The sequence below is a fragment of the Panthera onca genome, chromosome F1 (assembly GCF_046562875.1).
Source record: "Panthera onca isolate mPanOnc1 chromosome F1, mPanOnc1 haplotype 2, whole genome shotgun sequence".
NCBI lineage: Eukaryota > Metazoa > Chordata > Mammalia > Carnivora > Felidae > Panthera > Panthera onca.
The window spans coordinates 38,230,131-38,345,797 of record NC_138355.1 but is presented as its reverse complement, the minus strand read 5'-3'; the positions used below and the strand labels follow the sequence as shown (position 1 = coordinate 38,345,797).

Sequence of the window (115,667 nt, the reverse complement as noted above, 5' to 3'; positions counted from 1 at the left end):
GGAAGAGAGTTGGGTAAAGAAGGGAGGATGTTAAGTGGGGACTTGTTTTGGAGGTGGGTGGCCCAGTCCTTTACCTGGGCCAAGGAGAAGCCCCCAGGGATCTGTGCTGACAGCTTGGAGAAAAGGTTAAAGGGAGCACCCCCTTGGTGTCCAGAGTGCATACGTGCATGCCAGTCGGTAACACAGATAATGAGCCAGAACTGTTCCACTGCTCTGTGTGTTTTACTCATTTACTCTTCACAAAAGCCATATGAGAAGATTCCGGTAGGACCCTATTTCACAGGTCTGGAAATGAAGCACAGAGGCTAACTCGACTAAGGTCACATGGCTTATAAGTGGCATAGAACAGAATCCACAGTCCGTGTTATTATCCAAGGGGCCCCAGCGGATCTCTTGATCCCAATGGAGGTTCTGGATGTTTCAAATGTGCTTGGCTGAGCTGCTCTTTGCAACGTTTGCCTGAGGGCTGATAAAGCAGCCCAAACATTATTTCTCACTCAAGCGACATCCAATGCGGGTTGACAGGGGGCTCTCCCCCCAGGACAACCCCCTCTCGGGAACCGAATTCCCTCCATCTTACAACACTTCCCTCTTAGCACATGGTCTTCCACGTTTGCTGAGTCAGGGAAGTGAGGGATGGACAAAGCATACTGGCCTTTAATTTTGTCATCCCAAGAGTGCCACACCACATGTACTTGGCTTGACCTACTCACGTGGCCCCCACTTAACTGCAAAGGAGATTGAGGAAAATGTAGAGATGTAGACAATCGGCAGAGCACTGTCCCTGCCATGACGTGGGACTGATCCTTCTCTTGGACCAGCCTGTTCTCAGCTTTCATGCTCTGCTTCTGCCTCAGGAGTTAGGGGCTTCCTTCTACGTCATGGTTCCACTGGCAGCAGGGAGAGAGGGGGAAAGTTGGGAAGGCAGTTACTCCACAGCCCAGGGAGAAGTTGCCCCCCATTTAAGAATGGGGAGGAAAAAATAATTTTTTATTTTTCGCATGTATGGGGGGTGGGGGTGGGCAGTGAACCAGAAGAGCCATAGAAACTTGAGCCCCTGAAAATTCAGTCTGGAAACCTCCCCACCCAGGAATGTGTTGTCCACTCTCCTTAAGGAATATGGACCCCAGGACTTCTGCCTTATGGTATTCACGCCTTTCCCTCGAGTGCGGGGTGAGTTGTGACTTATTTTAACCCATAGAACACAGCAAAGTGATGAGAGGTCACTTCCGTGATGAAGATGCATAAGATTGTACCACCCACCTTGCAAGGAGACTCTCCCTTGCTGGCTCTGCTGAGCCTGGCGGCCATGTTGGGAGCTGCTCTGTAGAGAAGCCATGTGGCAGGGAACAGAGGGCAGCCTTTGGTCTACAGCCAGCAAGAAACTGAGGCTCTGAGTCCAGCAACCCACAAGGACCTGAATCCTGCCAATAATCATGTGAAGTCGAAAGTGGATGCCTCCCCAGTTGAGCTCTCAGTAAGACCAACACCTTGACTGCAGCCCTGCAGAGAACTCAGCCAAGCCACGCTGGGACTCTGAGCTCAAAGAAACCATGAGATAATAAATTTGTGTCGTTTCGGGCTACTGAGCGTATGGCAGTATTGCTATGCAGCCGTAGATACTACTTGGGGATCAGCAAAAGCGTGAGAGGGGAGAGCATCAGTTTCCTAGGGCTCCTGTTAATAAAGCACCACAGACTGGGTGGCTAGAAACAACAGAAATATATTCTCTCACAGTTCTGGAGGCTAGAAGTCCAAGATCAAGGTGTTGGTGGGCCATGATCCCTCCAAAGCCTCTAAGAGAGAATTCTCCCTTACCTTTCCCAGCTTCTGGTATTCCCAGGAAATCCTTGACCCGTGGCAGCCCGTCTCCAATCTATACCCCTTCCTTTTTTCGCCAGCCCTGTTGGACGGAGGGCCCATCCTATTTATATGGCTTCATCTTAACGAATTGCATCTTTAATGTACCCTATTTTCAAATAAGGCCGTTCTGAATTACTGGGAGTTAGGGCTTCAACCTATCTTTTTTGCAGACAAAATTCAACCCAATAACAGGAAGCAAAAAGAAAAGGGTTGACAGTGTATCATCTGGAAAACAAACATCTTCATGAGCCTATTGAATATATCAAAGGGTCTACACCTTTAGCACAAGGACTAGCGGCTTTCTAGATGAGGATCTCAGAAACTGCTGGGGGAGAGGACCCTCCCCTGGGTATCACACAGGAAATGCTTGAACCAAGGTCTAATTCCACCTGCTGGAAGCATCCCAGCCCTGAGGACAGCTTCTCCCATGGCTGCCAGGCACAGTTGCATGGCCTGCCTTGTGGCAAGGGATGGACAAGATGACCACCTTACAAACCCTTGCATTACAAGAGGCTCCCATTCCATGGTCTGGTGTTGTATCTCTAGCCTGTCCTGGGTTAAGGCAAGGGCCACTTTCTCTGCTGCAGATATGAGAACTGCCCACAAGCGGCCGTACTTTTTCAACCATGGGCCGATGCTGCCACCTTGTGGCCGAAGGACTCTATGTCTAGGGTGGCCAGGTAAATTATTGCTCACACAAGGACACTTCTGAAAGTGAAAGTCATTGTGTTGGGACAGCGGTGTAAATGGGGACTGTCCCAGGCAAACCGGGACATATGGAATGTGAAAGAAGAAGGGTCCGTGCGGGGCTCTCTAGAAGCAGAAAGAAAAGAGATCTCCTTCTACATTGCCTATGGACACAACGTGCCCCAAACACATTTAAAGTTCTGTCCTAAGTTTAAAGGTTATATTTTAAATCAGTAAAGAAACAAAAGCCCGGAAAGGGCCTCCTGTCTCGTGTGTGTGTGTGTGTGTGTGTGTGTGTGTGTCTGTGTGTGTGTGGTGACCACAGTTTCAAAACGTCTGTATTACTCAGAAATATAAAAGTAAAATTTCTGTTTTACAATTGCATTCTGTTCTGGATGCCAACTTGTATTGAGAGCAGGGACGAGGTGACACTGGCAAGATACTGTAACCTGATGACTAATGGTAACTTAACCTGTCTCATTTTCGGACCTGTGGGTAAAGCAGTCAAGTCAAAACTCAGACTCCTAACAGCTTGGAAGGATCATCCCTTCCCGGGATGCGTTCTGGGTGCAGTGAGATTGCTCTGATATCTCCTGGGCCCCAACAGCTTCTGCTAAGACAGCCTCATCCTGCCTGATGGTGAAGGCACGACTGGCTTGATCTGGACCATGGGCATCAGAGTGACATCTGCCACCCACACCCTGGCCCTCGCCATTGCCTCTGGTGATACGAGGCCCACACTCGAGTTTCGTCATTTAGAGCCCAGGTCTCTTCTGGTCTGTCAGCTCTCCCATTCTTCACGAGCACCAGAAAACTGGAGGCTGTGTTCTCTCCGATAAGCTGTGGGGGGGGGGGGGCCTTGGCACCTGACCCAGGCATTGCGATGGACCCCATCTTGGGTCACATCAGGCTGGCATCTCATCGGCAAACCCCTTCTCTGCCAGGCCTGTAGTTTCCCCAAGCTCTACCCAGCCTGTCCTGAATACCAGCCCCGGAAATTCTCAGATTCTCCAAATCTACCCGGCTGTTGTTTTATCTACCCACCTCCTGCCAGCCACCCCCTTTGTCAATGTTCCCTTCTGGGGCGAGGAAGGGAGTCAAGCATTTCGGGTGACCTTTCACCCTCTCTCTTCCCTCTCACACCCAGCTCCTGCTCCTAGCACCAAGGGGACCTTTTCTCTTCCCATGTGGTGGGAACTTCACTCTCATTATATTCCTTCTTCCTCTCTGATCAGTGATCTATTCTGTGATTAGCTCTCTAAGCTCAGGCTACCTGAAACTTTCCCAGCTTCTTTTTTTTTTTTAACTTTCTCAACATAGCCTGGAAAACCAAACAGTAGCTCCTCCGTGCCTAATGGTTCTTCTCTCCCCTTGAAGCTGTGGGTGCCATTAATTCAACGGGATGGGAGCCAAAGTCTAACCAGAGTCTAGGCAGCACCAGGTATAATATCTCCAAAAATATTGTCCTAGTCCAGTGAGAATTTTGCATTTGATAAGTGTCTTCAAATAATAAGTACAGGAAGAATAGTCTTAGCTAGCAATTTGGAAAATAGATTGTTCCAATTCAAATTGTTGACATTAATTCTAGACGGATCAATTAATTGAACAGCTGGAGAAAAATCAAATCATTTGTTTAAACTAACGGAAAATAGAAATGGGTATTTGTCTATCTCTTAAGGAGTAATTTTTTAAGCTTTAAAATCATGGAAGAAATAAAATAGGAAAAAAGAAATAAAAATACTTTAAAAAATCTGTCCCGCCCCCCAACAGCAATTTACGTAAATAACCAGGAGAACGAGATTTGGAAAACATTTCTAGAACAGGGAAGAATCAAGGGATATTACATATGGAATATAAAAGAAACCATTATTGCTTCATCGTAATGTAAACTGGTGCCTTTAGAAAGGAATTTGTCAGGGGTCAGGGACCCTGGTGGCTCAGTCGGTTAAGCGATCAAGTGTCCAACTTCAGCTCAGGGCACCATCTTGCGGTCTGTGAGTTCAAGCCTCACATTGGGCTCTGTGCTGACAGCTCAGAGCCTGGAGCCTGCTTTGGATTCTGTGTGTGTGTCTCTCTCTGCCCCTCTCCTGCTCTCTCTCAAAAATAAATAAACTAGAAAGAAAGAAAGAAAGAAAGAAGAAAGAAAGAAAGGAAGAAGAAAGAAAGAAAGAAAGAAAGAAAGAAAGAAACTTGTCAATACTATATAACTCAGGAATCTCACTCTTTGGAATTTATCCTAAGGAAATAATTCAAAAGAAGACTCAAGTTCAACTACACACTTTTTATAATCCCATTCATGTTGCACTGGGATGATCACGTTTCTCATCTGACTCTCCCCGCAAACATTAAGGACACTGTGCTCCTCTCAGCTCTGCCTGCCAGAGTCTGGCACCTCTGTAGGTGGCAAATAAATGTTGCAGAATAACTATTTTGTTGTGTTTTTACTATATTAAAAATGGAAACAATCTTAATTTTCAATAATAGGGAGATGACAAAATAAAATACGGCTTAGTCACTTGATGAGGATACAGTCAATGAATTTAATAACTATTAAGTGTTACATGACATGGAAAAAAAAAAACCTTACATCATTGTAGCAAGTACAGACCTTGGACCACATACTCAGTTGTGCCAAAAATGTAACTTTTTTTTAACTTTCTATAGTAAGACTTACTTTCTTCTTCAAGCCCCCATTATGTGAAGCGTTATGGTCCGGGTTGGCTCCATCCTGGGGACTCTCAGGCAATTCTGTCCCCATGCGACCCCTGATCCCAACTGTGTGCCTGCCCCTGGAGTCTGTCATTGTCTGAGCTCACCGGCCCGCCCCCCGCCCCCCACCCCCGCCCCCCCACCCTCCCCACCCCCAGCCCAGGATGTTCGCTGACTTCTCTCTCTTTGGTCATTGATCCATGCGGGAGCTGGGCTGTCCTGTGTTCCCTAGTCCGGACGTTTCTCGGGACAGCCTCTGTTTTAGCCACATCAGTCCATTTCATCTGCGGGGAGTTCTGAGAGGTTGTGTTGGGTGGTCACATCCGACCCGGGCCATATGGCCGTTGTCGCAATCACGAGGCATGAAGTGGAAGGACCACGGCCACACTTGCCTTCTCCAGGCTCTTTTCAGGAAGGTGGTGCACATCTCATCCACCAGTTCCGGGGGGCAAGGGGGGACCCAAGTCACAGTCTTCCTTCTGATTCTCTGCAGCCTTGCTCTTAGCCCGGAGGACATTGTCAAGGCTCTGAGGTGAGTGTTGGCTGTTTATGCACTCCCAAATTCTTTTCTCTTTGGCCTGGACCTCAACTTCGGAGAGGTTCAACCCAACCCTTGGTTATTTTAATTATCTGCTTCTGCGCTAACAACCCGCCAGAGAAAACCTAGGAGGAGCGAAGATATAAAATACGACAGCATAACCAACGGGAAGCGTTAAGCTCATTGATTAATGTATCAAGTCCACTACCAAATACTGCAACAAGCAAACACATCCCCAAAGTCGCAGGTCCGACTTCATTGTAACCGTGCACACGTCACCTACGCGTATGCACAAACCCTATAATGGCACAGGGAAAACATCAAGCTAACTGATAGGTGGGTGAGGAGAGAGTATGGGTGATTTTTTTTTCTTTAACCCATCTCCTTCGTAGTAATTAGAGGTAAATACCAGCCATGTTGTTTGTGAACAAAAAATCCATTTATTTTTCAATAATATAGAGCTTTCCTGGCTCCTGTATATTTCCCAGCAGGTCTCCCATCATCCCTGGTATGGCTCCTTTGCTCCAGTAAAGCCGGTCTCCTTACCTGCAAACCACTCCTGCCTGCTTCGGAGACATTGCTTGGCCCAGCAGTTCTCAAACTTTAGCCACATCAGAGTGACTGGAAGGCTGGAAGCCTTCTTAAAACACACAATTCTGTGCCCCACCCCAGGGTCTCTGATTCAGTACCGCCAGGCTGGGGCTGGGGCCTGAGAATTTGCATTTTCAACAAGTTCCCAGTTGATGTTGATGTTGTTGGTCTGGAGACCACACTTTGAGAACCACTGGCTTAGCTGCACCTTCCTCCCGAAATGTCTCTTCTTTCTCCTTCCCTCCCTCCTTCCCTTCCCTTCCATTTCTTCCTTCCCTTCTGCTTTCGTTCCTTTCTTTTTTCTTTAATGTTTATTTATTTAGAGAGAGAGAGAGAGCGTGCGCGTGCACACACACACACACACACACACACACACCCATGCACGGGAGAGGGGCAGAAAGAGAGGGAGACAGAGAATCCCAAGCAGGCTCTGCACTGTCAGCACAGACCCCAGTGTGGGGCTCGATCTCATGAATGGTGAGACCATGACCTGAGCCAAAATCAAGAGTCTAATGCTCCACCGACTGAGCCACCCAGGCACCCCAGCCTTCCTTCCTTTCTACCTTCTTTCCTTCCACAAACACTTAATGAGAACTTAATATGCATAGTAGGCAGGAGGCACTTTTTGCAGTTTATTGGGCTAGAACCAGTCTGTATTCCATGCGTTTTACCTACTTTTTCTCAACAGATTCTCAGAACTCTGATTATTTACCCTGCACCACTCTCACTTACATAATTCAGCCAGTATATCAAAATAATGCTCTATCATTTTGGATTTATTACTGCATCCCTTTGTAGTTGTTTCACTATTTTTTTTTTTTTTCTCTCCATAACCAGCCCTTGAAGGCTCGGATAGAATATCCTCTTTCTCTGCCTTCATGGCACAGAGCCAGCGTTTGCTGACTGGGGCTCCCTGAGGGGCAGCATGCTGAGTACCAGCAGAACACCTCTATAGAAACTTGTCTGGGCCGGCAGCTCTCCCCACCCTTACTAGACCTCATGTGGAATGTCTCTCGCCCTGTCCTTGCTGGTCAATTTTCCATGTGCCTGCTCCCTTTTTGCAGTAAGAGAGCCCCCCCACCCCAGGACTACTCCCAACAGGCTCAACGTATGCCAAAACCAGTTGTGCTGGGGAAACAGGAACTATTTACTATACTAAAAATGGATTTTGTTATAAAAGCTATAATACCGCTCATAGTATTATATTAAAAATACAGAAAGCCAAAGAAGAAAATTAAAATTCACCCATAACTCTACCGTCTAAAGATACCAATTTTAACATCCGACTGTTTATCTCTCAAGTGTATTTTCCCACAAAATTAAACTAAGTAAGATACCCAGACTTACTGATGTCATTTCAACTTCTATAATATCATTTCAGGTGATATTATAGAGCATGATATGATCTCTATGATATTACAGAGCATGACATCGTATACAGAGACTCTAAGTTCATTGGTAATAATCACTTTTTAAATATAAATAATGATTCAGGGAATATCCTTATTCATTCATCTTTGTACACCATCCAGTGATTTTATCAAAGGAATCTTTTAAAGATCTTGATGTGCATTGAAAAATCGCCATCCAAAATATTTACAGTCTCCCAATTCCTTGCCTGGAATGGGGTCAGGGGGTACAAGCCTCTGCTTGTAGAAGCTTCGGTTTGCAGAACACCTCCTCCTGGAAATCTGCTAGAGGCCTGCTACATAGCTGGCATCCCAGGTGCCACTGCTTTCCTGAGTGACAGCCACTGCTTCCTGGGGGTCCCCACCCCACCCCCCGCCGTTTTCCTGGTCTTAGCTGACTCCCATATTTGCTGAAGGATGTTGTGAATCATTTACTAACAAAGGAGGTTTGATAGGTAAATTTCTCGTCTTTGCATTTCTAAAAGTATCACTATGAGTAAGGCAACAGGTTGATCTAATGGACATAGAGTAAATACAATACTTAATAATGAAAGAAAACACACTCTTTTAAAATATAGGCTTTAAAAAAAAATTCAAGAATTGACCACCATGGCAAATTACAAATCAATTTTCACCAAATTTCAAAGAGTTAGTATGAAACAGATCTTATCATCCAATCGCAAAATAATTACGTGAAAATTCGGTACCAAAAACATACCATATTCTTACAGCCATGTATTTGGAAATTTTAAAACCGATCTCTAAGTATTTGAAGGGTTAAAAATAGAAATAATAATGTGAATTGGAAAAAATATTTCCGTCTAAATGATAAAAAGCTCTAAATTTCAAAACGAAAACACGTGAGGGAAATGTGTAAACCAAGTATATTAGAAGAGGAGAATGGCTGAACACTAAATAATTGATTTGGATTAAGTGTGCAACGAGAGACGTTAGAAAAAGAACCAGAGAGGAAAACCAAATAAAGATGAAGAGGGAAAATGGAAGACAAGAGCAACCCTGAAACATAAAACACAGAAAGGCAACAAGATCAAAGTGATAACAAAGCTCTGGAAAGAGGATTCAGGTAAGGGAAGCAAAGACACAAACAACATCAGGAATGAAAAAGAGGAACTAACAACATTAAAGATAATGGAGTCATGTTGTAAATAACCTGACGCCAATAACCTTATATGCTTAGTTGAAACGGACAAACTCCTAGAAAAACATGACTGGTAACAATTGCCTCTACATGAAAAAGGTAACTGGTAACAACTTAACAGCTGCCTCCAACAGATTTTTAAGAAATTGAATACAAAAGAAATTGTTACAGAAAGAATTGTTAAAGAATTGTTAAAGAAATTGAATACAAAAAACAAAAACAAAACAAAAAACCCCAACACTGGGCCCAAACAATTATAAAGGTGAGTTCTGTGACATATTCAAGAGATATTTACTCAAACTCTTCAAGTTAATGGGAGAGAAAATACTCCCAAATTTATTTCAGGAGATTAATGGAAGCTGGATCCCCAAGCTATACAAAGAAAATATGAAAAAGAAAAATTACAGATCAGTCCTATTCATGAATACCAATTTTTTAAAAAACCTAAATTAAATTTTCCAAACATAACCCGGCTAGGTTTTTCTTCCAAATAATATGAGTATAGTCCGAACTACATTGGAAAACATCTCAATATAATTTATCCCATTAGAGATTTAAAGATATATTTATCCCAATAAGTTTAGAAAAAATTTTAGATGACATTCAGCATTTATCCATTAAAAAAAAAAAAATTAGCACCAACCTCTTAGTAAACTAGAAATAGTAATTTTCTTTACCTGATCAAAGAAACCTATTTTAAAAACCACAAAACTGCAGTATTAACATGGTAAGCCATTGGTGAAATATTAAAAGTATTGCTTTTAGGGGCTCCTGGGTGGCTCAGTTGGTTGAGCGTTTGACTCTTGATTTTGGCTCAGGTCCTGATCTCACGATTGGTTCGCTCCTGAGATCAAGCCCCTAGTCAGGCTCTGCTTGGGATTCTCTCTCTGCCTCTCCCCTGCTTGTTGGCACTCTCTCTCTCAATAAATAAGTGAATTAAAAAAAAAAAAGTATTGCTTTTAAATTCAGGAACAAAATTAAGATTGCAGGGAAGATTATAGCCAGCTCAAAAGGCAAGAAAAAGAAGAGAGAAAGTATAAGAATGAAAAAGGGATGAAAAAAATTCTCATTATTTGCCAACGATATGAATACTCACATGGGAAACTCCAAATAATCTACAGATTTATTATTAGGATTATTGACAGTTTAGCAAAGTTGCCAAGTTTAAAATCAATATATGAAAATTAATTTTTTGAATATCAGTAATAAACAGAAAAACATCATCTCAAATTTCCAATTACAAAAGCGGCAAAATGAAAAAAAAATATCTAAGAATGACTCTAGAGACGTGCAAGTCCTTCATATAGAAAATAATACGGCTTTTTGCAAGATCTTAGAGACGCCTAAAGAAATAAAAAGACAGATATTTGTTGGGAAAGGAAGGTCAATTTTGTAAATATGTACATTTTCTCCATCTTAAATTTTTTTAATGTTTACTTATTTGTTTTTGAGAGAGAGAGCCCTTGAGCAGAGGGAGAAGGCAGAGAGAGAGGATCCCAAGCAGTCTCCTTGCTGTCAGCACAGAGCCCGACACGGGGCTCGAACCCACTAACTGCAACATCATGACCGGAGCTGAAACCAAGAGTCAGAGGCTTAACCGACTGAGCCACCCAGGTATCTCCATGTTCTCCATCTTGATCTGTACGTAGAATTAAAGAAATTCCAATAAAAATTACAACATGGTGGGGCGCCTGGGTGGCGCAGTCGGTTAAGCGTCCGACTTCAGCCAGGTCACGATCTCGCGGTCCGTGAGTTCGAGCCCCGCGTCAGGCTCTGGGCTGATGGCTGGGAGCCTGGAGCCTGTTTCCGATTCTGTGTCTCCCTCTCTCTCTGCCCCTCCCCCGTTCATGCTCTGTCTCTCTCTGTCCCAAAAATAAATAAAAAAACGTTGAAAAAAAAAAAATTAAAAAAAAAAAAATTACAACATGGTTTCATACTCAAAACCCTCCTGAAGAAGCCCAAGGTCGCTGATGAGGGTGGGACAGCATGTTGTTTCTGGCATCATGATCGATTATAAGACTAGAGTAATCACAAGTGTCATATTAGAAGAAGACAGACAAACAGATCACTGGAACAGAATAAGAAAAGCCAGAAACAGTCCCACACATAGATAAAAACTTGATATATGAAAGGGGTGGTATTGCTGACTATTTACTTATATGGGGAAAAACAAATCAAAGCCCTTGTTAGACTGTACATACAAATAAATTAAGGCGGATTAAGAACTTGACTATAAAAGACCCAAAAATGAAACATTTAGAAGATATAGAGGAGAAAACTTCACGGCTTCAAGAAAATGAAGGGTTTTATTTTGTAACAAGACACAAATCACAAACCAAAGGAAAAGTGGACTCACTTGAATACATTAATCTACTGCATATCGTTGAATACTTTGATAGTGTTTATGGTACTAAAGAGAAAGAAAAGAAAAGCCACAAGCTCAGAGAATATAATTGCAACACACCTAAGCGGCAAAGGAATCTGTATCCAGGATATAGGAAAAACACCCACAAATCGTAAGAAAAAGAAAAAGAAATCAAGACGAGGACGAACAAAAGACATCTCCCTTTCCCCTGGAGAAGAGACCTAAAATGGCCCAGAAACACGCAAAAAGATGTTCGGTAAGATGAGTAATCAGGAAAATGCCAATTAAAAAACCACAATGAAAGAACATTGCATACTCATCAGATTCGCCAAGGTTTTAAAAATCTGATGTCAATAGTTGGAGGTGATGCAGAGAGACAGAAACTCTTAAACACCGCGGATGAAGGGCTTATGAAAATGAGACTGGGGGAGGGGGTAGAATGAGACTGGAAAACAATTCAGAATTATCTAATAAAATTTAAAATGCACATACCTCATGACCCAGCAATTCCACCGCTGGGCATGAACTCAAGAAGCTCTTGCACACCCGTTGACCGGAAGGAGAGCGTTCATAGAAGTGGTGAGTATAACAGCAAAAAACTGGAAATAGCCAAGTGACCCTCAACAACAGCATGGACAAAGTGTGGTACGAACACAGCGTGGATGAACTACAGTCGCAGGCATCACGGCTGGGTAGCTTTTGGGGATGATGAAAACGGTCTGGAGTGAAATACTGTTGATGGTTGCACAGCTTTATGAATATACTAAATATACTAAATGCCGTTGAGTCATACACTTTAAAAGGGTGAATTTTATGTTACGTGAATTATATTTTAATAAAACTGTTTTGAAAGGCAGATGTAGTGGGAAAAAAACCCAGAAACACACAGGAAGTGTGGTTTCATTTACATAAAGATCAAAAATAAGGAAAAACGAAACAATGCATTGCTTAGGAATAGATACAGACGTGAATAACTATAAAGAAAAGCAGAGGAATGATCACCACTAAATTTGGGCTGGAGGGAGGGGGAAGATATGATCAGGGAGGGAGGGCCACAGAGATGTAAAAGGAACCGGTAATCGTCTCTTTCTGAAGCTAGGTCGGGGGTATATGGGCGTCTGTGGTGTTATCTTAACAGTATACAGATTATCCTTTAAAGTGAGGTTCAACTATCTCTCTCTGTCTCTGTCTTTGTCTCTCTTTTGAGAGAGAACGCCAGAGAATGCCAGCGGAGTAGAGTGGCAGAAGGAGAGAGAGAGCAAGAGAGAGAGAGCATCTTAAGGAGCCTACACTCTCAGCAGGGAGCCTGATGCACGGATGGACCCCAAAGCCCTGAGATCATGACCTGAGCAGAAATGGAGAGAGCCCAACGTTTGACCAACTGAGCCACCCAGGGGCTCCTCAACCTCTCTCTTATGTATATATCCATACATTAAGTTTGTATCTATCTACCTACCTACCTATCTAGATATATGCATACTCATTTATGTGCGTATCTCCTGATTTCTAAAAATTAAATCCCTTCTTTCTATCCTTGCACTGGATGTTTGGTTTGTGGTCTGTCCTTTATAGGGATGTAGTATCTCTGAGGATATTAATTTGAATACTTTAAAAATTACCTTCTTTAAACTGTCCATTTGTTTTCAGTTTCTGTCTCTCTGTCTCTGTCTCTCCCTCTCTCTCTCTACGCACGCCCCCCCCCCCCCCCCCGACCCTCCTTCTCATTAAAGGCTCTTCTAAGATATCTGGTTATCTTTGGCTGTCTATTCGTATTTTAAACCACCGCATGGGGAGTTCCGGGTACACGTAGGTGCTTTGCTTCATGCAGGCGGACTGGGAGCCAGCCGTGACCCTGACGTCTACATGCCATGTGGGGAGGATCCCTTCTCCGGAACCATTCAGTGTCTCAAGAGAAAAAGCCCCACAGTGTTTTTCTCCTCGGGGGTTTTGTTTGTTTGTGGCTGTTGGTTGTTTTGTGGTCCGGGGGAGGTTGGTGCACGACTCGTGTATATTTGGAGCAAAGGGCTTTCGTAGCAGTCAACTGCTCTGTGTACAGGATTCCGGCAAATCCCCGCTGTCCAGCCCCCCCCCCCGTCTCGCTCCCGGCTTCGTTCCGCTTGGCATTGGCCGGGCTCGTGTCCACCGGTTCTGCAGGTGTGGCAGCCCCTCCTCCACGTTATTCTCCCGCCACGCGCGCACCTGTTCTCCGCTTCCTCTCTTACCACCTCCACGTGTGGCGTCTCCCATCTGCTGATGACCGCTTTTCCCTGCTCGGGGTTCATATATCTTAATTCCTTATTGTTATTATACAGAGGGATCTTTGAAGCGAGAGGAGGAAACACGTCCAGTAAATCTGTCACCTTTAACCAGAAATTAGGTTACTTTTAAAATAAAAGTAATGAGAAGAAAAAGGACTAATGTTTATCGAACCCGAACCAAAGGCCAGGCATTAGTCTGAAAGCTTCACATGTACCCTTTTCTTAATCTACACAAGCACCCTATGAGGCAAGCGACTCTTACTTTTTTCCTACTTTACAGGTGAGAAAACAGAGAGATGGGGACAGTAAATCACTGCCAGAGATCTCCGGGATAAACAAGGAGTGGAAGCAGGATATAAATACAGGTGATCTGACTCGAGGAGCACTGTCCCTAATCGTCATGTGACATTAGATACATGATAGATAGATAGATAGATAGATAGATGATAGATAGATTGATAGATGATAGATATAGATAGATGATAGATTGATAGATGATAAACAGATGATAGATGATATAGATAGATGATTGATAAACAGTCATTCAAACTGAAGGTCCTATAATCAATGGTGGTAGATGAAAAACCAAAATCTGTGTCCTAAGCTGAAAGAGTGAAAATCCACTCAGAACGAAAAATAAAAAGCAACCCTGTCCTTCATCAGGTTGGCAGGACAAACACAGATAAAAACTAGCTGCAAGATTAGCAAGAAACACTGTTTCCCCAAAGTTATGCAGCAGATTGGAAATGTCATAAAGAATACAGCCCCCCTGTTTGAGTGACCACTTTTGTCTTCCTGCTGATGCTCCCAAACTCGCTTTGCCGGGATACCCAACTGGTAAATGGCCCTTGTCTCGTGACAGCGCTCAATCCCTAGGTAATTTCCACATATCTTAATCCTGCACTGGCAACAGCAATCAGTTCAGAACAGAACCTCACTTCCCTGAGACTGTCCTCAAAATTCTTCGGCAGGAACCCAAACCTCACAAAAGACACGTCCCCTCTTTCCTCTTATTGAACCTCATTCTCCACTTCCTCTGGAATACCCTCCCTCACTGCACTGAGTGAATAAATGTGACTTTCTCTTGGCTAATTAGGTTTCAGTGTATAGGTATGTGTGTTCTTAGAGATTCATTCCTTTGGCTTTAAATGCATGAGCTTTCTGTGGCGTCAGAGCCCCCGACGGGGTCAGATGTGGAAAACCTTATGAAAACCTTGGGAAAGAGGGGTGCCCTTGAAAGGAAGAGAGGTCAGGACTTGGAAGGCACATCTAGCTACTTTGTATTCTGTGCTCTGGTTGGCTTAGTCTTTCCTCTTGCCTGGTCTCTGGGCACTGACTCCTTCCAGGAAGGTCTCAGTTTTAGGAGTCAGTTTCAATCCTGCCTGGGGCACTTACTTGCAACTGCCATTTCTGAGCTGATAACTATCTCCACTCTACCCCTTCCCTAGGAAGGACCTACTTTAGTCAGGTGGAGCTTCCTCATAAGCGTCTTAGCTGAGAGAGAGGATACCTAGCCCTCATGCCCAGTCCATGGTGGAGAGTTCCCCAATCCCGGGCTGCATAACTGTGAGAGGGGCTGAGCCTCTGTCCCAGCCTTGACTGTGTTGGGGTTAGGGCCAGGAGGGCAAGTGGGGTAGGAAATATCACTACTTTTGGAGCTCTGGAAAAAAAAAAAAAAAACCCACCAGAGCAGGAAAAAAAAAAAAAAAAAAACCCACCAGATTCCTTTTGGAGTAAAAGGGCCCTCGGGGCTAAGGGGCGCCTGGGTGGCTCAGTCAGTTAAGCGTCAGACTCTTGATCTTGGCTTAGGTCCTAATCTCGGGGTTTGTGAGTCTGAGCCCTGCAGACTGCCCTGAGCCTGCTTGGGATTCTCTCTCTCCCTCTCCCTCTGCCCCTCCCCCACCCATGGCGCTCTCTCCCTCCCTCCCTCCTTCTCTCTCTCTCTCTCCCTCTCTCTTTCTCAAAATAAACATTTATTTTTTTTTTAATTTTTTTTTAACGTTTATTTATTTTTGAGACAGAGAGAGACAGAGCATGAACAGGAGAGGAGCAGAGAGAGAGGGAGACACAGAATCTGAAACAGGCTCCAGGCTCTGAGCTGTCAGCACAGAGCCTGACGCGGGGCTCAAACTCACAGACCGTGAGATCATGACCTGAGCCGAAGTCGGACGCTTAACCGACGAGCCACCCAGGCGCCCCTCAAAATAAACATTTAAAAGAAAGGATCCTCAGGGCCTTGACGGCTATAGATGAGTCCCCGTGGACATAAGGTCATCTTTATTGTTGTTGTTACTGATATTATTGATGCTTTTTATACTGGTATCATATTTTTAATTGGTATTGTATTGCATTTTTCCAAGTACCTTCACACTGGGTTTTCTCCCGGTTACGTGTACACAGTACGGGCGGTCCATCCCTCATTTTACAGCTGAAGAAACGGAAGCCCAGAGAAGCTGTGGCTACTTGCCTATGTCGGTGACAAAGCAGGGGTCTAAAACCACAATCCCCTGCCCCCAGTCAACGGTCCATCCAACTTCTCCTGACAGACTAGCAGGACACTGAGCAGTGAGTGTTGGGAGAATCGCCTGAGCCTGGGGTGTGTGAGCCGTGGAGATGCCCGGAGTCTAGACCATCAGTTCTCAGGGGGCAGAACTACAGACTCCAGAAACGGGTTCCTATTTCCACATCTCCAAGCCAGAACCTATCTATTAATGCCACCTCCGGAAGCCGCCCAGCCCACATGAGAGTGGGGCCGTGCCCTGGGCTCAGATTATATAAGTGGAGTCTGGGCAGCTGCCAGCTGTCAGGAGAGGAAGGGGTGGAGGAGGGCCCTGCCTCTGCTCTGGCCTCCCCAGGGTGAGTGTGGGCACAAGAATGCAGAGAAGGGCCCCAAGCCAGGCCAGGTAGGTCTTTGCCTTGCAGCCAGCTCTGCACTGACAGGTTCAAACCAGTCTGTGGCTTAGCCCACACTTCAGGAATGGGGGAAGGTGGGGGGCGATTCTTCTTCTTCTCCTCCCCGCCCTAAACTAACTAGGCTGTCCAGGAAGAGGGTGGACAAGGCAAGAGGCGATGGTTTGGGGAAATATGTGCTTCAGGAAGGAGACAGTGCCTGGGACTGGAGGCCCCTTCTGCTCTTCTGAGCACTGGCCCCTGAAGTCAGGTTTTAGACCCACAGACCCTGCGGAGTCTTTATTGGGAGCGTTCTAGGCTTCGGTGTCTCTTTCACTCAGTTCGACCCCCCGAAGCGACTTTTAGCTTTTTATCCATTCTGCCTATAGCACCCAGAGTGAGCTTTCAAAACACAAATCTAACCAGGTCACCCCCCTGGTCTCCCATCGTGCATCAAGTCCAGATTCCTCAGCATGGCCAGCCAGGCTCTGCTCTAGAACAGCCTACCTTCAGCCTCACCGTGCCCCTCTCTCCTCACTGCTAACCAAGCTAGGCTCAAGTTCCCGGAGAGGGCTGTGTGCTCTCCTGCCTCAGGATCTTTGCACCTGCGATTTATGCTGCCTGGAAGGCCCACTGTCTCCACCCCTCAGCCCTTTCCCCTTTCTCTTCCCACTTATATACCTCAGATCCCTCGGATGTGAGCTCGTTGTCTTCTTCAGAGAACTCTACCCCAATACTGTACCCCTTACGGTCCCCTTACATGCTCCAAAAATACTCCTTATGACAATTGTCGCTATTCATTTAATGTCTATCTCAGCCTTTGCTGGACTGAATTGAATGCTCCAGGAGGACAGGGAACCCGTCCTACTCACTACTGTATCTTCAGCACTGTCTGGGGGTGAGTCAATTACATTCAGTTTATTGAGAACCTAATAGTCAGATTCAGCAAAGGCTTGCTGAGCATCTCCTCTGTGTCAAGCACCGTGCGACTTCAGTTACAATCTTAATTTAACCCCCGTGAATTTGATGCTAAGATTTGGGGTTCCAGAGCTGAGGTTACCACCCTGAAATAATCAATATTTAGGTGAACTTCTAGGTGTTTGAAAAGCACAGGCCTGGCACATAGTAGGTGCTGAATAAATATTTATTCAGTGGACAAATACATTTGGAAACAGCAACCTTTTGATGAAGCCATTTTAAAGCTGGAAAAAAAAAAACCCCACCAGATTCCTTAAATCACATAGCTAGTGAGTACTGGACCTAGGATTTGGACCCAGGCCTGGAGGCATGAGCCCAGAACGCATCGCCTGTTCCCACTGGGCTCTGCCGGCCAGTGGAGAGGTACTAAGACCTTGGTCTGCCCTGGAGGAACAGATTGTAAAGTTGATAAGAAAAAGATACAGACACAGGAAACAACGGAAGCCATACGTGCCTCTGTGATTTGGTACCAAAGAAACTGATACGAACAGTAAATGAAATCGGAAATCAGAGAAGGGAGAGATCCCCACGGGAGTGACGGATGCCTGCAGCGATGGAGAGGCGGGAAAGGGCATTCCAGGAGGCGAGACAGCAGAAGAAGTGAAGACAGGAGCAAGTCAGCATGGGCAGGAACCCCCCAAGCAGACTGTGCACGCTCCTGAGGGGTAAGAGAGGAAGCATGAAGAGGAGAGGCGGTGTCTGTAGCCGAGGGTCCTGCGTGGCAGACAGAGAAGTGGCCGCACTGGCGACGGGAAGTCATTTGAGGTTTGGGATGCAGAGGGCAGCCTGAGGCTAATGGAGTTCCAGAAAGATCATCTGGGAGTGGTATGCAAATGAACTTCAGCAGGAGTGCCTGAGTGGCCCAGTACGTTAAGTGTTCATTTCTTGACGTCATCGGCTCAGGCTGAACCCCGCGTCGGGATCTGTGCTAACCGTGTAGAGCCTGCTTGGGATTCTCTCTCTCTCTCTCTCTCTCTCTCTCTCTCTCTCTCTCTCTCAAAATAAATAAATCAACATAAGAAAATGAACTTCAACAAAGCAGAAAGAAGAAAAGGCAGGGAGGAGGGATGGACAGGTGGAAGAAGGAAGAGAGGTAGCCTTTGCTGAGCACCTAGCAGGCCTTTTATAAAAGAGACCTCATGTAATCCTGTCAACACCCCCGAATGGTGTGTACGTTTCTCCCTGTTTTGCAGATAAAGAGGCTGGAGTGCAAAGACGTAAAGTGACCTGCCTAGGGCTGCGTAGCCAGAGAGGAACCAGAACGGACGCTTGGGTGTTCGCCTCCCAGGCAAGCAAGCTTTCCTCCGTATCACAGGGAAGTGGATGTCAGGATGTTAGGAGACTGTTCAAGCAGGGTGGTCGCAGGCTGATGGCTTTGGGTATAAAGAGACTTTCCTGAGCTCAGATGAGTCTGCCTGTCTCTGGAACCCGGCTCTAAAACATGCCCTGAGAGCCAGCAATGAGGTCAGGGGCAGCACAGGGCCGGTCCCGGGAGAAGTGTCTAGGGTGGGACCACACGGCAAGTTGAATCCAAAGTAAAGTCTCGGCAGATGCAGTTAGAGCCCAAGAGTCCACCTGGCCGGGGAGTCGGGGTAACTGGGTTCTAGTCCCGGAAGCCCCACTTTGAGACTTTGGGTAGGGGACTCAATCCCTTCATCCAACAGACGAGCTTCTTCGTCTGTAAAACGTAATTACAAATCTCAACTTCCTCTTCTGTGTTTTGACATCCGAACGATCTTATGACTGTGGGCATGTTTTGTCCCCCGAGAAATGCTGGGCTGGTGGAAGGGGTGGTTGTCAGAGATCCGGAGGAGATGGGCAGGATGTCCCAGGGCCCCGTGGACCTTCTCGGGGCTGGTGCTCTGAACTGGTTTGTCATGAACCATTTCTCCCTCTGACCTATGGCTTCCGATCAATCCATTGCTCATGTAAGCACCCACCCTATTTAAATCACTGCGCTGGCCAAGTATCGTTCCAATCCTCTCGGCACCCGTCTTTCACTTTTTCCTCTTGCTGTTTAATCAAATGAGGTCGTCAGACTAAGCCATTGCGCTGTTGGTCAACAGTGAGTTACCTACACCCAAACATTGAGACATAGTAAAATGCTTCTTTTGCATTTTCCGCAGCCTGTCTCCCTGCTCCAATAAATTCACCATCTGTGGCACGTTTGGGTTATAAATTACAGGTATAGCTCCCCAGCGTCAGTCACAGGATGAAGACAAGGGAAGCAAAGTGCTTACTGGTTTTCACTGCTGGTTACCTTTAAGACACGTTGCATTTTATGCGCGTGGAGGAGGGAGCCTACCTATTGACCGACACAATGCCTTGCAAATGTATCTTTCACAACAAATGCATTGCAGGGGGGATAGGTATTTTCATTCATTTGTGCCAGAACCTCCAAAGAAAAATAAAATGCCAGTATGTTGCTCAAGCGCACATAATTCTTACCAAACAAAACTACTGTAAAATATCTGGATGCAGCAGACCCATCCCAGTAGCCTAAGGAAACAGTGCTCCCAGGTGTCTTTGTGGATACATGTCTCTACAAGCACGCTTGCTGTCTTTTGTCTGTGCACATCTGCTTAGCACTGAACACTTTGAAGGTGCTGGGGGGGGAGGGACCCTCTGAAGATCAGGGTCAGAGAGTCCAGCCTGGGAGGATCCCGGTTTCGGACCCAGGCCTACAATCCAGAGAAACAAAGAAAAAGAGGCAGAAAGGCTGAAGCGCCGAGGAGGGATCGGAGAGACGGGAGAACAGCAGGATCCATAGAAAGACAGGCCCAAAGGAAGATAGCAAGGGACATTACCCGGAGCTCAAAGAGTTTTTGGCTTTACTGAAAATGGGACCTACTGTAGGGAAGCATCCTAGATGTCCTTGACTCTTTCCCATCACGTCAGCCCAGTTTGTATGATCAGTTTGTTTGGGAATATTCTCTGCTCCCTGAAGGCAGGGGTTGGGGACAGGATGGGAGAGGACGGGGGGTCCCCAGATGTTTGGGCAAGTGGCCTTTGAGTAAATCCACCCTGCACTCCTGTCTGCCGGCAATCCGTTCATTTATTCATCCAACACCTGTAAGAGGCTGGGCATGCTGGGAGTCGGGCGAACAGAGACCAGAACCCAGTCCCCTCATGTTCTGCGATCAAGCCACAGAACTAGAACTCCTGCCGGCCACACCAGTCTGTGGCTGGACTCAAATAAGGGAGTTGAGCTCTGATGGCTCTTGTATTCTCTTATTGAAGAGTTCTGCCTTTCTTACACTTTCCTATCAAATTCTTGGGAAATAACTCCAGCCGCGGCGCAGCTAGACCACGGGGGATATGCGGATGGTCTCCATCTGGCTTGGGACCCCTGGAGGACAGGGGGGCGTCAGAAGCCTGGCATGGGGGTGTGGTGGCCATTCTATCAGACCAGTGCAGGAGTCAAGTGAGGAGACTGGACTGCCGGCATGCGGTGGCCTGGCGTCTTCGGTCTCCTGGGTCTTCTTGTACCTCTGAGGGTTAGGAAGATGCTTTGTTCAACGGCGGGGAGCAGCCCAGAGGGTTGGGGCCTGGACGAGAGAATGCTGAAGGGCATCCAAGAACCTCGGACCCCCTCAGCCTTCAGAGGGGCCATCCCTCGTGTGCACAGCACCAGGCTCTCCCACCTTGCATCTGGGTCGGCATGGCTATGCACGGTGCCCAGCTCAATCTGTTGACTGCCTTGCTTCTTCTCTCCTCCCCATCAAACTCCGTCCTCCTCAGGCAATTCACGTGCCCTCTCCTCATGCACGGACCTGCAAGATGGGGCCAGTCAGCCTGCCTTCTTGAAATCCCGCTGGAATAATGAAGGACACAAAGCGGCACCCATTTCTGTCCGTTATGGGAGAGCACCCAGCCTTCTGAGGCCCTTCCTTCTCCCTCCACAAGCTCACCTCACTGGCTCCCCTACTCCTTTCAGTCCTCAGCCTGGGAAGAGAATGGCAAGAATCCTTCCTCCCTGTTGAACCGGTTTGTCTACTTTCTTCTCCCTTCCCCAGAGCCCAGGTCTCATTAAGCCCAGATTCCTCTGTGTGTGTTGAGGGGAGGGGGCACAGGGCAGGGTGGAGCTAAGGGGGCTGGCACTGATGCTAAAGGGCAGAGAGGGGGATGCATTTATTTGTTCATATAGGACTTCACTTTTAGCAGACTGAGCTTTCCATGGTGGCTATCTCATGTCCTGGTCCCCACCCAGCAGCTTTAACCCCGTCTTTATGAATCTAATTCCAATATGGCGGCAGGGGCGGGGGCGGTCTCCACACTACCAAGAAATTTTTGGACACTGGCTGGCTGGCTGTTTTACAATTCAACTCAATTCTGACCAGGCCTCCCCGGAGACAGAGTCAGATCCCACAGGTTAAGGGCTCAGTCTCCAAGACTCCCTGACTTCACATGCTAATCACTAGGCCAGGTTGTCCCCTGTGCCTCTGACCAATCAGCTTTAAGTCAGAGGTTCCCACAATCCCCCCCTGTCTCCATGTTCACAACCCATTAGCTCTCTAAACCCCATCCTTTTTTGGTTTTGTTTTTAACGGAAGCTTCATTGCATAGTCACAGTTTATTAATCCACTGGCCAAGGGTGACTGGATTCATCCTCCAGCCCCCACTCCTCATGGGTTGGTGGGGGGAGGGTAAGATGGGGTCTTCAGGTAAACAACTCCCATCCTTAGGTGACCTAGGGATATTCCAAAAGTTGCCTCATTAACACAACAAGAGAAACTTTTATGATTCTCACCATTTAGGAAATTCCAAAGGTCTTAGGAGCTCTGTGTGAGGGCCCAAGATACATTTCTTATTACCTGTCACAGTCCCACCTGCCCCTAGCTCCTTCTCTCCACGGCCTCCATAAAATCCAAATGACCCACACAAAGGCTGCTAATCTGTGAGCCCAGTCCCAGCTTCCCTCCTAACCAGCCCCCCTGGATGGCTCCTAATGGCCCGCACTCTGTTTCCCTGCAGAGCCTCACCCGACAGCTTAGTGTTTTCTTCCCCGATTTGCCTTGGAAAGGTGAGTAGCTGAGACAACAGACTCACCAGGGAACAGGCACATCACAGAGGAGGTGCCTCTCTAGAAATGCAGGCTCAGGGACACAGGACTCCGGCATCATCGAGCTGTGGCCCTTCCCCCCACCCCCACCCCCGCAGTGGAGGCAAGTCCCAGCTCCCTCCACGTGGCTACCTGGCCCCGCTCCTATCTCCGTAGGAACAAGCCCAGAATTCCTGGGTGTGAGGAGGGCCTTATCAGACGAGGTGACTAGAAGCGTGATTGCCAGGCCAGGGTCCCAACTGCAGGGTCTATACCACAGCCACCACAGCCACCACAGCCACGGCGTCTGAAAGGACAAGGGGGGTGGAGGGGGGCTCACTAACCGCAGCTTCCTGCTCCCCCTCTTCCTGAATGCAATCCAAGCTCATTCGCAGAGCGGAGGAGTCTGCCGAGGCCAGGGTCTTATCAAAGGGCCTTTTGTCTCCCTGAGCTAAACATTGACTCATTGTTACCTTTCTGCCCGGACTTTTCCAGAGGTGGGAGGCGGCCCAGAGCCTCGGGTCTGCCCGTGGCCTTGAATGCAGTGGTGCCAGAGAAAGAGAGCAGCCCTGCTCTGGGAGGGGGCAGACCCTGGGGCAGGCCTATGTGGTGGCTTTGCTCAGGGCTTCCCGCCCAGGGATGACGGGGGATTCAGCAGGACCACTGGACACAGGGTTACCTTTCTTCAAGATGAGGCATTCTTCCACCTTTTCCTTCCCGCCTTCTAAACTCAAGCCTGTTAAAGAATTCTCCTCTGCTGGCTTCTCAGATGAAGCACTTTATCCTTTAAAGAAGGGGATCAACATCCTCTGATCTGTCAACACTTCCACATCCCCTCGGCGGTTACGTACCTCCCCTGAGTCATGCCCATTTGCCCTCTTTCTGTGGTGCTTTCTATCGGCCTGCTTGGCCCTCGCGTTGGAATGCTTTCTGAGGGCATCGTCTAGGTCTCCCCCATTAGACTGGAAACTCCCTTCTTTGCAACTCGAAGCCTGAATACAAGCAGTCATGTTCTGTACACGTTTGTTAAATACTGATTCTACGGGGCGCCTGGGTGGCTCAGTTGGTTGAGCGTCCGACTTCGGCTCAGGTCATGATCTCACAGTCTGTGAGTTCGAGCCCCGCACTGGGGCTCTGTGCTGATGGCTCAGAGCCTGGAGCCTGTTTCCGATTCTGTGTCTCCCTCTCTCTCTGCCCCTTCGCTGCTCATGCTCTGTCTCTCTCTCTCTGAAAAATAAATAAAAACATTAAGAAAAAAAATTTTTAAATACTGATTCTAGCCTCAGCTCTCCCATGGACAGTGTTTGAAAGGTCTATGTGGAAAGTCTCTCTCTCTCTCTCTCTCTCTCTCTCTGTCTCTCTCTCTCTGTGTCTCCCTCCCTCCCTCTCGGGATTGGACATAAGCTGCAGGTTATTTCATGTAGATCAACCACCCACTGCTGACTATAGTTACGACATTGACTATAGTAAATGACACAAAGTGAGTTGAGTTAGATTCCTCCCCAAGCCTCGAAGGCAATTACGTGTCTCAGGAAAGGGTTAATCACCTCCTCTCCACCCAGAGACACAGCCCCAAAAGTCATTAAGTGAGAAGTGATAACTTCAGAAGGAAAAATCTCCTCCCAGCCTGTGTTCAGCTGTGCGGGGGCCCAGGCTCCTTTAACACTGATGCCACCTGAGAAGGACCCCAGCCTGGACCCAAATGGAGGCCCCGGGGCACTAACATGCCAGGCAGCTCCTTCCCCCACGCCCAGCATTTTCTACTAGATGCAAAGCTCTGACACAGCCTCAGTGTGTCACAGGGCATGCCTCCTCTCTGCCAGCCTGCCTCCCCGCCTTCCATCCCTCCCCGCTTCTGCCCAGGGGCCGAGAGGACCCTGGAAGGCAGTGTTAGCGTTCCGCTGACCCCAGACCATTTCCAGAATGTGCCTTTTCTGCCCTCTTAAGCATATAGTCCCACTCCTCAGTGCTTGGAGGGTGTATGTTCCAGTTCCCTTCAGGTACCAAGAGCAGCTTCAAGAAGTCAGGATGCCAGAGCGGTGCACTCGGGTTCTGGGAATGAGCAAGGGTGTGAGCACGAGTTCGTTTATTCGACTGGAAAACGGGGGCAGTGGCTTTTGCAGAACAAATGTTTTCTGCTTGGGTGTGTTTACGTAGTAGCTGTATGCTGGTGAGAGAGGGGGCCTCGGTCACAGCACCAGGGGTGAGGACAGCCCCACGTGCTCCCCAACCTGGACTGACCCAATGCCACCTTCCTTTCTCTGCACACTCACACTTTCCTCAAGAGTACACGGGTCTGACCTCACCCGACTTCAGTATCAACACGCTTTCTTTTCTGTCATTGTTCCCAATGCAGTTTATTTCTCATCCCTACCTACGATGGCTGATGGCTATTTTAGACCTTTTGTCTTAGCAAGAGCCTGCCCCTTCGCCTACTTCTCTTGCCATCAGCGGTTGACATTCAAAGGGAAAATATTACCCATTAAGAGGGAACTCCTTCCATTTCTCAACCTCTACCCATAAAGTTGGGTGTTTTTTTTTTTTTTTTTCAATCTTTATTTTTGAGAGAGAGAGAGAGAGAGAGAGAGAGACAGAGTGTGAGCAGGGGAGGGGCAGAGGGAGAGGGAAATACAGAATCTGAAGTAGGCTCCAGGCTCTGGGCTGTCGACACAAAGAGTCCAACACGGGGCTCGAACCCACGGACTGTGAGATCACAACCTCAGACGAAGTCGGATGCTTAACTGACTGAGCCACACAGGCGTCCCACCCCCCCCCCCTTTTTTTTCTTTTTACCTCTCTCCATGCTTTGCTTCTTCCCCCCTGACCTGGAAGAGAAGGTGCTGACCCTTTTTCCTAAGAATTCATTCTTGTTCACTAGATTCCATCCCTTCTTTCCTTCAAGAACCTTGCTTTATAATGATCACCTTTCCTATATGTTTTTTTTTCCTTCGTAGACTCCTCAGTGTATAATCATGCTCAAATGTTTTCCAACCCAAAGCAAAACCAAAACCAAAACAGAACAATCCTCCTTGACCCTGATGACCTATCAATTTCTCTAGCTTCCTTTCATCTTACAGCTAAGCTTAAATTGCATTCACTGCCTCACGTCCACGAACTGCACACAGCGCTCCTGGGTTAGCTTTCCACATGCAAATCTCCACCGGAATTGCTTTTGCTGAGATTAATGGGGACGTCCAAATTTCCGCATCCAATGGAAACGTTTTATTTATTGTCATATTTGACGTATCTGGGGCATTTGATACTGTTGACCATGTATCCTTCTAGAAACTCTTTTAATTAGCTTTCAAAGTCTCTCTTTCTCTCTCTGTCTCTGTCTCTCTCTCCTATCTTTCAGAGAACACCTTCCATATGTTGCTGGGGGTTTTTTTTTAAACGTTTATTTATTTTTGATACAGAGAGAGACAGAGCATGAACGGAGGAGGGTCAGAGAGAGAGGAAGACACAGTATCTAAAGCAGGCTCCAGGCTCTGAGCTGTCAGCACAGAGCCCGACGCGGGACTCGAACTCATGGACCGTGAGATCATGACCTGAGCCCAAGTAGGACGCTTAACCGACTGAGCCACCCAGGCCCCCCCTTTCCATATGTTTATTAAACAAACATTTGTCAAATGCTCACTATGGGCCAAGCATTCTTCTACAAGATGGGCAAAGCCCTTGTTTTCACAGAGCTTACTTTTGGTTGAGGGAAAGAGATGGCAAATAAAATAAGTAAACAAAATAGGAGATAGTGGTGAGTACAATGCAGAGAACTAAAGGGTGGAACTCTAAAGGAAAAGGATGAGGGTCATCTTTAGATGGAGAATCAGTAAAGCCTTCTCTGAAGATCTAAAATTTAATCAGAGACTTGAAAGATAAGGAACCAGCCATGTAAAGATGAGGCGAAAAGAATTCTAGCAGAAGGAACAGCCAAGGCAAAGTCCAGAGCTGGGTCAAAGTCCATGTGTTTAAAGAACATGCAGACATATTCCTGCATAAAGCCCTGCGACCCAAGAGGATGAGGTGGCGAAGACATAGGAGAAGCAGGTAGCACCCGGAAAACAAGAGGAGAAAGGGTTTCAAAAAGAAGGGAGCTGTCCGTGAGAAGGATTGCTCAGAGACAGAATAAGATGAAATCAAGGGGGACCATTAGATCTGCCAACACGGACACCACAGCTGACATTCGCAAGTGCCATCGTGGGGACATGGTGCACACGGACGCGTCTTTGAAGGGGTGGAGGTGTGAGCGTGGGGTGAGAAAGGAGAAGCCAGGACTATTTCAAAGAACATTCCCACAGGAAAAGCCGAGAGATTACAATCACATTTGATTGCCTTTCCCTCCAGCTAGAACGTGAGCTCCTTTCTAAACTGGATTTGTCTTCCCAGTATTGGGTAGAGGGTTGGAACTCAGGAAATTGTACAATGAATGAATGAATGAATGAATGGACAAACTGAAACCAGAGACCTTGATTCTATCCCCAGGTCTATGCCTTCTAACCACACGAGCTCTCGCAAACTCATTTTCTTCCTACGTAAAGCGAGAGTAATAATTCTACCTTTGCCAAGATCACAGGGCTGTCTGGTGTTCAAATGAAGTTATTCGTTTGTGGTAGCTTTGTGGCGGCAGAAACAGCACTAGCCTTGCTGACAGGCAGATGCGAATTCAACTAATTACCAACTTGTGAACCTGGGCAAGGTAAGTCACCTGGCTGAGCCTCAGTTTCCTTAATGGGAGGTTGTATATAAACGTGTGGGGCTGTCATGAGAATAAGTTAGATGTTGGAGGTGAGAATGCCTGACTCATAACAGGGGCTCAATAAATGTTAGTTGAAGTGGAGGGGAGAGGAGGAGTTCATCAGCCTTGGTGGGGTCCCCCCGGGATGCCCGGTGCCTGGGGGAGAGCTGTAGTCCGAATGCTGCCAGGCAGCAAAGCCACAGAGCTCTGTCTCCTTTCCTTGTGCAGGACGACCCGTGCAGAACTGCTCTGGGTCTCCGTCCCAGCGTGGAGGAAGTAAGAAGAGAAACCGACATCGGTACAGTCCTTGTGCTTCCCCAAATATGCATCTCATGTATGTCTCAAAATAACTCTGTGCATCCAGAACGTAGCAGAGATGTGACATGACTTGCTCAAGGGCACATGGCCGTCACGCGATGGCACAATCGGGTCTCGCTGCTCCATATCCTGAGGACTTTCCCTGCTTCCTCTCTGTTGAACACAACAGCCAGAGTTCAAGACCGGACGCGACTTGAGTGACTTAGGGCAGCTCTCTTAATCTGTTTCTGCCTCCGTTTCCCCCCTACTAGGGGGAAGGATTAAACAGGACAGTGTGGGTAAAGTGCCTACTTCCGTGTCCTGTACATATTTAACTTCAGTAAATGTTGCCTATCGTTACAACTCTCAAGATGAGCCCCAAGGTCTGACTCCAGAGTCTACCCTTTTACCCTGTTCTCTGCTGCCTTTCAGGGACATGAGTCTGTTCCTGGGGATTTGGGATGAGGTTCTCCATCTCTGGTTAGGAGGTTCCTCTGTATAGTCCCAGGCCCCGGGTGGAGACGATGTCCACACCTTTGCTTGTCAAGCCCGACTACCCAAAGGACCACTGGAGTACCTGGTTACCGCCCACCATGCAAGTTGCAATATGAACAGGGGCATATCCAGAGACAGTGAAAAGGTGCACCTCAGGGGCCCCTGGGTAGTTCCAACTTCAGTTGAGGTCATGATATCGCGGTTTGTGAGTTCGAGCCCCATATCGGGCTCTCTCCTGTCAGCACAGAGCCCGCTTCAGATCCTCTGTCTCCCTCTCTCTCTCTCTCTCTCTCTCTGCACCTCCCCCACTCACACTCTTTCTCTGTCTCTCTCAAAAATAAACATAAAAAGAAGTCTTTCTTTAAACTTACTAATTTTAAACTTTAAAAGAGTTCCAGGGGCGCCTGGGTGGTGCATTCAGTTAGGCCTCCGACTCTTGATCTCAGCTCAGGTCATGATCTCAGGGTTTGTGGGGTCAGACGCCAAGTCGGGCTCCACACTCATGGTGTGGAGCCTGCTTGGGATTCTGTCTCCCTTTCTCTCTGCTCTCCCTCACCCGTGCATGCTCTCTCTCTCTCTCTCTCTCAAAATAAACTTTAAAAAAAATTCCAAAAAGAGTTCAAAGAGTTCCCACATACTCTTCACCCAGCTTCCCCAAATGTTAGCATCTTACAGAAGTCCACTTATTAAAAGCAAATCGAGGGACTCCTGTGTGGCTCAGTCGGTTAAGCGACCGACTCGAGCTCAGGTCACGATCTTGCAGTTTGTGAGTTTGAGCCCCACTTTGGGCTCTGTGCTGACAGCTCAGAGCCTGGAGCCCACTATGAGTTCTGTGTCTCCCTCTCTCTCTCTGCCCCTCCTCTGCTTGTGCTCTGTTTGTCTCTCTCTCTCAAAAATGAATAAACATTGGGGCACTTGGGTGGCTCAGTCGGTTAAGCATCCGAGTTTGGTTCAGGTCATGATCTCACAGTTCATGGGTTCGAGCCCCGCGTCGGGCTCTGGGCTGACAGCTCCAGAGCTTGGAGCCTGCTTTGGATTCTGTGTCTCCCTCTCTCTCTCCCCCTCTGCCACTCATGCTCTGTCCCTGTCTCTCAAAAATAAACATTAAAACATTTTTTTTAAATGAATAAACCTTAAAAAAATATTTTTTTAAGCCAAATCAAGATGTCCTTTTCCAATGCAAGATCCAACCCAGAATTTTCACGGCATTTATTTGTCGTGTCTCTTTTCTCTTCAATGTGTGATCGTGCCTTTGTCTTTAAATATCCTGGTGCCTTTCAAGAATCCTGGCCGATTATTTCTGCGGAATGTCTCTCAATTGGTATTTGATGTTTTCTCATGTTTAAGTTCAGATTGTGCGTTGCTGGCAAGAACACTGTGACATTGTGTCCTTTTTAGTGCAGTGTAAAAGGAGGCACTGGCTATCAAGTACGCATCATAACCCGTGATGTTAACTCCGTTAACTTTGTTAAACTTGTATCTGCCACGTGTTTTCATCGCAAAGTCACTGCTCTTCCCGTTTCGACCATTACGTATCTTACAGGTGGATACCTTGAGACTCTGCAAAAATCCTACTTCCCATCATGCTTTCTTCCACTAATTTTAGCATATGTTAATGATTTTCACCTGTAACAATTATTACTGTGGTGGTTGCCAAGTTGTGATTTTTGTTTCCGTCATTCCTTCAACATTTATTTATTGGGATGCTACTGTACCAGAGTCATTTCTTAACCCCCATTTAATTATTTACTCAGTTATTTCTTTACATCGCTATGGGATCATATATATTTATTTTATTCTGTGGATTACAGTCCATGACTGTTATTTATTTTGTTGCTCAGCATAGCATATTTGGCTAGAGAGACCCTTTACGTTGGCTGTTCTGTCCTTTTGACATGCTTCCACCATTCTTTGAGACTTCCTTGTGTTTTTAAAATTTGTTATTATTTTTAAAAATTCTATTAATGTTTATTTATTTTTGAGAGAGACAGACAGACAGACAGCCAGAGCGTGAGCAGGGGAGGGGCAGAGAGAGAGAGGGAGACACAGAATCTGACGCAGGCTCCAGGCTCTGAGCTGTCGGCTCAGAGCCCGATGTGGGGCTTGAACTCACGAACTGTGAGATCGTGACTTGAGCTGAAGTCAGACACCTAACTGACTGTGCCACCCAGGCACCCCAAGACTTCCTTGCTTTGGGCATCATGAGATGTCTGGGGCCCATCTTGTTCTTTCTCTGTTCTCAGCCTGAACTTTTTGAAGGACTACTGGACCCTATTTTGTAAAATTATATTAAGAAGCCTGATGTGGGTGTTAGATACGTTCGTTGCGACTGGGGTGTTATTACTCCTAGGCCCTTTTGATGAATAGAACTAGGAAATATATGTATATATTATACACACACATCTGTATCTTTGTCTATACTTACCTGTCTGTATATATATATTAAAAATCATGAGTTCATATTGATAACTCCAATTGTAATCTAAAATCACAGGGCTTTTTCTGGTCTTTCTCATTTTCTCATTTGTAACTCTCTTCTCCAACGGCAAGAAACATAGTGCTTTCCTCCATAATAAAGTTACTTGTTTGCTCGATCCTGTAATACACATAAACGCAGAATGCTAGCCCATAAATGGGAAGTACATCGCCATCAGCTAGAATCTGTCTTTAGCCTTTGACATCATTGTGTGAACCGGACTAACACCATCTTGGACGAACGTGTCACGACGACTGCTTTGTGACCTGAGGCTTTGAGTACAGCCCCCACATCCACATTCTTTCCTTTTTGTCTAATCACACCCATAAGTACACCCTTGGGGCATAATATCCTTTACTCCGAAGACACGATATTTCCTACCTGGTGGGTTACTGGCACGTATTCCCCAGTCTCTAGAGTTATAGGAGTACATCTTACGGAGCTGAGGTTGCAGACGTACGTGTCTTGGGTCTTATAGCCACTCAAGACACGCTTCTGTCCCTGAGTCCCCTTAAGAAACCATTTCTCAGGGCGCCTCGGTGGCTCAGTTGCTGGAGCGTCTGACTTGATTTCGGCTCAGGTCATGACCCCAGGGTCGTGGGTTTGAGGATTGAGCCCCAAGTCAGGCTCGGTGCTGGGCATAGGACCTGCTTGAGATTCTCTCTCTCTCCCTCTGCCCTCTCCCCCTGTGGCACTCTCTAAAATAGAAATAAATGAGGAAATAAACAAATACATAAATAAATACATAAATAAGCACGTTATCCTCAAGCTGGACGTGTCAGCAGGTACCTCCCGTTCATGCAGCAATCACATAGTGAAAGTAGATTTTTTTTTTCAAAGTTAAACTAGTTCTTTTCTTCCCCACTCCGTTTCATGTGGTATGACCTTCATTTTTAACGTAATTAAGTTTGTTACTGTGTGTATTTCATCTGGGATCCTTCCACCCTCCTCCAAACACACACATCCCGCTTATTTCTTTATTATTTACATATTTATTTCCTGGATATGTGAAACATGACCACATTTCTAAAATCGGAACTATGCAAAAAGTATACTCAGCCAAGGACAGTTCTTGCCATCCTTCCCACCCTCTCCCTGTCTCCCCTTTCTACAGCCTTCCCACCTACCCTCTGTAGCTAATCAGTCCCATTAGCTTGGGGTTCCCCGTTGCTATATTTCTTCTTGCACAAATGCAGGTACGCGTGCATTTTCTTAGGTCCTTTTCTTTTTTACATGAGAAGCAGCGTCCTACAGATGAAAAGATAATTTTGGCTGCTGCTGGAACGGGTGCGGGAGGGGGGCTTGAGTGGATGTAAAGGGAACAGTTAGAGACCTGCCACCAAAAGAGAGCAAATGGGGCACTGGGGCAGCGGTGGTGTTAGAGGGAAAGGAGGAGGACAGGTTTGAATGTTTGGAGGTGACGTGGTGATTCGGTAACTGATTACTCAGGGCCAGGGAGAGGGGCCCGGTCAGAGATGATGCATTGGTTTCCGGCTTTACTGATCGGACGGATGCTAGTGTCACTGGCTGAGACCTACAACACTGTAAAAGGATCAGATTTGGGCAGAGGGTCCCCCCTCCTGGGTCCGGGTCTGGACATGTTGAGTCTGAAGTGGAAACAGAGTTGGCAGTTGAGACATAAAACACGGAGGGGAGCTGTGAAGAGAAATGTCTCAAGCCGCGTGAATTCTGCCCTGGTTTTCCGGACACGTAGGTCAGGAAGTAAGAGTGCGGCGGCGCAGGGAAAATGATCTGCACCCAGTTCTGGCAAGATGGGGGGGGTTCCTTACGCCACCAAACAAGGCCACAACCTCAGCTAGGTGTCCTACAGTTCAACTCCACTCTGGCATCGCTTACCCAGAGACATCAGCAGATCCACAGGCTGGGGGCCCCGTCGCACAAGACCGCTCCCCGCTTCGGACACCAGTGTGGAGTCCAGCTTGTGATCTGTGCTTTTGACCAGCTGACTGTAGGTCAGAGGCTTCCGCGACCCCTCATTGGGTCCGATTAATTGGCTAGAGAGGCTCATAGAACTCAGGAAGCCCGTTTACCCCCTAGATTACCAGTTTGTTACAAAAGATGTTGAAGGATAGAAATCAACGACCAGGTGGAGAGATAGGCAGGGCAAGGTCCCAAACAAAGAAGTTTTTATCCTGCCTTCGATGTGCTCTGGTTCACCAACATGGATGTTTTCCAAACCGTGTCCTTCGGCCTTTTAAGGCGGTTTCGTTAACATAGGTCTGATTGATTAAATCATGGGCCAGTGGTAATTGAACTTATTCTCCAGCCCGGTTCCCCTCCCCAGAGGTGGGGGATGGGGTGCAGGTAGGATTGATAGTTCCAGCCTCTAATCTCTGGATTGGTTCCTCTGGGAACCAGCCCTCACCTTAGCGGATCTAGGGGCTTTCCAAAAGTCACTCATTAATATAACAGATGATATCCCTCTCTCCCTCTTCACAGGAAACCCCAAGGGTGTTAAGAGCCCAGTGCCAGAAACGGGCACAGAAACGAAGACCAAGTGTGTATTTCTTATCGCAAACCAAAATATTACAGGAAGATGTGCCGGTCCCGTGCAGAAGAACAACCCCAAAAAGAAAACCTTGGGAGTCACTCAACTCTCTTCTTGCAGGAGGCTGGTCGCTCAGGGCAGCAGCCCACAGGAGGACTGTGCCTTCCCAGAGGGTGAGGTCAGAGGCACAGGGCAGTGCCTGCCCCTCTAGGTGGAGGTGGGATGGCAGAAGATTCAGGCTGCAATTGTGCCTGATTTCAAGTCACCCTAAAATGCTAATGATCCTGTATTTGAAGTAACTTCAACTAAACCGTATCCCCACCGCTCACAAGACCTACGTGGACCCTGGCTATTACAGAGCCCCAGCCTGAGGCATGGGGGTTGGGGGAGTCACAGGGGGGAGGGAACCAACCCTCTCAAGCAGATGGGCACAGCAGGGAGCGATGGAAAGGAGGCCCCTGGGATTCCTTAGGGAGAGTGTAGCGGGGGTCAGGTCAGTTGGAGGTGTAGATGCCAAAAGTCATCTTGTGTTTTCTTCCTCTCCGTTTTCAGGCCTGAAGGTAAGGAGGTAGAGAACATTCCAGAGCTCATTTCAAGGAGACAACCCTATTCATGGATAAGAAAATTTTTGAACAGTGTCTTGGGGCAGATGCTCAGATCATGAGGGGCTCTGAGCGTGGGTGTGGCGGGGAGAGCTTCCTGGTTGACCTACGTACAGCACCCACACCAGGAGGGAACAAGAGGATCGAAAGGGTGGCATGGGAGGTGAGAACGGACGTGTGCCTTGTGTTAGGTCCCTTGATATCTCCTACCCCAATCTTTGGTTAAAAAGTCAGAGAACAACAAAAATGCTTCAAGTAACTTGGTTTCCTATGAGAATCAATTAAAAGCCTGGGCTTTGAGGCTGGTCGGGCTTGGGTCTGATTAATTTGCTGGGAGTGGGGACAGTGAGGGTGAAACGAGGCCACAGTGCATAGAGTAGGAGGGCGGGCAGCACAGGGAGGCCCCAGAGCCACACCCCCAGATGGAGAGCACACAGGATGGTACATGAGCAGTTTGTCTGCAGGAGGTTCTGGAAACTGGAGGAGGGCTTTTGACTGTTCCGGGCTGAGGAATTTAAGTGTAGGCTGATATCAGTCCAATCCTCAAGGGCACCCACTGGCGTCTGAATTACATATGTATATGATAATAATATTAATAGATTCCATTTTTTGAGCAATGTGGTGTGTTTCATATGTATTATCTCATTTGATTCTATTTTCAATGAGCATAATTTCTCAAAATTATTGTAAAAGGTAAGGATTATTACTGCTTCTACAAGGTTCATTCTTATTATATAATTTTTTTTTTTACACTTCATGTTCAAACTAAGTAACTGTAGGATAGCGTTCCCTGAACCAGCGTTCCCTGGTTCCCTGAACCACACAACAAAGGAAGTTAAAGGAATCAAAAATAAACCGAAAAGGAAACAGGTGCAGGGTGCCTGGCAGCTTGACTCCTAAGCTTGCACTCTTGTCCACGATATGTTTCTCTCCCCTCCCTTCTCCCATCTACCCATCCACCTATTCTTCCATCCACGCATCCATCCATCCATCTGTCCATCACCCGTCTGTCCATCCATCTATCCATCCATCCACCCATCCATCCATCCATCTTTCTGACTATATATCAACTTACGACATAATTCCTTTTTGAGTGGGAGGTTGGATTAGATAATCTAAAACGTTCCTTTCAGGTCTTCGGTTCTATGAGGTATATTTTATCTTAGACCATATTGTGATTATTTTTGGCATGGTGTTTATCTTCCTAATTAAGTTGCTTGGACTCATTTTAACATATGTTTCAGAGCTGGCATGGATCTAAGAGATAGTTCCGTCCAAGTTCCCCATTTTATGAGTGAGATGCAGTGACTCACTATAGCTCATCTGGCTTTGCCAGGATACCATTCTGCTTTGAATTATTTTGAACCCTGGATACGTGGCAAGTGCTGAATAAGGACAATGATCCAGATAGGCAATGAGCAAGAGGGAATGGCAGCCCGGAACTAGAACATCACCTGTCTTTACCTCCCTTGTCTGCCAAGGGTCACCGATGACAATGATGATGACGGTGGTGGTGATGAGGATGATGATGGCGATGACTCCTGCAATTCACTGGGCCCTTATATTAGAAGGGATTTGAGGAGTCATCCAATATACCTTCTTGTTTCCTGCCAACTTACGCCTGATTCATTTCTGAAAGATGCCTACCTTATTTAGAAAATGCTTGAGACATTTTCTAGTCTCTATTTGAACCACCTCAAATAGATTTGAGCCATCATTCCCCTCTGTTATATATGTTTATTCTTTTTCTCCATTTTAAAAATGAGTAACTATAGAACAGCATATAGGTCACTGAACCACACAGCAAAAGGAAGTTGGAGGAAGCAAAAAGAAGTAAACTATATGATCATGGGCGACAAGACATTGGTGACAAATTGGAAGCTGGGTTTGGAGATAGAGAAGCTGGCTTCCCTGAGACACAAACACCGTATTCATGCCGATCCCTTTCTTTTCCAATTCCAGGAAACCTGGCGTGGGTGAAGTTGAATCACCTGGAGGGTGTGCCAAAGCCTAGTCGGTACTTTGGACTTTTACTTGCAGCAAGATCGCTCCCATTTCCTCTCGGAGCTGAGTTGGGTGAGCTCTTGGCTTCCATCCCTGCCTCCATTCGCTCCCTTTGAGAAGGAAGAAATAAGATGCCGAAGACCATACTATCATTTGTCGAGCAGCTACACTATGTTAAGCACTGAGTTTTACATATTTCATAGCACTCGTTCATCTCAGCAATGTTGAAAGGATGGTATTATTATCCCCACTTTACAGATAGGAACAGCCCAGCGTTCCCTGATTGGTAAGTGATGGCTGTCCAATTGAGCCTGACCTATATACGCTCTATAGTCACTCACATGAAGAAAAGAGCATGGGCGCATTGTGGCCCCATTCCTCCTCAGGTTCTGAGATAGACATGATTTCTCCTGCCCGTCCCCTGGTCGCCACCTCCTCTAGTCTATGAGCTTCATGCTCTGACAGGATGATCCTCCTCTCCCTACACATGTGATCATGGATCAAGGAATGGAGTGCTTTACCTCACACACACATATTGCAGACTCTTAAATCCCACCTCCAGCTTTAACTCATAACATCGAGTAGGGCCTGCTCTCCACTCCTTCATCTGCTTTCTTCCCTGGAATTAACACCCACTTTTGCACACCTGTGCAACGTCAGGGTGCGGGGTGGCCTCTTCCAGACCATACTTCCCACTATGGAGGGAAGCACCTACGAGGCGACCGGGCCCATCCCGGGTAGCACACAGCCCTTCCACATCGGGTCGGAGTACAGGGCGCCCAGGGACGCACGTGAGTGGTGATTCAGAGGAGCAGCTGTCGACACACTTAAGGCACCTGTCCCACTGTGCCAGGCGGAGGCGAAGCCAGCTCCTGTATTTGGCAGATAGCTCATTCCCAGTAGCAGTAAGATCACAGCAGGGTATGGCAGAGTTACGGGGCCAAGCGGAAGGAGGACTGTCACATGGGTTTTTAAAATCAAACGAGTGGCCTTTACAAACGTCCATCCGAAATCTTCCAAAAAGGGATAGAGGGGTAACAACAGCAGTGACCCCACTCTTACCTCCAGCTCAAGCTCGATGAAGACCAATCCCATATGGACGTCAGAGGGTAGATAAAATTCCTCAGGTGGCTCTAGGGCCAACTTCAGGATGGCCGATGTCCCTAGATGGGTTCCTTTGCCCCTCTTCAAAATGAGGACAGATGGGTTTGGGTTTTTTATCTTAATACTTGGATCCCAAAGACCGTCCTAAGAGCAAGACGTGCCCTTGGAAGGGCGAGGACACGGGGAAGCCAGGAGGGAGTTGCGGGGAAAATGGGCAGGTCACTAGATAAGGGTTCAGGGAGGGAACGCAAGCTGTGTGTAACCATGTTTTGTTCAAGAGACCTCGCCCCTACCAGGGGTGAGGATGTAAGAGGAGGTACTCCTGACCCACCTGTGTTGATCATCCTTGTGTTGATACGAAGGCCTCAGTTTCCTACCAAGTCTTACTTTATAGGTAGCATCATGTGTCCCTATTAATTAGGAAAATTGAAAAAAATTAAGTGGTCATTCCCAGGTTGTCTTGAAATACACGTATGAGGCAGCTCAACCAAATACAGCATGTCAAACCAGTCCTCCAGGAAGGGCCCTCGCTCTTCAGAAGAGTCTGTAATAACGTATGGCTTGGCCAGCGGTGGGAGTCCCTATCAGCTCCAACAGACCAGGTCTTTACCAGGGCCAGGAAGGCACCAAGGTTTTGGGTGTGTGCATGAGAGTATATACAGAAACTGTCACACCCACGTCCCACATACCATGACAGGGTGGAGCCATTTGTTGTCCTCACCTTAATCTTTTCATCATTTTTAGAAATACCATGCTTTGACAGTGCTGGGTCCCTAAGGACACAGTCCAGAAATTCTCAGCAGACCTCAAGGGCACCTTTCCAACAACAGTTCCCTTTATCCGCTCCTCACATCTGGGGATCCTAGACTCCAACCACAGCCACGAATAATATTTATTTCCTTAGGGGAAGCAGGGGTCATGTCTAGCTGTGTCTAATTTCCAAGCCTGTATCCACAAGCCTACGACGCCTACTCATAGTACCTTCTTTTGGCATTTTCTCAAGCTGTACAAAGCGGTCAGGGAATTTGGATTAATAAATGACTATATTGCTACTTTCCGAAGACACAGTAGAAAAAACAGCACTCAATATGGTCTTGAACAACATTTAATCTCTCTAGGCTTTGGGGTTGAGCCTCTGATGGTGACTCCTGATCCACAGGGTGCTGTGTAGACGTACAGAAGCACTGCTTCAGGGAGGCAGCGTGCAGCATGGAATGAGGAGCCAGGGTCCCGGCTCTGTCGCTGAATGGCAGAGTGACCGCAGATGACTCCCTTCCCTTCCCCAACAGCGTGGGTCACAAGAGTCTTGTCTCTAAGATTCCTCCCAGCTCTGATATTCTGTGAGTGACTAGCAGAGAATGTATGGTTTTGCCTTCCCATAGAAACTGAAAAAAAATCTATGTGCAGTAGCATAGGTAAGGCCTCAAACAGTTCTTTGGTATTTATAAAGTCTCTGGGCTCAGACTCCCATCTCACTGTTGGCCCGGCCCTGGGGTCAGTCACATGCAGGCTGAGAGTGGGAGCGGAAGAATAGGAATGTCCCCGGCAGGGGCCACCGCACGGTTTATTATTATAAATGCATCAAGCCCGTGGACAGGGGTCCTTCCCAGTGGCCGTGTGCTGTGCGGTCACCCATCTTGCCTTCGCAGGCCAACCAGAGCACTTCTGTTCTCAGTCAATGGACAGTTTTAGCTACAGGGACGCGCCCTAACCTTGGGACCCGGGTGTCCAGAAGTCCAGAACCAAGGGACGAGCCAGTCCCCTTCCATGCAGGGATTCTGGGGGACCCACATTTCACATGACACTGCATTTGCCTAATGTCCCCAGCACATCCATTGTCTCAGCTGACATTTTATTCCTCAGACTCAGCCCCCCCCCCCCCACCTTCTCCCCTTAGTTCTGGCTGGGCTGAACCCTACCCAGTGGAAGAAAATCTCCAACACAAGCAGAACTCTGAGCAATGACTCCTTGTGTCATATAAATAGCTTCAATGATATATACAGCCTATAGTACATGGACACACACACACACACACACACACACACCGTCTTGTGGAAATCATCTTCAGGATGATTTGGGCAGGCACTCAGTGACACAACCGCTCTGAATACAAACACGTGCGTCCGCTGGAATCCAGTCTCTTCCACCCCTTCGCCTCAGAGAGAGGTGCACGCTGGAGAGAAGCCCACTTTGTCCGAGCCCCGGGCTGTTGGGTGGGAGAGGACCTGAGCCTCCTGTATGGCAGAGGGTGAGACGGGGACGGCGGGGCCATGCTGGTGGCCAGCGACTACTCCTTCAACAGTCCCAGCTTCCTCAGGGCCTCCCTTCGGTGCTCATCCGGGACTCCTTTTGGGGAGATCTTGACACTGACACAGGGGGGTCGAGGCAGCTTGTCACGGCTCTGTCCTTGGAAGGACAGGCGCTTGGTGCTCTGCTCCTGCTCCAGGTCAGCCAATTTGCCCACCTGGATCCCGGCGAAGTCCTTCCCCGTGCCCAGGGAGGCAGGCCGGGGCCTTGAGTTACGCAAGACGCTGGGAGACACCTTGTCCAAGAAGGAGCCCTTACCCAGAGAGGTGCTGGTTTGGGGACTGGGGTCTTTCTCGGCCGAGAGGTAGCTGCTCAGCCCCACACCCGAACGCTCCAGAGTGTTGGACTTGAAGCTCATCTGTCTCAGGCCAGGGACGTTGCTCTCCCGGAGAGTGAGCCCTGAGTCCGCCTTTGCCTGAGCCAGAGGACCACCTGCCCCAGGGGCTTTGGGGATAGGAATCGGCATGGATTTGGCAGCTGGAACCTTGCCTGCAGTGGGCTCCTGGGCAGGAATCAACCCCTTGTCCGGAGAAGAACCCTGAGCTGGAGTCGGAGCCGGAGGCTTCGCTGGAGAAGGTCCCCGAGTGGGAGCGGGAGCCGGAGCCTTCCCTCCGGCAGGCGCAGCGGCTGTGCCCTGAGCAGGCCGCGTCGGCTGAGCCGGGGCCGGGGCTGGAGCCTGGAAGGAGGCCTGGGCATGGGTCTCCTTGAATCGGGTGGAGCTGGTGCGTTTACTTAAGTGGGGGCCAGGTTCATCCTGGTCCTGGGGGAGCCCCAGCTTCTCCAGGGCCTCCCGGCGCGCTTTCTTCTGCTCCTGCAGCGAGGAGGAGGCCAGGCCGGAGTCTCCCGCGGTGGCCTCGGAGTGGCGAGACAACCAGTGGTGGGGCTCACTGTGCAAACTGCTTCGGCTGCTCTTGAGAACGATATTGGGTGGCAGCTTCCGGGGCTTGGGAGCTGTGGAGGGCGCTGGCCGGGCACCGGGGTCCCCCCCTGACGGGATGGGAGCATCTCTGGCTCTCGCGCTCTGAGATGACGCGGCGGGAGGAGGCTGAGGCTGCCCCGGTCCCCCTGTTGAGCCCTCCTCACTGGCTTTTTGGGACATGGCCGCTGAAGGAGTCTCCTTCCTCTCCTGGGGGCTGAGTGACGAATGGAGCCGGGGCGTATGGCTCTGCAGCCCTGGCCTGGGGACGCCCAGGCCGCCTTCCCCACGCTGCTCTGGCTGGCTGTCCTGAAAGGCCTCTGGTGGGGGGATGGGTACTGTGTCCAACCCAAGGGCAGGTGTCAGGGGGCCGGCCGGAGCCTGGCTGGGCTCACCGCTTTGGCCAGCCTGCTCTCTCTTGGGCTCTGGGACAAGCCCCTCAGGTTCCCCCGGGATGTGGCTATTCGTCCGAGTGGTGTTTTCCCCGGGGTTCCGCTTCCTGCTGATGTGGATATTTCTGGGGAGGCTATGGGAGCCAGACCTGAGGCCCAGGCCTTCGGGTTCAGGCAGATGGGGTGAGCTGGACTGAGTCCCTGTCCTTGGCTCCGGTCCTTGTGGGACGATCTTCTCCCCTGGATATCCTGTGAGGGCCCAGGAGAACGGGCAAAGAACAGTGGACAGAGGTGAGAACCCTGCTGCCCGGGGCAAAGCTAATACCTCCCGAACTCTGGTCTCCACTTAGCAGTGGGTTTTGTTTTGGGTTGATTCTTTGCTCTTAAAGGAGCCGCCCTGTTGCATGGCTATCATTCACACTGACAGATCGATCTGAGCAGGTTCCCTTCAACCTAGGATTACTTTTTCACAATGGTTGGCGAAAGAGCAGCCTCCTATAACTCCAGGTCCTTGACTCGGGCTCCTTCTAAGCTTCTACAGAAGCACCAGGGTGGGGGAGAGATTCCCTCTAGCTATCTCGGGGCTCCCAAGCAACTGAGTCCATGAACAGCAGATTTGCTCTTGATTTGACCAGACTTCCGCCTTCCTCCACCTTCACTTTCTATAAACACGTGAATGGCTCTGGAATGGCCACAGCCGTCCCCACACGAGTGAGCGACATGGGCTCTTTCCTTCCAGCAGGTGCATTAGGCCCACGGACCAGGGAATCAGTCTCAGGGAGCAGTGAAGCCTTTGTCCCCAGTTACACCTCTATCTCCATGGAGGTTCTAACACACTGTCAGTAAATATTTGCTAAACGAATAAATCAATGATTGCAATCCTGATAGCAGTGGGGCTGTCTTCAGGAGTAAAGTGCCCCCCTCACTCTGGGACATATGGCCCCACCCTCATGGCCACACTCATGTGCCATCCTGTCCCCCTTCTACTGAGCCTCAACACCACTGGCTTTCCACCCCCTCTCACAAGAGCCTCGAGGTGCCACCCACTGAAGTTCAGGGGGCCCTTCCCCCTTATCTCTTGCAGCCTCATCCTCCTGGAGCATCCAGATTAGCTCTCCAGACTCACTTCGTGTCCCCAGAGCAACCATCCACCCTTCTCTGAACCCCTCCCATGAACCTCTGCGGTCATGTCTTTTCAGCATTTCTGCGAGAGAACGGGAGCTAGCCAAACCCTTTTCCCTCCCAGGCCTCTGAGACTTCAGAGAAAGACAGAGGACGCCGGCTTGTCCGCAGTCTCTCCTCTGCGGGACATGGCTTATTTCTAGCCAGGGGCGTGGAGAGGAGTGCTGTCGTTCCTTCTGCCTATGACCTTCAGAGGAGAGGGCAAACAGGGTGCAAAGCAGCCACAAGAATGTCCTGGCTTTCTGGGTTTGTTAGCGGTGCCACCCCAGATGGTCTCTCTTACCCTGAGGGGCAGGCTGGGTGACAGGCAGGGCTCGGGGGCCGCGGGGAGCTGTGTCCTGTTCAGACTCGTCAGTGGACAGTCCGCTGTCAGCCTCAGTGTCCAGTGAGCCGATGGTCTCCTCCAGGAAGAGCAGACACTCCTTCTCTTCTGCGGACAGGAAGTCGTAGCTGCCGTCACTCTGGAATGAGGCGTGGAGGACAGAGAGAGAGGGAGAGAGGGAGCTGTGAGAGGGAGCTCCGCAGAAACTGGTGGGGCTGAGAACCACCCTGTGTCTGGAAGGAATGCTGAAGGGCTGGAAACCTTTCCAGGAGGCGACTCCGCAAGTTTGCGGGAGTTGTCTGTCTCCTGAGAAACTGCGAGCACCGGACAGGGAGGAGACTGGCGGCTGTGGGCCCACCAGCGCCCAGTGCTGGGCAGGCAGATGGCAGCTGGCCTTTTCCACCCAGTCCTGGGTGGGATGCTTAGGGGAACAGATCAGAAGCAGTCCCGGGTTCTGATTCTAGTTCCTGTGTGTGACCGGCACAAGCATATCCCTCTACGTGTCTCCGATTTAGCTCTGAATTACATGGGTAACATAATGACTTGACCTTAAACTTCAATGGTATTAACTTGTCAGAGTACTTTTGCACACTTGATCTGGTATGTCAAGGACAGTATAAGGACAAACAAGAAACACAGCCAGCCACTGGCTATTAGGCCAGTGGCAACAGTGGTATGAGTAGCCACAGATAAATTTACCAAATAATTTACACTTGACTTTGAAATGCATTCCATACAGGATTTTTTTTTCCTTTGTGTATTTACTTTCTTGATGGCATTTGGCTCTGGCTAACATTCAAATAAGTGTGCATTTCTTAAGCAAATATTAACTAGAGGTGGGTAGGGTGGAGAAACCGGACGGGTATGGGAGGAGGGGAAAGGAACTTAGTGTGAAATATCAAGTAGATATTAAAGTAAATAACCGTCATGATGAAAAAGCACATAGGGGTATTTGGGGAAAAGTGTTACGGCCCTTTTAAATGGTTGCTGCCCATGGTCAGCAAGGCCAGGAAGATCCATAGGATAGTTGCTCTCTAAAGTTGAAGGTTGAAGGGAAAACCAAAAGGGCAAATGGAAATGTAAGAAATTTGGCCTGAGTTCCCTCCTGGCATCTATCTCATCCCTCTTCCTAATATTTAAGATACTTCAGAGTTATATATTCTCCAGACCCACTCAGATGGCCAGGAAAGATTTGAGACAGCTCTAAAGATACCCTAGGAGATGGTTGTTGGAATAACCCCACCAGTTCCCCTGACTCCTTAAAGGGCCATCTGGCAGGCCGACCTGTCAGAGGAAGCTACAAATGTAGCCCGTGGAAGCCCTGAAGCCGATTCCAGGGGTTCCCTGAACAAAATCTTCTTTACGGCCCTCTTCTTCCCAAAATAGCTTTGCCAAAGATAAACCAACTCTGAATTTCTCCTTTGTGGAGGATTCACCTTGCAGATCTTTAATCCGTGCCACACTCTGTGTCCAGTAGTATGTAACTGCTCGTATTGGCCTCAGCCTAACAGAAACAGAAAGATGTCTCTGTGGTCCCACCATCTCAGGTCAACAAGAAATTATATACGGACTGCCCACGCTTTGGATTGTGTGTGTGTATGTGTGTGTGTGTGTGTGTGTGTGTGCGCTGCTTTCTCTACTCCATTTTTACATATCAAAACTCACTGGCTATATTAAAAGTCCTTGACATTTGGTAGAGATCTTCAGCATCCTTAAATTTTCAAGTACCTCTGTAGGATATAGAGCAATAAAGTATAAATTCTCAAGGGTTATTAGGTTATTAGGTATACAATGAACACCAACAGTAAAGGAATGTTTCCATTTGGATGTAGGGCAGATGTACTCTTTCGCACCAGCCTTACAACAACCTTGACTTAAATTCATCCCCAGAAAAATTACAATTTGTTACCTGCCACTCACAAACAGTTAGACACGATGACTTTGGGCGATTCTGAATCGATGCTCCTGGATAAGGCTATTTCTTTTCTACTTAGAGGCGTGTGCTGAGTGTTTTGTGTTTCACACGCATCTCGTTCACTCCCCCCACCCCCCGGAGGACTCGGTGTTTACCTTATATCCCACCTTAAAATGGAGGAGACTGAAGGTTACAGAAATTCAATAATTTGCCCAAGGCCATAGAGCTTATAGATCGAGAACTCAGACCGGCTTGGCTCCAGAACCCAGGCTCCTAATTACTCTGTCCTCTGTGATCTTGGTAAAAGATTGAAGGCACCCTGCTGGCTGCAGGGAGGCTTCAGGAATGTGAGTGCTATGGTATCTACCCTCTGCTTTCCACCAGGACCTCAGATCACTGGCCCTCGCTCTCACCTCAACTTAGCCCCCCAGCCCCCGTGAATGAAAGCTGGGAGCAAGTCTCATCTCATTGCACTTTGGGACTGTCCCACCCTTTCTCTCGAGAACCTGGGTGACTCAAAGGCAGAAATACCAACCGGTGTGATTCACTCTCTGACAAGGAAGATGAAAGCGAAGGAGCAGCCAGGCGGGCGGTGGGCAGGGCGGGGCGGGGCGGGGCGGGCGTGCAGACAGAAGCAGGGGGGGCGGGCTGCAAGGCGGAGAGTACGTACAGATCCAGAGCGGGTGGACACGGTGCTCATGATGCTGTCGCAGCTGCCGATGCGGGTCACGGGTTCTGAGCCAGGCCCCGCTGGCCACAGCTCGCTCCTGGGCATCGCCTGAAGCAAGGTGCAGGGGCGGTGAGAGGGGCTCCCAGAGGGGAAGTGAAGGGAAGTGAAGAATGTCCCAAGCCGGCCTGAAAAGACAAGAATCAAAGCCACGTGTGAGCCGGGCCAGGCTCTGCCCAGGCCCCCGGGGCGCGGCGGCAGGGACACCAAGCAAGCAGAGAGCTGGAAGGGGCCGTGCACGGCGGTTCCCCACACCTCCCCGCCTGCGTGGAAGGACGCAGAAGCGGGCTCACACACATGCAGGAGGACGGGCTCAGCAGGTGCAGAAGCAGTCTAGTCAGAGAGGGAACTCCACACTTGTCTTAGCTGCTTTTTTTCTCTGCGTCGGGGAGCTTAGGCTACATTTCCAGGACCACAAGCAATAAATAGGAAGGGGTTCATAACGTGGGTTCTGGAGGAAGTCAGATCTGGATTCAAATCCCGCTTGCATTTACAGTTATGTGACTTGAGGCAAATTACTCTTCGACTCGGTTTTTCTCATTAGGTAGGGTTAACGCAAGGATTACATGAGAACAGTTTGCGCAGCTTAGTTGGAAGTAAATGCTCGATGAATAAAGGACTAACTGCTACTGTTCTTGTCATAAGAAAAAGACAAGGTCCTTCGAGGATCAAAGTAAACTGACGTAAGGGAACAAGAGTTTAGAAAAGAAGGGTTTGGGTTACGTGGGGGAGAAGGAACGGGGCCCTCAACGACACCAACCGCATAGGGTTGTCACGGACATATACTGAGATACTTCACGTAAAACACTGTGCAGTAACTGTTAGCTGCTGTCATAGCCAATATCATCAACAGCCCCTGCCACCAGGGCCACCATCATCTCCCTGGTCTGGGAGCCTCTTATGTAACTCACACAGGTTGATACAAACCCAGTTTCCCTCTTGTGTACCACCCACTCTGAGGCTGCACTTATTTCCAGCAAGGTTGCCTAATCTTTGTCAAATAAACGAGAGAAATGGCCTGTGTAGCTTCCTCCCAATTCCAACTCTTAGGGAAAAAGAGTTTCAAATTCACTCTGCCAATAGTAAGAGCAAAGGAAGGCGGTACCATTTTCCTTCTTAAAATCGCAAAGTCTGGAAAGGCCAGATGGGGCTCTCCTATGCTGAAATAAAATTCTGGAAAAATTAAGTTTAAAAGCCAGTTCCAAGGTCAGATAGGGAGTTTGGAGAGAGCTAGGATTAGAATCTATATTTTTCCTGTGACACCATTTTATATTTTCTATCACCTTTTCTACTCCCCACCCCTCTCCCCCTTTACTAAGTAAAATGTCATAGAAAAAAATGTGTTCAATTGGAGATCTTGGGACCCGGGGTTTGGATTCCAGGGAGGTTGTCTCTTTGGCCTCTACCCATAACCTCTTCCACTGCCAAGTCAGGTTTGGGCTGTGCTGGGTGAGTCAGCTGCCAATGCTGTAGAGCTGACCAGCACAAGGCCGATTTGGGGGGAAGGTCTGCAAATGGGACAGGTAGGGAGGGGCAGGACAACGGGGAAAGAAGAGGAAAAAATCCCAATGAGCCAGACACACGGAGTTCATAAGGGTCCAGAGCCTCTCAGGAGATAGGGACAGGACCACAGGGGACAGACACACCAAAGGAGCCCAGTGATAAATCAGCATTGGGTAAGATAGCTCTTCAGTCTTCTTCATGACGTTTCTTTCCCAATACCCAGAACCCCAAAGACAGAAACATGAGGAGTCACGTGGATGAAGTTCAGTCTCCTCAGCTATCCATTCCATTCATGACAGCTTAGATTCAGAGGATACTAACTCATCCCTAACATTCTGTAGGGCTGAGGCCATTATAGCAAAAGAGATCCATTTCTCATAAGCTTAGGCACACAGAAGGCACTCGAAAAATGCTGGATGAATAAACTTGCCATCTGTTCTAGCATCTGTTGAGTTAAGCTGTTGGAAGACCACTTTTTTTGTTGTTGTTTTTGCTCTATTATTACAGACTCTTTCTTAAGTAGTTTATTTCCCTGAGAATATACGACTCAGTGGAATTTGGGCAATGCCTTCAGCTAAACTAACATTCATGAGCACCTAACAGGGATGGGGCAAGCAACACTTTATAAGACAAAGGCATTGCTTCCAAGCAGTCAGTGTAAATCCAAGGGTCTAGGTTTGGGCTCCAGTTTTATCAACATTGGAGCAATAAATATTAGTACTGTATTAATCGCTGTAGTTAATATAATGTTCTCTGTGAACGGGTGACCAGATGATGCCTCTGCCTTTCAAAGACAATTACCACCCTGTTCTTCCAAGTACTCTTCAGACTTTATGATGGATTGCTAGCCTCTCCTTCCTCCCAGGGCAACCCATCACACTTTCATTTTGGAACTAAGGATAGCCTACAGTAGCTGGGAGGGAGAGAAACAATATGAATGGCACTGCTTCAAAAACAAAACAAAACAAAAACATGGTCTAGCTTACACTTTCAGATATGCCTATTAGATCTTCCAAATAGCCCGATAACTTAGGCAACATGCGGTATTTTCTTCTTTGACAGATGACAAATCTGGGTCTCTTTCTACTGGTGTCTCCTAAGGGAAGTAGCGAATGACCTACAACTGCATATACAGGGCAGCCTGTGGATCCCGGTCCCTCCAGAAGGCATCTCGGAGATGGCAAGAGGGCCACGTTGTACCTGAAGAAGGGCCATTGGCTTCCCCTGACTAAACACTAAAAGCCCTAAGATCACCTTTCTCCTTTTACTTCACACCTGAAACCCTCTAAATTATCTGGTTCAGCTTTGTGCTTCCAGGCAAGCTTTTTTGGCCCAACAACAGATGTTTCCAGAGTAAACAAATGCCACCAAATGCCCCTGGAGATCGTGGCATCGGGCACAGTGTAATCACCACAGAGGTGAATCTGAGCCTGAAACCAAAGTCGGATGAGTGCTCGCATCCCGGCTCCGCACCTAGTTTTCTGATCCAAAGAACATAGACTGTAAGAGTCTTCTCTTCTTCTCCCCCTTCCACTCTCTCTCTCAGCACTCTGGCCTGACCTGGATGCTGCATTTCTATCCACCAACTTTACAACCTTGAAACTTGGGGGCTCTTTCAGGGCAGCCATCGAAACTTGAGGTATTTCGACCTGATAAGAAGCCTGAGAAACAAGCAAAACGCTCAGGGTGAGAGTTTGGTATCTTTTGACCCTTGACCTCTTTGGGGGATCTGAGAGGAGGAGGAAATGGGTGAAGGACATATGCACAGCCTATAGTCAGGGCCACTCAGGCAAAAGCATGTTAAATATTAACTGCTCCACTGAAACCGGCCAAGTCTTGGAGGAGAGTAAATAAATAGCATTTGGAGTTCTGGCATGGGGCAGGGGCCGGGCTCCAGCCCCATTCCTGTTTGGCTTCTCTGTACCTTCTAAACAGACGCAAGGCCCCCTTGTCACCCTCCTCCCGTGAGCCCAGCTCCGTATCCTCCAAGAGCTCAACCTCTCTCCCCACTGGTCAAAGAGATTTCCTATTTCTTTTTTTTTTTTTAATTTTTTTTTAACGTTTATTTATTTTTGAGAGAGGGAGAGAGACAGAGCATGGGGGGGGGGGGCAGAGAAAGAGGGAGACACAGAATCGGAAGCAGGCTCAGAGCCCGACGCGGGGCTCGAACTCACAGACTGTGAGATCATGACCGGAGCCGAAGTCGGACGCTTAACCGACGGAGCCACCCAGGCACCCCAAGATTACCTATTTCTTTCAGAACAAGTATCTCTCCTTTTTGCCGACTATCCAGAAATATGCCTCGGGCTGAGGAACATCCTAAGAAAAACACCAGGAAGGACTAAAAGCTGCCCTGTGTGTACGTCCTTCTCCGTGAGCACATGGGCAAGTTTCCGAGTGTGTTTAGTCAACGTTAGAATCTCCTATTTCACAGATGGGTTTCAGGAAAAGGTGGGTCGAAATATCTTCTGCACAGAAGAGCTCTGTCTGACACTTAGAGGCTATCTTGTCACCGACAAGTTCACCATCTGCGGCAGCCCTCGGTCAATGAGTTTGGGGGGCTGGTCCCGCGGTGTGGGCTAAGCTGAAACCAAGCGCCAGTTGCCAGGACTGGAAACCCACTATATTTGCTCAGGGCTTGTATGTGCCAGGCCCTGGGAGCCTGGTGCTGGGGTCTCCCCACTTTGCTCTTTCCTGCAGCAGGAGGAAAAGAGGCAAAGTTAGGGACCAGGACATTAGCCCCCTCCCCTCCCCGAGGTGGATAAAGCTACTCTGAACTGACCTCTACAGGTGAGCCTGCCACACAGACCGTCACCTGAAGGAGGACCACCGTAGGGGTCTGGCTCTTCTTTGTGGACTCAGCCACACTACTCTGGCCTGAGCCCCCCGGAGAACTCCCGCCCGACTCGAGGTACTACTGTGAAATATTATTAATGTGGGTGAGGCCCCGGCACAGCGGGTGAGGAGCTTTGTGTTTGTCAGTCTCTGTGTCTAATAGCAGGCAAAGTCGGAAAATTGAGTCGAATCCAAAGAGACTCCGTTCTGCAACCAGGTTATTCATGGGTTTTCCAAAGGCGAACTGGTAGTCCGAGGTGGAGTTTTCCCAGCCTCACATCCCCTTACACACAGCCGAGCGCAGCTCACACCTTTACACACGTCCACAGAGAGGTCCATTGCCACGCTACCATAATTGCACACACACACACAGCACCCTTGATTGAACTATAGACATTGAGTTGATAGAACCATGGGCAAATTTCCTGTTATAAACGCAACGGAGAAACCATGGCACTCTTCTCCCCTGGGTGATCCCCCATTTTGACTCCCTGTGCTCCCAACTATTCCTTTCCAAAATCACAGCTCAATTTCAGTTGGTCAGAGATGGAAATCTGCAAAACAAACCCATTTTATTTCCTTGTCGTCTGCAAAATATGCTTATCCAACCTAAACAGGCAGATGGAAACAAACAAACAAAAAAATGCATCCGAGCCCGGGTCTCTCATGAAAACAGTCCCATCTGCAGAAGCTACCAGCTTACTCTGTGATTGCAGAGTGGGCTCAGAGAGTTAAGGAACAGAGAGGGAAGCCCCCTAGCTTCCCTCTATACAGGGCTCCGCACATCCTGTGGCCCTGACTTTCCACGAAGCACCCCTTCTTGCTGCAGAATAAGCAATAGTTGGTTAGTGATTAACTCACCTTCACTGGAGGAGGGGCTGAAGAGAAGAAAGGAAGACCCTTTTATTTCAAAGGGCAGAGACGGAGACAGAGACTGCCTCCCCTGCCTTCCACTGTTTTCTTCTTTTGACCTCCTCCAGACTTACCTGGACAGGTAAATGCTTCATCAGTGCTACCCCACCCCACCCTGCCACTGACTCACAGCCAATCCCGGCAGCTTTCCCTCCCTACTTCTCATTCCAGCTGTTTGGGGAGGGAGGGTGTGGGAGGGGAATGGGCGGGACTCTCCCCCCCCTTCCCTCCGCTCCGTAGCCAATCATCTCTTGCCCTCCCCTTCCCCGGTTAGAGCCAATAAAGAGACCTTTAAAAAAAAACAGGGGGGGAGGAAGAAAAAAAAAAAAAGAAATAGGAGGGCTGGAAGGAGAAGACTCCTTTGGGCTGAGACTGGAAGAGGAGAGTTGGCCGGGAGGGAGTAGGCAAAAGATACTATTTTAAAATTTGACTGTAAAGAAACACAGACAGGCGGTATGCTTTTCTATGTCTGTTTGAAACTTGGTTTTCTATCTAGAGCTGCCTTCCTTCACTGGCGGGGCAAGGATTCCCCTGAATTCTCCAAGTTAAGATCCACTGTGGCCAGTTTTGTTAGTAGCTTTTCTAGTTGTTCGCAAGCACTTTTGCTCTCAAGCCTTCTCCTAGCAGCTCTTACTACTAGCCCCTGTCCTCAGGACTGCTGGAAAAGGTGACTGAGCCTAGGGGTGCTGGAGCGGAGACACCCTTGCCCCACTGTTTGGCAATGAGCTTCTTGACCTCATTTATTTCTGGGGGGCGTGAAGTCACTTTCTCTCCCAAGGCGGTCCCTTTCCTGAGGAAAAAGTGACTGGATGGCCTCGAAGGAGGGAACATGCATGCTGTCATTTGGGTCTCTGATCTCTTTTGGCTGTGCCTGAAAGGTGGCAATGAATATTAAGAAATGAAAACAAAACAAGCTACCAGCCAGCTTAGCAACCTGTCTCCTTCCATAGGCAGATTCCTTGCATCTGCTGTTAAAACAACCTGAGGAGAATAGGGAGATGGGAGTAGGTGGAAGAAATCACGGCTTTCAGGAAAAAACTTCCCCCCAGGTATGGAGGCCACTTTTACCAGAAAGGACTTTTTTTTTTGCCTGGAAGCTGGTTTTTCCTGGATATAGGCCATCCTTGATGCCAAAAGGGCAGGGAGAAAAATTAAAATCAATGCACGTAATGATCGCCAACATTTATTGAGCAATTGCTGTGTACTAGGGATTATGCTGTGCTACGTGTGTTCGTGCATTATTCCATGCAACCTTTATTTCAACTTCGAAAAAGTAGGCGCCATTAGTATCCAAATTTTACAGGGAGGTTAAATAACTTGCACAAGATCATGTAGCCAGGAGGCAGCAGAGCGGGGATTTCAATTCAGGCATTACGACGCCAAGCTTGCCATGCATCAGTATAATGCTAGTCAGCCTCCGTTTTGGACAAATTCCCAAGTGGGAAACGTGAAATACACAGATAATTTGCAGGTCTAATTCTAACAATTAGATTAAAGCTTTCCCATCTCATTTCTGTCTTGTAGCCATTCACACCTTTTATTAAAAAGATGACGCATGGCTTTCATCTTTTCTCTTCCTGTAATCGTGGTTGGGTAGGAAATAAGAAGTACAGGGGCCAAGAGAGAGGAGAAATGGGGCAGGACTAGTCGAGGAGGAAGGAGGACCGAGGAAGCCTGGGATAACCAATGCACTATCACAACTGAACGAGCTAACTGAGCATTTAAGGGTGATGACCTCTCTTTGTGGTGTGTCACGTAAACATGTATGATGTCACAGGAGTAACCAAACAGGAAAGGCAGCTGCACATCAGGGGTTCAGTGCAACGAGAGTCACACCCATGGATGGAATCGCTGAAGTTGACCCAGCTTCATACGTGTGTGATTTGAACATTTGCTAGAAAAATGAATTTGACTTATGAGCATTAACTTCAAAGATGATAGCAGGCACCGTCTTGCTTGTGAACAGTTTTTCAGTTTATAATAAAATTAGTATTTGGGGCGCCTGGGTGGCTCAGTCGGTTGAGCATCCGACTTCGGCTCAGGTCATGATCTCGCGGTCTGTGAGTTCGAGCCCCGGCGTCGGTCTCTGGGCTGACGGCTCAGAGCCTGGAGCCTGCTTCGGATTCTGCGTCTCCCTCTCTCTGACCCTCCTCCGCTCATGCTCTGTCTCTCTCTCTGTCAAAAATAAATAAAACGTTTAAAAACATTTAAAATTAGTATAATAGGAAGGACTCATCTTTTCACAGGTAGAAGTAGGAACATAGATAAAATGATCGTTCTGTTCCTCTCTTTCCTTTTAGACATGTCTTATTGAAAATTATGAAATATTTCCAATACCTTGGCATGACAAACACCATTGTACCAACACCCAGTTCAAGAAATAAAATGTTATAGTTGAAGTTACTTACATACTTTGCCCCTCCCTTTCCTCCTACCTCCTCAAAACACACATATGCCCCTGCTGAAATGAACCGCTGTCCTGAATTTGGTATTCCTCATTCTCTCTATCTTTAAGTGTCTTACCCTGGAATTTTTTTGGTTTGCTTTCTTTGGTTTTGCTTGGAAAAATATCAAGTCTCTAAAGGTTCCAAGAGAGTTGGAAAGGAGGCCTGGACTAGGGGAAAGAGAGTCCTTCAAAATCAGAAACACTTGAAAGACTAAGGCTATGTAGTTGATGTAGGTCATCATTTGAGGAGGAAAGTGTGTAGTTGTTTCTTGTTGAAAAGCAATTGAATTCCTATTTGATGACCTGACCGTGAAATCTAATTACAGCCCAGTTCACCTGACTCATCCATCCTGTATGCTGTTGTGGTGTGTCCATCTCCTTGACTGATACAGGCTAGTTTATGGTTTCCTTTCTCAGTACAACTTCCTACTGAAAGATCTAATTTCCCCTAGACAAGTGCATTTTTCCTACACACACACACGCATACACACACACACACATACACACACACACACGCATGCACACACACACACACACACACACACACACACACACACACTAATTCAAAACCAAAGTTACCAGTCATTGGTTAATCTTTCCTCTTTGGGCCCCTTATAAAGTTGAACTCTCTGCACAATAGCTGTGGATGTCCATTCTAACCATTCATGATACTTATTCATTCACATTATAGTCACATTCTATCAGTGTCTTCCTTTTCCTCTCCAAAGGAATAATGAAGTTACTTTGAACATGTATTACCACCATCCTTAAGAGACACAGGGTACCCACTATATTCATGATATTGAGCATGATACTGTATACTGCGTCTCCGAGTGCTTTCCCAACATATTAGGGAGAGGGAAGCTTTTATTCCTCAAGTAGTAGCAAGAGTTTGCTTTAAAGAGAAAACGGCTGGGGAGAGGTTCAGATGCGGGTGATTATAATTTGGCTATAAGACCAAATTGGAATTGATAGGCCATATTAAGACATCAAATAGATCACCCAGTTCTCACCAAAGTGGTATTAGTGTTAAGCCTAAAATGATTAAAGGGGAACTAAAGGGTGTAATTAAGTGGGTTTGGACGAAGAAATTCTGAAATTAATCATTAAGTAATACTTAGGGGTAGATTTGTTTTTCTTTTTTGAGATCAGTGTCTCTTTGGCCCACCTACCATGGAAATTAGGAGGATTCGGCAGTCCTTTTCCTTCCAGTGCTAATGAAAGTTTGAGGGCTGAAGTCACCTATTAGGATCAGAGAGTGTCAAATCTTAACATGTTCAAAATTGAGCTCATCTTGCTCTCCGTGCCCCCACCAACATGTCCTCTCTCCCCTTTCCCCATGCCAGCTAACTGCATCACCATACCTATTCTCACCCAGGCTCCGTGCTTCATAGCAATCCTCCCTTGTCTCCTGTGAGATCATTGCCGCTCTTCTTCCTCTCTATTCAGCTTCAGGACTGCACAAGTTATAGGGTTGTGGACCACTGAAGATGTGAAGAGACGACAGGAATGTCTTGTTTCACATATTCCATTTTATAGGTGGGTTTATAGATTATGTGGGTGGTTGATCGTCTCAATTCTTGGGTGCAAGTTCATAGTGCTCAGGATTAAATTCAAAGACCCTATGTGACATAGAAAGACCTTCGTGAGCAGGCCCTACGTGCTTCTTCCTGTCACGTAGTCATCTATATTGTTTATTACAGTCAATCTAATATTTCTGAAACTGCCACGCATTCATGCTTCTGAGACTTTTGCACATGTTGTACCCTCTGCTTGGACCCATTCCCATGATGTCCTCCTGGCTTAGTCTTATTTTTCCTTCAAGATTCAACTCAAGTACCATCTTCTTTTGGAATGGGATGTTAGGTGCTGCTTCACTGTAATCTGATGCAGAGCGTACATCTCTGAATTGAACCCACTAGGGTGTAACTGTCCTTTTTCTCACCCTGTAAAATTTGAATTCATGAAGAACATCGAATATTTCTGTGTATAACTCTTCTATTGTCTTACTTATAGTGGTTATATATTAATGCCAAACTGATGATGAACTTTTTGGCAACTGAAGTGCTTTACTTAAGAAAAATGTCCTAAATTTTAAACTTCCCTTTTTTTTTTTGAGATCGTATTGATGGATAACCCATCTATTGCCACGATTTTCTTATTATTTTTTTCTAAATCTTATCTTTTGACATCCTGTTACACTGTGCCTTCCCGTTCCCATCACATTTACAAACCTGCTTTCCTTTGTACTCATTTTCTTCTTCTCTCTTGGGACGACAAAGAAAATGTTTTTCCAATAAAACCCCACCGTCCGCATATGCTCTGGATCTCATCTCATAGACTCTCTACCTTTGCAGTCCTCTCTCTTACATCATCTTTTTGACCTTTCTACTAAAATAATGCCCATCAGCATTCAAATATATGACACTTAGGTGTCTCTGGAGTCAAAATGTCTGATTTGATTCTCTGCTTCTGCATGTAAATAAAATGCTATTGACAGGTGGGCTCTGAGATATGCTATGTTTACTTTTCCATTTCCATTTATCTTTTTTGTCCGTCTACTCTTGCCCACTGTGTAAATCTCCTCTCAATACATTCAGAGGTAGTAGTAGTTTCATCCTGGAGAAACATTTTCCAGAACATTCTGATTTGCTTCCATCTGGATATGTTGTTATCTAGTCTGTTGCATGGCTGTCATGTCATTTTCATATGTGTCTTCATCGTCCTACTGGGAAAAGTCCTTTCACCTCTTCTCTTGTTGGGTTACTTGAATCTCACATCTTCCTCTTTCCTGAGTTAGCTCTCTCAGTTTGATAAAACACATTCTCTAGTCGTTTCCCAAGAAAGAGTGCATAAGATCTTACATGTCTGAAGTATTGCTATTCTAGCCTCTCATTTGATTGTTTGTCAGGGTATAGAATTCTAGATCAGTATTTGATAGATTTTGGTGCTGCTGTTGCAAAGCCCAAAGTATCTATGATTCTAAATCTAAGGCTTTCTCTTTGTTTCCAGTATTCTGAATTTTCATAATGATGTGTGTTGGAGTGAATCTATACTCTGGGTACTCAGTAAATCCAATCTGGAAACTCATGACATTCAGTTCTGGGATATTTTTTTTTTGAATTATTTCTTTGATGAATTCCTATCGTCCACTTTCTCTCTCTCTCTCTGTTGTTTCTTTTTGGAACTTATATAATTTGGATGTTATTGGACACCCTCCTGGACCTCAACTTCTGTTTTGTTTTGCTACTGAGAGATTTTTAAAATGTATTTACAACTTCCTATTGCATTTTCTTTTTGCTATTGTATTTTTAACTTCCAATAATTATTGTTTGTTCTCTGAATTTTTATTACATTTCTTCGAGTTTCATTGATGCAGAATCTTATTACTTTAAGAACATATATAGTGTTAGTGTTTTTCTGCCTCTATAGAATGTTTTCTCCAAGTTACTTTTTTTTTCCTATTTGTTTTGGCTTTTCTGTTTCTTATTAAAGAATATTTTCACATGTCCGATGATTCTTGGCTATCCACTCAAATTCAACAATTTGTCAACAAAAAGATACATTTGAAGCCCTGGCTGGGGCTGGTTGACCATGGACTTCGCTACAGAGCAATCTCATAGGGCCATTTGATTGGAAAATCTCTGATGCCTGTATCTTTACTCTTTTTTGATGGCTTGATTGAAATCCTCAGAGCAGATCCTTCAGAGAAGAGTTTTCCAAAATCCTTCTTGAAGGGCGCAGTTCTGGCAGCTAGCATTCTTGGAGCCTATGGCAGAGGAACGTTGTTGCTCTCAGCATTTAGTATGTAAAAACAACACTTCATCCCCTTAGTTTTAGTACAGAGAGACCCTATTTTACCCTCTCCTGAGAGGGGATGTAGCAAGTTCTTAGTTGTTCTGAGTGGGAGAGAAGATCTGAGAGGTCTTAACTGTTTCTTAACCAGACTCTTCACCCACCTTCCTGATTTTTTTCCCACCCCTGTCTCCAGGGTTACTAATGCCACCAATTCTTGAATTTTTGAGGGCCGGGGCCTCCATGGTAAAAATAGGCTTGCTAGCTTAGGGTCAGCTCTTTCAAATCTGCTAGGTCAGTTACCACTCATCCAACTGCTGGCTAGCTTCCAAAATTTTGTTGCTATCGTTTATCCCACCATCTCTTTGTCCTTCAGACTTTATGCCTTTCAATAAATCTTAATAATAACTATGCATCTCAGAATTGCTGTGAAGATTATGTAAGCTAATATACGAAAAAGGCTCACAACGTTGTAAGTGCTCAACAAATACTATTATAATTATTACCATCATCACTTAAATCGGTCACTGCAGTAGCCTGTTTCTAACTGGTCCTCCACTTCCATTCTTGCCCCTTTCAACCCATTCTCCGAAGAGCAGTTAAAATAACTTGGAGAAACATAAATCTGATGTTTTCCTTAATAGACTTTCATGTCCTATTAAAGTTATACATTGATTTCATTCATTCGTATGTTCATTCACTCAAATATATATTGAATGTCTGCTATGTGTCCAGTACTTTGCTAGGTGCTGAGACTACAATGGTAATAGGGAGAACTGGTCTCTGCCCTTGGACAAACTACTTGGGGACACTCATATAAAATAAACAAGCAAATAATATGTGGCAAGTAGGTATTCAGGTAAGTGCTTAATATAGCTCATAGATGATGCAAATCTGGATCCTTGCTTTCTCCTAAAGTCTTCATCTCAAGTCCCTTTTTTTTTTTTTTTTTCCTGTTTATCACGCTATGGCCAGACTGGCCTGGAAGAGGTTTCCTTTCCTCCTGCAATATAGGGTTTGCAAATGCTATATACCCCCGCTTGGAATGCTCTTCTTACTCCGCAAATGACTAACCCCTATTCATGCTTCAGGTTTCAAATAGTCACTTTGGCCAAAAGACTTTCCCAGATTCACCACTTTGAGTTAGAATTTCCCTGCCCTGTTATTCCCTTCACAGCACCTGTATTTCTATTTCTTTATAGCGCTGTTTGTGGACCCCCCCACCCCCACCCAAATAAACCCAGCACCTAGGGCAGTTCCTGAAACTTAGCATTCAAAAATACTTATTGAATGAATGACTATCCTTGTTAAATCCTAAGGTATTTGACAGCATACTTTGTAAGAAATAGAAGCTCAATAAAAGCTTGTTAAATTAAACTGCTGAACAATTAATCGCAGATAAATTATGACTTTGGCTGCTTCTAGCCAAATCCAAGATCATTTTCTCAGTCTTCGTTGTTATAGATTAAGAGTAAGAAAAATAAGGCCGGATGCTAAAGGATGGATCCAATGGGAAGAGTCATTTTGGCAGAAGGTTAACATAATTCAGTCTGTACCTTAGTTGTTTTGGCTTAAAAACTTCATTAGTTTTACTCCATAATATTCAAGCTCTAAAAGAAGTAATTCAAGACTGTAAAATTCCAATGAGAAAGATTTATCAATTCCAATGCGAAAGTCATAGTAGAAAGAAGTTTGGAATTCTAATAGGTGTAATGTTCCATCCACAATTAGGATGAATAATTTTCTGAAATATCCCACATAACAGACTCTAAAAAATTATCCTCATTCCATAAGGGACACATTTTCTACTTAATTCAATATGAATATCCAACAGAGCTGAAATGAACTGTGCTAGAAATATTCATGGTTACTTGAAAAAGTATTTTCCATCTGGAATTTTAAAAATAAACACGGACAAATTTTTTACTATCCTCCCACCATTGATGACGGAAAAAATATATTATTAAATCATTTGCTTCTTACCTTATATTCCCAAGATTATTCCCACCCAACCCCTGCTTTTTTTTTTAGATACAAATTTTATAGTAGCTGTTTCTTGATTATCATGTGAAAGATGTTGCTGGGGACTTCTATATCCAGGAACGTCAGACTAGGTAATTCAAACAACCCCTCCTTGCTGAAGCAGCGGGGAGCTAAACATACAATGAAGACTTTGAAGAAAGAATCGCCAGGCCTGGGTCAAGATGAGGAAAGAGGTCAGGTTTAGTGCAGCCAACATTTGGGACTTTTCCTCTGGAGACACCTGTCTATCCCAGAATGGGTGGCTGAGATACTAAGGGGTGCTTCTGACAGCTTCACACAAGCGAAGAATCAGCAATTGGGAGTCCAGGATCCACCAGTGGATGGGGACCTGGTGTACTTAGTATACCGCCCTTGCTTGCTGTGGGTGGGGAACTCCGAGCTGCACCGCAGGAGTGAGCATAAACTCTTTCAACACTAGCTGTGTTGGATTTCCTGGTGTGGTGATTCTATGAGCCAATTAAGGGGTTATCAGGAAAAATTTTGTCCGTATTTTGTATTTAACTTCAGCATTTGACTTTCGGCTGAGGAAGCTTCAAACTTCAAACTCATAGCTTTCAACCTACTGCAGTTATTCAATTGCAGGATTTTAGAACATGGCCAAGTCATTGTGACACCTGCTCTGATATCTTAAGATTCACTAATGAAGCCCTTCAATTGAATAAATGCTCTCAAGAAAGATCAGAAAACCCCTGTTGGTGGACAGAAGGAAATCTTAGGACACAAAGGCAGAGAAGCAGTTGAGAGAGGCAGTCACTAAAGCAGAGAAAGGACTATTCATTCAGTGCTTGTTCCTCATGAATTCTTGACTTAGTATTATTATTTTCTTTTAACTCACACATAGGGAAATCCTAAGTTTAATGAGCCTAAGGAACTATGTTATGATGCCTTGGCACTTGATCCCATCAGATAAATATCCTCAAAATCTACAAACACAATAGAGACAAAGGCAATCCAAGTTCGAACCAATTTTTTAAATAGAAAAAATATTTGAGGTGCTTGCTTTTCTACTATTGAACCTCTCTTTTTAGGCTTAGAGATGTAAGCAGCATGGCGTATACCACTGCCAAATATGTCAGTCCTGCTTTGCAGGCTCTGCTGTTATTACTAAATAAGAGTACAAGCCACACTCCTTTCTAAACACTAATGGGAGGGGTAATGAGGAAACAACAAAAAAATCGATTTTCCTCTAGGGAAGAAGTTCTTTTTGTAAATATCCGTTTCATGTAACTAGCACTTGAAACAAAATTTCCAAGATGTCAGGGACCTAATGACTTGTGGCTCTATTTCTCACAAGGCAGGAAGGCTAGATCACAGTACTTGAGCTTTCATGGTAAAGCATCCCTTTCTATTTGTGTTAGGTTTTTATGGTAAATTTTGCTTTGCAATATTCACTCCTTATTGGTCTGAGTTCTTTCGTCTAGATCCTCAGGAATAAATCTACATCTTTCACATAATACTTCCTCGAATTTGAAGCTGTCACATCGCCCTGCGATCTCTCGTCCAGGTAAGGATCTCCAGTTCCTTTTGTCAAACTTCAGTCGTTCCTTAGGTTTTCCATGTAAAACCCTCACCCAAACCCCCAGTGCAATGTGACTAAAGCATTTTACACGAACACTAGTGTTTCCTTTTTTTCTAGATCTTTTAACTATTAAAATGCAACTGTTTCTGCGGCCCAGTCACATTGCCCTGCTGGGATAGATTAGAGTTCAAATATTATTGCTATTTCTTCATCAGATCAACTACAAAACCAGTTTTTACCCATGCTGGACTCACATAATAGATTTAGAACTTAGGGGCAGGGCTTCACATTTATGAATATCCAATCTTAGGGTTTTTTCAGCCTGTTGAAGAGTTTTGAATGGTCATTCGTTGTACTATCAGTCCCTTCTGGATTTATATTACCTGTAAATTTAGTAACTGTCTTTAAGTAGTGGATGAAAAGGGATTGCATGAAACCAAGGACAAAGGACTGACATTAGCCATCAGAGGTCTTCTGGAAGTTAATTAACTGTGGTTATACTTCTGGTTCTCAAACCGTATCATGCATCAGAATCAGAACAGATTGTTGGCCTCATTTATTTCTGATCTTTTTGACAATTTGCATTTCTAACAAGTTACCAGATAATAAGAGAAACACACTTTAAGCAGTATTGCTTTATGGGTGCAGTTAATTATTCCACAAGCTGCCATCACAGTTTATGAGACTCCTTACAAACCTTTTAATGAGGTTTGTCCTGACTTATTCTTTGGATGTATCCTGATCTCCCACAAATTGATTAGATTATTATTATGGTTCCATTTCCATAGTTTTTAAGCTTCAGTGAGAAGAACGGAGAAGTGGTTCAAGTCTAAACTCTGGTCCTTAGAGCTCAGTTCAATTCTAATAACTCCAGTGTTGTTTGAAATAGGCTTAAATGTTGACATTGTCAACAATTAAATAAATTCTCCCACAGGGATGCTGCAGTGTAGATCTCAGTCTATGACAAGTGGAAAGGGAACATTTAGCCTTCCCACAATTGCTCAGCAACAGACACTGAATTAACAACTTTCAGGAGCTGATTGCATACCAGAAAATTTGGGAAATCAAGGAAGGAAAATTTCAAATGCCCTCTGGTGTTAAGAAGAAACATTTTAGTTTCTCCCGTCAGTCATTAAGATTCCACCTACAGAGTGAGATTCAGCAGATGTTGGCACCCTCCTCAAAGCAGTGGACTATTATCAGCTTTTGGTAATAAACATGCAACTTGGGTGTCATGGTTGTCCACCGGCCCGCTGTATTCACCCCAAAATATGCTCAGACAACAATATTTTCAGTTCATTTATTCCTTCAAAACAAGTCACTTCGTACAGCATTTAGATACTTAAAATCATGGACCTCATAAATAAAATCAATTCATCTTAATGACAATGGCAAAATCACGTAAGAGTTGTACAAAATGAAATCATACATCTCCCAGGGAGCAGCAGTGCATTAACTTAAAAAAAAAAAAAAAATGCTGGCAAACAGACAAAAGAACATTAAGAAAACACTGTCCATCTTAATGAATAAAAATATGCCAAGAAACAAACTCTTCTGTTTGCCCTTTCCTGCTACTTTTTTCAAGTCATGTTCTAAGCTCTAAATTTGACAATCTTGTGGTTTCCTTCTTGCTTCAGGAATCTCCACCTCTACTCCATTAATACAGGAAATACAGGACTATTATCATTCTCTATCCCTTTTGACAAGCTATACATGTTGATTCCGCATTTTAAGCTGAATTCAATACTTCTGTAATGGGGAAAAAAATTACTCTTTGCTAAACAGCTTGTAAACAGCTTGAGTCATGAATGGCACCAAGGTGAACTGGAAAACTGCCAAGAATTAAGTGCCCTGGTCCTTTTCAGTAACTTATGGGCAACAACGAACTACAGATCCTATACCATGTATAAAGTCAGTCTCATGTAATCTTAGTAGAAATTCTAAACCTTTCTTAGGTTAACCTGTTACCTACTACTTAACCAAATCATATCTTCACATCCCTAAACTACTACATGTAGGATATTTTTAAAAAACAAGTATAAAAAGGCATCATAGCAAAATGCTCATATTCATGGTTTTACACATTAATGACAAACTTCTCAGTTATGGCCCTGCTACATTCTATGCCAAGAAATGGGTGAGGAGGGTTGGGATGACACAAAGGCATTGCTTGAAAATTTTTTCAAAAAGCATAATTCACGACTAAGGAAAGGATTCACTTGGGGATCTCTTCTGTGATAAGTGGTACTTTATCCCCCTTTCTTTTTAACCTAAAATAGCAATCTCTTTTAAATTCATATGGACCAAGACCTACCTAAATCAGCACCCCACAATTCAATATCAATGTAGTTTCTTCAAAGTCAAATATTCAAAGCACTGTAAACAAAATGCCAGTTAATTTTTGGAAAAGAAAAAAAATAAATAAAACCCATTCCCACAATCAGGCAACTTTTATAATCTTTCTAAGACGGATTACATGTGTTGAAATATTGTAACTCTTAATCGGGAAACATCATTGGTTAATGAACCAGCTTATTCAAATGAAGTGTTTCACTTTAGACTTAAAAAGGATACATTTAAGGCTAAAAAATCACCTCCGTAAAATAAGTTTGCTTAGCAACAAATGAAGAGTTTTAAGATTCTAATCTTTTCTAAGTTGGTATAGTCCTCTTTGTGCTACAAGGATAAATTTGAATACTGCATGGTACAATGAATGATTAAGAACAATCACATTATAGAAACAGGTAACTTTCTGAATGCTAGGCCACACAGCATGCTCCCAAGTGACGGACATCAAGTTGCACTGTTATCAAAACACCAGAATGCTGCACCACTGGATGGATACAGCATACACTGATGGCAATGCTGATTACGAGCTGACCGTTAGCAGCTCAAGAATTATATTTTAATGTCTTTAACAAGAACCCTGGAGAGGGCTAACATGTAAACTTTTACTTCCTATCTTTTAAAGTGCTGCAAATAATAACAAGTGTGTCTCAACACATGAAAGAACATAAATCTTAACATATGAAAGTTTAGGAAGGCCACCTGATCCATAAAGAACAAAAATTACTCTCATTTTACATACTCCCCATTCTAATTAAAAAGAAAAAAAAGACAAAAAACTACGTTTAGTTAGGGCAACTTGCAACATACATGTTTTAATTAATGCCTACGTAGGATAGAAAGAATATGCTGGATAAGTAAATTAGGCGTGGGCACTTAGGGGCATTTGTAGAGAGACAATACATTAACGCATTCCTGATTATGACTTTGCTGGGACTTGAGCGTGGAGTAATCAACTGGCATGATTAAATTAGTTTTGTCAAAAGGGTCACGCTGACCAGCAGCCAAACTTTCAAGGGTACCACTCGACTGTGCCCATTTTTCATTCCTGGGAAATAAGAAATCAACTAGGAATGATTAACACACGATGTGCCACCCTGATGTCTTTCTATGGCTCTCCCATCCCCAAATCCCTAGGGGTATTCATTTTAATTTCTGAAATCACTCTATCCAGAAGTGCATCTTCATGCTCCCACACCGAATCTCTAAATCCAAAGAAGAATAAGAGAAAGGGGTGGGGGACAGGAAAGCACAGTCCTCATTCATTCAGCCAGGAAGGTAAACTATCCTCATTTTAATTAAAAAGATATTCTTGAATGGCAGTCAAAAACTGAATAAATAGGAAGAAGGGTTTCATTCTGCTCACGTGCAAATTGAAGAGAAAGTTTCTTTTGATCCTGTTGCAAGTACTAAAACCCATAGGTTTTCAAAATTCTGAAGATTAGAATTTATACACATTTATAAACTAATTTCAAGGGGCACCTGGGTGGCTCAGTTGGTTGAGCGTCCAACTTTGGCTCAGGTCATGATCTCGTGGTTCAAGAGTTCAAGCCCCACATCGGACACACGAATGTCAGCGTGGAGCCCGCTTCAGATCCTGTCTCCCTCTCTCAAAAATAAATAAAACAGTAAAAAAAAAACACAAACACCCAAAACTGATTTTAAGAGTTCAATAAGTGCAGTTAAAAAAAACAAACAAACAACAAAAAACCAAAAAAAAAAAACAACTTTAAATTCTGTGAGGTTTACAAGCTTGAGTTTAGAATGAGCACAAGTTTGGGTTTTTACTCCTCCATAACTAAAACAAACTGTCCGCAAATAATGCATCATCTTGGATTTTCCATGATCAGAACATTCAAGTCCTAGTACTGAATTTCAGCAACTGGTTAATTTATAACTCATTATTGAGAGCAACTGACAGAGTGATCAGTGTCCAGTGGTGAATGGACAACCTATGTAACAGGTAAAACAGAGTAAGATCCCCGGAATAAATACTTGACACTTGCTTTGTATAAAAGCATGAGCTTAAATATGCAAACAAAAACACTTAAAAATGAAGGGGTTTAATTTTATGAACTATCAGGTTCTATCTCTTTCTATTTGTTAAGTTAATCCAACATAGGTAAGATACACTCCATCTTAAAGTGACAGAATTTTATGCTGGGACACATATCAATACATGCCTGGGATATTATAAATTACTCAATAACTATTTATTGCATGAATAAACTTGTCTAAAATCCCAGTAAGCAAATGTCAAATTGGGCTTCTGAAGTACCTAAGAAGGCAAGCTTTATGAATGGTGATGTGTAAAGCTCAATTTGATGGATGCTACCCAGTGGGTATACTCGTAACTTCTAGTTTTAAACTTACTTTCTGGGGAAATGAGAGATACAAAAATCTTTAGACCAAGATGACAGCCAGGTGCAAAGAGATCTTCAAACATATTCATTTGTACGTAGTATGATTGCCAAACATTAAGTATCTCAAGCTCACAAGGGCTATTTTAAGGCTCAGTAAAATAGAAAATTCAACACTTAATTTAAGTTATACTGACCATAATTTACAATGCCTAAAGTAGTTATTCACAAAAAAGGTACTCAAGAAAGGTCACCTAATGATTTCAAGCATACTTTGTGAATTCTTCCTTAAAGGAACTTGTCCACTGAACTGTTCCCATGTTCCTAATTTTATATGGCCACCTCCACCAAGTGAAGTGCTAAAAGTAAATCTCAATTTTAAAACATTTGCCAAGAAGATAAGCTGAAAGAGACAGAAGTGCTTTAAAATATTCCATTGGTATTCTAAGTGAGATACTTCATCAAAAATGAGACCAAGATAACAAAACGTCACAACATTAAACCTCTTCACATTTTGTGAGATAATACATAACAAATTATAATTTAGCATCCCTGATCTTCAGAAGAATTAAGAAAAGAGGTAGGAAACTTTTATCTGGAAGATCTCATGGTGAAGCTAATTTTAGAGGGTGTGCCTCGCAGGTCAGCCCACCAAGCAAAAGAGTACACATCTAGTATCAGGAAGCAGAATTCCGAGAAAAGCTGAATAAGGCAAGGATTTAAAAACGGTCATGTTTTGGAAGTGAAACAAATTCATTCAACATTACTATCCCCGCTACTTTAAAACTCTTCAAAAGTCAAAGTAAAAGATAGTGATAAGCAAAGTGCTAATTTGCAGAAATGTGAAATTATTCAAAAGAGCATTAGTGGTCAGATAAGGCTCGCAAGAAAATAAGTACTGTGTAGGTAAGAAAAGATCTCACAAAAATCAAATCAAAGCATAGCATTATCCCTTTAGATGAAGATTGTTTAGGAGTTGGAGAAAAAGCTGAGGAGAGTGAATCCCTCCAGATAAATCATTAAAAAAAAAAAAAATCAAGCACTCAAAATACAAGAAACTTCAATTACAAATAAATACCCTGCTTAATTAAAAATTCTTATCCAATGTGACAAACATCAATAAATGAGTTGCATTAAAACACGAGGCCAACGGTCTTTTAAAGCTTTAGTAAGCTGCTCAGGCACCTGTTCCCTCATACATTCTCCTTTTATACACTAGAAATCCTAAATTGGGTACTATCAGTTCCTTAGGTAACATTCTCAAGGAACAGACTCATCCCTGTAAAAATTGCTTGTAATGTACTTATAACTGGTTAAGTACACATTTATAAAGTCTACCAAATTGCAATATAAAATCAGTTTTGACAACTCTGTGTATCTTCATTTGAGGAATCGATGCACAATTTAGAAAATTATTACTCCAGAGTTTTTAAAAGGACTCAATTATGGAGACACTGTGGTCGATGTCCAGTGGCCTCACGTGAGGCCTTCCGCATTACCCAACATACGCAGTTGTCTTCTTCTACAAGTTAAAGCTGCTGGGTGCTAGCTTATAATACTAGGACTCAATCTTCCGGTGAGTGTCAGTAAGTGGCAAGGACCACCTGGTCTGTCACCCCAGCAGAAAAAGGGCATGTATCACCACTGGAGACACACATCTGTAAACTTGCACACTCATTTTTAATCTTGACAAGGGATTTCAGGGTCTTAGTGGTTTTAAGTTAAAAAAGATGGTTCAAACATTGTGTTCCTTTGTTCTTTAGGGTTACGAATAGCTTATTGGAAAACCCAGAGCCTTCTGGATCTGTGAGGTAGTAGGCGGCAGTCCTCATCATGCATAGATCACACTTCTCCAAAGTTGGTATGGCCTGTCTCCTTGGCATGGTCCCTTGCTTCTGTTTGTCCGACTAATCCCTTCTGACACACCATGCATCTCAGGGTGAAGCGGTTTACGTCCGTGAACTGTCTCTTTCTTCTAGCTTCGTCTGCTAATTCCAGTGCTTGTACAAGAACAATATCATCGTTAGAGGAGAAAATGGTCAGAGGCGGGGTGTCTGGGTCAGGGAAGACACGCTGAAGCGGGTCATAGTGGATGCCGTCGTAAATAAGCAGGACCCTTTTGGTATATCCTGCATCTTCTCCAAAACGATCAATTCTTACTGTCTGTGTATCCACCACACAGATTTCGCACTGGTAAAATTTAGACAAAATTGATATCTCAATAGCTCCTCCCCAAGTGTCATCCCTTTTGATCCAGTCACAGTACTCTTGGTTTGTTTTTCCCAGTATTGCCTCACTATAGAAGTCTGGATCGCTTGCTACAATTTGCGCTATGAGGCGTCTCATCTCAGGGGCGCAAGCTGGATTCAAGACTCCTCCTTCTACAACATAGTATACACTGGTAAAGAGGCAGGAGTTGTCTGCCGGGACCACAGTTCTGCTAAGCACGGGCAAAGTTTCCCTGACATAACTAGGAGCACCATGTTTTGTAAATGCAGGTGAAGTTTTGGGCCTGGTTTGGTCTTCTTCAACGATCAGCAGGTCGCCTGTTAAAAATAAAACAAAGCCAGAACTGCAGAGACATTATAGATGAAATCCGTTGTTCATAGCCAAGTTTGCAAATTACGAACAGGAAGAGTTAAAAAAAAAAAAAAAGATAAACTGGGTTACTGGGGAGAATACAGCTTTGCAAACAAGTAATCGGTAAGACCTCTTGTTCCTCAGTCTTCATAAAGCCGAAAACAGACCAAAGGGAAAAACATTTGAGGGGGCATTCCAATTAAGGAGCCCTGGTTATACACCTTTATACTTACATGAAAAGATACACTTCAACAACAAAATTTCCTTATGCTCCCTCTCTGCATTTTAAAAGCACTCATCTTCCAAAAGGTGTTTACCCAAGACTAGGCCACTAGGGGGGTTCTTGTCCTCTGAAGCTTAACATTTTATCTACCCAGTTTAGTGTTTACAGGATCCTTGACACAACAGCTGAAAGCTTTTAATGATCAATATTGCTGTTCAAGTTTTAACAGCGGACAGAAATAACTGCCGTTGTTTAGAATTTGAAAGGGCCTTCGGTGGATGTGTAAAAGCATACTCTAAAATGAGTACAACGAACTCTACGTGAAGGTGACAGCAAAAACCAACCAGGAAAGCGAAAAAAAGTATTCTGCATCCTTCAGACCTGCTCTTTTTTTTTTAGAGATAGAGGAGAAAAAGCCATCAGGATAGAGAAAATAGGCCTTATTATTATTATTTTTTTGGATGTTTGTGGACTCAGAAAAAACAAAATGAGTGAGACGTTTTCGAGGCAGACCAGAAAGCACATTGAGGAAGGGGGGACCCCGAGGCTTTGGGCTTCTCACACGGGTTGGGCCCTCCCTCCCTCTTTCAACCAGGTACGTGGCCTCCGTCAGAGTTCTCCGTTCCTTAATTTATCCTTAGCCCTGTCCTCCAAACCCCCAACAGCCCCACAGCTACCTTGCCTGGATCAGTTCTCTGTTTCCCCCCACGCCCCTCTCCGTCCTCCCAGGACTCTCCCTGGCCCCAACCTCGATTCCCTACCTGACTGGATGGGCAAATCCCCAAGAATGGTATCCTCGTTGCTGAGATCCAGGCATTCGGGCGGGTATCCTACGAGGATTCGCTGACAGCCGGGGGCGATGCCGGTGATGGCGGCAATCTGGCCCTGGAGTTCCCGCACTCGGGTCCGGCTGGACAACCCCTGCAAAACATGGGTGCCGTCCTTGGCCTTGCAGCGGAGCCGCCACATCGTGTCGGTCCGGCTGCCCGCAGGCCAGACACCCGTGGGGCCAGCTTTGGTCCCGGCAGCGGGTTGGCAAACGCCGCCGGGGCAACCAGCCGCCGGGTGGACTCCAAAATGGCCACCCTTTGCAGGGCCAAACATCGCGAGAAATCGCAGGTGGCTACAGTTCCCGCGATACTTTGGTGTAGCGTAAGCTTTAGCACTTTAAGACGCGCGAACTCTCTTAAAGTGACAACTAATTCTCTGCCGCCAACCCTGCAGGAGCCAAAGGATGAAGATTTATCCCTGTTCCTCCAGTACAAGTGGCTTTGCTACCTGTCGAACGAGTGAGGTGCCTTCTGCGTTGGCAGCATATATGCTCAAGGAAAGAGGGCGGAGGAAGGAATTCCTGAATCGGGTACATTGGAATGTAACCTTGCAGTTAGTGAGGTCGGAAATTAGTAAATTGGGGCTTCCAAACTACACCGGGAGAAATAGGGTCATAGTTCAGAACGCAAATGAATACCAAGAATGGTCAGTGAGTCAAAATACCTGTCAAAAAACAATCAGACACTCGTGACTAGGCTCGTGGCTGCAGCAAACATTGACTCATTGAGGTTAAGGGAGCCAGACAACTGGCCTGGCCACCTCGACGCTGTAACTTGAAAATGTCCATTTGCCACATCAGAAAGCGCAGTATGAGGTCATCATCTGGGCCTAGGGCAATTGCTACACGTGGGTGGTAGCAGTTTAAGGAAGAGGACTAATGTTTATCATTCGGATTCCAGTTCAGGCTCTGGGTATAGTGATATGAAGACGACTCCATTCCTGCCTTCAGCATAGCAAGTACTCACTGTAATCAGGAGAGAGGGTGGGGTGTAAAGGGCACATACCCACCGAATTTCACAGCCACGTGGTAATGCTAGATTATGTGACCTTTGGGAATCCTGTATCCCTAGAACCAAGGACTGTGCCTCACCAAACAAGCGTTCAACAAACACTTGCTGAACGCATACAGAGTTGTATTGGTACAGATAAGGCAGTTATACTGGTTGTTGTAAAAAGCCTCAAAAAGGAGGCGCTAGTTGAGCTATTTTGAAGGATGAATTTTATCCCCAAGAATAAAGACATCTCTGAATTTATCTCCTTTCCAAGAAATCTCTATTCCTTGTTCTTTTTCCATCCTGGAGGAGCACGCCCTAGCCTGCGTAGAGTGAGTTTATCAACAGAATCAAGCATCAGAAAGGCCTGGGAGCAACTGTGAAAAGTTCTCTTGAAATGTACAAACTCACCTCTACTCTAAATACCTCCGAATAAGTTATATGGAAGCTTTGCCTCTTCACTTTTGTAACCCAATATTTTTGCTGGAGCAATTTTCCTCTTTGGGTCTTCAAGATGACCAGACCAGGTGGTATAGCATAGGAGGCAGAAGGGAGACCACTGGAGTATGTGGAAGGTCCAGGGAAGCTCCTGGTTCAGCAATGACAGTAGAAGAGTAGTTGACTTTCTTAGGTTACAGTGTCTGGCCTATGGGAAGGATATACAAACCCCCTACGGTGTAATCACCTCAAGGACGGTGGTAGCTTACTTTAGCAAAGCACCTTCTAGAGTTTACGTTCCAGTTTACGGATCTAAGCGAGGTCCCTCTGGGATTCAGGGAGGAAAGCGTTAATCTCCGCAACATTTCCCCATCACCAAAAAGTCACATCCTCTGAAGACGTCCCCTTCGTTTCCTCTCGCGAGAGTATGAAAAAAAACTTATGCTTTTTTTATTAGCCCCGCCCCCAGCCCTATTAGTTGCCTAGCAACGATGCAACCAACCTCCGCAGGGCGAGGAAACTTGGGAGCTAGCGATCTTTTTGGCTTTACAGTTTTCATCCACCTTCCAGAGCCGGCGTCAGCGATTCGGATTTGAACCCGCCCCCTGGAGCCTGCGGGCGCCGGATTGGTCGATCCTCTCCAGGTGAGGACGGACGCCTGGGTGGAGGGGCCAGACCCGGGCACGTGATTTGCCGGCTACGGAGGTGACGGGACCCGGGCCACAGTCTCCCGGCTCCCGTCCGCAGCGTAACGGGGAAAGTGCCGGGGCCATTGCCGGGAGGGAGCTTAGGAGGGATCACAGGGTGAGCGACAGCTGTACTGTGCCCGGGAGGGCCTGGGCGGGAGGGAGGAGGGGGGCTACGTGCAGCCGAATGAGGTGCGGGACGGAGATGCCTTACCGTTTCGGGGAAGTGCTGGCACTGCTGAGAGTGCGGACTTTCGGGGACCGGGAGCCGCGGCTGGTGTTGGGGTTGGAGCGTTTGTGTGGTTGGTGGAAGGGCAGTGACAAGGTTCTGGAAGCAACAGGACTTTCGGTCCTCACGAGCCCCTTGTCTGGGTGTGGGGCGTGAGCACGAGGCTATTCCACCCCAGTTCGAGTCTTAATCAGCAGGTGACCTTGGGGAAGTCATTTATCACCTCTTTGCGCCCCCGTGTTCCTTATATAGACTGCGTTCCGAGGGAGGGATGGGAAGAGGGTGTGGAGCAAGGGCTTGCGAATGGGAACACCAGAGGAGAAATGGTGACGTACTAGGGTTGTCCCTGGGTCCAGTTACAGTTTTCCTTAAGGGAACATGTTTGAGATTTCCCCGTTCCTCCCGTTTTTTTCAGTCCAATCTTGCCGTTGGGCTGCAGTGACTTTATGATAATGAACTGCATCTATTTGCAACCCACCTCACCCCCAACTTCTGCCACTACTCCCCCCAGATTCTTTTTTCCCCCATGTTTATTTATTTTTGAAGGGGGGGGGGGTGACGGGCAAAGAGAGAGAGGGAGACCCAGAATCTGAAACAGGCTCCAGGCTCTGAGCTGTCAGCACAGAGACCGACGCGGGGCTCGAACTCACAGACTGTGAGATCATGACCCCAGCCGAAGTCGGACCCCCGACCAACTGAACCACCCAGGCGTCCCACCATCAGCATCTTTTTTTTTTTTTTTTTTTTTTTTTTTTACATTTATTTTATTTTTGAGAGGCAGAGAGAGACAGAGCACAATTGGGGGAGGGGCAGAGAGAGGGGGAGACACAGAATCCGAAGCAGGCTCCAGGCTCTAGGCTCTGAGCTGTCAGCACAGAGCCAGAGGCAGGGCTTGAACTCATCAACTGTGTGATCCTGACCTGAGCCCAAGTCAGTCGCTTAACCAACTGAGCCACTGAGGCACCCCTACTCCCCAGATTCTTAAACTAGAATCTGAGGTCAGGAAGGAACTTGGATGAGCCACTGACTGATTAAACTCAGTTTTTCAACCTGTAAAATGGGGGAAAGTAACAATGGTAGCAAAATATGCCTTACTGAGGGATTATTAGAAGGATTGAATTTATGTGAATGTAAACCCCTAAGTAGCATTTAACATGGAAGGTTCTAGTGCAACTGAGTTTACAGATGAGGAAACAGGGCTAGGGAGGACCTTTGGAGAAGGTCCTCCCAACTTGTTAACTGAGAGCAACAAGTTCTGGGGTTGACTCTTGGCCCCATGTTCTTTCACTGATACTGCACCTGTCCTCTTCCCTGAGTGTTTTGAGGGATGTCTCCTTCCTTCCTTCCTTCCATTCCTTTTGTCCCTTCCAGACATCTCCTGAAGAGCTGCCATGTCTGGGAATTTTGCATCTTCCTCAGAACAGAACAACAACAGCTGTGAAACCAAAACCTCCAGTCTCCGAATGTCAGAGAAGAAATGTTGTGAGTTCGGGGAAGGAGGAGGGGCTGCTCCCTCCCAGGATTTTGTCTTGGGAATAGAATTGTAATCCTTGACTTTAATGCTTGGTGGGAGTAAGCGATAATTCTTTGACAGGGGAATTTAGAACCAAATCTACAAGGGGAATTTCTTGTCCGAAACAAGGAGACCCAGTGAAATGTCTGTCACTGGAGCTAGACTGCTGGTATTTCTCTACATTTTCTTACTGCTTTCTTTAACTGCCTCGTGGGGTGGGGGTGGGGGGATGTGCACACTTGACTGATGTTGAAAGTTACACGGTGTGCAAGGCAGAATGGCAGGTGCGGGGATTACTTAGGGCTGATACTGTTAACAGTTTCCCTTTATTTGGGGGGCCAAGTTTTGTGAGGATGCTGCTCACTGTGGACATGGCAGGTGAGAGCCAGCAGTCGTTCATTTTGACTGGCCTTAGGGGAGTCAACCCTGGCATCTGACTTCTCACTCTGACGCGGGCACCCTGCTTCCCACAGGGTTAGCCTTTGCACGTTGCAAACTACTTTTCCCGCAAGTTCACTCCTCTGGGGACAGATATCACCGGAGTGTTTCCCTGCCAGTTGTTTAGACAGAGACATCAGGTGGGTTTGTAGAGAAATGAAGCATCATTTCTTCTCCCCATGCACCTGCATTCCTGACCATCATTGTAGACTGTATGGTCCAAAAGGTCCTCAAGGAATGCTAACCCTCGGCCCTGCTTCCAGATGCCCCTTTCCTTTGGAACCCTGTCAGTCAGTTCTCACTTCAGTGGTTATGCGTGTCAGCAGGTGGGAACGACAGCCAACCAGCACGAGACCTGGAATCCATCTCTCATGGTCAAAGCTTTCCCTCAGGTCTCGGCCTTGATGTCATGTCCTTGTCAGTCTCATGATTAAGGACGATGATCTCTTTTCATCTAGCGCTGACGAAGCTTGCTGGGGTTTGCGCTGCAACAGAGGCAGCCTGTTTGGATGTGACACTGGGGTTGGCACACCTCTATGATTAGGGTCTCCGTTCTCTGCCAGAGCAGGAAGCTGGGTACTGAGGGCAAATAGGAGATAACTAGTATAGCATGATGTTTGAGTGCATCCCTTCAAGTCAGACTGCTTGGGTTTGAATCCCGTTTTACTACTTCTTAGCTGTGTGCCCTTGAACATGTTGCTTATCCTCTCCGGGCCTTAGTTTGCTTATTTATAAAATGGGAATACAAATAATATCTCCCCCTAGAACGATGTGAGCCTTAAATGAGTCAATATAAGAAAGTACTTACAAGAGTGTTTCTGTAGCTGAAGTGTGTTAGTTTTCACTGGTGACTCTATTTTCATTGCATATAAATTGAAAATGCTGTGCTGGGAGCTATTTGAAAGAGCCCTGGGAAGGATTAGATTCTCAGTAAAGAATGCTTTCTCTTCTTGCTGTACTGTAACCCGGCTTTGGGGGTATGGGATGCACATCTTAAAGAGAGGTGCACACATGTTACTAGGACACTTGAGCTGGTGGGGACGCGGGCTGCACAGTGCCCAGCATCAGCCTTCTAGCTCCGCATTATTCTCCACAGAAACCTGCTACCTGCCTTTCCCGCTCTTCTGCAGTTTTTCTGCCTTGAGGGCTCTCGATAGTTAAGGAGGCAGTATTCCCAGGTCTCTTTCCTATCCTCTAGTCTCTGATTCCTGCTCTGGGCTCTGATTTCTCCTTTCCAAGCTCCACCTTCTTCTCCCCCACTGGAAGCGTCTGGGCTGTCCTGACACCGCCATCTTTCATTTACCCCCTTTTACTTCTCCCCTCGTGGGTTGGACCGGGGGACAGCTGCAGCCACAGTCAAAGGAGAAACACACATGAAAATACGTGTTAGCTGATTTCCTTTTTTTCTGTTGCTTGCCTGTGTCTTGGAGCAGGGCTCCCCTGGCTGCTTAGTGCTCACACCCAGCAGTTGCTTTATTAATAGGTCAGCCGTTATCCCCTTGCTGCCAGTTACACCTGTGTTGGCTGGCTTCGCTCCGGGAAGTGCCTGAGCTGGAGGACCGGAGAATGACTTTAGGGAGCCACAGCCTCCAAAGGAGCATTACTGGAACTTCAGCGGCTCCAGAGATGGGGGTGACAGGGAGGTTGCTGGCCGAGGTGCCTTTAAGGTGCTCAGATGACTGGCTTCAGGGCATCTTAAAGGCACCTCAGGAATTAGGCCTGTTGGGGATAGGGGTGAGTGTGGGCGTACATGCTTTTCTTTGTTTCTTTCATTCTTTGATATTTTGAGTGGGTCTGGAACAGACCAATTCCCATGTGTACCTCCATGTATCATGGAGCGTTTTTTTGCGTGTGTTCATAAATGCAAATTTACCTCTTTCTGTGTAGTAATACTTAACTGCATTATCTGCATATGCCAGCCTCCCCCTGATGCCCATTTGTGCTGTTTCCAGTTTTCCATCATCATAGACAATGCTGCAGGGAGCATGCTCGCGTGTACGCCTTTGCCTGTTTGCACAGAAATCATAGGAGGAAAGATAGACACATCTGAAATGTTTGTCAGCATTACTGGTTTATTCTCCTAAAAACTTCTACGTTGTTAGCTATTTTTAATACTTCAAAGCACATGAGTGGAAATTGGGCATTATCAACTATAGCTGCAGAACTTGGCTATTTCATGCCTATCAGTCAAATAGCAGGAGGTAATTGGCAGTTTTATGACTTTTCATACATGAAAAAAGATACTACTAATGAAATACATTTGAATAGGCTGTATATTCCAAAAATATTGGGTATATTTAGAACATACCGTGGAAGACCTTGTTCATGAAAAGGCTGGGAACCACTGACCTTCTACCTTCGAACCACCAATGCTCTCTCCACTGACCTTCTAGACCACCTCTTAGGATTAGATTAGAGAGTGTAGTCATACTTATCACATGATTGCCGTCGCCAGGTGCTGACAAGAGCTGGTGGCTGGAACTGATGCGGCTGTCATGAAACCAGGAGTCCGGTCAGAGCCCTGACTTGACCTTCTGTAGAACTGTGGGCCGAGCTGTTCACTTCCCTGGGTCTGAGTGTTTCTGTTTATAGGAGGGAGGTTATCAACCCCTCCATTCCTCTAATTATGTTCATGAGGGAGAATAAATTTAAGATTGAGAAAGGGAGGGGCACGTGGGTGACTCAGTCGGCTAAGCATCTAACTCTTGATTTTGGCTCAGATCATGATCTCACAGTTCATGGGTTTGAGTCCCGCATTGGGCTCCATGCTGATGGTGCGGAGCCTGCTTGGGATTCTGTCTCCCTCTCTCTCTGCCCTTCCCCTGCTCTCTCTCTCTCTTTCAAAATAAATAAGTAAACATTAAAAAACAATTAAAAAAAAAGATTAAGAAAGCAAATTAAACCTTATGTAAAGAAGGTAGGAGAGAATTTTCAGCATTGAAACAGCTTTCCATTATATGTCCAGGGGTATGTTTCACTGTCCCTGAAATTAATCAGCTTGAACTATCTACTCTTCAAATTAAGGTGGTAGTGGTTTTGTTTTGTAACCAGCCGGACAGAAGGTTCCTAATTTTGTCAATGTGGCAATCTGAGATAGGAAGTGTGGCTTCGTTTCAGAAACTAAGAAGTCCTGGAAAATGAGAAGCCCAGTGGTGGGAGGTGTGGTGCCTAGGGAAGTCTTTAGAGACCCCTGTTTTCTTTTGCTCTTAGCATTCTCTGACTGGTTAGGTAAACATTCAGCAGCTGGCCCCCTGTTTAGCTTCAGAGCAGCTCCCAAGTATCAGTTCATGTTCAGCTTTAGGGAGGGTGAGAGGACCTTAGGGGGAAGCGCCTAATGGGCTGGAAGTTGTGGACAAAGCAGGCCCAGAAGTGCAGGTAATGAGGCAAATCACGGGGGATTGAGAAGAGCATCGCACTGAGCTGGAGAAAGTGAAGACTCGGGAGAATTTTACTACTGAAACCCAAGGCAGCAGCTTCCGGGCAGACCTGTTAGGAGATCAGAGATCGGGGATTCACATCAGCTAAGTCTGCAGGGTGGTGTTTTTGCCTGGCTTTGTGCTCCCTATTTGTACAGAGATGAAAATCATTTGTGTTGCTCATTACCTACCTTGGAGGAGCCCCTGCTCAGGCCCAGGCATTTTCCCTGTGCACACGGGTAAAGGACTAAAGGCCAAGTCCCCTAACCCCTCATCTGGGCATCTACTCCTCCCTGACCCCTTGGGCCACTCTTTGATTTCTGGGTACTTCTTGCCAAACACCCTAAGGAAACGCTCTTCCTTCTGTGGTCTTCCTCTACCCAGGCCCTTCTGCCCACTTCTCCCCTGAGATCTGTTGAAAATGACTTTCCTGTGCAAGTAGCCCAGTTTCACTGAATTGTTTCTTAGCCTTATAGGGTCACCTTGTCTCAGAACAGAGAAGCAGCAGCGACCTGCAGGGCACCTTCTGGAAAACAGTGCTGGGAAGTGCAGAGGGGAGGCAGTTCTTTCCCTTTCCCAGCCCTGGGCAGGGCCTCCCCTCACAAGAGCCTGTAGAGCCCAATCCTACATGACCTCAGTTTGGGTCCTGGCCCAGGAGAGTGGCTGGCAGCAGTGGAGGCCCATCTCCTGCCGCTCCTCTGTGGCAGGATGGGCTGGGTGGCCGGGGTGCGGGCGCAGCCAGGCCCCGCGAGCAAGCTGCTCAGGAAGCTCCAGCTCTGTTGGGTCTGTTCTAGGAGCCAGCCCAGCTCTGCACTGGAGACTCTCCAGACACAAGGCGTGTCTCCACAGCCGGATCAACCTTGGGTTACCCGACATGGTTACGTGAAGGAAGGTGCCATGGTTCTTATCTTCCTAATCCTTGCCACTTTGCCCTCTCTTCCCACCTTAGGTACCTCTGTGGAGACGTTGCATATGTGGGGAAGACATATCTTGGTTTGGGTACTTCTTGGAAATCTACATGACCTTTTAATTCTCTTTTAGGAGGTTGGACTGCTATCTCCTCAGTTTGCCTTCCCAGTTTTCCCTTGGGTTTACTGAGGCTTATAAAGATTAAATCAGGTTATGGCTATGAAGTACCTAGCCCAGTGCGTGAACCTTACTCAGCCCCTAGCCATTCAGTTCTGCTCTTTCCCCCCCTCTAGCATGGGCCTCTTACATGACCAACTCCCCAACGCTCATTGTTATGATTGGCCTGCCAGCCCGGGGCAAAACCTACGTGTCCAAGAAACTCACACGCTACCTCAACTGGATTGGAGTGCCCACCAAAGGTAGGTGCAGGTCATGTATCCCTTGGGAAGGGAAATGATTAGTTCTTGGGCCTCCCGGGCCTCTGGGCGATTTATTCTCCTTGGCATCAAGGTTACAGGGTGCTCCTGGCAGAAATAGTGGTTGCTTCCTGATTTACTGGATTTATTCCCTGTTTACAGACTTGTTTCCTTTTGGCCTGGGTGGATGGGCCTAGTTTTAAGGGAATGCCTTTGGTAATATAGGGCTTTGCATTTTCAGAGCCCTTCCATGTATATCATCCTGCCTCATCCTAGCAGTACCCCTGTGAAATAGCCAAAGTGACTGAGGAAATTGAGACTCAGGCAGTTTAAGACTTGTTCAAGGTCTAGTAAGTCTGAACTTGAATCTAACTTGACTCTCAATCTGGTGTTGTTCCCAACATACCATGGTGCTTTTTTCATTTCCTTGGCCATTCTGACAGTAGACCAAGAAGTCCCCTTTGGTGGGACCATTGTGTTGTTTCACTGCTGAAGGCTGTTGGTGTCATCTGCAGTGTTTAATCTTGGGGTATATCGGCGTGAAGCAGTCAAGTCCTATAAGTCATATGACTTCTTCCGGCATGACAACGAGGAGGCCATGAAGATCCGCAAGTGAGTCCTCTTAGGCCTGACCTCCCAGCCAGCTCTTTCTCTGCCATCACAAGACTAGATGTGACAGGGCTCGGTTTTCATTTCAGTAAACATCCTGTGGGGCTTTTAACTGGAAGTTGTTTGGTGGACGGGTCATAGCGGGTTTGGGAGGTAGAACAGGCTCAGGGAGATGCATGTGTGTTTGTGGGGTAAACCTGCAGAGGGACGCTTGGTACGCATGGGGCAGAGGAGGGAGAAAGGTGTGGGGGGGGGGGGGTGTAAAAACTTCAGGGGAGAAGTTGAAAAGTCTAGTTAGGGAAAATGTTTGACCATTGGGAAAGCCGGGCGGGAGGGGATGTGACTCCTATAGCAACCGAGTCGTTCACGTCTCTGACCTTGGTCTGGTGCTGCTCTCGCTGATGTCCTCTGTTCTCACGGCAGACAGTGCGCTCTGGTGGCACTGCAAGATGTGAAGGCATATCTTACGGAGGAGAGCGGGCAGATCGCGGTGAGCCTTCCCTGCCCCTTCCCCATCCTGGTCTCCACCCTTCCAGCAGTGTGGCTGCACGGCCTCACGTTGGGTCTGCCTCGGTGGGATTCCCAGTCTCTCTTCCCACTCATCTACTTTGGGGCCTCTCTTCTCAGGTGTTCGATGCCACCAATACCACTAGGGAGAGGCGGGACATGATTCTGAACTTTGCCAAGGAGAATTCCTTCAAGGTAGGAACCTGGCTTCATGCTGGGATGAGTGGAGGTAGGGAGCCAGGAGGGACACGTGAATCTCTTTGACTCTGGTGTCTGAGGACCGGGTTGGCTCTCCCTTTTCTTTTCTTGGGGAATACCCCCAGTCCTTGAGTGTTTTCTTTCAGGTCCTTTCTCAGCCCCGTAGCCTGTATGTCTGAGGCCCCGGGGATGTGGTAAGAGCTATTTTTAAACGAAGAGGCCGTGGAGGCTGCTCTCATGAAAGAAAATCCTGGAGGATGTGGTGACTGGGGTGGGGCAGGTGTGAGCACATGCTGTTAATTAACAGCCCGGCCATTTTGGACTCATTTATCACTGCCTTCTCTCCCTGGCCAGGTATTCTTTGTGGAATCTGTCTGTGATGATCCTGATGTCATTGCTGCCAACATCCTGGTGGGTGACTCCCCTGCATACCGCCACCTCTCTATCCTCTCTGCCACGTGTTATGTGTGTGTTGGTGGCTGAGCGGTGAGAGTCAACCGGGTAGTGAAAGAAATAGACACGTTTAACACTACAAGCTGATCGTTTTAATCTGCCGGAGCACCATTTTATACTTCCACACCCTTCCCTTGGGAGGCGAAGCTGAGGCTTTGAGGAATAAAGTAAGAACTAGTTGTTGAATGGAAGCCAAGACTTAGACGGTAGGAGTTTTGGCCCCGCGTTCTGGGTATTAGCTGGGTGCCGAGACCTCGGTATATCCTTAGAGTGGATCCGCCCCTTCGCTGTCTGTCAGGGCCGCCGTATAGGAAGTTCACCTGCCCACTAACTGTCTGCCATTCAGGTCAGCGCTCCGTGCACCGAATGCCTCATGCTCTGTACTGTCACAGTGTAAACCAGTGCTCATTTGATGGGCTGTGCTGTGCCGTGTAGACATGGTGTCATGGCAGTGCCCTCCTAGCAATGTGGGAACTTGGGACCATCTCAGAAGAAGCATCTGGTCCAAGTCAGGTCTGCATCAGATCAAACACCCTATTCTGAGTGGTTGTGTAGAGAAATGGAAGCCCATTCTGTTTTCCTGGCAGGGCGCATAGAGGGATTGGGGCCCAGGAGCATTTTCAGCTGCGTGACTGCCTCAGTCCTTCAGCCAAGGGCAGGCACATGATTCCCCAGTTGTCTTTCCTTTCTTGGTTGCCAGGGTCACAGGACAGGGAGGGGGCGCTCAACGAGTGGGGATTGCCAACACTCTAGTGAAAGGGCCCTTCTGTGGACTTCCTTCTATTTAGCGCTGGCTGTTTATGGGAGGGCTGTTAAGGGCAGACCTCTGACCAGGCCCTATTCTTCCTGTGATTCCAGGAGGTAAAGGTGTCGAGCCCTGACTACCCTGAAAGGAACAGGGAGAATGTGATGGAGGACTTCCTAAAGAGGATCGAGTGCTACAAAGTCACCTATCGGCCCCTTGACCCAGACAGCTATGACAAGTAAGGTTTAAGGCCATGGTTTGAAGGGCCTGAGGCTGGGGTCTCATTTGAGAAAAGAGCCTTTCTCCCCCTGTCCTCAAACCTTCTGTCTGACAATCCAGACCTGTAATGTTTACATCCTTCCAGAGAAACAAGGTGTGGAATTGTGGCTTCGATGTGGGTCACGCCTTACACTTGAATAGTGAGGTGTCTTTTACCACCATTCTTCTTCTCTCTTCTCTAAAACAGGATTTCTCAGTCTCAGCGTTGCTGACGTTCTGAGCTGGCTAATTTTTTATCAGAGCAGTAGGGGGCTGTCTCGTGCACGGTGGGATGTTTAGCAGCATCCCTGGCCTCCCCTCACTAGACATCAGTAATACTCCCAATCTGCCTCAACCTAAAGTGTTCTCAGACACTGCAGATGTCCCTGGGGAGCACAGTCACCCCAGGTTGAGGACCACTGCTCTGGATCCATGGTTCTCATCTAGGGTGTTGTAGGAAACCCCTCAGAGAGATGTGTCATCGGTTTTTGAAAAATTTTTAAAGTTTATTGCGTGTATATATATTGTGTAATGTGTAAGAAGCATCTACATATATATGTGTATATATATATATATATATACACACATATATATGTTACATGTATCGCCCTAACATTATGTAGAAATATATGTTCATATAAAATATGACATGCAGACATGTACAAATATGGGTAATGTATATATACTGTTGTTTTACATATAAATACACATAATACGAGTAGATACAAACAAAAATTTATAATAAACCCAAATATATGTTATATATAAAACATGTGTGTAGGTGTATGAATATGCATATGTGTATATATACCTGTATGTATATGTATATGTATACACACACAGACACACGTGTCTGTGTGTGGATATATAGCACGTAAAGTCCTTGCCACTCCTGGCTCACCAGAAATGTCTGGTTGGGGCCAGCCATTATTACTGTGCCAGTGTCTGTTAGCAATGTAGTGTGTAGTATGGGATAACTTGATATGCACGAGGTACGAGAGCTATAGTAAAATGTCAGGTCCGTTTTGGAGAAAGATGTGTACCCAGAAACCTGGGAGAATGTGGCCTTTGGCAAAGTATGTAGTCGAGGCAGTTAACAGCTGTGTTCAAGAACACAGCCCTGCAGCCAAGCAAGTGGCGACATAAGTGTGCATAGCCCATCATTCGGTTGTGTTAATGGTCTGCTTAATGTTTGGAGTCTCAAAGTTCCTTCAAGTAGATTGCCCAGAACGTTAGTATTTGGATGTGTTCCTTAATTTAAAGGTTGAAAAGCACTGTTCTAGATAGGGTGTAATAGTATATTCTTCATAGAGGTCCTATATAGAATAACATTCTAAAAGTGTGTGTGTGTGTGTGTGTGTGTGTGTGTGTGTGTGTGTGTGTGTGTTGGTAGGTAGGGTTTGGGTGATGTTTATTTACATCGTTACACATTTTTTTGGAAAATTTTTTGGAATGAGCATGGATCATTTGTGAGACAAATTCTCTGATGGGGCAACAGCTGTGGAAGTGCCTCTGAGAGAGGCTTGGTTCGGTCGATGCAGGAATGTAGAGAGATTTCTAAGATTCTGCTGCCTCCTGCCCTCCCTGCCAGCGAAGCCGTTCTCGCTCCCTCAGATGGGGAATGTGCTTCTCACCAAACTTCAGGGTAGCAAAATTGTCACATCACCTAGTCTAGCCCCTGAAGGAAAGTCTGGATTCTTTGTATCGTACCTGTCTACACTGCATGGCACAGTATAGGCCCTGAAGAAGTGGTAGACTGGATCTGAGGTGTAACCCGTCTCTTACCGCTTGTTTCCTTAAATGTGAGTTGGCTCTGATAGGAGAGGAGGAAGAGCTGTCTTGAACCCGAAAGTGGCTATGGGAATCCTTCCCTTCCCACTGTTATCCTCAGATTTTCATTCGCAGGGATTCTCTTTTCTCCTGCTCTGTCCCAGGGATCTTTCTTTCATCAAGGTGATAAATGTGGGCCAGCGATTTTTAGTGAACAGAGTCCAGGACTACATCCAGAGCAAAATAGTCTACTACCTCATGAATATCCACGTGCAGCCTCGCACCATTTACCTTTGCCGGCACGGAGAGAGTGAATTCAACCTCTTGGGGAAGATTGGGGGCGACTCCGGCCTCTCGGCACGGGGAAAGCAGGTGAGTGGTTCGGCGGCAGGCTGAAGTTCCCAGGCTTAGGGTTGGAGGAAGGGCATGGCAGAGGTCACGCCTCTTATCCCATTACTTCTTCCTAAATCCCATTGGGGCTTAGCCAAGCAAATGATGAAGACATTTTCTCATCCACTGATTCTGTGTTGTAATGTGGGTAACTTAGAACCACTTCTGCTGTTCATGGGACCGTCAGATATCTCTTGGGCACGACTTGTGTCCCTAGCACAGTACAGGATGCTCCAGTTGAAGTTCATTTCCCCGTGGGTTTATCCTAACTGTGTAGCATGTTTTGAATTTTGACCATGATCCTACGTGTTGTCTTTTACAGGCCAGGCTAGCAATCCTGTGTATGTGCGTGTGTGTCTCCTTTTAAAATTTTATCTCAAACCCCAGTTTGCCCAGGCTCTAAGGAAGTTTCTGGGGGAACAGGAGATAGCAGACCTCAAAGTGTGGACAAGCCAGCTGAAGAGGACTATCCAGACTGCTGAGTCCCTGGGTGTAACATATGAGCAGTGGAAGATTCTGAATGAGATTGATGCTGTGAGTAAGAAATTCTGATGGCTACAAAGCCAGTAAGAGTCTCTTATTCAGGCAGGAACTCAGAAGTCAGGAGATGGGCAGTTTTGTCTAGAAAACCAGAACTACCGGGTAGTAGTACGTGGGGAGGAGGTGAGAACAATTGCACCCCCAGTCAGGACTGCCTGCCTCATGCTTGAGCCCCTGTGCCAGTGATGGGCCCAAACCAGTTTGCGACCTAGCCGCTCTGGTACCTGGGGAGAGGGAAGCTCCATTTTGTTCCTTTGCCTATTTTTCTCCTGGGAAAAAGAAATGGCTAACAACACCTTACTTTCTGGTTAGATCATTTGGTCAGCTCTTTTGGAAAAGTCCTTTCCAAATTGTTCTTGGCTTTTTCTGTCCTTGAGCCCAGAAGTAGGCCTCTCCTTCTTCCCTTCCCTTCCCTTCCCTCCCCTCCCCTCCCCTCCCCTCCCCTCCCCTCCCCTCCCCTCCCCTCCCCTCCCCTCCCCTTCCCCTCCCCTCCCCTCCCCTCCCCTCCCCTCCCCTTCCCCTCCCCTCCCCTCCCCTCCCCTCCCTCCCCTTCCCCTCCTCTCCTCTTCCCTCCCTTTCATTATTATTGTATATTTTTGAATGTACATCCAAGTTAGTTAACATATATAAAAATGATTTTAGGAATAGAATTTAGTGATTTATCACTTACATATAACACCCAGTGCTCATCACAACAAGTGCCCTCCTTAATGCCCATCACCCATTTAGCCCATCCCCCCCCACCCAACTCCCCTCCAGCAACCCTCAGTTTGTTCTCTGTATTTAAGAGTCTCTTATGGTTTGCCTTCCTCTCTGTTTTTACCTTATTTTTCCTTCCCTTCCCTTATAAGGTTCAACTGTTGTGTTTCTTAAATTCCACATATGAGTGAAGTCATATATCTTATTTCAGTCAGCATAATATATTCTAGTTCCAACCATGTTGTTGCAGATGGCAAGATTTCATTCTTTTTCATCGAGAAGTAGACCTTTCTTTTTCATTTCTTTCTCTGTACCTTTTTATGCCTTCTGTAAGAATTCTCTGGTCCCTTCAGTGTCCCCTCTTTCCCTGTTTCCTGTTCCCTCTATCCTGCTGACTTTTCTTGACTTCTGACTCCTCCGAAGTAGCCGGAGCAAGCGACAGCTTAAGCAGCCACGTCCTGTCTGCGGCGGCCCTCCACCTGCCAGTGTCACATGCCAGGGCCAGTCAGCGGCAGCGCGGGCAAGCACCACAGTGCCTGGCACGTAGTGAGAGCTGGGGTTCTTCGGTGTTGTCCCCCTTGTGTGTGGGGGGATGCGTGGGCCGGTCTGCCTCCTCCAGCCGGCGTGGCTCCCTGCAGGGTGTGTGCGAGGAGATGACCTACGCAGAGATTGAGAAGCAGTACCCAGAGGAGTTTGCGCTTCGGGACCAAGAGAAATACCTGTATCGATACCCTGGCGGGGAGGTGAGACTCCCCTCACGTGGGGCAACTGCCCAGCCCTCAGTTGGGGGTTTAGCTTTAAATTGGGGGAAGGAGTGAACGTGATGTGGAGGGTCTAGAGACGGTGGTCACGGCATCGCGTCGTTTTTCCCTTCTGCCTTCGGGTCACGCTGTGTTTAATTCAGCTTAGACAGTCGAATGGCTCATTGAGATCTCCAGGGGAAAAGGTGACAGGATGTCTTCTGTGTTGACTAATTGCAGAATCAACATCATCTCTTTTACATCTTTCTTTCGTACCACTCCCTCTGTCCCACCCCACCCAAGCAGGCCTAGACCCCAAGTAAATATATGGGACATGAATGATCCCCCTATCATCTGGCGTGTTTGAGGCCATTCCCTGGCTTGAGTGCTTCGTAGTCTAGAGTTGGGAGGCAACGGCAGAGGCCCGGGGAGCCCCTAGGAGACTCTCGTTGCCTCACGTTCTGCCTGTTCCTCTGTGGGAAGGGGAAAAAACACAGGCTGAATTCAGATTTCCTCCTTTTGACCGTAGTTTTCTCGGTCCGAGTGTTGCTCTTGAGTATTCTCAAGAGATCCCAGGGCTGGGGGAAGTTAGCAGGCGACATGAAGTCGCTGAACCTCCAGGAGGAAAGCCAGCTGGGGAAGGAGAAGTGGCCTCTTGACTCCGGACCCGGCCGCCAACCTGGCTGCTGGCCTGTGCTGGCGTCTTACCCGTGTGCCCCACTTCCTCCGCAGTCGTACCAGGACCTGGTGCAGCGGCTGGAGCCTGTCATCATGGAGCTGGAGCGTCAGGGCAACGTCCTCGTCATCTCCCACCAGGCTGTCATGCGCTGCCTCCTGGCCTACTTCTTGGATAAGGGTGCAGGTGACATTTGAGGGAAGGGCCAGGGGACACAGTCATGAGGAGGGGGCTAGACTTGAGGTGGCACCAGGATCCTGGGCAACCGGACCTCCCCTCTTCCACTCAAATTGGAGTGCATTCTTGAGGCAGCAGCGTGGGGCTCCCAGCAGCTGAATTTACTCCGCTGGTACAAAAGCCCTCAGCGGAGAGTGGCCGCTGCTGGAGTTCCTTGATCCTCCTTGGCTAAAGGGCCAGCGTCAAGCTGACACTCCTGGCAGAATCAGGATGTTCAGTGGTCAAACATTCCCAGCTGGTTATTCGGTTACGAGGAGCGTGGTGTCTTAGAACCGTCTTCATTCTTTGGATTGGGCGTAGGACAGTTTCCGTCTGGGTAGAGCCCTGAGGAAATTGCTGGCTTTTCTGACCCTTTCCTTCGTGATCTACCTGAGCTGCTGGCAAGCTTGCAGGCCGGCCTCTGGCACACCCAGCTGGGCCCCCATGTTCTCCTTCATGGGGCTCTGGCTCCTGCTCTTACTCCTGTTTTGCCTGCGTGGAAGGATCCAAAATGGACTGATTTCCTTTCTTAGCCTCTCCGTAGCTTGGGCAGCTTCTTTGGTGCCTGTCCTGCTAATTGTCTGGGATTCAGGAGGGGGATTATACAACTCTAGGTAGGGGAAAGAAAACTCGTGGGCTGAGATTCGCCCACCAACTTGACCTTACTCCATGATAAAGCGACTTCTGGCACCCGGTCTTTCTGCTTTCAGATGAGCTACCGTACCTGAGGTGTCCTCTCCATACCATCTTCCAGCTTACTCCCGTGGCCTACGGTAACTATGAGCTAAGGAGCTGGGCAGGAGGTGGGGACCGAAGAAAGGATATTTGAATTTTGTCTGAAGTTTGTCCAGAAGTTCAACTTCATGACCCCTGTATACCAGGGGAATCCCATCAATGCCTTCCATTTTTAAAAGTATGTATGGGGGCGCCTGGGTGGCTCAGTCGGTTGAGCGTCCGACTTCAGCTCAGGTCACGATCTCGCGGTCCGTGAGTTCGAGCCCCGCGTTGGGCTCTGGGTTGATGGCTCAGAGCCTGGAGCCTGCTTCCGATTCTGTGTCTCCCTCTTTCTCTGGCCCTCCCCCGTTCATGCTCTGTCTCTCTCTGTCTCAAAAATAAATAAACGTTAAAAAAAAAAAATTTTTTTTTAAAGTATGTATGTATGTTTGTATGTTTGTATGCGGGCATATATACGTACTTTTATGGTATGCTTCCCATACTGAAACTTAAGAATTTTTCTTTGAGCTTTTTTTTCCCTGAAAGCCTGTTCTCTTTCCTCCATTTTCTCAGGATGCAAAGTGGAAACAATTAAACTCAACGTGGAGGCTGTGAACACTCATCGCGACAAGCCAACTGTAAGTATTTTCTCATAGATGAACGTGCAGCTTCCCTGCCACCTTGAGTCTTTGCACCTCTGACATCACGAGCCTGGGCTTTTGTTTATGTACAAAAGGAAAACGTGTCCAGAACTCGTGTCCTGTGTGGTCTCTTTACTTCCAAAAGGAAGAGATGTTGGAATTATTATTTTTAAAAATTAGTACCTCTTTCCTGAGTCTTCACTTGAAAGGTGGCTCCTGGAAGTCCTGTTAAATATGGAAAGTGTTTAGCTGAAGTGAAATACAAAATTTTTCCCCCAGAGAATGCTCCCTTTAGAATATAGGATCCAGGAGACCCTATACAGTGGGGTTAAGAGGAATAGATTTGTTCCTTGGTCTGTCCTGATAATCTGTGTGATCTTAAGCCCCTTCCTTTTGCGGGCCCTCTTTCACTATGGACGGTGATGCTCAAGGACCTTTAGCTACAACCCTTTAGTTTCCAGGGGCTGGGGACAAGGCTATGGCCCATGTCTTATGAGAGGCTCTGTCTGCAGAGGAGCAGGAGTGGAGGAAACTTGTGGTTACAAGCATTGTTTAACCTTGATGAGTGAGCTTTTGGCTTGGCTTTCATTTGTATGGTGTCCCTCCATTTCTAATCAGAACAACTTCCCCAAGAACCAAACCCCTGTAAGGATGAGAAGGAACAGCTTTACGCCTCTGTCCAGTTCGAATACAATAAGGCGTCCAAGAAATTACAGTGTTGGGAGCCGGCCCCTCAAGCCCCTCAGCCCTCTCCGTGCCCTGGACACGCAAGAAGGGGCCGACCAGCCGAAGACCCAAGTCAGCATTCCGGTGGTGTAACCCTATATCCCCCACCCCACCCCTGCCCCGGCTTGGCCTCCTGCCCTTGTCACTAATCACCAAGGAGTCATTTAACTTCTAGCCCCCACCCCCAACAACACACCGTGGATCTCAACAGAGAACATGAGCTCATGTGTTTCCAGACCAATCTTAGCTGTTCTCCAGTGTGAAACATCTCCCCGCCCAGGGGCAAGTTGACCAGCGGCCGTTTCAGGACATGTCCTCGGTTGGGGTGGTCTGGAGGAGGAGGAAAAGGGGTGCACTCCCCTGGGTGCTTAGCATAGCTGGCTCTGAGGTTAAGTATGCCCCATAGACTTGGTTTTTGTCCTCGGTGTCTAAACTCACTAATGTCCTTGTGTTGCTAAAGTGGGGGGCAGGGCAGAGGGGGGACACAGAAGCCCATTTTGCCTTCACTTTTGTCTCTTCAAGGTGTGCTCTACTCACGGTCCTTACTTGCCTGCTTTGTTCCCCTCCCTCATCTTCCCTTTGGATTGTCCGGTGTGATGCATGGCATTGTCATCGTGTCTGTCGAGGTGGGAAGGGGTGGTGGGCGAGACAGAAGTCAAGGCTCTGTTGATGCTCTCTCTACAGGGGGCTTCAGTGGATCGGGACTGGGGAGTGTGGTTCCCCCCCCCGCCCCTCCTTTCCTCTCAAGCCAGGTCGTGAAAGGGTCAGCCCAGGCCTCAGAACATCCACAGATGCTCTGGAGCCTACAGGTGGACATAGAGCGAGAGCTCGCACCTCGGTTCACGAGAACCAGTCTGAAGTGTGCGGTGCCCTGGGGGAGTTGGCTCTGAGCACGTGGGAAATAGCTGGGTTGGTAGTTTTCACTTCGGGAGCCAGGCACAGGGCCCTTGGCAGTTGCGGAGTGAGGTTCGGGAGACGACGGTCTCTAGCTCTTACTGGGCTCTTGTAGGGCGGTCGTGTCTTTTTCTCCCCAGTGGCTCCCCATTTGCCAACCACAGCAGCTTTCCTGCCAAGGCCAGTGACCTCTGGGGCTGTCGAGAAGGACAGAGTTAAAGAGTCACCTCTGATGGAATTGCTCAAACAACAGAGAAGAGTCCACTAGAGCTTTTTCTGATTTTCCCGTAATTTTCAACACACTCCCCTCTTTACGTTAAAAAAAATTACGCAAGAGCAGTTGTTGTTTTCTTTGTTCTAAATATGGAGAAGCCTCGTCATGAATTTAATCTCCCTCACTGGCATATTCTTTTGTCTCATCTTGCCATCCAGAAGTCTTCGGGACCCTGAGGGGTCTAGCCTTTCATTGTCCGGGATTGCCTGTTCACTTGCGTCACCTTATTTTCTCAGTAGGGCTAAACAGGAAATGTTTAGAGCAAGGAGTTCTCCTTAGCTTCTTGGTGACCCATGGCGGCATACTCCTCCCCCCCTCCAATTCTGTATCTAAAACAGGAACGTATGTGCAGTTTTCTGAGAGGGAAGTCCAGATCTCTCATGAGATTTTGTTTTAAAAGCAATGGAATGGGTCCACACCTTGAAGTTACCGATTTGCCTTTTAGAGGTAACCAGCAAGAGCCAGTTACCTGTTTGCCAAGGGTGTTTTCGTTGGGTGATAGATGACCTTTTGTCATGGTTGTCACCTAGGAGCAGTCATTAGAATCCTCTTTAGAACTTTTGAAACCTAGACGTGCCTGGGTCCACTTCAGGCTTAATACTAACTCAGAGTCTTTGGGATTGGGGTCTGGACATGCACGTATTGAAACAACTTCCCGAATTCTGATTCCTACTCCATGTTAGAACTCCTTTTTATGAAGTTGTGGGGGAGAAATACTGGAATAGTTCCTTGGACAGCACGTCAACCTAAGAATTCTGAATTCCTCTCGGCTCGGAAGGGGTGATTCTTTGGAGTTAGATGTGTGAGCAGATCAAGCAGATCACAATATTAAATGAGGTGACGCCTGTGAAGGCAGTCTGCTGTGTTCTAGAGGGTCACCCTAGGTTCTAGTCCCATCTTTAACCCTTTGTGTTGAACAGATCCCTGTGTGAATAAATGCACTTGGGTAATAGCTGGGAATTTTAAGCACTCTGGGTAAAGGCACAGAGATAAAACTTGTCGAACGATAAGGGTTATCATCATAGGCAGCCCACTTGTGACCATGAGTCCTTTATTCTTACACCCATCACGGCCTTTCCAAAGGCTGCTTGCCTAGATTCTGCTCCTAATTGCGTCTAACCTGCTATTCCTGTTTCGCTGTTACATTCTATGTACACAGTGTCTTTGTGGGGCTTGGTGGTGAGGGTGGTGGAGGGGTCGGGTACACAGAAGTAGAAGAAAAGGTCCTTGCCCTGAAGAAGGTTATATTAGAGACAGGGTGTATAATTTATGCTAAATGAACATTTGCGAAAGAGCGACACATCGAGTCTGTAAATGTAGACATTGCTGTGGAGTTCAGATTACTTCTCCTGACGTTCCTCTTGTCCTCTGGCTAGGAGACTAAAGGGGCTGGGAGGAGAGAACCCCCACCCCGCCAGGTGAGAATGAGGCCTAGGTGGTATGTGTGGCACTTTGAGAAGGTGGCCTCATCTCACTTGGCTGGCAGCATTTTAGCCTAAATGATTATTCTTTTTTTTTTTTTTTTTCTTTTTTTCCTGCTGTGCAGTGAGAGCAATTCAGAGCTCATGAATGACAAGCAGGAGCATCTTGAGCCAGAGACTTTGGATTTGGGCTGTACGTACTTTTAGTGAGAGGAGAATTCTCTAACGAGCTAGCATTGTGTTACCCTGTTGTAAACCCCACCATGGGACACACAGGTCACTGGGGAGTTCGTGCTGGCCCTCAGCCCGCCCATCGTTTCTCCACTCTCCCCCTGTCCTAGTGTGCTTCTCCCAGAAGAGGAGACTGAGGTGGGCTTACTATGCTCATGTGGGACCCAAGAAATTAGGATTTGACAGTAGCATGGGTTTCAGCGTCCTTCAGTAGATTCTAGAGCAAGATCCCTCCAGAGGAGTTAGAGCAGGAAGAAGCCAGGAGGATACAGAAGGCGTAGAGCTCTTACTCCACATTTCAGAGAAGTTCTCCTTCCTTTCTTTTCTGTCTTCCTCTTCCTTTCTTACTAAAACGTGTATTGGCAGTATATACATATGACTGTAATTGTGCCTAGATCACAGATTCTACAAAGAAAGGATGGATTCCGGAGTACCCTTTGCTGAGACTTTCCATTTCGTTGTGGGAGAAATAGGCGAAGGCTTTAGCATTTAATCTATTAAATTGTTTAGTCTAGTAAATGAGGAAAGGAAAATCGTTGTATATTTTGTTTTCTCGCTTGGAAGCCGAACGATGAATTTTGTGACAGACTTGAACGAGGAATGTAAAGCAGATTTAGAGAACTAGCTTCTCTGGTCTCTTAATCCTCAAATTAGAATTTAGCTCTTATTATCTGTTTTATCTCTGGGTTTGTTTTGACAAGGGGATTGTTTTACATTCAGCTGCAAAGCAGAATAAGAAAATGTTTTAAAAACGTGCATGGTGCTGGGGGTCCGCCCTCTCTTATTGTCTCAGGTTTGTTTGCTGTCCTTCCGCGAAGTTAGAGTGAGGAATACAATTTACTCCTATTCCTAGACTGAATGAATAGTGTTTCCTGGGAGGTTCTGGGTGTTCCTCTTTGCAACCCACAGTTGATCTGCAGAGGCCCTGGCATTTTGAAGAAACATGACATAACCTTGGAAATAAATCCGTCTTACAATCTTTCTGTGAGTAGGAGATCTAAGTTCTGGAGAAACTCATTGGTGCTTGGAGTAGCCAAAGGATGGGGAAGAGTGTCCAAGAACTGAGAGAACTATATCCGGGTTACACAGTCTTACGCACATTCCGTTGTCTTTGCTGAGTTCAGAGGCCACGTTGTGGTCGTTTGCAAGAAATGTGATAAATTTACTCAGGTTTTCTAGTATGCATTTTCCCTTGGTCACGTTTTAAATATTTTCATTTTGAAAAATATCTAACGATCGAGTCAGATTGCAGCACTGGCAACTAGATCAGGGTTGATCTCTGACTTCCCGCAGAGGTGACATCAGCCATCAGAAGTACGTCCAGGAATTTAATTTAGATGCATAGTGTCCAGAAGACTGTATCCAGTGGGAGTATAAGTATGCTCACTGACTGGCAGACCCTGGTCGAGTCTGTATGTTGACTGACTGACCGAGAGACTATGTATGGTAGGGTCCCGGTGCTGACTGACAGACTCTGGTAAGATCCATATGCTGACCGCCTGACACACTCCAGTAGGATCTGTATGCTGATGACTGACGGACTCTATTGGGGTCTGTATGCTGACAGTCTGTTTTCTAATTGTGGCAGTTAATAGTATATGCGCATCATTGTCATTCTGTGTCTGTTGCATGAGTCCTACAAAGAAAGGAAGGAAACACTCACTGTTTTTTTTTTTTTTAAGGGGGACATTCTGTACGCTATGATTTTTAATAGACCTTTCTTTTAGAGTAGCGGCCAAATCCCCACCGTTTTGCAGCAAATGATGAAAACATCACTTGTGTATGGTATTTTGTAAACTCAGCGAAGGAAATGCCTACTCAAAGCCTGAAATTGTTACCTCTGCCCGAATTCATTCCATCCATTCTCCCACTTCTAGGCAGGACTTCCCTTTCACTGCCTGTTTCTGAACCTTCTGTGTCCTCAGCTTCCCTGTTACGGGATGTAGCAGTGGCTCATGCCGCTGTGTGTAGTTGGCCATGCATTTGGCTCTCACTCATAATCTAGTACATAAAAATGCAAGGGAAGTTTTGCACTTAAAAATTGATTTTAAGAGTTGGCAGAAGTATTCTTTCCAGCAAGCCTTTCACTGGGGATCTAGGACCATTATTCACCAACTTGGTGTTTTTGTATCTGAATCGCTTGTGCACATTTTTAAAATCGTGTTGGAATAACAAAATCAACTCATTCTGATCTGGTGGCGGTTTTACTGTGGCAAAAGCAAAGGACTGATCACCAGCTGTGCCCCTTGGAGGGGGTTGGAAATGGGTGAAGGGAATGGACTGACTTGGGAACTCACGTACTAGTTATCCTGCGGATTTCCTAGCCACAGCTCTGGTGAAAAAGGAATGTGAGTCCTTACCAGCGTTCTGATTTAATCTGGTGACATTGATATCAAAATATGCCCCTCAGATCCACAGAAGGTGTGTATAACTATATTTGAAATGTTTTTTGTGTGTGCGCGTGTGTGTAGAATGGGTAAATAAAATTGGCGTGTAACTTGAACCTATCAGAAGGCTTCTGGGTTTTTTGTTTTGTATTTCGGATTGTGTTCTCCACCCACTCCCCCCACCTCCAAAACGATCTCATGCTGCTCCGTGATCGAGCCTCAGACAAGCCAAAGCCAGTTGGCAGTGTGACTGGAGTCCTTGATGGAGTCATGGCTCTCTTCCACCACCTTCTGGGAAACATGGGTAGGACGTTATGGAAGGCACGTGAACTTGAGTAGGAGTTGTGTGTACTTTTTGGCGCCTCTACAAGAATTAAGAAAAAATTAACCTTTGCCCACACCGTACTGTGACTCCCATTAGCAATGTGTACCTCTTCGTCGTAAAGAAAAAATGTGGAGATCTCTTAGAATTTAGTGGGCTGTTCCTTCTAGAATATGACCTGCCTGTTTCTAAAGCGCTTACAGCCGAAGGGATAAAATGGCATTTATCTTCTGAGACAGGAAAGATAGGTGGGATTGTGTCACTGTCTCCTGCCTCATTCCTTGGTACCCTCGCAAGGAGCAGGAGCTCGTTAGACATGCAGACTCTCCGGCCCCGTCACAGGCCTCCTGAATCAGAATCCTCATCCTCATGGGATTAGCAAGTGATTCAGATGCACATTTATCACTTGAGCAACACTGCTCTCGGGGCAAGAATTTCTCCAGAAAAAAAAAAACATTAAATCCCAGTTTATGGGAAGAAGTTGATTTGTGCTACGACCGGTTGCGGGACGGACTGGGATAACAACTGTAGAGACCCTCTTCACAAGCCAAGTTGCCCTGAATGTGGTGCCATTTTCTCGGCATGGTGTTTTGGCTGGTAGGGGCCTACGTGCTCTCCTTTTACCACAAGGCTTACATGGCTCGTATCTTGGGCATATGGCTTATGGTCTAGGTCTGGAAGGACTGCCTGGTCCAGCATGGGTACAAGGTTGGTTTCTCAGGGAAAGAAGCCCATGACTGTACCGGTGGAGTTTGGCTGAATCCCAAGGGTAAAACGGGTATGTGTGAGCACACCAGAGTGTCCATGCGTGTGTGCGGATGTGGGGGTCTGGCCTGTGGGGGAGCGGTGGAAGCGGGGGGGGGCGGGGGCGGGGATTCTGCGTTACTTTTACCGGTCCCTTTGTGGTGGTGTAATGGCTTTCTCTTTCTTCTCCGGCTCCTAGGCGGAGTCCATGCTGGCTGTGCACAGGCACTTGTCTTCCACGATGTCCCTCACGTCGCATTCCTGATGACGAGAAGTTTGAGAGGCCAGACTTCTCCAGGATCAACTATAAAGCTTGGGATGTCAGCTCCACAGGGGCTTGATCAGGAAGTTGAGCGGGGATCGGACGTTGAGATCCCCCAAAATGAGGCCTGGAAAAACATCACATTTCTTCCCCTCATGCCTAATGGAATTTCTGCTACACTGAAGAACTTCACTTCCCTGTGCCTCAAAATATCTAACAGCCTGAGTCCATTAGTTTTTATTATCTCCTTGCTGGGTGTGACCTCAGTTGGTCAATCTTGTTCCGTTTGGGCATTTAACTTCCTACCTGCAATTGTATCCCTGGCTGGCTGTTCTTTCCTGAAATGCACACGTACCTCTTAGGATTTAATTGTTTCCAAGTGAGCGGGCTGTGCTGCGCAAGCCTTTTCTGTGCTCTAAGAGCTGGTCTCTCCATCCGTTCCGGGCGAACGGGCTTGAGTACGACATACCTATGTGAGCAGTCCCTTTGTCACGTTGGAAACAAGAGACACATTCACCAGGTGAATAGACAGGGTATCTGAGAAATTCAGTCCCTGAAACGTCTCTACTGTGGTGATGGAGAAGCAGCGTCAGCTGCCTTTTCGTTTAGAGAAGGTTTTCTTGTTCCAGGCCCCGTAAGGGCAGGATCTGACTGCAAGGCTCCCCAGAATGCATACCCATCTTCTAACTTCCCTTTTCATTTTCTACCTGTATTTTCTAGCTGATGCTGGGTCCTCTCATAGCTGCAGAGGGATAATACCGTTCTCCGGTGGGTGGGAATGAAGACGAGAAAGAAAAGTAGGGCACCATTTGCATTACCTGAAGAAGTAAAGAAGGTTCCTTGGGAATCAACTCTACCAGGGAGTTCTGGCTTCAAAACAAGTGTAGGGGGACGTGACTTTCTGTGGGGTCTGTCACCGTGATGTGGTCTCTAAGCTGCCGCTGTGACTTCAAGAGCAGTCTTCTGATGCCTGCCTCTTAGCTAATTGTCACTATCGGGGTCTACTGATCAGGTCTCTTAGGTAAAATGCGGCAGGGGAGGGGCAGGGAACAAAGGGGAACCACGTCCTTGATGTATCCATCATTTGGTTTCCCTTAAAGATAAGCCAGGTAATCATTAACTAGATCAGTGGTTGTCAAATGTACAAATATCTTTGTCAGTGTGATTTTAATCTGTCACCACTCCAAAGGAGGCTATGGAACTATGGAAGCTCCAAGGGATAAATATCTTACATGCAACCCCCCACCCTTTTTTTTTTTTTTTTAAGAACAGTAAGTTTTTAGCTTTGTAAATAATTTTTCTCTTTCATGCAAATACCCACTTGCTGGACAAGAGGGTAAGTAGCAAGAGAAGTAATGAAATGCAACTGTTCCCAAACGGTTCTTTTATACTGTGGATGATACAGGGCTCTGTTTCCTAAGATGTGATGAGCTGGGCTGCAGGCAGTTCAGCATCCAGCAACTAGGAGCTGCTTTTATACGCACAAAGCTGCCTTCGGAAAGGCTCCTGACTCTGCTCTGTGGCAGGTGATTTTCATCTAGCTGCTCGTAGCTTGCTGTACTGGAACACTTCAGTTCCTGTGATGCGGGTTTCTTACCGCATCTAAGCACAGTGTCCGTTGATGATCTGATAATGTTCTTATTTAGTTATTTATTCATCCATGCAAGATATTTCGAAGTCCCCATATTAGTGTTTGCATGTGTTTAATCAGAATGTAAGATAATTGCTGGTGTCACTTTTCTGGTAGAAATTTAGGTAGTTTGAGATTTTAAGTCTGATGTCCATAGTATTACCTTAAACTAAATTTCCAGGGCATAGGTATCTGTCTTCTATAAAAGGGTGATAACTGTGCTAAGACACAGTGAATGGCTTTTGAATACTTTTTTTTCTCATTGATTTTTATTGTAAGTATCATCCACGAGATGCATTTCTCTGGAGAAAATAAAATTATGCTAAAATATGTCAGTAATATGCATTGCTTTGTAATAAGAAACATAATAAAAGTTATTTTTAATTTAAAGATATGATTAATTTGAACATCACACACAAAATAGGATAACATTTGGCGCATTATATACATAACACAAAATGTTGGTGATGTGCAAAATGTTTTTGAAACTAGCTTCTTTAAAAAGGTTCTCAAATTACTGGACTATATACGTATATATACCGTATATATATACGGACTATGTACGGACTATACGGACTATATACGTATACGGACTATATACGGACTATACCAACAATATACGTATATATATTTCCAACTGGTGTTTTGACTGGTGACTCCTGCTTTTATCAAGTTACATTAGCCATTTTAAAATGATATCGGGGGGATCCTTATTGCCATGTATTATCGACATTCTGCAGCTTTTTTAACTTCTTTAAAGAATATTTAATGATCACCTATTGGTTGCCATGCAGTGAGTAAAACCAAGTCCTTGTCCCCTTTTCTTGGAAAGGTCTCCAGGCACTCTTGCAGGGGTTATCTTATTCAGCGGTCCAGCCATCATCTGTAGAAGGCTAAGCATGTCTGCAATCATTCTCCCTATTTCACAAGTAGGTGAATGAACACACTAATTGACTTACCTCAACACTGATGGAGTTTTTGTCAAAGCCCACACCTCAGAACAAGGTAAATGGTATGATATATAACAATGAGGGACCAACAGACATATACTATTTTTATTTTTTATTATTAAAAACTTTTTTTAATGTTTATTTTTGAGAGAGAGTGAGCATGAGCGGGGGGAGGGACAGAGAGAAAGGGGGACAGAGGATCTGACGTGGGGCTCGAACCCACAAACCGTGAGATCGTGACCTGAACCGAAGTCAGATGCTTAACTAACTGAGCCACCCAGGTGCCCCATAACAAACTTTTTTTTTTTTTTAATTTTTTTAATGTTTGTTTATTTTTGAGAGGGAGAGACAGAGTGCAAGTGGGGGAGGGGCAGAGAGAGACACAGAATCCAAAGCAGGCTCCAGGCTCTGAGCTGTCAACACAGAGCCCGATGCGGGGCTCGAACCCCAGGAGACATGAGATCATGACCTCAGCTGAAGTCGGCCGCTTAACCGACTGAGCCACCCAAGCACCCCCAGACTATTTTTTTAATGTAGCTAGAAACTTTAATAAAGATACCAGTATAATGGGGTGCCTGGGTGGCTCAGTTGGTTAAGCGGCCGACTTCAGCTCAGGTCATGATCTCCAGTCCGTGAGTTTGAGCCCCGCGTCGGGCTCTGTGCTGACAGCTCAGAGCCTGAAGCCTGTTTCGGATTCTGTATCTCCCTCTCTCTGACCCTTCCCTGTTCATGCTCTGTCTCTCCCTGTCTCAAAAATAAATAAAACGTTAAAAAAAAAAAGATACCAGTATTAAAAAATGACTCTGCAGACAGTGCCCCGGTGTTGGGTGGTGGTCATTATTTGTCTGATTTCTGTAGCCTTAATTATTATATCAGATCTTTAACCTCTCCCGGATCTTCACTGGGGACTCACTGTGAGAAGATCAGCCTTCAAGCTCACTAGCTTGGCCAGGTTGGTGACGACCCCACCGGCACTTCCTGTGTGAATCCAGCAATAGCCATCACTGTGCTTTATTGTCTCGAAGTATTCTGCACCGTCCAACCCGTGGTAGGGTCCCCTCCCTAAGGAAAGAAAAAAAACCCAAAACCTCAAGGCAACCTGGTTATACATGTATGTGACAACATCCCTCTGGACCTCGTAATAGGAGACCACTTAGACTACGTGTTTTTAAAAAAAAAATTTTTTTTAACGTTTATTTTTGAGACAGAGAGAGACAGAGCAGGAACAGGGGAGGGGCAGAGAGAGAGGGAGACGCAGAATCTGAAACAGGCTCCAGGCTCTGAGCTGTCAGCACAGAGCCCGACGCGGGGCTCGAACTCACGGACCGTGAGATCACGACCTGAGGCGAAGTCGGACGCTTAACCGACCGAGCCACCCAGGCGCCCCTCAGACTACATGTTTGTGTGTTACCATATATGGGAGACAAAAAAGTAAAAAGTGTATTAAAAACTATGCCACGTGGCATTTGGGGCTCAGTTGTTCCGATAGGAACCCAAGTGAGCAGTGCCAGCACAAATAAAATGGCTTCCTGGAAAGAAAAGCCTCAGTGCCACGACTCTCGGTGCGAGAATCCTGCCACAAACCCACTTTCATGGTCTTGAACTCATTAGAGAATTTGACGAAAGCTAAGGGCCCCCTGACCCCCACCCCCAAAAGGTAGATGCATGTACGTTTCACAGATAGCTTAGGGGAGGTCGTGACCCCAGGGCAGCAAAGCAGGAGCTAGATGATAATGACACAACCCATCTCCCTTTCTTTTCTTTGACATTAAGAAAAAAAAATCAGGAGATATCTATTTGATATTAACTTTTTTAAGCAGAGGAGAAGAATATATGGGATTCTGAAACGCTTAGATTTTTAAACCAGACATTGTAGAATATTTAGGAATTTGTATCGTAACAACATAGTTTCACTAAGCCTCCCCCCAGGTGTGTGTTTTCTTTTTCTTAACCTCAAGGTGCATAGTCTGTCTCCTTTTGTTTTCGTGAAGCCGATGCCCCACTGCTCATCACCACAGGCAGGGCAACTCACTTCAGAGCTCCGTTCCAGTTCCCAAGGGCACCTACCTACCCTGTTGGTATTATGCGGCACCTTGCCCACGACAACTAGGTCACCTTCAAGAGACCAGTTCCTCCTTGCAATTAAATAATTTCACAAGCACAGGAACTCTTGGGAAGCAGTGTTGCAGATCTCATAGAGCCTCGCCTCAAAGAATGTAGTGCCTTCAACCACACAACCTGCAGAGAACAACAGCTTCTTCGTCCATTTGCATTTTCTTCATTAGTGAACCTCTTACGTTCTTGTTTACATTCAGTTTTCATTTACCAGGTTCTCTCCTCTTTTGTCCATTGCCTTTTTAGAATTTATGGCTGGAAAGGGAAACAGTCTCTGGGCATAACTTAGTAAGGTCTATTTTTGTTTTTTTAATTTTAATGTTTGTTTATTTTTGAGAGACAGAGACAGAGCATGAGTTGGGGAGGGAGACACAGACTCCGAAGCAGGCTCCAGGCTCTGAGCCATCAGCACAGAGCCCGACGCGGGGTTTGAACTCAGGAACCGCAAGATCGTGACCTGAGCCGAACTCGGTCGCTTAACCGACTAAGCCACCCCGTCACCCCTAATAAGGTCTATTAAACATTCTTCTCTGAATTTAAATTCCTGGGTCATTTTACTCAAACACTGGTAGACCCTTATTTTCTTGGATTCGTCAGTGTTTCAGATTAGAAGGTGCCAGCAAACCCCAGAGAACAGCACCTTACCTGTGACAGAAGGTTACTCTCATCCACAATGAAGTGTGGAGAGAAGCGGTGTGGAGATAAGAAACAGTCTAGGACTGGAATGGAGCTTCCCCAGTCATCCAGGACTTTCTGCCCCTCTGTCCTTCTGTGAAGTTAACATATTATCCTCAAAATGATTCTACCCCAACAGTACCACATAGCTATTGGGGAGCTACCGGAATCCTGCCTACATGGTCACCAACAGGAAGGAGCACAGAGGCCACACTAAGTCTCTCATTTGACTCCCCGCCAATGGTTATTCTACAACGTTTCATGAACAATTAGACCTTTAAAGAAATTTATATTCGTTTCATTCTCACGTACTCTGCGTAAAGGTTACTTCTCTGGCCCAGGTTTTTCTTGGCGAGATATTCAAGACACATCAACTTGATATATATTTAAAAAAAAAAAAAAGGTGGAGAAGCATTTTAAATCTTTTCTGAACCATCATGACAAAGACCAAAGGGAATCCACTCATAACATACCAGAGAACTTGTCGAAATGTCGTTTCCCAATTTTCTTGAAACCTCATGTGCACACAACAGTTTAACTTCCCACAACTCCCTGGCTGACATCCCTGCTCACCTCCTTAGTCTTAATCTTAGTCTTAGCCTTCCACTAACCACTGTCGGCCCATTCCTTCGTGGAGCAAGCTAACCAGTCAGTACAACTTCTGCACTTGACCTGTTAGCCCCGTTCTCCAGAAAACAATCTGGATTCGATCAAACTGTCCTTAACGTCCAAAGGTCCAGAAGGGTTTCTGAATTCTCATTAATTTTTCTAAGCTCAGATGCTCATAATAAAACATGCAGTCCTGTATTCCCTTATATGTAATCCTAAAATTCAAAAGCTTTGAAAACAAAGTTCTCTCCTAATTTATTTGACAGGAAAATTGGACCTAAACTTTGTGAGGTTGTGTAATCTCTATATATCTCACTTAGTGTAAATATTTTTACATTGCATAGAGAAGTATTAGTAAAACAATAGTCTAAATAATATAGTGCCTTTCTGAAGCCCTAATATGGATCCGAAATAAACCATTGAGATGAAGAATTACTTGCAATTATTTCCTGTAATAATGCTCTATTTTCTTAGGTATTTAGGAATTTCTCATTTAGGAATAAACAAATTCCTAATTTTAGGAGGAAACAAAATTTTGTTTTTTTTTAATTTTTTTTAATGTTTATTTATTTTTGAGACAGAGACAGAGCATGAACAGGGGAGGGGCAGAAAGAGAGGGAGACACAGAATCTGAAACAGGCTCCAGGCTCTGAGCTGTCAGCACAGAGCCCGACGCGGGGCTCAAACCCACGAACTGTGAGATCATGACCTGAGCCGAAGTCAGACGCTTAACTGACTAAGCCACCCAGGTGCCCCAATTTTCTGTTTTTTAAAAATCATGTATTGTACAAACAATATATACAGTAGGTACTGGGGAACTTGTATTCCTCAAGAAGTAGAATATGTAGTGTGTTAAGAAAAATTACTCGAAGCTTGACAAAAGAGACAAAAAGAAATCACTGGAGACATTTTCAGTAGGTGACTGAGTATTGTTTTGTAGACCCTCTCAGGGATCATCAGTTTCACAGGAGTGTGAAATTTTGATTGTCAATCCGTCTTTTTTACAACTCTATAAGACTAGAGGTTAATTTGGAATGCAAATGATTCTTTTTCTGAAAACAATGCAAAGGATTCTGATAACAAAGCAAATGAATTTTGTCCAGAAGAGAGAGATTCAATTAATTTCCGGGAGTTAGAAAAGCTGATTCCAAATATTACAGGGTGTTGCCATGTATGATATTAGTCAGTTTTACATCGATTAGAAGAGTCACTTCAGAAGGCCTTTGACTGAACACATAAATCTCTGTTCCTCAAATTCTTCTTTGAATTAGCTGTAGCCTCTTTCTTAATGGTTCTCTCATTAATTCATGAGCAAAATCTTTGACACATGCTCATGTTATACTTAATATGAGTATCATGTTATTTACTGTTTCAAGAATTATACTTCACTTTTTTAAAGTGTATTTACTTTGAGAGGGTGAGAGAGCGAGCAAGCGTGCAAGGGGGGGAGGGACAGAGAGAGAGAGGGAGAGAGAGAACCCCAAGCAGGCTTCTGGCTGTCATTGCAGAGCTCAGTGTAGGGCTCTGTCTCAGGAACCATGAGATCACGACCTGAGCCAAAATCAGGAGTCGGATGCTTAACTGACTGAGCCACCTGGGGCACCCCTGAGAATTATACTGTAAAATGTATTTGCACTAGGGGTGCCCCGGGTGGCTCAGTCAGTTAAGTGTCAGACTCGATCTCAGCTTAAGTCTTGATCTCAGGGTTGTGAATTCAAGCCCCATGTTGGGCTCCATGCCGGCTGTGGAGTCTACTTTAAAAAAACAAAAAAAAAGGGGCGCCTGGGTGGCTCAGTCGGTTGGGCGTCTGACTTTGGCTCAGGTCATGATCTCGCAGTCCGTGAGTTCGAGCCCCGCATCAGGCTCTGTGCTGACAGCTCAGAGCCTGGAGCCTGTTTCAGATTCTGTGTCTCCCTCTCTCTCTGACCCTCCCCCATTCATGCTCTGTCTCTCTGTCTCAAAAATAAATAAACGTAAAAAAAAAATTTAAAAAAAAGACAAAAAATAGAGAGTACTTGCCCTATAGGAATTCACATATTATTTGAGTGAAAATAAGATATAGAGAAATCATAAAGGTAATATACAGTAAATGATACATTATCAGTATGGATTTGAGGGGCTATGGTACAGTTTCTGTATGACTATGTTCTTTTTATTTGTACTGCATTGCTCAGATTTACTTAGCAGACAATTCTGCTTTGCATTATGGAGTGCCAAGAAAGGACATAGAAATACACTAGGCACAATCTTTGTCCTAGAGTTGTTAACAGTCTCGTGTGGGAGAACACATGAACAAATCATCATAAAGTAATGATAATGGACAGAGAAGAGAAGAACATTTATGACCTTACTCTGTCCAGGGGCCCCTGGGTGGCTCAGTCGGTTAAGCGTCTAACTCTTGATTTTGTCTCAGGTCCTGATCTCATAGTTGGTGGGATCAAGCCCCACATCAGGCTCTGTGCTGAGAGCACAGAGCCTGCTTGGGATTCTCTCTCCCTCTCTCTCTGGACCTCCTACTCTCACGCTCTCTCTCAAAATAAAAAACATCCCCCAAAACACCCCAAAAAGACATTACTGTGTCCTTATGCTTTATATTTATTATGATGCTTTATATTATTTCATTAAAACCTAAACATTTGGAGGAATTTTACCCCAATTTTATAATTGGAGCACGGACAACCAGCTAATTGCTATAATTAAATAAATACTAATGAATGTATGAATAAATGAATAAAAGGTAGGAGAGCCCAAAAGCAATTCTACATGTTTTAATTCCCGAGACAAAAGCTTTTCCCTTATTTCCCTTGGAAAATCATTTGGTTGACTCTGGACTCAGGCTAAATCCTGCCTCCCAAAGACCCACAGGATGGAAACCCTGGCACAGGCCTGGCAAATGAGGACAAAGTGTCCCCGCAGGACTGGAGTTTTTCTCAGGTTTGGAAGTAACTGGGATCAGCTCCTTGCTGGGAGCCATAGATCCGGAAGGTCAGAGGAAGGTAAGGTTAGTTTCACTCCTTGAGCTTTCTCGTCTTCAGCCTTCGGTGCTGTTGGGGCACCTGGTATTTGAGAGAGGTGGCACTCAGGGTTGGGTCTCACTTGGCAAAGCACCAGAGATTGGTCCCCCCCACCCCCGCCCGCAACGCTGGAGAGAGTCACAGAAGCTGGATGGTAAACACGAGCAAATATTGACAGAACTGAGAGTCAGGGTAACACCATCTGGCCCGTCTGCAGTTCAAAGGGCCTGGTCAACTGGGTTTGCATGACACAACCAGGCAGTTTCTAAAACTGAATTTTAAAACGGGCGGCTCATCAGCCGCCCCTTTGTGTTTTTGCAAAATCCCTCCCTGTACTGACTTCCTCACAGCTGTTCTTATTTCCTTTGGTAGAATTTTTTTTTTTTTTTTCATTCTTCCTAGGGAAGAGAAATCAATACAACATCTCCAGGAGGGAGGTGGTTGGTATCTCCTACTTTGATCCAAACCACGTGTTGTCTGTGTTGGGTTAATTCCAGCCTGGGTCAAGCAACTGATCGCAAGATGTTTTTGCGGGTTGTGTGCTATCTTGTGGTTGTGTGGCCGGTTTCTGCCTCATACGGTGCGTATGCTTAAGATTAGTTTCTAGGGTACTTAATATCAGCCTGCGGGGTACGAAGCATGCTGTCTATGGTTTTAATGAAATTTAAGTCAATGAAATGTATTTCCTTTATTGAAAAATGTCAAATGACTTGGCCTAATGCCCTGTACTCAGTAGGGGCTTAGTAAATATTTAATGATAATTCTGCTCTACGAAGTGGGTGGTTAGCTGTACCAATTTGGTACCAAAAAGTACCAGTTTCAAAATCTTGAGAGGTCTTGTCTGTTATAAACTCCAGAAATGCTATTTGGAAAGGGAATTGTATCTTCATGGTTGAACTGAATGTAATGCCTGTTATCCTTTTGAAAACAAAACTTTGGGAATTCTTGGGAAGGGGGGGATGGGGATATACATGGACATGGAATTGTACAAGGAAGGAGAATCAATAATCCAGGAAAAGGACACTCGGATGGCTGTCTAACGGGGCCTCGCCACAGCACGTGATAATGCCAAGTGAATCTGTTTTCTTTTTCCTTCCAACAGAGAACTGTCCAGAACTTCCCCCAGTGGGATATAGCATATTTGTCGCAAAGAAGGTGGAAGGACAAATTCTGGGGACTTACTTTTGTATCAAGGGCTACCACCTGGTAGGAGAGAAAACCTTTATTTGCAATGCCTCTGGGGAGTGGAATACTCCCACTTCCACTCCCACATGCCAATGTGAGTTGAAATTTTGTTTCTTTGTGTATCTTGTCATCTCGCCCCGCTCTTACACATCCTACCTCCCGCAGGCCGCATTAAAACTTTATAAGACAAAAATTCTCAACTTCTGGGAATTAATTTTTAAAGCACCCCAGGGTGGAACTTCTCTTACAAGGTACATGGTCAGCTCTTCCTCAGTGTTGATTTAATTAGTTGATTAATAGAATTAATAGACTCAATCACCCCTGCAGGGAGGGAAGAATTTCTCCCATATATTAAAACTGGCTTTGGGGGGGGGGTCTAATTTAATATCATACTCCTTTAAAATTTTTATGTTATAGAAATCTATTTATAGAATTTCTATAACATAAAAATTGTAAACATATACAAAAGACAAAAGAGCAAAATCAGGTCATATGCACTCATCACTGAGCTTCAACAACTGTCAACATGTAACTAATCTTTTTTCTCAACGATTCTGTTTTGCATGATTATTATTTTGAAGTAAATATGTCATAGTTTATTTCATCCATTATATGACTTTTGAACTGGGACACATTTATATTCTCAATTTACAAATGTGAGAACTGAGATCCAAGTGATTTGCTCACATTCACAAAACTCACTTGTGGTGTCTGTAGAGACAGAGAATAACTGGTCAATATCCTCGTTATTATTAGTATATTTAGGAATAGTTGGGTTTGTTCTCCTTGATACCTAGAGTAAAGCACACCAAATGTTTATCCTTTATTTATACCAACAAGTTCACCTTCTCTCCTGTTTTTTTCATGGAGGGGTGGGGGGTGGGGGGTGGGGGGTGGGGGGGGAAGCAAAATGAAACAAAGTACAAACTGATGAGTGATGTGTCTCTTCATGGAGGAAAGGGAGGGAAAAACTTGCCTCCAGCATAGGGTGAAGTATTTTCAGCAACGCTTACCAGGATGATGAACATGCTATTGATCATTTCCAGTTATGTGCTTAGTTACTTTTCGTAAGTTCAAGTGCCAACTGTCACTCTCGTGCATGACCAAGACCTTTCCTACCACACTCAGGCCAACCTAGTCCCTTCGCGTCCTGCACTGATACGATTTGGTACCGTGTAGGAGTCCCCGTTATAAAGTACAGTTTTAGTTCTGATTTCTATTCTCTCATTGAAGACTGAGGTGGTCTAGCCTCCGCAGTGGCGGACTTTCTCCTGCTCTTTCCGATCACTTCCTGTTTTCTTCTTCAGTGGGCCACTGTCCTGACCCTGTGCTGGTGAATGGTGAACCCAGTTTCTCAGGTCCTGTGAATGTGAGTGACAAAGTCACTTTTAAGTGCCATGAAAACTACATCCTCCAGGGCAGCAACTGGAGTCAGTGCATGAACGACCACACCTGGATGCCTCCCTTACCCATCTGCAAAAGCAGTAAGTGTCAGAGAAACAAGCACCAATCCAAAGACACTGACCAGAGGGACACCCTAGGCATTTGTCACATCCCTGCAATGATGTTTTCCTCTCTCTCTTTTTTTTTTTTTTTTTTTTGTATCTGGGAAGGGTCTGGGATCTCGGAGGAAGCCAGAAAACAAATGGAGCTCACAGAGCCAAAACTCACCTCAAATGGTATATTCCAGTGAAACAAACAGCATCCAAACAATGAACACTTTATTTCCCCTCTCAAGTAGGATTCCTTTCCTACTAAGTCCAACACAGGATAGTTTGGGGCATCTGACTTTCTTTGTTCGTTTGTTTGTCTCATGATAACGCCTTACAGTTCTTATTTGAAAAATACATGAAAACAGGGGAAGAGGACCATATCTCATCCATTGCAAAATTATATAAAATAAGAGTTGAGGGGCGCCTGGGTGGCTTAGTGGGTTAAGTGTCTGACTTTGGCTCAGGTGTTGATCTCGTGGTTCATGAGTTTGAGCCCCGCTTTGGGCTCTGTGCTGACAGCTCAGAGCCTGGAGCCTGCTTTGGACTCGGGGTCTCCCTCTCTCTCTGCCACTCCCCCTGCTCACACACTGTCTCTGTCTCTCAAGAAAAAAAAATTAAAAAAAAAAAGTACCTCCTCCTTCTAACATATATTAGAAGTACCTCCTTCTAACATGGTAATTCACACTTCTCAGAGGAAATTAGTAGGAATGTGTTTGCTTCATGTCTTTTCCTATGTTTATGCAGACATTTAAAATAAACAAATGCGCACACACACATCTACACACATATACACTTACAAAAATGGGACTTTGTGCTTTGTATTGTTTAAATTTTTTTTTTATGTAACATTATACATGGGAATCTTTTTCGATCAGTATATGTGGCTGTATCTCCTGCTTTTATTTATTTGTTTTTTCTATCTCCTGCTTTTAAAAAATAATGTGGATACACCATCAGTTATTCCATATCTCTAGTATTGATGAACGTTTGTTCTATTTCTGTATTTTTGCTATTACAAACAATGCTGAAACGAATGTTATGTATGTATACATATACATATATCTTTATGTCTATGCTATTATTTCTGTAGGATAGATTCCTAGAATGATTGGTAAGTCACAGGATATACTTATTTGTAAAACATACTTAAAAGATCCAAGAAATTCTACTAAAAAACTTCATTCTTGGACACAAAATAAATATTGAAAAATCAATAGTATTACTTTCTAATAATTATGATGTGACTATTGAAATGTAAAAATAATTCCATTCATGAGACCTATATGAAAGTTTACTGAAGGACATGGAATAAGACTTAAATAAAAGATATACCGTGGTCCTGCATGGACAGACTGGTATTGCAATGGAATTCTACCCAGAGTTTCTTTTTTTTAAATTTTTTTTTTTTTAACGTTTACTTATTTTTGAGACAGAGAGAGACAGAGCATGAACGGGGGAGGGTCAGAGAGAGGGAGACACAGAATCCGAAACAGACTCCAGGCTCTGAGCTGTCAGCACAGAGCCTGACGCGGGGCTCGAACTCACGGACCGCAAGATCATGACCTGAGCCGAAGTCGGCCGCTTAGCCGACTGAGCCACCCAGGCACCCCAAGAGTTTCAAATTTAAAGGTATAAAACAAAAAATTGAGTTTGAAATCTCCTTTGGGAAGGTACATATCTAACACTACAGATTTATTGATTTAAAGACTTAATTTTTTTCAGACTTAGTTTTTTAGAGCAGTTTTAGATTCATAATAAAACCGAGGGGAAGGTATAGACATTTCCCATACACTCCCTAGCCCCGCATATGCACAGCCTCCTGCATTGTCAACATCATTCACCAGATTAGTACTTTTTTTTTTTTTTTTTTTTACCAAGGATGAACCAATGTTAATACATCATATTCCCCCCAAATCCATAGTTACCTAAGGATTCACTCTTGGTGTTTTACATTCAGTGGGTTCGGACATGTGTGTAATGATGTATATCTATCATTATAATATCATACAGAGTCTTCACTGCTCTAAAAATCCTCTGTGCTCTATTTATTGGTCTCTCTACTTCCCCCACCCATCTCAGCCATTGATCTTTTTATTGTTTCCATAGTTTTTCCTTCTTCAGAATGTCATATATTTGGAATCATATAGTATGTAGCCTCTTCAGACTGCCTTTTTTTCTACCTAGAAATATACATTTAAGGTTCCTCCATGTCTTTTCATAGCTTGACAGCTAATTCTCTTTTACCGTTGAATAATATCCCGTTTCCAGATGTACCATAAGTTTATCGATCCGATCACCTCCTGAAGGACATCTTGCTTGCTTCCAAGTCTTGACATTTATGAGGAAAGCTGCTATAGATATCGGGTGCAGGTTTTTGTGTGGATGTAAGTTTTCAACTCCTTTGGATAAATACCGAAGAGGGCGATTGTTGGCTCTTATGGGAAGAGTAGATTTAGTTTTTTTCTAAGAAACCATCCAACTGTCTTGCAAAGTGGCTGTATCATTTTGCATTCCCACCAGCAACGTAGGAGAGGCCTTGTGGCTCCACATCCTTGTCAGCATTTGGTGTTGTCAGTGTTCCAGACTGGCCATTCTAATGGTTGTATAATGGTATCTCCTTGTTTCAGTTTGCATTTCCGGATGACAAATGATGTCAAGCATCTTGTCGTATGCTGATTTTCCATCTGTATATGTTCTTTGATGAGGTGTCTGTAAGGTTTGGGGCCCATTTTTTATTTATTTTTACTTTTATTATTTTTATTTTATTTTATTTTAATTTTTTAAAATGTTTTTATTTATTTTTGAGACAGAGAGAGACAGAGCATGAACAGGCAAGGGGCAGAGAGAGAGGGAGACACAGAATCCGAAGCAGGCTCCAGGCTCTGAGCTGTCAGCACGGAGCCCAATGCGGGGCTCAAACTCATGAACCATGAGATCGTGACCTGAGCCGAAGTCGGACGCTTAACTGACTGAGCCACCCAGGCGCTCCTATTTTATTTTTAAATTTAAATCCAAGTTAGTTAACACATAGTGTAATAATGATTTCAGGAATACAATTTAGTAATTCATCACTTACATTTAACACCCATTGCTCATACCAACAAGTGCCCTCCTTAATGCTCATCACCCATTTACCCATCCCTCTACTTAACATCCCTCCAGCAACCCTCAGTTTGTTCTCTGTATTTGAGAATCTCATGGTTTGTCTCTCTCATGTTTTTATCTCATTTTTGCTTCCCTTCCCCTATGTTTCTGGCAAATTTTAAGGCTAAACAATTCCAAGATTAGGCCCCAAACAGCATTCATGTTCCTCAAATTTATGGAAAGATAATGAATATAACTAATAATTACAGAAATGAATAGTAAAATTACATACACGTTTTACTGATCAAATTAGCAAATAAAAAAAAAATTATTTCACCTAACATCATTCATGATATGAGGGGCTAGTCACTTATGTCAGTGAGGAAAAGAGATATCATTCTGTAGATATATTTTGGCAGTAGCTATTAAAATAACAGGCAGCTTTTTATTATTTTTAATTTTTTAAATTATTTTATTATAGAGAAAGAGAGAGAGCGTGCGTGGAGGAGAGGCGCAGAGGGAGAGAGAAAGAGAATCCTAAGGCTCCATGCTCAGCACAGAGACTGATGCAGGGCTCGATCCCATGACCCTGGGATTATGACCGGGCCTGAAATCAAGAGATGCTCAACCGACTGAGCCACTCAGGTGCCCCAATAAGCAGTTTAAAAGCACAAACTATATGTAGCCTCTTTCAAGGAGTTAGGGGTTACTTGAAACATACATATATACTGTAGGCAGTTAAATTACAAGCATATAACATCATTATTATTAGCCTGACACAGGTTTAAAGAATTTATTTCTTTTAATCTCTTTTTTTTTTTTTCAACGTTTTATTTATTTTTTTTTTTTGGGACAGAGAGAGACAGAGCATGAACGGGGGAGGGACAGAGAGAGAGGGAGACACAGAATCGGAAACAGGCTCCAGGCTCTGAGCCATCAGCCCAGAGCCTGACGCGGTGCTCGAACTCACGGACCGTGAGATCGTGACCTGGCTGAAGTCGGACGCTTAACCGACTGCGCCACCCAGGCGCCCCTCTTTTAATCTCTTTTAATTCAGGACTTCCCATTCTAGCTCTGAAATGCAGGATCTCTGTCTTTTTGTGTTAGTTCATTGCCCAATTCTAAAGAAAGCTCCTTAGGTCCCCGGGTAAAGCAGATTCTTTTCTGCTTAGGCCCAAGATCCATATTATCTCTTTCAGTTGAAAACTCTTAAAAGTTACCAGGAGAGCCCTGTCTGTACTGGGGTTCCTTAATCAACTCATGGAAATCCTTTTTCCTTTCCTCTATACAGCTTTTGAACTCAGTTTTTGATCTTCTAAAAATTATTTATTAACTTCTCAAAGAAAACATCTGTGGTGTAGAAAAATACAGAAAATAAAACATTTAATTACCTACAAACCTACTGCCCAGAAGTAACAGAGTACTTTGATATATAATTTTCAGGCTTTTTTTCTGTTCATATACGTAGATGCATGAGTGTATTTTACAAAAATAGCATTTTATGCTATTATTATAATTACATTTCAATTTGTATGTATTATTATAATACATAGTATCACATACTATGTACTATACTAACACATACTCTCTTATGCTTTGCTGTTTTTACTCAACTATTTGGTTTGAAGGCATTTATGTTTCCATAAATATATACCTACGTAATTATTCTTCATTCACCCTTTAACCTTGATCATCATGTTTAGATGTATATAATCTCAGAGCTCAAAGGGACTTAAGAAATAATTCTGTTTAACCTGCTCATCTCATAGGTTAGGAGGGAAACCGAGAAGGATAAAATCATGGGTCGTGGAAGAGGCAGAACCCAAAATTCACAACATCTCGTACTTTGTCCAACTCTCTTTCCACAATTTTATAGACTCACCTTTTTCCTCCCAGTTGTATCCTGCGTTTCTGAAGCTCTCATGTTGCACACTTCTGTCCCACAGAGAACGTCAGCCTCCATTTGAACGCCCACCATTTATCTCCTCTCTTAGGGAGTTGCAACTCCCACCTCTACCTCTGGTTTAATTTTTCTTTTCTTGTTCCCTGACGATCTCTGCAATTTAAACTTCCTTTCCTCAAAACTCATGCCAATCAGAAAGCACTCCCACATTCCTAATCACTCAGCGGATGAGCAGGAGAAGGCAGTCTCTCCCAGGATAAACATGATTCTGACCAGAAGGAAGTGAATGGAGAAGGTGCCCTAAGATCCCGCATAGACAGCTAAACTTAGGGGGTGCTGTTAACTGAGCGTAACTCATGACCGTCATTCCTGTTCTCCTGTTTCTCAGGAGACTGTGGCCCTCCTGGGAATCCGGCTCATGGCTATTTTGAGGGAAGAGATTTCAACTTAGGTTCGACTATTACTTATTACTGTGAAGACAGGTAAGTGTATGCAGCCTTTCAAATGTGAGATCGTGGGGCGCCTGGGTGGCTCAGTCAGTGAAGCATCCGATTTCAGCTCAGGTCATGATCTCACAGTTTGTGAGGTTGAGCCCCAGGGCGGACTCTGTGCTCTGAGTCTCTCTCTCCCTCTCTTTCTTCCCCTCCCCTGCTTGAGCACGTTCTCTCTCTCTCTCTTTCTCTCTCTCACTCCCCCCCCCCTCAAAATAAGTAAATAAAAATTTAAAAAAATTATAAAAAAAAACCCCACAAAGTGAGATCTTGCCCATTGACTGGTAGCTTTGTTGTGGGGAGTGACCCAGCCTGTGTCACCGCGTGCCCTGACTTCCTACTGCTTCAGGAGTCTGAGCTCATTCTGACGAGAGCTGCTTTGGCCACTGCCAGCTGTCCCCAATCTCTAAAAGATAGACTCATGTCTTTATCCTAAAGTATTTAGTGTATTTATCCTAAAGTATTACATTTTTTTTCTCTTAGTTGAGACGGGGGCATCTGGGTGGCTCGGTGGGTTGAGCGTCCGACGCTTGATTTCTGCTTAGGTCATGATCCCAGGGTCATGGCCTCGAGCCCCATGTTGGTCTCTGGGCTAAGCATGGAGCCTGCTTGGGATTCTCATTTGCCCCCTCTCTCGGCCCCTCCCCTACCTGTGCACACACTCTGTCTCAAATAAAAAAAAAAGACAAGAGAAGATATTTAAAATGTATGTTTTTTTCTCAGCACAAAAACTCAAAGAAACACAAAGACTCTCAGAGTCTCAAAGACTCTCAGCACAAAAACTCAAAGAAACACAGAACACATGGAGGTAAAGAAAGAGAATGATTTATTGTCCCAGCTTGCCACCACCCCCCCTCCCCCAATCTGGTTTCCTATTTGCAGTTCTTTGAATTAAAAAAATATATATCTTTAAAAAAAAAGAAAAAGAAAGAGAATGATTTATAGAGCTTTAATACATCCTAATTAAATTCTAACCTTAATTTAGACTACCTCATCCTCTAGCTTACCGATTACCTACTCTTTCCTCGGCTTCAACCTTCTTAACTCGGGGTCGTGTTGCTTCACTAGCATTTCAGTCTTATTATAAACTTCCAGTGGGCATGTTTTTTTTCTGATTAAAAGCTGTATCTCCTTCCTAAGATTTATTTGAGGATTTTCTCTAGCTTTCCACTCCTTTTTAGAGAGTAGATGGCAGATGTTTTTTTAAGTTATTGAATGATGAAACACTTCATCCCTCACCCTCTCCACCCAACAACTGTGTGTGAACACACGTATTCAGATCTCACTGGTCCGTGTTTTACAGACTGAATTATCACTTGGGTCCTCTCCACCCCCCAAAGGAGAGTGACTTTAGTTGATGGCTGCTTTGTAATACTGAAATAACTTAAGCATTCATTAAGGCTCGGGGAGGTGGATCCTATCACCATAGGAAATGCGGAAAACAACTATACAAAACCAACCTTAGTTGGCTGCCTTAGCCCAGATCAGAGGTGGAAAGGTTAAGTGTTGTTGCCATTCTAATGTCTGTTCAGGTACCACTTGGTGGGCACGCGGGACCAACGGTGCATTGATGGGGAGTGGAGCAGTGCACTTCCAGTCTGTGAGTTGATCCAAGAAGCTCCCAAACCAATTCCACAGACCAAGTTTGAGCGGGTGCTTGTAAGTAGTAGGCTTTTGTCTGCCTTGTTCACAGTTGTATCTCCTGGCACATGCTCAGTAAATATCTGTTCACTGTGGGATGTTTTTGAAGAGTTGGCCTTGGCCCGATTGTAGAAGAGGGATCATAAACTATTAATTCGTATTTTTACATGAAAAGTTCTCATTCACCACCATCATCACAAACACCTCATGAGGACGTGTTGGTAAGAGTTATTGTCTCATGGACTTTATAGAGCGAGTTTTATATACTCATGTCTTAGACTTGTATGTATTGCTGTAAAAAGTCTCTGAAATTCTTCTAGATTTAAAAAAACCCTGAACAGATCAATTTTCATTGAGATCCCTTTTATAGATCCCTCTTTTTTTTTTTTTTTTATTACTGGGATAACAATAAGTATACATAAGCTAGAAAAATTTAAGTGATTCATCACGTTGAATACCCAGATCAGGGACCTAAACGCTATGCATTAGCTTCAGAGTATATGGCTTCAGAGAATCTCAGTTCTTAAGCTGTAACTTACTTAAAAAAAAAAAAAAATTTCTTTTTCAGGTTGCCTTTCAGGAGACGAAAGACCTTTGCAAAGCCATGCGGAACTTTATGAAAAGACTCAAGAAAAATTCCTTAACGATGGAGGAAGTAAAATATTTTCTGGAAATTCAGAAAGCCAAGCTGTAGCCAAAAAATGATGCCCTGACATTATAGCTGAGCAGGCTGGGTCATAGAAAAGCACCCTATGAATAAACCTTCTTCTTGGTTCTAAAACCAGTTTCAGATCAATGGGGAATGAAGGATTTAATTTCCAGTCCGTAAGGAGGATGGGAAGCTCAGATCCCAGCTAGGGGGATGCCTCATAGTTTCATGAGACGCAAATGGTGAGGCACAAAATAACCTCAAATTAACCAACACTTATGAGGCAAAAATTAACCTCTCAATTTGAGAAAATAGACTCCGAATAACTATATCCTTAAAAAGACCTATTGAGACAAAAGTAGAGTTAGGACCTAAACTGTGTCTTCTGAGTCTCCCCTATATCCTGTTTACGGAACCACGTTTCTAAATCTTCTGCAGTAATATTGCTTACCACATTTAGATGAAACCCAGCCCGGCATCGGAAATTTGAGATGGTGAAAAATAAGTGAACGTATTTTCTTCTCCTTTCTTTCTTTTTTTTTTTTTTTTTTGAGGGCAGAATAAGCAAGAATCCTAAGGTTTTCTTACCAAGATGTCATACTGACATGATATGACAAACTTTTCCCATCTCTCACTTTGTTCTCTACCAAAACACATAGGAAACCTGGATAAAATACAAAGAAAACGCCTAAGAGAGCTCGAACTAATGGAACATCCCTCGGTGTAGTTATGAAGGAGAATAAGACATCGGAATAAGAAACTCTCAAGTAGCCCGCAGTCTATTAATAGACGCAAGATGATAGACACATATCATCCATTCAGGGTGGTTAGAATGTAATAAACACTTTTCACAGAAGAATGTGCCATGGGAGCTCAGCTTCCAGGAGGAGGCCTCCTGTCTGGGAGGAAGCGGAGGCAGGAAAATTGTTAAGAAAAGTCACGGTTAGTTGGGCCTTTAAAAGTGAGTAGGATTGGGGGGCCTGCGTGGCTCCGTTGGTTAAGCATCCAACTCTTGATCTCAGCTCAGGTCGTGACCCCAGGGTCGTGAGATCGAGATTAAAACTCTCTCTCTCCCCCTCTCCCCAACTCGTGCACACACTCTCTCTCTCAAAATAAATAATTTTTAAAAAAAAAACTGAGGAGGATTGAGAGATGAAAATTAAGGAAGGGGACGTGGCAAGTTGAAAGAAGGTTTGGGAAATATAGCAAGAGAGTCGTAAAGAGTCTTAAGCTTCTGAACCAAGTAAACCCACTCCTCAGATTAGTCTAACTTGGGCAAAATGATTTTTTAATTTGAAGCCGCTCATTCTGTTATTGCCTATACTGTCTATACTAGTGAGACCTTGTGAACATCTGAAATGTCAAATCTTAGGAAAATGTTTTAGTAAGTTATGGCATACCAAATGTAACGCAACCTTCGATGGTGTTATGATCAGAAAATCTTAAAAATATAATCCTAAGTAAAAGTAGAATACATAATATTAAGTACTTATGATCGCATTTATGTAAAACCTTTATTCTTGTAGAGAAGGGCCAGGCGATAGCAAGGCACAAATGAAAACAGTTGTCCTAGGATAATGAACTTGCAGGTGTTGATTCTTTGAAAGTTCTTTCATGTTTTAAATTGATTTCCCCCCCCCTGCCCCCTCCCCCATTTGCGTGTGCTCTCTCTCTCTCTAAAAGAAAGAAAGAAAGAAAGAAAGAAAGAAAGAAAGAAGAAAGAAAGAGAAAGAAAGAAAAAGAAAGAAAGAAAGAAAGAAAGAAAGAAAGAAAGAAAGAAAGAAAAAGAAAGAAAGAAAGAAAGAAAGAAAGAAAGAAAAAGAAAGAAAGAAAGTTTCTAATAATGATTTTTTTAAAATGTTGTGCAGAGGCAGGAAGGATGGGTCATGTCTAGGGGACAGCACATGGCCTGGATTGGCCTGGATAAAGCATGGGGAGTGATGAGAAAGAAGGCTGGAAAGATACATTAAAGCCCGTTTATGGAGGCTTTTAAAGAGCATGTTAGAGATTTTGACGTCTATTTGATAGGCGGTGAGAAGAGATAGAAGGCTTTCTTTTTTTTTTTTTTAATAATAAAGTGCATTTATTTAAGTGTTCAACTTGATGAGTTTTTTTTTTATTGTATGAAATTTATTGTCAAATTAGTTTCTGAGATAGAAGGCTTTCAAGAAAGGAAGTGATAGGGACCGAACACAGATTCCTTTCATGACAGTATGTAGTATATACAGGTCGAAGTAGGAAAAGAATAGAGGCAGAGAAACCACATACAGGGCTGCTGGAGAAGACAATGGTGACCTGAACTGGGTGGTGGCAGAAATAGAAAGAGAAAACTAGACATGGGAGAACTGGAAAATCAAAAACAACTCATCAAACTTCTCGACTCATCAACCATTGGAGGATGAGGGAGAGGAAGGGTTTAAAGTTGAGTTTGAAATTCCATTCCTGGAAGCCTGGATTGATCTTGGGGTCAGAAGGTGAGGCTTCTGGACAGGAAATGAGTAGTTCCCTTTGGATGTGCTAGTGTAATGTGTTTGTAAGATGTCCAATAGGCAACAAAAACTGTCAGTCTGCATTTAGGAGAGTAATCAGGTATAAATAGGTGGTTGTGGGGGCGCCTGGGTGGCTCAGTCGGTTAAGCGTCTGACTTGGGCTCAGGTCATGATCTCACCGTTTGTGAGTTCGAGCCCTGCGTCCGGCTCTGTGCTGACAGCTTGGAGCCTGGAGCCTGCTTCGGATTCTGTGTCTCCCTCTCTCTCTGCCCCTCCCCTGCTCATGCTCTGTCTCTCTCTGTCTCAACAAAAATAAATAAATAAATAATAAAAAAATAAAAAGAGGTAGTTGTGGGGGTAGTTCTCTTACAGGGAAGAGTTAAAGCCACGACAGCAGGTACAATAATGAAATATATGGAGAGAAA

General features: G+C 45.6%; 4 protein-coding genes across 8 annotated transcripts; 2 read left to right on the top strand and 2 right to left on the bottom strand.

Moving 5' to 3' along the window:
* Positions 1-37,795: 37,795 nt before the first annotated feature.
* On the bottom strand, positions 37,796-55,932 carry CF1H1orf116 (chromosome F1 C1orf116 homolog). Of its 2 annotated transcripts, XM_060643988.3 has the most exons (5): positions 53,528-55,932; positions 53,336-53,405; positions 44,411-44,595; positions 41,787-41,964; positions 37,796-40,570 (listed from the first exon to the last, which is right to left on the bottom strand). In XM_060643988.3, the coding sequence occupies exons 3-5, from the start codon at positions 44,513-44,515 to the stop codon at positions 38,994-38,996; spliced, it is 1,860 nt and encodes a 619-aa protein (XP_060499971.3). In that variant the 5' UTR covers positions 44,516-44,595; positions 53,336-53,405; positions 53,528-55,932; the 3' UTR covers positions 37,796-38,993. The 2 variants fall into 2 exon arrangements, with proteins under 2 accessions (XP_060499971.3, XP_060499970.3); XM_060643987.3 differs by lacking the exons at positions 53,336-53,405; positions 53,528-55,932 and adding an exon at positions 49,667-49,875.
* A 4,874-nt stretch (positions 55,933-60,806) lies between these two features.
* On the bottom strand, positions 60,807-68,392 carry YOD1 (YOD1 deubiquitinase). The gene is made up of 2 exons (XM_060643991.3): positions 67,791-68,392; positions 60,807-66,772 (listed from the first exon to the last, which is right to left on the bottom strand). The coding sequence occupies exons 1-2, from the start codon at positions 68,131-68,133 to the stop codon at positions 66,069-66,071; spliced, it is 1,047 nt and encodes a 348-aa protein (XP_060499974.2). The 5' UTR covers positions 68,134-68,392; the 3' UTR covers positions 60,807-66,068.
* A 1,423-nt stretch (positions 68,393-69,815) lies between these two features.
* PFKFB2 (6-phosphofructo-2-kinase/fructose-2,6-biphosphatase 2) lies at positions 69,816-94,583 on the top strand. 4 transcript variants are annotated; one of them, XM_060643993.3, is made up of 16 exons: positions 69,816-69,934; positions 71,577-71,687; positions 76,775-76,900; positions 77,413-77,509; positions 77,930-77,996; positions 78,134-78,208; positions 78,566-78,622; positions 79,523-79,647; positions 81,602-81,809; positions 82,215-82,361; positions 83,705-83,809; positions 84,539-84,668; positions 85,409-85,471; positions 85,986-86,050; positions 86,672-86,851; positions 93,252-94,583. In XM_060643993.3, the coding sequence occupies exons 2-16, from the start codon at positions 71,597-71,599 to the stop codon at positions 93,315-93,317; spliced, it is 1,602 nt and encodes a 533-aa protein (XP_060499976.1). In that variant the 5' UTR covers positions 69,816-69,934; positions 71,577-71,596; the 3' UTR covers positions 93,318-94,583. The 4 variants fall into 4 exon arrangements, with proteins under 4 accessions (XP_060499976.1, XP_060499975.1, XP_060499978.1 ...); XM_060643992.3 differs by having other exon boundaries at positions 86,672-86,863; XM_060643995.3 differs by lacking the exon at positions 86,672-86,851.
* Positions 94,584-95,367: 784 nt separating this feature from the next.
* On the top strand, positions 95,368-112,885 carry C4BPB (complement component 4 binding protein beta). Its single transcript, XM_078440677.2, has 7 exons — positions 95,368-95,949; positions 102,710-102,887; positions 103,410-103,586; positions 104,800-104,976; positions 110,361-110,454; positions 111,996-112,122; positions 112,673-112,885. The coding sequence occupies exons 1-7, from the start codon at positions 95,914-95,916 to the stop codon at positions 112,796-112,798; spliced, it is 915 nt and encodes a 304-aa protein (XP_078296803.1). The 5' UTR covers positions 95,368-95,913; the 3' UTR covers positions 112,799-112,885.
* Positions 112,886-115,667: the final 2,782 nt, after the last annotated feature.

What these genes read in the sequence shown, in the direction of transcription:
- PFKFB2 (XM_060643992.3), top strand. Translation starts at nt 71,597, where the DNA reads ATGTCTGGGAATTTTGCATCTTCCTCAGAACAGAACAACAACAGCTGT. An exon ending in GAGGCCATGAAGATCCGCAA is followed by an intron (nt 77,510 to 77,929) that starts GTGAGTCCTCTT and finishes TTCTCACGGCAG; the next exon opens with ACAGTGCGCTCTGGTGGCAC. An exon ending in CTTCTTGGATAAGGGTGCAG is followed by an intron (nt 84,669 to 85,408) that starts GTGACATTTGAG and finishes TTCTGCTTTCAG; the next exon opens with ATGAGCTACCGTACCTGAGG.
- C4BPB (XM_078440677.2), top strand. Translation starts at nt 95,914, where the DNA reads ATGGAGTTTTTGTCAAAGCCCACACCTCAGAACAAG. An exon ending in CTTACCCATCTGCAAAAGCA is followed by an intron (nt 104,977 to 110,360) that starts GTAAGTGTCAGA and finishes CCTGTTTCTCAG; the next exon opens with GAGACTGTGGCCCTCCTGGG. An exon ending in CCAAGTTTGAGCGGGTGCTT is followed by an intron (nt 112,123 to 112,672) that starts GTAAGTAGTAGG and finishes TTTCTTTTTCAG; the next exon opens with GTTGCCTTTCAGGAGACGAA.
- CF1H1orf116 (XM_060643988.3), bottom strand. Translation starts at nt 44,515, where the DNA reads ATGCCCAGGAGCGAGCTGTGGCCAGCGGGGCCTGGCTCAGAACCCGTG. An exon ending in TGTCCACCCGCTCTGGATCT is followed by an intron (nt 41,965 to 44,410) that starts GTACGTACTCTC and finishes GCCTCATTCCAG; the next exon opens with AGTGACGGCAGCTACGACTT. An exon ending in CACCCAGCCTGCCCCTCAGG is followed by an intron (nt 40,571 to 41,786) that starts GTAAGAGAGACC and finishes GGGCCCTCACAG; the next exon opens with GATATCCAGGGGAGAAGATC.
- YOD1 (XM_060643991.3), bottom strand. Translation starts at nt 68,133, where the DNA reads ATGTTTGGCCCTGCAAAGGGTGGCCATTTTGGAGTCCACCCGGCGGCT. An exon ending in GGATTTGCCCATCCAGTCAG is followed by an intron (nt 66,773 to 67,790) that starts GTAGGGAATCGA and finishes TATTTTTAACAG; the next exon opens with GCGACCTGCTGATCGTTGAA.